This window comes from Brassica napus, chromosome C6, assembly GCF_020379485.1.
Source record: "Brassica napus cultivar Da-Ae chromosome C6, Da-Ae, whole genome shotgun sequence".
Taxonomy (NCBI): domain Eukaryota; kingdom Viridiplantae; phylum Streptophyta; class Magnoliopsida; order Brassicales; family Brassicaceae; genus Brassica; species Brassica napus.
Genome location: NC_063449.1, coordinates 16503580 through 16626958, shown reverse-complemented (window position 1 = coordinate 16626958; position 123379 = coordinate 16503580). Strand labels below are relative to the sequence as shown.

General features: G+C 35.9%; 10 protein-coding genes and 1 pseudogene across 18 annotated transcripts; 6 read left to right on the top strand and 5 right to left on the bottom strand.

The window, feature by feature from the left end:
• Positions 1–13144: 13144 nt before the first annotated feature.
• On the top strand, positions 13145–13600 carry LOC106425203. Its single transcript, XM_013865925.3, has one exon. It carries the CDS (start codon positions 13234–13236, stop codon positions 13477–13479), a length of 246 nt encoding a protein of 81 aa, XP_013721379.2. The 5' UTR covers positions 13145–13233; the 3' UTR covers positions 13480–13600.
• Positions 13601–19980: 6380 nt separating this feature from the next.
• Positions 19981–23632, bottom strand: BNAC06G09630D. 9 transcript variants are annotated; one of them, XR_002661783.2, is made up of 7 exons: positions 22854–23632; positions 22639–22738; positions 21747–22237; positions 21530–21649; positions 21205–21371; positions 20936–21015; positions 19981–20813 (listed from the first exon to the last, which is right to left on the bottom strand). XR_002661783.2 is itself a non-coding variant. In XM_013865904.3 (2 exons), exons 1-2 carry the CDS (start codon positions 23415–23417, stop codon positions 22664–22666), a joined length of 639 nt encoding a protein of 212 aa, XP_013721358.1. In that variant the 5' UTR covers positions 23418–23632; the 3' UTR covers positions 22501–22663. The 9 variants fall into 9 exon arrangements, 1 of the variants encoding a protein (XP_013721358.1); XR_002661785.2 differs by having other exon boundaries at positions 21205–21300; XR_002661784.2 differs by having other exon boundaries at positions 21530–21623.
• Positions 23633–24605: 973 nt separating this feature from the next.
• BNAC06G09620D lies at positions 24606–26787 on the bottom strand. The gene is made up of 6 exons (XM_013865903.3): positions 25981–26787; positions 25771–25903; positions 25514–25617; positions 25278–25422; positions 25060–25203; positions 24606–24967 (listed from the first exon to the last, which is right to left on the bottom strand). The coding sequence occupies exons 1-6, from the start codon at positions 26025–26027 to the stop codon at positions 24674–24676; spliced, it is 867 nt and encodes a 288-aa protein (XP_013721357.1). The 5' UTR covers positions 26028–26787; the 3' UTR covers positions 24606–24673.
• A 188-nt stretch (positions 26788–26975) lies between these two features.
• On the bottom strand, positions 26976–28968 carry BNAC06G09610D. The gene is made up of 5 exons (XM_013865932.3): positions 28201–28968; positions 27983–28121; positions 27810–27913; positions 27596–27734; positions 26976–27489 (listed from the first exon to the last, which is right to left on the bottom strand). Exons 1-5 carry the CDS (start codon positions 28239–28241, stop codon positions 27082–27084), a joined length of 831 nt encoding a protein of 276 aa, XP_013721386.1. The 5' UTR covers positions 28242–28968; the 3' UTR covers positions 26976–27081.
• A 3129-nt stretch (positions 28969–32097) lies between these two features.
• LOC111203274 (putative nuclease HARBI1) lies at positions 32098–33221 on the bottom strand. Its single transcript, XM_048760663.1, has 2 exons — positions 32457–33221; positions 32098–32283 (listed from the first exon to the last, which is right to left on the bottom strand). The coding sequence occupies exon 1, from the start codon at positions 33204–33206 to the stop codon at positions 32493–32495; it is 714 nt and encodes a 237-aa protein (XP_048616620.1). The 5' UTR covers positions 33207–33221; the 3' UTR covers positions 32098–32283; positions 32457–32492.
• An 18118-nt stretch (positions 33222–51339) lies between these two features.
• Positions 51340–52507, top strand: LOC106421237 (60S ribosomal protein L37-2). The gene is made up of 4 exons (XM_013862085.3): positions 51340–51524; positions 51609–51744; positions 52027–52128; positions 52232–52507. Exons 1-4 carry the CDS (start codon positions 51522–51524, stop codon positions 52276–52278), a joined length of 288 nt encoding a protein of 95 aa, XP_013717539.1. The 5' UTR covers positions 51340–51521; the 3' UTR covers positions 52279–52507.
• Positions 52508–56286: 3779 nt separating this feature from the next.
• LOC106421293 lies at positions 56287–57753 on the top strand. The gene is made up of 2 exons (XM_013862136.1): positions 56287–56572; positions 56684–57753. The coding sequence occupies exons 1-2, from the start codon at positions 56287–56289 to the stop codon at positions 57751–57753; spliced, it is 1356 nt and encodes a 451-aa protein (XP_013717590.1).
• A 416-nt stretch (positions 57754–58169) lies between these two features.
• Positions 58170–58733, bottom strand: LOC106421291 (uncharacterized protein At4g04775-like). Its single transcript, XM_013862135.1, has 2 exons — positions 58578–58733; positions 58170–58472 (listed from the first exon to the last, which is right to left on the bottom strand). The coding sequence occupies exons 1-2, from the start codon at positions 58731–58733 to the stop codon at positions 58170–58172; spliced, it is 459 nt and encodes a 152-aa protein (XP_013717589.1).
• A 5046-nt stretch (positions 58734–63779) lies between these two features.
• On the top strand, positions 63780–73543 carry LOC106425197 (glutathione S-transferase T3-like). The gene has a single exon (XM_048760662.1). The coding sequence runs from the start codon at positions 71808–71810 to the stop codon at positions 72741–72743; it is 936 nt and encodes a 311-aa protein (XP_048616619.1). The 5' UTR covers positions 63780–71807; the 3' UTR covers positions 72744–73543.
• A 14208-nt stretch (positions 73544–87751) lies between these two features.
• LOC106421234 (ras-related protein RABG3d-like) lies at positions 87752–89517 on the top strand. The gene is made up of 7 exons (XM_013862083.3): positions 87752–87975; positions 88115–88141; positions 88231–88330; positions 88704–88850; positions 88924–89004; positions 89077–89222; positions 89304–89517. The coding sequence occupies exons 1-7, from the start codon at positions 87923–87925 to the stop codon at positions 89368–89370; spliced, it is 621 nt and encodes a 206-aa protein (XP_013717537.1). The 5' UTR covers positions 87752–87922; the 3' UTR covers positions 89371–89517.
• A 14634-nt stretch (positions 89518–104151) lies between these two features.
• Positions 104152–106310, top strand: LOC106425173 (annotated as a pseudogene).
• Positions 106311–123379: the final 17069 nt, after the last annotated feature.

The window sequence follows — 123379 nt, the reverse complement described above, 5'->3', positions numbered from 1 at the left end:
GATCATTTTGGCACTGTCATGTCTTGGTGGATCAAAGAGTAGCAGTAGACCAATAAGTTCCCATATGGACTACCCTCGCTTTCCTTGGTCTTCTCAGTTACAATCTACATTCGAATGCAAAAGAATGTAAAAACCAAAATTATATGGTACCAAAAATCTTTAGGTGATGGGTCTTTATATTACATACTTGTTGAGAAACCCCAGGAGAACGAAGCCCACATTCAGAAAAATCCATCAATAACTTCATGACCTTTCATCTAGTTTTCTCTCTGGATGTGATATCAGGTTAAAGAGAACCATATAATAAGTTATAGTTATACATCACCATCTTAGTTTCATTACTTTCTCAGGAGCTCATTTGCTGCTCCAATGCTAGTCTTCATTTTCATCAATGTATGAGATAGATATACGTTTACAGGATTAAAGGGAAAGAAATGCACCTCTTTGATTCCTTCTCTTGTCTATTTGAATTTATCAAGATTATTCAGCAAAAGGATACATATTTGACTAAATCAATCAAATTACCTCTTTTGGATCACCGAACATTCCTACAACTGAAGCATCAATGGCATCGTAGTTTTCTATTTTGGAGGCACAGTGATTTCTTAGAACAAAGACTGTTTATATGAACCTTCCAATCACTCGCACAGAAGCAAGAAGATCAGTTCCTCTCTTCTTTCCATGTTCATTTATGAAACGATACTACCATTTAAAACAATTTGTAGACAAAAAAAGACAGAGCAGAGAACTAAAAACCTTTTCATCTTTCATATACTCGAACACCACTCCTATTGTCTAGTTAAGCATCTTAATCACCCTGAGGAAGCCTGCTTCGCTAGCATGATTTTTTCTGATTCTTTTGGATATATGTGGAAAAGATGGACATGGTTATTAATTAAGCAAATAGAATCAAGAAGGATGTCTCTTAATCAACACTTAGGGATAGAGAAAATGTTTCGAAGAACCAAGCTCGGAGTACAGACACAGATTATATAGGTGCACATCTTTGTGGTCTCCAAGTTGTTGATGCAAACCTCTCTATCGTCTCAACCACTGATCCAATTAAGAAAGCTTAAAAATTAACCAATAAGCTAAATAGAAGATATAGAGCGAGAGACTAAGAAAGATGCAGAAGCAAACTCATGTCTGATCTTTATCTTAATGTATGTTCTCTCCATGTCACTCAATTGCTGACAATAGTTGTCAAGAAAGAAGTTAAATTAAGCAAGGGGATGAGAGGTTGCTGTGAAAAGCATGTAACATCCTGCTGAATGAAAAAAAAAAAAACACTTGAAAAGACAGAGCATGACCTGAAGGTAATCATCATAAGATATGGAGTGACGTATTGGCACTATATTTTCAGTGTCATCATAAACTAAACTTAAACTTTAGAATATAAGAAAGTACAATTGACGATTCTGTAAGGGAAAACTAAAGTACTTTATACGTGAACAATGGAGGTCATTCGATCGGCATCATAAGGTTCCCATCAACATATTCAGACTTGATTTCATCTATTGCAGAGAGAATCGAATGAAACAAAACAACATTAATACGATTACTGAATTTACCTGGATCGGAGATCACAGCTTCCGTGCTCAGCTGCTGGATGTTCTTTTGAGAGTTCGACCGATTTTCCTGAGAGGAAGAACCAACGATCGGTTTGGCTTTCTTGTGATAAGGAGGTGAATCGTAACTCACAATCCTTGATAGTTTATATAATGAGCATGAAGCAGTGGAGTAACTGAGAAGCCATAATATCCTCTTCAGTTTTCATAATTGATTTCGATTGGGCATTTACATTTAGAGAAGGTGAGACAGATTACCGTTTGTCGGAGAAGGTGAATCGAGAAAAAAATTTCTGCGACGGAGGCGAAGCGGCGTGTAGCAAGTCACATATGTGTTTGATGACATGGCAAATCATCACTTTCTCATTGGTTGATTTTCCTATGATACGACAAACTATAAGACAATAAATGTAGATTAAATAAGGGGCAAATATGCAGTAACATATACACATAATAATCTATGTTACTTTTATACTTTGTTGTATAGTTTATAATGCTCTTATTTTGAACATTCAATACGAACTGATATATATCTTTAATCATATTTTATGTTATTTTTATATTTTTATACTATTAAAACAGAAATCATGACCTTTTTTATATATGATTTTTTTATTTTGGACAAATGAAATTTTACATGACTTACTTATAATATTTTAAAAAATTTCTTTTTATTTGAAATACAAATAAATATTTTAAGAAAATTCAAACAAAAATTTTAAAACTATTTTCAGGATCTTTTTAAAATGTATTCCAAAAGGTACTTAATTTAAATTTTAATTATCATAAATTACAATTATAAAAATAAATGAATTAGTTTAGTTTTCATTTATAAACGAAAATTTAAATTACATAAATATTTTAATTACATTTTAAATATACTAACAATTTAAACTGATTAATTTTCAAAAAAACATTTTACAACGATTTTAAAAAGATCCATTTCTATTTCAAAATAATAAAAAAAATTATGCAACTTAGTGTATTTCAAACAATTTTTCAAATAAAATCTTTACTAGAAAATTATATCGAAGTACTATTATAGTTTCTTTTTTTAAAAAAATTGTTTTTTTACAGTATCTCAAAAAAAAAATTATCTATTAGATAGGTCTAATTTAATTTACTTCCATATAAATTTCAAATTTAGAAATAAAACAAAAATTATATTAAGTAGTATTGTTACATAATAATGTTTTCAAAATAAATTTTGTTACAAAATACAAATTTATAATTTTTTAGTAATAATATATAATCCACATAAACATAGGAATTATAGAGATATATAATATATAACACTAAATTACATTAAGATATTGATAAATTTTGCTACACAAACTAAAATATTTAGTATAAAAAGAAAAAATCCGCACGGATAAAAAAAAGTCTTATATGTCTATTCTTATTAACAAAAGCTTGTGTATCTATCTATAATAATAAAGTTGTATATTCTCTCTCCACATGCCACCACGACGTCAGGAGGGAGGGATTGGCGTTTTTGGACACGTGGCAGTACTTTCTAAACTTACGAAAGCTGCTTCACGTTGTTGTTTAATAATTTGGGCTACGTGTTTTTAATGATCAAACCAGTGGCCTTTTTGATTATTGTCCAAAACGGCCTAAATTATTTAAGGTTTGTTCAATTTTAGCAGGTGGAGTTGGAGAATCACCCATGGTGGTGATTGTCTTTGTAATGTCACTTGGAAACATTAATCCAAGCATTAACGTTTTCTGCGCCACTCCTCCCACTCTCACGAATTAAATTGGAAAATTGCCACAAATATCATATTTATAGTACCACTTTTAATGTTTACACTAATCAATTTTACTTTCACTTTTAATGAAGGGTAAAAGACACTTATACCTCTAGGGTTAACTAATCTAGACTTAGGGTTTAGAGTTGAGGGTTGAGATAGGGTTTTTGGAATGTGAAATTTAGGATTCTAATAAATATATAAATAAATATTTAAAATTTTTAATTTTTTTAAAAAAATAGTTTCAAACATAATCTTCGATTTTCAAAAAGAAATTTTGAAAAAAAAGTTTCAAAAGAAAAATTTATAAAAAAGTTTGAATTTGAAAAAGTATAATTTGAAAACATAAAAAGGGTCTTTTGAAAAATGATTTATTATATATATTGATAACAAGGGTATAAAAGTTTTTTGCCACTTAATGAATAAGGTATTTTTGAAAATGTCTCTTTAATGGTGGTAAAGATGAAAAGTGGTACCATGAAAGTGGTAAACATAAAATTTCCCCAATTAAATTGACCATAGGATCCTCTAAAGTAATCCCCTGAAGCTTCAACTTTAAATGGCTTTGTTATTTAGGATGAACAGTCCTATCAAAACAAAATCCCAAAGGTCTACATTTGTCAAGCTTTAAATCCATCAGTGGTGAATTCATCTATTCTTCTTGTCGATTTAAAAGCTGGATGCGGTTCAAACACCGCCGAGGTCCCTCTCCTCATATTCAGAGAGGCAAAAAATGTTAAGAAAGGTGGTCAACTCACGGGTGTCCACATGCTTCTCCTTAAAGAGAAGGTAACTCCGGCTAGCCACCACTGTGTTTTGTTAGCTCTTTTTATTCAACCATTTGATAGTCCGCTCTTATTATGTGTTTCTAAAACAGTCAAATAGTCAACGAGAAAATACCTATTCTTATTCCTAATTTATGTTTTTGGATTTAAGGTTAAACTAAGTCACTAACCAAAATTTATTTACTCTGGTTTTTTTTCAGTCGATTTTGATTCAAGTTTCACCGCTTAATACTTTCAAAAATCTCTCGAGGGAAGGAGGCATGTATGGCTGCATGGTATTGATGCCGCTGGAAGCATGTTTCACTGACCACACCAGCTTTGTCGAGGTCACGGAACAAGTGACCATCCCAGCAGAGTGTTAAGTTTATTAAATCCATGTCCAACTCTATATTATCCGATTAGTATGATATTGTCCACTTTGGGCCTTAGGCAAGCCCGCATGGTTTTTACTTTTGGTTTCCATCCCAAAAGGTCTTGTACTAATTAGAGTTGAACATCTCTTTATATATTAGACACTTCTTGTCTAATTCTCTATTGTGGGACTTAGTTTGTTATCTCACACAGAGAAGTTTCGTTTTCAAAAGTATGATCAACTCATGCCTTTGGCTGGTTTGTATAACAATTTTGAACTCATACTTTAACCTTATGTCCTCCATTTAAGCAGATTACCAGAAGATGCTCCTAACACTTATGTGTGCAATGTTTGTCGCACACGTCATGGGCGAAGTTAGTAGTATCAACACTGTTTTCGATAACGAAAACCATTCCATTCATCGTGTGATGATAACAATCCAATTAGACAGGTACAAAACCAATCAACTGATCTATCTTAAGTTGTTTAGTATTTTGTTAGTTTGATTAAGTGAGTCCACTGATAAACCAGACACAACTATGCGAAGCTCATAGTGTGTGTTTAATAAACTTGGTTAAGAAATCTGGTCGCAGTCAGTTGATTGGATTGCAGGAAAGACACATCTCCTTCTCTCTGCAAAGCAAAACTGGGTTAGATCAAGCAACTATAGCTTCCTTGTGCTTACTGATAAGTTCAAAGTTCACTTCTTTATGAGACTAAACCTGTGAAATATTCCAGAACAAACTCAGGATGAATTGGATGACTTCAATGCTTGGTTGGATATCTCCACTCTAAATCAAATGTATGTGAAAGTTTATAATTTTTTATTTTGTTATCTTATTGATGTAAGAGATGGTAAATAGTGCATTTTTTCTCTGTTGTGCAGAAGAAAAGTTGCAACCCAGGAGATGTAAATGAATATAAATCGATGGAAGCTAAAATCACAAAACAGAAACTTGATTTTGGGAAGTTTTCTCTTTGAAAAGAGATGTGAGGTATATTATACTCTCGTTTTGTGAAGCCTGCTCTAGGGCTTAAATCTAACGCGTCTTTATCCCAAAATTTGAAACGTAACTTGCACATAACTTTTAGCAAAAAAATACCAAATAACTTCCATAGAACGAGAATATAATTGTGGAAAATTGAAAAATACTACTACTTGATTAAATATAATAATAATAAACAGAGTATAGTTTAATAGTTTGATCTAAGATAACAACACGTAAAATTCACTAACACTATTAAGTTCTGGCTCGTTTCACTTATCTAATGGTTTGAGTTAATAGCCAAAACACTTAAAAACACATAAACGTTACAAGCAATTACGGAGAATTAACTCAGTCAATAATCACTGACAAGAACACTACCATGCATAAGTTGAAACGTTTAATACAATTTCAAATTCCACAAAAAATATAAATTAGACCCTCCAGCTAGAATAAAAAACTCAGACATTATCAATACACAATTCCAAGATGAACGGAGCTCACCCACTATCAACACTCAAAGAACTCCCTCGAGACATCCAAGGCGATATCATCTCAAGTGTTGCACGGTCATAAGAACTACCACACGTCATGTCATGCAATCATGCCCACTACTGTCCAAAGAAGTTGAAGACAACCGTATTTACAAGAATATAACCATCAAACTATCACTACAAAAAAACAGCGGTATTCTGACGGACATTCCGACGGAAAATGAAATCCTCGGAATATCCCAAGGAATTTCCGAGGATATTCCAAGGAAACACAAAATTTGGTTTCCTCGGAATATACCGACGGAATTCCGAGGAAATATTAATCCGTCAGAATATTCTTATGGAATACCGAGGAAAAATGTATTCCGAATACCGAGGAAAAATGTATTCCTCGGAAAAAATCGATGAATTCCGAGGATATATTATAGCCATTAGAGAGCCCGTTGGGGGATTTTAAAAATTCCGAAGAAATTCCGACGAACTAGTCGTTTCCGTCGGAATTCCGTCGGAATTTTCTCGGTCTGTCGGCAGGATTTCAACTATAAATACAAGCACCCCTCTTCCTCTCCATTCACTCCATATCTTCATCCTCCGTCTTACTCTCTTTACACACGAATTTGATTCATAAAAAACATATCTTCTTCAAATTATTTTCGTTCTTGGATCGATCGACCTCATTTGGATCCGAACACGAGATTGCTTACGGAAGAATACCAACGAGGTATAACCGAATTCATGGGGTTAGTTCACCGACAACCGGAAGCAAAAACAGGTATGTTAAGATGTACTTTCTCTAATTGTAAAAATAGAAAGGTTATTAAAGAGTGGGATGTTTGGACTCATCTATATTTGAGTGGGTTAACACGAAGTTACAAAATTTGGTATCATCATGGGGAAACTGATTATGAACATGGTAGTACTAGCGAACCTCAGCCAGCGGTTAGATTAGAAGAACCAATTAGAACGGATGTAGATTATGGTGTAGGTACTGAGGAGAGGGTAAATGATCATTTTAGAGGGGAAGATTTACCCAATGCACAAGCTAGGAGATTTTATGATATGTTGGATGCTGGAAAGCAACCATTGTACAAAGGTTGCAGAGATGGTCATTCAGCTTTATCATCTGCTACAAGATTGATGGACATTAAAACATATTATAATTTGGCTGAAGACTGTGTGGATGCGATTGCTGATTTTGTAAAAGGTATTCTACCCGAGGATAATGTAGCTCCTGGTTCATACTACGAGGTTCAGAAACTCGTAGCTGGTCTTGGTTTATCGTATCAGGTAATAGATGTATGCAGCGACAACTGCATGATTTATTGGAGGGCGGATGAACAGCGGATTACATGCAAATTTTGTGGAAAGCCTCGTTATAAAGATACGAGTGGAAGAGTTCCAGTGCCATATGATGTCAAAATTTTGTTCTTTACCCTATAATAAACACTTTTCCGATTGTATGAACAAAATCCCCACAACATAAGAGAAACACTTATACATTTTAATGAACGGTAAAGGGAATACTTACAATTTGTTTTAGAATTTTGTTATTTCATGGTTTATGATCATCTATACAAAGAATCCTCAATGGTATGCATTACAATTGTATAAGAAATGAAATACGGCAAAAAAAATCGATGTTTTGAAACCCCAAACACTAGTTCCTCGGAAATTCCTCGGAATATTCCGACGGAATTCCGACGGATATTTATGTATCCGTCGGAATTTCCTCGGAATATTTTCATTTAACCGGGCAAATATTTCGCGAAAATTGAAATCGGAATTCCGAGAAAATTCCGACGGAAACTATCCGTCGGACCCTAGGTTTTATAACCACGAGCCGCTTCTTCTTCCCCATTTCTCTCTTCTTCCTCTGTGCGGCTCCTCTCTCCTCTCCGGCGATCTCCCCCTTCTCTCCGACGATATCTCCGGCGATCTCCCCATTCTCTTACACAAATCATGTAAGGACCCTATCTCACTCTCTTAGGTTCTATTTGTTAGGTTTTTGTCTAGATTTGATAGATTTTTGTTAGGGTGATTGGTTAGGATTGTGATTTGGTTGTATAATAGGTTTAGAATTGTGATTTGGTTTAATAATTTGTTTTGTTGAATTGATTTAGAATTTTTTATAAATTTTTTACTTTTTTGTATTTATAAAATCGATTTTTGTATATAAATTCGATTTTTGTGAATAAATTCGATTTTTGTATTTTACAAAACGATTTTTGTATATAAATTCGATTTTTTGGATTTTACAAAACATTTTTTGTATATAAATTCGATTTTTTGGATTTTACAAAACATTTTTAAAATCTATAAAACTTTTTTTTTGATTAAAAACTTTTATTTGGGATTTAAAAAAATATATATATATATATAATATAAATTTCTATATTTATTAAACATTTTTAATATTATTAAAACTATTTTTTGTAATTATTAAACTATTTTTTATTTATTAAAACTATTTTTTGTTTATTAGAACTATTTTTATATATTTATTAAATATTTTTAATATCTATAAAACTTTTTTGTGATTAAAAACTATTATTTGGGATTTGTTTTTTAAAAAAAAATATACATTTATATTATATAAATTTCTATATTTATTAAACATTTTTAATATTATTAAAACTATTTTTTGTAATTATTAAACTATTTTTTATTTATTAAAACTATTTTTTGTTTATTAGAACTATTTTATATATTTATTAAATATTTTTAATATCTATAAAACTTTTTTGTGATTAAAAACTATTATTTGGGATTTAAAAAAAAATTAATTTATATATTTCTATATTTATTAAATATATATTTTTTAATTTACACGTCTCATGATGATCAGACCCGGCCTCGACAACGTCGTGGTCGTGGTGGTACGGGAAGCCAGTCTCGGGATTCCAGTCATTTTCAGGATTCCCCTTCGCCCCACAGCTCCTACCATACATCTCCCTCTGCTGCACCCGCTCCTGCTCCTCTCGCTCCCGCTGCTGCACCCGCTCCTGCTCCTCCGGGTCCTCCGGGAGTGATGAGTGTTGCGGAGTTGGTTCGACAGCCCGGTCGTGACCATCTTCCCTATCTCACTCCGTATCCACATGGACGGTGTCAAACATGGTAATTAAACATATTTTTTTTTCTTTAAAATTTGATTCATTATTAACCGTTTGTTCTTTTTATTAGCGCATGGATCAACCGTATGATGTACTCGACCCTCGACAAGGGACATCCGACTTTCACTCACTTCCCTACCGACAAGCAGCATCTGTGGTTTCGTCAGTTTGCGGTAAGTATTCTAATTTTTTACTTATATTTTTAATCTTTAATATAAATTTTCTACTAATTGTGTTTTTTTTTAGCAAGAATTCAACTGGAATTCCGATGAGACGCTCTTTATCTATCACCACTTCGTCCATAAAGTTATGGACAACTATGGAAAGCAGATCCACGAGTGGAAGAAGAAGTGGGAAATCAACAAGGTTTGTTTTTAATTTATTAAATAATTTTTTAATTTATTAAACGATTTTTTAATTTATTTAACTATTTTCTTTTTTTTTATTAAAAGGTCCCAAAGTCGATAAACAACACGGTCTGGACGGAGTTGTGTGCGCATTGGGATAACAAAGAGACGAAAGAAACTTCTTCCACCAACTCCACCAACCGCAGGAGCGACCGTAAAGGGAAGGGCGTCTTCAAGCATAACTTGGGTGCTCAATCTATTGCCTCTCTGGGAGATCGCATGGTAAATTCAGTCGCTTTTTCTTCAATTATTTAAGTTTTGAAATTTTATTTTTTGTGCATTTCTTCTAATTTCTGATGTTTCTTTAATTTATGTTTTTTTCAAGGCGGAAGAAAATGATGGTGAGCCGGTTGATGATCTCGCCCTAATGAAGATGACGTATACCAACAAGAAGACCGGCCAGATTGATGACGGTCTTGTGAGGGAAGTGGTCACCCTGGTCCAAACTCAGGTGCAGGACGAAGTGTCTCAGCTTCAAACTGAGGATGACGCTTCGACGGCTTCGACCAACTTATCCCGGTTTCGAATCAACGAAATCGTTGAATCCGTAAGTTCTTTTTTTTTTTAAGTTTAATTCATTTATTTCTTGATTTAAATTTGGCTATTTTCTATTTCAGTCGGTTCCAAAGTAGAAGTGACGTTTGGTCGGTTTGGGTCGTCGCACCCGGTCGGTTCCTCCTTCTTCTGCACCACCGCCCTTTGTTGATCCAAAAGTACTTACGGCTCAGTTGAAGGACAAGGATGATCGCATATCTTTGTTGGAGACCCAGATGGCAGCTCAACATGCGGGCTATGAGGCACAGAGGAGGTTGAACCAGCAAATGATGGAGATGATGCAGAGGATGTACCCGAACGAGGTGTTCCCGGACGTGCCAGACCCGTAGTTTTTTTTTTCTAAAACTCGGAATGTTTTATTTTTATTTGTACAACTTTGAATATTAACTAATATGATTTCAATTTTAATTTTAATTTTATATTTTCAAATTTAAATTTCAAATTTTTTTTTTTTTTTTTTGAATAATTTTCTTAAAATTCCGAGGAAATGAACCCTCGGAATATACCGAGGGACTAGTTCCTCTGAATTTTCCGAGGGTTCAAATTCCGAGGAAATTAACCCTCGGAATATACCGAGGGACATGTTCCTCGGAATATACTGAGGGACTCATTCCTCGGAATATACCGAGGGACTTGTTCCTCGGAATTTTCCGAGGGTTCATTTCCTCGGAATTTCCCGATGAAAATTCCGAGGAACATTTCGTCGGAACTTCCGAGGTAAATTCCGAGGACGTTCTCCCTCGGTATATTCCGAGGAGCTTTCCGACGAACTGGTGGTCCTCGGAGTTTCCTCGGAAATTTGTTTCTTCGGAATTCCGTCGGAAAATTCCGAGGGATTTCCGAGGAAAATGGAATTTCCGAGGAGTTATTTCCGAAGACTTGTTTCGTCGGTATGTCGTCGGAATAACGTTATTCCGACGACATACCGACGATTTTTTCCCTCAGTATGTCGCTGTTTTCTTGTAGTGTATTATCCATCCAAGTAGTTGCTTCTTTGACAAGGTATAACGATCTCATGTCAAAATATTTTTTCAGCTGAAAACATAGAACTTCATTATGATAAAGGAATTCAAGAATATTTTTCAAAAAGCAATCCCAAGCCGTCCTCCATCATCTACAAACATCAGCAGACGTTTTGTACATAGATATGCAATTTATCTATACGGTCTAACAATGCTTTGCATGGGTGAGAAAAATATTGATGAAGCCTACAGTAATAAAATTGGTTGGAAGCAAGACCATACATTCGAAGTTCAGTGTTGGAATCGCTTTAAGAAATTATTACAGTGACAGTAAGAAATTATTACATGGATTTCGTGATAAAAAAACTCAAGTGTTATTCAATCACATTAAAAGCAACGAAAGCCACAATACTATCCCATCCGGACAACATCAACAAGAGGTACGAGAAATGCTATTTTTTCAAGCAAATGACTAAATTTTTATACTTTATTTGAGCCATGGACATTTTTTAACTTAACATTAAGCATCAGACCGTCGCAATTTTTCATATTTGAACAAAAACAAATATTTGTGAATTTATGATGGTCACAAATATTTATATAATCTCATTCCGTTATGTTCAATAATTGACTATTCCTTTTTATTCTCAACGATATTATATTACGTAAAGTTAATGTCAATACAAAATAGTAATAAACTCAAGAAAAAAAACAAAAACAAAGCATATATCCATCAACAAAAATATTTACACATTCACAAACCAAACACACAAAACTCTTAAAATACAGTTACTAACACAAAGAAAATAAATTCCTCATATATATATATATATATATATATTTCAAATAAAACATTAAATCAGAAAACCAAACATAACAAATATTTAGCACAAATGTCAAACAACCACAAATAAATATATATAACAAATATATTTCTTATATAAAATTAAAATTTCATTATTAAATTCAATTTTGTTAATTTTACTAAATAATAAAAATTTATAAACGTTTACATTTTCTAAAAGTATATTTTTTATTAAAAAAATAGATTTTTTTAAAACAAATATTGTATACATAACATCCACGTCAGCAAAATTAGCTGACGCATCCACGTTAGAAAAAGTTACAAAATACAAAATAAAATAATATACTACTATCACTAACTACTATCAAATTGATCCAAAAAACACATTATCAACTCATTATAAAATACAATATACGAACCCGGAATACCACTAGTTATAAATAAATCAGCTTCTCATTAGATTTTGTTCATTACCAAAACTAAAATCTTATTTATCACGGCTGAAGAACACAAACATATCTGCGTAAAAGTTTATGAATAAAAATTAATTATGTTGGCACATTATTTTAAATGAAGAATCACTTATAGTAGTCAAGAAAATCCTTAACGAACATTTTATCAGAAGATTGTAAGAGAAAATAGATCAAAAGAAACTCTTTTGGAAAAGTATATCAAAATAAGAAGTAAAATACTATAAATAGTTAATTTCGTTGTGATATATAACCTCAAAAAGGTAAGTTTATCTAAAGAAGATGAGTGACAACGGGAAGCTCAGAGGGAGACGAAGTGATGTCGTAGTCGGCCCACTCCCACCGCATATCGTCTCCAATCACTTCTCTCTCAATTCATCGTTACCATATAATCCCGTTTTGTTTCATACGAGAGTATGGTCCACCATTTCATATGGGCTCACATTTTTCAGCTAAAACAAAACATCTTTTTCTTTATATATATGGAGAATCTCGAACCAAAACTCGTGAATGGTCAAATATTTTTTGTCAATTGTCATTCATTAGTATCTATAATGCTTAACCATATGCTTGGCATTGTAATAGAAACAGTTACCACCAGCTAAAGATCAAATTGATACGAATTCAAGTCCTGGAATGCTTTTTTCAAATATCTAATTCTTTAAAATATCAAATCAAATACTTCCTTTACATTTTCCTTTTATTAATTATAAAGATCAGGATATATCCTAGAATAAATTTCTGACCTCATGGTTTTTGTACAAATATCAAGACGTGCACCAAAACCATTAACCACGTGTGACGTTTCAAGTTTTTTGTCTGGCGACGTATCATCTACACAATACTAAAGGATTAATATGTAATTAATAATATTCTAAGCATGACTAGTATTTATAGTCGACTTCTCTTTCTTTTGAGCAAAACCACAAACACAAAATCTTAAAAAGGAAGAATCTGTAGTTTTAACTAAAGTCTGAAACGAACAAAAATGTGCTACAAAAAGATTCTCCCACCTGTCATTCCACCGCCAAAGTTACCGGCGGCAGAAGTGACGGTGACGACGGAGGTGGTAGCCATCGCGAGTGTCCGTGACGCTGGCGGTGAAAAGAAGGTGTGTGTATGTTCACCGTCGAAGCATCCAAGATCGTTCAAGTGTAGGTATCATCATCATGAATATCAATGGCTTCCTTCTTCTTCTTCCTCTCCGTCTTCTTCTTCTTCACTCCAAAAATGACACATCAATATGTAATCAATAACTATAGTTTTATAATCATGGGTATCTGTTAATTTAATTAAAGTATAAATCGTGCATGTTGTGATTTTTATTTATCATCAATAAGCATAGTTTATATTCATGGCTAATTTGTCGATTTAATCGAAGTATAAATCTTGCATTTTGTGGTTTTCAACTAATAATCAATAAATATAGTTTAGATTAGTGGTTATTTGTTAATTTAATCAAAGTGCAAATCGTGCATGTTGTGATATTTTATAGACTTATCTTTGAATCATTATAAAAGGATGCTGTTTGATCCCAAAGATTTACAAGCCGACAACAGGAATACAAATAAGCGGTTACTATGGCTCCTGTATAATTAGCTTTTTAATTATTATTATCTTTGAAAAAAAAAATTATTATCTTAATTACAAAAGAAAGATGAAAAAATGATGTCACGTGACTGATTAATGAACTCTTAACTAATCACCAAGTTACCGAGTTATGAAAAAGCAACAATTAATCGATGTAATTGGATTTACTTACGATCACTCAGTTTTCTTTTTTTAGAAAAACTTGGAAGCACATGAACTTTGATGTAATATCGGAATTTAATTTTAATATAAGTCGGTCCAAACTAAACAAAAAAAATTATCCTATAAAAGACGTAATGTCTACACGGATTGACACAAAATCCATCATATTTTGTTTCATGCATAGTAATGTTAGAGCAGAAGAAGACGATATTGATGCTGTTCGTTTACGTGTCGCGCGATCTGCGACATGCGACTGATCGCAGGTCGCAGGTTGTTGTTCGTTTTGATGTCGCGCGACTGATCGCGCGATCAGTCGCGGGTTCCCATTCAAGTCGCCCGGAAAAACAGCGACTAAGAAAATTTTGATCGCGCGACTGGCCGCAGGTCGCAGATCGCAGGTCACGCGACACGTAAACGAACATAGTTTTAGTCGCAGGTCGCAGGTTTAGTTGCAGGTCGCAAGTCGCAGGTTGCGCGACACGTAAACGAACGTAATCTTAGTCGTAAGTCGCAGGTCGCAGGTCGCGCGACACGTAAACGAACATGGCCATTATCAATGCGCTTGACTTTGTAGTCAAGCGATTCGGGAAGCTTGACATACGTATCAACTATGCGGAGCATCATGTTCCGATATCAATAAGAACAGTTTTGATTGATTTAGGCTTTGAACGAAATATAGTAAAAATGCAGATTAAATACAATACATTTGTAATACAGATTGAACTGCATTTTATGAAAGTTTTAAATGTAGAATAAAATTAAATTATAAAATAATTAATGATTTGGATGCAGATTAATACCAGTGTTATTTTTTATTATCTGCAGAAAAAAAATATATGGTAAAACCATGCTGAGAACCAATCATATGGATGTAAATTTTATTTCTCTCTCTCTCTATTTTTATTAATTGTTTAAATTATTTTATTGTTAACTTATCCATTCAATTTTTTTTGACGTGTCAAAAGACCATTTTATTACTCAAGCTTGAGGTGGTCTGGGTAATCTGGCCGGAATAGAACAACCAATAAAATGTAATCCCCTGTGGAAGGATCTAGCAGTTTTAACTAAAAAATCTGAAATCTGATTGCGCGCTCGTGGAGCATGAATGATGTTGAAATCTGGGAAGCATATCTGTAGCGTCTCTATTTTTTCCAATTCCGCGCAAATCTTGGCCAGACATGAGGTTCCTTTATCATTGCAATAAGGTCCTTACAGTCTGTCCCAAAGCTCAGGCATGTTGAATGTTGAAGCATGTTCTTCATTGCCCACTGCAGTGCTTCTACTTCTGAATGCAAGGCTGATTCGCGTCTAGTGAAGTTTCTTGTCCCCATAAGTTGAATGTTCCCACTATTGTCCATCCAAACCCATCCACATCCACTAAAGTGAGCAGAAGCTGTCCAAGATCCATCTAACAAGCAAATATTACCCAAGCTTATGACTTGGGATTCCTCAGTATTGTTATCTTGTACCACTGGTTGTACCACTTCGTTCGCATCAAACCATAGGCTTGACATTCACTTTCTGCATGTCGAATAGCTCCAAAGGATCTCTGTCTATTCCCTAAAAAGTTTGTCATTCCTATCCTTCCAAATATACCAGATTATCCAGGGATAAGGATCTCTGTCTTGTTCTGGCTCGATAATGCTGTTTTTTCTCCAGAATAGATAATCTATATTTGTTGGAGTTGATGATAAGGACCAAACTTGTACTTGTAGAGCTGGTGGGCATTCGAATATCGCATGGGTTACAGATTCTTCTAGTTCACCACATCTTGGGCAGTAGTTATCACACCTCATATTGCGTCTTGCTAAGTTCCTCGTTACTGCCACATGACCAGTTAACAATTGCCATATAAGATGACATATCTTCTTAGGCGCGGTTAATTTCCATGCAAAGACTTGAAGTTTAGTGATACTCGGCTCCAAGACCTCCTTCTCCTCCTCTGTCTTTAATAAATTCGGACCCACCCAATAATATCCAGATTTAACTGTGTATTGACCATTCCATGTGTAGTTCCAGCAGAATGTATCACGACGATGAGTTGAGCTTATGGCCAAACTCCTTATAAGCGGTATGTCATCGACATAGTTCTCCAATAGACCAACATCCCAATCCTTCAATACCTGATTAATGAGGCCGCTAACTCTCAGATTAGGATGCATAACTGGCGCTACAGGGATAGCTGATCTCGCAGGGGTCGTTGGGATTCACAGATCCTCCCACACCTTGACTTCATAACCTGAATGTATCTTATGTCTGATTCACTTTAAAATAAACACAAATTCATTTAAAATATAGTTTAATATGTTGTTATATTTTTCCTGTTTTTATACAATAACGTATTTACGAACTTTATTAATAAAAGTAGTATAAAAATATTTGTGTGTTTTACTTAAATATTATTTTGTATCATCTAAAATATGTAATTATAGTTATTTTATTTATATTTTTGATATTAATTATCATTAAGTTGGATTCTGTGTATAATATTATTCGATAAAAGAAAAGTATATGTTACCGACAAATATATATTAACATATGTATGTATTTTTACATCTTTGTGACTTCCCAAGATATAAAAAAGAGTGGTGAGAACTACAATTGAATTACATAATTTTATTAAAATTTTAAGTTAGAACTTCAAATAAGATTTTTTTGATAGAAAAAACATACAACATGGCCGACTCAACATTTATTTGGGTCCATGGGCAAAAAAATAAATTAAGCTTTTAATGTTTATGTTTATTTAAAATTTAAATATATTTTTTAAAAATATATCATCAACATCTTTATAAAAAATTTGATGGAAAAAATTATATACATATAAAATATTAGCTGATCCTGCATAAAGAAATTGACAACGTTACTTCTATGGTTTAAAAAAATGATATGTAAAATGTGAAAATGAGACAAAAATATTTTACCGCAAACATTAGAGAAATTAATGTAAATACATAGGGGGCAAACAAAAACGCTTCATATTAATTTTTTCAATCTCATTGTATGTTGTAAGTATATTTATTTTTTATATAATGTTTAAATTTTCATTGTATTTATTAAAATAACAATTATTATTGTTTGTATATAAGAATTTGTATTTTTTGTTCTAGATATTTAATTTACCAAAAAAAAATTTAACATTCAATCAAATAATATAATTTAAAAAATTATTTTAACCAGTTTGATCTGCATGATCTGTATTTGTTCTTCTGGATCTGTGTTTTTTTATTTAATCTGCGTTTTTTATTTAATCTTCGTTTTTTTATATGCATACCATTAGAACCATTAAAATTGATCTTTAGGGTGAACATCTATGGAGCTTTCGTAGGCATGAATGAAACACGCGGCTCGGGGATAATGATCATTGTGAAGAAATGGTCAATAGTGTTTTTGGAGGCATTGGTCCACTGTCCACATTCATATGTTGGTTCCAACTTCCGGTCACTCTTTTCTAGGCTTGACTAGGAGCGTTGCAGATGGGCTTGGACAGCACGAGATACGTGCAAGGCCGGCTCTGGCGACAGGCCGCTAAAACCTGGGCTCTGACTCTCTTTTTCCTTTTAAACAATTTTTTGGAAAAAAAATCGATATCCCTATTTTATGGACTAATCAATAAAATTCAATTTACAAACCAGAATAGAAATATCATTTTTGTTAGTTTGTCTTTTATTTTTTCTTCACTCTTACTACTACATTTTTATTTTTTTATTCACACTAAGAAACCTTTGAATTTTATTTTATATTTAGTTTTATTATTGAAAATACCATAGGATAGCACTAAAATACTCTAAAGATCAAAATATTTTATTAAAGAGGTAAATATACGTTTATATCCCTAGGTTAACTAATCCAAACCTTAGAGTTTAGAGTTAAGGGGTGGAGATTTGAGATTAAGTTTTAAAATTTTATAAAATAAAAAAAAAATATTAAAAATTTGAAAATAAAAATTTGAAAAATAGTTTCAAAATGTATTTCGAATTACAAAAAGAAAATTTGAAAAAAAAAACAAAATTCAAAAAAAATTCCAAAAATTTTTATAAAAAAGTGCGAGTTTAAAAACATATAATCTGAAACTATAAAAAAATATTTTATTTATTTATGTAATTATTTATTTATTTGTATTTATATATCTAGGGCATTAAAGTTTTTTTACCTATTAAATGAAACATTTTGGTCATTTTCTTCTTTAAAATCTATTTTTGCGATAAAAACTTGAAAATGGTATATTTAGGAGAATTGTCCTTTATTATTTCAGGTGATCATTTTTTTCTTCGCTAATGAATATTGTTTAGCGTATTAATGTGTCATGTATCTTAAACTAGGGTAAGCCCGCCCTACGGGCGGGCAGCAGATCCTTAAATAATTTAAGTAATCAGAGTAAATATTTAATATTAGTTGTTATTAAAATATACATATTTCTTAAATTTTGTATATGTATATTTTTATCAAAATTATAACTTTTGTGCAAGTTTTTTTTTTTTGTTCATTTAGTTGTGAGTGTGATTATGTTAATCGATTAGTGTTGTCTACACAAAATTTCAATTATATAACTAAAAAAACAACATGTGAGCATATCCAGCATTGTCGCTGATTTGATTCAAAGTTGCAAAATTTTATAGATTTATAATATTCATAACACTTCTCTAAATTTAAACTTTAAACATTATGAGTTAAATCAAATGAATCGACCAAAAGAAAATACAATAGGGAAACATTGTTAAACCATGGATCATGAGAGATATCTTTAGGTCTTATAGAGCGAAAAATTGAGTTTTGATCTATTATTTTTCCTCTGCAGTTAAAGAAGGAGCATAGACCTTTTATATCTTGTTTTTGATCAAATGGAAGTTTCTCTACCATTTGTTTAACAATTAGATATAAAAGCATGAGAAAGCAAATGATCGTGGATAAAAAGAAGGATCATGGGTGGTAGATTATTCTTGGCTAAGGGATTTTCTCTTTTAAGCATTATCTTGTTTTTTCTTTAATTTTGTAAATATTTATTAGGTGGTAGATTATTCTTGGCTAAGGAATTTTCCGGCATGGGATTATATGTATTGACGTGGTAGTATCGCAGTTTATGTTAAATTGATGGGTTAATCGTTTTGTGAGTTTTTGTTTATGTTTTAAATCACTAAACAAAATATAAACAGAAAAATTGTCTCTCCTACATGAAGGTTTTCAAACTATTATGGTATTGTATCGCTTTTGATTCTGTTTTTGCCGCTTTGTTTCACTAATCGAGAAATATGTCATGTTGCTAAAATAAAGAAACAAATATTAAAAATTGATAACTGAAAAAAAAATTTGAACACCAATTGATAAATATAATTATGTTTATGATCTACGCAAAAAAAACAAAATAAAGTTCTACATTCAGATATGACTGATAGCATAATCAAGTAAATAGCACTTGTAGATAACATGCAGCATGAACAAATACATATATTATACACATATATTGTTATTCGATTTAGTGTAAAATGTTTTTTTCCTAATTCTGATAAATATAGTTTTAAGATTTTGAATCGGAGATTCCAATACGGATATACCCAAAATTCATTGCGTAAAATTTTTTTGTGTGACATGTTTGGTATATCAGAGGAGTAACAAATAACTGAATAATTGTTTGAAAAAAAAAGAAAAAATAAAATAGATTAAGATATTTTAAAACAATAGAAAATCAAAAGTTTAGTTCTAGTTTCCAATAGATTAAGCACTCTGTTACATATATAGTGTAACTAAAGGGCATGAAGCATACGTACAATTATGAATGAGAAAATGGCGAAATCACATTTTTTAAACTATGACAACGTGATAAAGGTCACCACCTGGGTTTTCAAGTAGCATTAGCTATAATACTAAAAAGTGTCACTAAAACTGTTCCAGTGTTTTGTAAAATAGATTATAATTGAGTTCAATACTCATCTAAATGCATGTCATCTAAAAAATATTTCACAACGTGTGCTTATAGCTTTCACTCTAAATATGAAAAAGCATTCCATAAAACAAAGTACAATTTTACATTTGCTGTTTTACAGCTCTAACATAATCATGTCGATTTGTTGTCATTCCAATATTATAATTATTTTTTTCAATTCTATGACTGGTTCGTTTCTAATATTGGTAACATGTCAAGACATCTTTCTGTTTGTACCATAATAATTTACTTGAGGATTAATTGTATAATTTCTCATTCCACCAGCAAGGGCTGCCATCAAAAGTGCAAACAAAGCTGCAGAATCAAATGTGTTCTCCTCGACTTTGTCCTCTGTATCTGATATCGTTAGACTTGTTTACTCATCAAAATGGAACTCAATACCGAAGCCTTCTCAAGCTTTCTTAAGCTTTGATAAGAACTCAATACCGAAGCCTTCTTAAGCTTTGATAAGAACTGTTTTGCAGCTTAGAACTCTCAATATCATAGCTTCATTGTCTTCGTCGCTTTCAGACAAATAAACCCCATAATAACACTGTAACACCTTTTCCAGAAGGTTCCTAGCAAAACCTGAAGCTCGGGTAGAAGTCACTTGGTCTATGACTGAAGAACACGTGACCATGGACGCTCAAACGATGGTCAAACCATGGGTGCAGAACTAAAGGGTCGTGGTCAACCATTCTCCATATGCTCATGGGCTGGAAAGACCGTATGTTGAAGAAACTCGCGTTCTTCTGACTCGAAGATCCAGAGAAAATTAGCATCAATCTCTACATTGGGGATGGCACTGCTTGTCTCAGGGAGGCTGTTAAGAGTTTTCATTATGAGGGAGTGTCACTTTTTCAGCAGGGCCATTGTCTTCAGCTCCAAATACATTACTGCGTTAAGAGGAACAATTTTGTGGAACCTATGACGAAGAAATAAAATAGAAGCATAGAGATAAAATAGAAGCACAAACATAAAATAGAAGCACAGACTTGAACCAATAAGAGAAACATACCTGCAAGAGTGAGCTCCTGAGCAGCATTTGGTGTATTCTCAAACAATGGAGACAGACTTTATGAATTTCGTCAGAAAAACCTGAAACAGAACATAGCAAATACCATCATCCATTCCACACAACAAAATTTTCAATCTAAACTTGGCAGCACTAAGCTCTGCTGAACGATCCTCAACACATGAATAATCTGAAAAGACGAAGCTCACATATATTTGAACCCTCGCCACATCAACCATCAATAAACAATGTAGGGTTCGAAGAGTGCATACCTTAAGCCGAGACAACAGATCACTGCAGATATTGTAGTCTTTCCCAACAAAGGAACCTAATTAGTGGTTCTTTGATTGAGTTCCTCACAAAAGAACCTAACAAAGTCATGCAAAACTTGAGTTCTTTGATTGTTGGTTTTGCAATTTTCGTAGCGGTTGTTGTTTATCTGTGTATTATATACCAATCATTTATCAACAAACGGATTAAAAGACTAATCCTTAAGATGTTTTACTAAGATCTGGATACAAAAGTTTGATAAATATGAGTTACAACGCCGCCTTTAGATTGATACGAAGATGATTATGAGTTTTTTGAACATAATACCTTAGCATCGATGAGTAGCATGTCTATCTATCTCCATCAGCTCTCCTCAGCCACCGTTGATGTTCCAAGCTTCCCAAAATCTGAGTAGCCTCACCTGTACGGTGGAAGAGCAGTGACCAGCTTTCAAGCCAGCCATGAGTTAGCCACTGAACAGAAAAATACGTATCTGACTGTTTTTAGGAATTGAGAGGATGATTTTCATGAGATGAGGACTGACCTTTTATAGTTGGATAAACACCGACTGAAAGAGAAAAAAGAAGCATTGTGTGGGTCGAAGAATTAATTATGGTTCTTAATGGCCATGAATGGAACGTTTTGGAGGAGAAGAACGAACAGACTCGAATGAAGATCGACCAAGAGATTCCTAAGGCAGATTCTTTTCAAACAACCTAAAGTAACTCCATTAACGCCGATGGTTCTGAATGAAGATGGATTCGGCTCACGTAGAATCCATAGATGAGGAAGCCTAATAAGGCGTTAAAAACGATAAATCTGTAACTCGAAAACGTTTCGATTGAGATGTAAGATTAAACAACGTGATTGATACACTACAGAGATATTCTTCGCGTCGATTTGAGCATTTCAATCTTTCAGAACTCCATTGTTGAAGTCAGATATCAAAGAAAATGAAGAACCCCAAAATTCAAGAGGAGGCGCACAAAGAAGATAACGTTGTCTCGTCTATGGGATTTACTCCTTAACTGAAACCTATAGCCCAGACACAAAATAACCCAAACAGAATGTAAATGAAAAGCAGCGTTTCTAAAATAAGACACGTGTCAGTTTGTGGTTTAACGAATTAGTGACGTGGCAGCATAGGAGAAGATAATAGCTCTTCTCTATATAATAAGATAGGTTTTCTCAAAATATGTTAAGCGCTCAAGGGTTCAAATTACAACACAAAAATTTATCACGAAACAATTACGGTGTGATTCTGATAGTAACAAAAACATATAAATACATAGAAAAAATATATCGAGAATGTTATTATTATTAACTGCGATTCAGCATAGTTGAAAATTATACTACTTTAAATTTTTGGTTGATTACTCATTTGTTATTACATTATAAACTAAACTATAAAGGTAAAAGAACTAAACAAATCTTACAAAATATCAGATGATGTCTCTTGAATCAGATAGGTCTACAGCTCTGACGAGAAATTGTCTGATTAACTGTATTTATTAGAATCCCACATGCCACTTTCGCCTGTTCATCAATTAAAGAAGAAGCCGTTAATGAAAAGAATCAAATAAAGGTATAATATAAAGTCTTAGTTGTCATTAATAAACCGAATAATTGCGTAAAACTTGAGTTGAAGTACCTTTAAAGGGAAACGGAAGAACAAAACGCCAAGTTTCCCGTTAGTCTCGGTAACGGTGTCAAACTCGATGGAGCCCTTGGCCAAATCATGTATCAGGTTAATGACGTCAGCAAACACCGTGACGCCGTCAAGCTGGGTCTCCGCTTCAAGATAAGACGAACCCATAGCCTTCACGTGCCCGCCATCCGAACTCACGTGACCTAACGTCTTCCCTCTGTAACCAATCGCAACGTCAAGCGCCGTGAAGTCAAAAGAGTACACGTCAGCATTGGATACTTTGAGCGTAACGAGCATCGTCATGTCTATAGACGGCACCGGTCGACGGTGGACGTGCACGTGGGAAACTTTGACCCGTTCGATTTTGATGCGTGGATCTGACGGCCAGAAGATGTAGATGAGGATCGAGGCAAAAGAAATGAGAAATAAAGAGATGATGAAACGACGTCGGCTGATCGAGGAAGGATGTGATATCAGAACGGCGCCGTCTAGATCGCGGCTGGATGAAGCTAAGGGCTTATATTCCGGTGACGAGGGAGTTGCTTCAGGATCATAATCTCCGGCCATGGCTCATGAGAGATGAGATGTTTGGTAAGGTTCGATGTATAACATATAGATGCCATGTTGTTTATTTTTTAGTTGAGTGTATGATTAAACTTTATTATTAAACTAGTTAATAATTGATTATGTGGAAGAACATCTTCATATTTGACTTGTGAAGGGGTTAGAAGTTATTACTTTTAAATTACACTAGATTATGTTTTTAGTTATAGTTGTATTTTTTTGTATAATATTTCTTTTAAATGATTAATAATAAGTTTTAATAATTATATTAAAATGCTGACAAAAAATAAAATAAAATAATAATTGTATTAAAATAGTCAGACCACACCTATATCAATAAGTCATGTTTCTGTTTTAATAGTATTGATTCGGATTCACCAACCGGCCGGAAATCCTGAATCCGGTTTACATCAAACGGTATTACTATTACGTTAACTATTTTGGACCGGTTTCCATTATACCCCATGTTATATGTTAAGTTAACTTAGATTTTTGTATTCATAGACATATATATATTTGGACAAAACTTAGGTTTACCCTTTATAGTGAACCATTAAATTCACCATCTTTCTTATAACCAATTAAATTGTCACCTAGATAACTAATAAAAAATATTAAATTTTATTTAAAAAATTTAAAATAGTTGAAAAAAAAATGATGTCTAACAAAACCTTAAATCCTAAACTCTAAACCCTAAATCTAAATCTAACCCCTAAATAATAAACCCAAACCCAAACCCTATACCCTAAATCCAAATAGTAAACCCTAACCCTAAACCCAAACCCTATACGATAAACCCAAATCACAAATCTTAAACCCAAACTGTAAACCTAAATCCTAGACCCTAAATCCAAACCTTAAACTCTAAATCCAAAGCCAAATCATACACCCTAAACCAAACTGTAAATCTTAAACCCAAATTCAAACATTTTGGGTTTAGGGGTTAGGGTTTGGGTTTAGGATCTCCGATTGAGGTTTAAGATATAGGGTTTGAGTTTAGGGTTTATGGTTTAAGATATAGGGTTTGAGTTTATGATTTAGAGTTTGGGTTTAGGATTTAGGGTTTAGAGTTTGAGTTTTGAATTTAAAGTTTAGAATTTAAGATTTAGAGTTTTGTTAGTGGCATCATTTTTTTTGTAAATTATTTTTGATTTTGTTTTTTAAAATTAATATTTTTATTAATAATCTAGCTGGCAGTTTAATTGATTATAATATTGAAAAATTTGCGTCGGGGGAACCTAAATTTTGTCCTATATATTTTATATGTCTACTTCTTTCTCCTCTTGTGATTTCTCATTGTTTCTACCTCCTGGTTTCGTGCGTGGAGGAGAGATTAATCCGTAAGGCAGAATCTTCTTCTTCTTCTTCTTTTCAGAGTCTCTTCTTGGAGAACTACGACTCGAACTCGAACTAGAACTCAAACTACCTTTAGACAGTGAATCCCTTGTCCAGCTCTCTGAAAGAACCGATTCATCCTCGCTTTGATCATTTACTGTACTTTTCTCTTCCCTAATCTTCGGATCATCAGTTCCTGTCTCTACCTTATCATCAATCTACACATTTTTTTTTCATACATTAGAACAAAACAAGGCTGAGAGATTGATGTTTTCTCTCTATATATTAAAAACTTGGAATACAAGTTTACTTGCGAAGATGAAGTTTGTCCAAGCAGAAACAGATTCAGAGCTGTAGGATCCCATTCAATCGAAAACTCTTTAGAAATGTCTTTCACTGTCTGAATCTTGAGTTCACGTGATGGTCTACTCCGCAATTCAGTTTTCTCAACGAGCTGCAAAATTTCAAGAAAGACAAGATATTGCCAGGGCAAGGAAAATACTAGACTATTAAAATCAATAAACCAACCTCATGATTTACAGATGAATGAATGAAACTCCCAAATCTATGAGTAAACACGGCTCTAAGATCCTTAAGTTCAGGAACATCAGGAACCCATGCAGCTGCATGTATCAAAGAGGAAACAGCTTCTTTGCATTCTTCAGGACATTCCCTAAATAAGTGAAGGAAACAAAAGAAATAGTAAGTAAACGTTGAGAACCTTTGGAATGAAAACAATAGATTAAAGGGAAACATATTAGAACCTTTTCTTCAGCATTAGTGTGAGATTTTCAGATATACAGTCACAAAATCGTTCAATGATATCATAACATGATATAATCCTAAGCTCTTCGAGTAACATTTCTGCCTGCAACAACAAGTTATTGGCAGATTTAATAAAACTTTAATTCATAAGAACCTTAGAATTTTGTTGGAACTCAAATTTAAGACATGTTATGCGGATATATTTAGGGGAAAAATTCTGTTAAATTCTTTTGATAGTTAGAAAAAGGAGTCTTACTCTTGTATAAGCATTATACTCAAGGCCATTCTTGAGAAAATCCACAATGTCCATTTTCAAGAAATTAACCATTGCAATCCTTTTTTTCCTCACTATATCGAGCCGAATCTTCATGTAACTGGTTGTAGACTTGCTGCATTTCATTTCAACAACAATAATGAATAACCACATAAGAAATATTCAAAACATTCAAAAACAAAGAAGGCTAACCTTTTCTTGTAGAACTTAGGTTTGAAGCAACTAAGAAAGATGTTCATTGTTTTCGATTTCTTGAGGCAGAAGAAGGCAACAAGATGAATGTTCTATATGAAAATCCGGAAGAATCAACCGGTGGTTTAGTGTCTAGAGTCGAAGTAATACTCTGAATCAGAATCTAGCAAAATCTATGAAGCAAAGAAACGAACCATAAAGTTTCTTCTGAGAGATAAAGAGAAAAGATTATGTATTATCCAAAAGAAGACCTTTCTTGACATGCCTTTCATTATGGTCTTTATTTATTCTACGAAGCTTAGATTTTTCACTCTAAAGCTTAATTAGAGAGAGTTCAATTAATTAGTTTACAAGCACTTTAGCTGTAAACTTCCAAGAAACGTCGTTTTGGGCTCTAATTTTCTTTTCTTTTTGCATAAAAAGTAATTGGACGACAACAAAAAAGTAATTGGACAAAGAAATGTCGAAAGGCTCGGTTCTACAGTCAGACATAAAGTGTTCGGACTTATGCAGTGCCGTGCCAGTAACAACTTCCATAAACAATTAAAAATAAAATGATTCTGCTTAAGAAATATTAAAATAGTAAAAATTGCTCACATGGTAAAAAAAACAAAAATATTAATTTTAACCTTTTCAAATAATCATTAACCAAACTTTTTTTTTCATTAACCAAACTTTTAGATTTGACAACTTTACCTATTCTTTTAAAATATATAAAACAGCCAAATCATTTAATGGTTTATATGATATTTAAGTAAGTATAAAATATCCAAATCAAACAATTTATTGAATGACATAACCATTGTTGATTTATTTTATTATATTTTTAACAATCAAAAATGAGTTCTACACTATTTTGGTTATTTTGGTTAGGAAACCATAATTTTACTATAAAAAAAAGCTTTGTTTTATTCATTTTATTTATTACAAAGCTTCCAACTTCAAACATCTCTTCTGATAAAATTATCAGTTGAGCTAAGATTAAATAGATGAAATTAAAAAAATATGCCTTTAATTGTTTCACGAAATCTATTTACTAAAGTACATATATAGACCTAATTACGAAACGAAACCCTAATTACTATACTAATTAACTATCTCCTAGCTTCGGCGAAGGTCAGCTAGACGAGCCACCACTTCATCATAATCAAGAATCTTCGGTCTCTGGAACAACGACTTTCTCTTGTAATCTTTTGTTGAGGAAACTTCGTTACTGCTTGTGCTTGTGAGACTCGCACTGCCTTGGGGTCCGCGCAACCTCGACTTTTCTTGAACAGTACTCTTCTCTTTCTTCTCGTCGTGCCCTTGTTCATCGTTTTGTGCTCCTTGTTTCTTGTAAGGAAAAATCTTCTTCACCGATTCTCTTCTTTTAGAACTCGAGCTTGAACTGGAGCTCAAACTGCCTTTGGACAAAGAATCCCAACTGATCTTAGCCTCTTGAGCAATCTCTTGCAATGTCTGAACCCTAACTTCCCTTGAAGGTTTTCGCCATACAAGTTTCTCAACAAGCTGCACGTCGTTTTTTTTATAAAAAGACCAAGATTTGTTAAGGACATGGATTTTAATTACCAAGAATGTAAGAAACTCAAACATAATATTAGCAAATCAAACCCACCTCTTGATTTACATCAACGGGATCTCCATATCTACGCGTAAACAAAGCTCTAAGATCTTTAAGTTCAGGTACTTTGCGAACCCATGCTGCTGCATATATAAGAGAGTATACAGCTTCTCTGCATTCTTCGGGACATTCCCTGAAAAAATTATACAAACGAAAAGTTGTGACCTTTGTAGAGTGAAAAACAATCTTGAGAATGTAGTGAAAATACCTTTGCTTCAGCATTAACGTGAGATTAGAAGAGATGCAGTTACAAAATCTCTCAATTAGATCATAAGACGCTATTATTTGACGGTATTCGAGTATTTCTTCTACCTGCAATATCAAGATTGACATATTAAGAAACAGAGGAGGATGAAGTTAGTGAGAGAGGAGGAGTCTTACTTTTTTATAAGCTCTTTCATCATCTTCTTGGCCGGTCTTGAGAATCTCCACTATATCTGTCTTCAAGAAGCTAACCATAGCGTTCTTCTTTTTCCTCTGTATATTGAGCCGAATCTTGATGAACTTGATCAAATGTTTGCTGCATCCACATGAAGAAAAATGATCTTAAATTAGTAACATAGAGTACTACAAACACACTTAAATTGAAGAAAGCTAACCATTTCTTGTAGAACTTTGGTTTGAAGTAACAGCAAATCATCTTTTCGTTTTGAATCAAGATCGAATCAGAATATAGCGAAAGCTATGAAGCAAGGAACCAAAAAAGACAGTTTTTCTGAGATGCTAGAGACTATGATATTTTTTGTTTGTTTTAGTAAATGTTTGAATATTCTCTATAATGCTTTTGGGTTTTGGCTTTTTGTAGATGAAATAAAGTACTATTATCCTTAGTGAGTAAGTTCTTAGAGACTTGGTTCACAAGCTATTAGCTAGCTACAACTCCTAGAAGCTTCTTTGACACGACATCGTTTTTCCCTTTATCACATTTCTAAGGCTGAAAACTAAGTCTCTGATGGTGGGACCAATAGCTGAATAACTAAATCTCTGATAGTGGGATCAATTGCTGAAGCTGATGAACCACATCATGACATCATTGGACGCATGTATGGCACATTCTGTGTACAAAAATATAAACAAAGTCCACAACTTTCTGAACCATAGTCGCTTCCGGTAAACCGCACGCTAAAACCGGATCAAGAAGCTCTAACCAACCGGTGTTTTATAGCAAAGTAATCCTCAGAATCAGAATATAGCACAAGCTATGAAGCAAAGAAACGAACCGTAAAGTTTCTTTCAAAGAAATACTCACATGACCACGACCAGGGATGGGAGGTTAATTATACCGACCCAAAATTTTAAGAAATCGGATAAAACATATTTCAAGAACGCATGGTAACCGTAATTTCTAAGAAGTTTTTATTTAACAAAAAGTGAAAGGCTAGTAGTAATCTATTAGGGTTGAGTGTACCCATGTTTGTCATAAGTTCTACTGGTAACTAAATTATCGGTATTTGGTTATTCTAGATTTGAGTTTTGATCCAAATGGTTAACATGGTAAGCTGTCACAAACAATAGATCCACCCCTTAACATTAATCAGAAGATATTACAAACTCGTGTCATTCAGTGCAATACGCTTTTGGACTAGTTTACTCTGTAGTACTAAGTGTGTTTTCCCATAACTTACAGCATCAACAGATAAACATATAAAAATAAGATTTTATTTTCATTTCCGTCACTGATCTAATAAGATTTGAGGTTTCTTATAAATGTTGTCGTAATCTTCTTTGTTTTCATTAAATTTGTTAAACACTATATGGCCACATAAACATATCACTAACATTTAATTTAATGCATCAAAATGGTTCAAAAAAGTTTCTTCTCATGAATAAAGAGAAAAGATTGTTGTTGACCAATAAAAATATAGAAAAGATTGTCTATTATCCTAAAGAAGAAGACTGTTCTTGAAATGTCTTTCAATATGGTCTAATTATTCTACGAAACTTGGATTTTTATAACTCTCAAGCTTAGAGTAAGTTCAATTAATTATTCAGAGCTACTAAGTTTACAAGCATTTAAGCTGTAAACTTCGAGGAGAGATTAAAAACATCGTTTTTGGCTAAATTTTTTCTGAAGAACAAATAAAGTGTCGCAAGGCTTGGTTCTACAGTCAAACACAAAGTGTTCAATTGAGATTCCTGCCGTGTCGCGCCAACACTAACAAGTAACAACTGCCATAAACAATTAAATATAAATTGATTATCTATCTGTCTATAATAATAAAACAGAGTTTTTTCTCACCTTAAGCTGTCCACATCAGCAAGGAGCGATGGGCATTTTCCGACACGTGTACAACTTCCCCAAAAGCTAATCTATATTATTTTGGTTTCTCTTTCGTTTGCGAAAACTCAACACACCAAAATTGGCCCATTAAAATCGTTCAAACGATGAAAATTAAATCCTTAATAATGACCCGTTAATGTACTGCAAACAGACTCCACAAAATAATGGCCATTTAAGGTCCACCTCTACTTGCAAAGTTTCCGTCTTCTCCGTTGCCCTCTTTTGCAGTGCCGATGAGGATTCCTCTGTGGTAAGTAACTACATCGCATTGAATCATTTCATTAAGCGCTTACATTAACTTCATCAAGCCACCTATCCCACTACGTCAAGTTCGTAACCCCTCCACACCATCGATTTGATAATCCCTAATTCCTGATATCTATAAATAAAGTCATGAAATCCTCCCCTAATAACAATGATTTATTTATCCTATTCATTATTAGACAGTTTCCTTACAAAACAATGGTGTCCTCTCCGATCATGCTCCTCAGACGGTGGTTACCCGACTTCTCTGTTTTTGGGAGGCAGGCAACGTCAGGAAAGGTGGAGTGCTCATGTGGATTGACATGCTCCTCCCTGTGAAAAGGTAAGCCTATTCATTTTCGGTCGCATATCTCTTCTTATTCTTAACTGCTCACCCTACTTTATTTGACGAGGTTCTTCATGTTTCTTCCTCTTTACAGTCGGCTCTTCTCCAAGGTTCCATCTTTGCACATCGTCTAAACATGTTCAAACATCTTCTGAAAGATGATTTTATTTACGACCTAAGTGGCTTTGATGTAACGAGGGGCAACAACCACTTTAAGCGCAAAGATTCACCTGTAGCTATTCCATTCATCAACAACACTAAATTAGTTGAACTCACTGTGGGACCACCTCCAATACCACTTGAGCTCTTTAGGTTCCACAGTTACGAGCAGCTACAGGCTCTGGAAACACAAACACTGAGTTTCTCGGCCTGTTTCTGATATTTTATTCAGTAAGTTCATTTCCGGTTAAAATAACCACATTTATCTTATTTTCTCTTGCATACATCATATTGGAAGTCAGTCTCATCTAGACAAGCTGCAATGAGCCTGCTCACTCCTCAGACAATTCAACGCATTATGGCAAACATTTGTATTGATGGGTACATCTCCTGTCTCAAAACTAATTAGTTATTTTTAAATTATTTCTATTGCCTTTATGTAGTACCAATTTGCTACGAATTAGCTATTAGCAAATTATTTTATTGCTTTTCCATATTATTATGTTTGTGTTAATAAACTTACATACCACGGATCTGCATACGTTCGTCTAGATGCTTACTTTTCAGTCCCTGCTCCGATGGTGAAGCTATCTACAACACACACTAGCATTACATGTGTTGCAGTCCCAATGAACCAAACGGCTCCACCAACTGAAACCACAACAACTGCACGTCACTGTTGGCGATAGCTCAGCAACAGAACAACATGTTACAGCAGCAGAGAGGGCACTCAAGAAACCACGCAAGGCTTAGCTGCTTAAGTTACCCATATGAAGAGTTCTCTGCATTTTCTGAAGTTTTATTTGCATTGTCTTCTTCAGCCATCATTAGGTTTGGCATTCATGTTTGCAACTTATATAATCAATAAAATAATATTTCAATGTTAAGGACCACCGTGTTGATAGTCAACACGTTCTTTTAGTTAACGAAGGAATTTCAAATACGTTACATATTTGGTTTGAAGCTTACACAAAACAAAACAAAACAAAACAAAACAAAAAAAATACATTAAAATTATACTCTCTGTCGGCACCAGGCTGTGATAAATATACCAGTTTATAACACAGGAGAAATCACAATCCAATATAGCCCTGTTCGTTTCGTAAACTGGATGAGAATTCCAGACGCGACATCTGCACGCAGTAATTGGATGCAGCAATCAGATGTTGTTCGTCCGCGTTTCTGGAAATTTTGGATCATGCGTCTAGAAATTGTATCTGGCTGTAGCTATGTTCGTTTTGCATTTCTGTATTTTGTATATGGATGAGTTTTATGTCAAATGACCAAAAGCTCCTTGTCTTCTCTTTTAGTCTAAACATGTATAAAACTATATCTAAAATTCAATTTTCATGTTTTAACTTGTAAAAAATTATGTTTAATTACAAATAAAATAGACATAAATAAAAATAAATATCAAATTTAATTTTTCATGGTTTATAACATTACAAAATAACAATAATAAACATTAAACTCAAAATTCAAAGTCTTAAAATAACAAAATAAAAACTCAAAGTCTTGACTCAAAACATTCAAAAACTGAAACACTCAAATCTGAAATATAAACTCTTGACATAAAAACTCAAGTCTGAACAATAGTAAACATAATCTCTTAACTTCAAGAAGATGATCTTCAAATGTCTTGAACACTCAAACCTGAAACATATAAACAATACATCACACATGCTTCCTACAAGCAAATAAACAACTGAAAGACACAGATGTTTAGACTTTTAAGATATACAAAATACTCCCATTCAATTTACAAACGTGAGATGCGAGAGAGAGAAAGAGAGAGAGAAGAGAGAGAGAGAGATAAGAATAAAAACCTGGAGGAAGTGACTGCTTGATGATCATATGTGAAGCTAATATGGAAGTCGACTTCCTCTTGCTATCCTTTCAGTGATTGCATCACGTCGAATCTCCATTGCTCTATCACCAGATGGAAGGTATGGAGTATGCTCAAGCTCTTCTACTGCTTGGTCACCATGATGTTCATACTCATTTACTGTTTCCCAATAAGTGAAATCACGGTCTTCATCAGATGAATCTCGAATAAAATTGTGAAGTGCCATAGTTGCTGTCACAATCTTCACCCACTTTATAACATCATACTTCGGATGTTTTCTATCTAAAATCCTCCACTTCGCTTTCCAAACACCAAATGTTCTTTCAATCACAGAACGTAAACTAGCATGCCTCCGGTTAAACAGTTCTCTAGAGTTTGTTGGTGGTCCTCCCCTAGCAAACTGGTCAAGATGATACCTAGTTCTACGATGCGGACCTAGATAACCGGTTCTAGTTGGATAACCGGAATCAACTAGATAGTACTTACCATCTGGTGGATGAGGGAAGAATGGTTCATGTGTCGCACAATGTGTAAGAACTTTCGTGTCATGAGCTCTACCAGGAACTCCCACGTATGCGTAGATGAATCGCATTTTCATATTGCATATTGCGAGAACATTGATTGTCGGTTCTCCTTTCCTGCCTCTATACGGTTCCGGATTATCAGACGGAGGACGAACAGGTAAGTGAGTTCCGTCCAAAGCACCAATACAGTCTTCAAAAAATGGCATGTACCTGTAAACAAAAGAGAGATCAGAGAGAGAACTTACTGAAAAAATGTGGAGAAATCATATCAAGAACCTACCTATCATTGTTTACTAGAACATGACATGGAGTAGTAAACTCTCCTCTTGATGGCTTAATGATGTCTGCAGCAAGCTTTAATAGAGCAGAGAGAACTTGATCTAGTTTTCTATCCACCGTATCTACTGAACGTTGATATCTCTCAGCTAAAGCTCGAACTGTTAAATCTTGTGCAACCATTTCAACAAACATTGCCACACTCTCTTCATGATAGACGTTTTGTGATTCTTCAAGTTTGTAGTATTGTCGAAGCCTAAAGCACAGATTCTTAAAAGTACCTTGATTCATCCTTAAGATGTCAAAACATTGCTTGTCACTCTCAAACATGAGGCGCTGAACACGGCGCCAACCTCCACCTTTGTTTGTTCTGAGCATTTGTCGAGGAAGAGAAGGAAGATTTGTAACTCCATAAACATCTTCTAGCATATGATACATGAGCTCTTCCTCTTCTAACAAATCCATATCATCATCCTCAGTTAGAAATGCAAATGTATCTAATGCTGTTGTCTCGTCGCATATCTGCTAAATAACAAGTAAACCTGTTAAACAATGTCATATTCAAATACTGAAATTCTACCACAAGCATGAAGGTAAAAAGAGTTAACAAATACTAATATTTTTTCATAGAAGGAAAATGTCATAAATAAATGTCATGCATAAAGATAAAGAGAAACACAAGACTCAAACAGATAGAGAGAAACACAATACTTAGACACTAAATAGGAGAACATAAAACTCATGCATATCTGCTTTCACCGGTCTCTTCCTCCAAATAGATAATCTTGTTCTCGTCATCTTCATAACTTAGGAACGTCTGTCGATTTGTAGCAGCTTCCCTGAGATGTTTATAAGCAGCTTTGTACAATGGAGACTACATTCTGATACTAGACAGTGAATGCAAGACACTCATAGCCTTAAGCTGGCTGCAACTCAAATCTGGATGGCTTTCTATTAGGTGGTTTTTGTGAGAGAGTATCTCATCACGTGATTGAAGACTACTTCTCATAACATCTTCTGCTTGTTCTGCACGCCTTTTCCGAGAAGGCTTTGGGACAGTAGAGGCTTGTGGAGCATTGGAGACTCGTGGACCATTAGAGGATGAGGGAGCATCTGGTTCAGGATTGGTTTGCCTTGCTGGAGGATCGGTTTGCCTTGCTTCAGATGCGGCATCATCATTCTCTACCTCCATATTGTCTAACTCATTTTCACCTTGCTGAGCACTCCACCCTTCTGCTCCACTTACATGAACCCCACTGAAAATCTGTTCCATTAGATCTGCATTTGCCACTAGTTTACCTTTGTATTTTCTAGCTCCAGGCCATTCCTATAATCAAATAACAACCATCACTCATGATACTTTGATAAAAAAAAAATCTAACATATTCTAATGGGTTTGGTATATACCTTACAACGCTGCTCCCACCAATCATCACTCATGTCTATTGAGCCATCTGGATGATATCCCAGTCCAGTTCTATTGTGAGTCAATCTCTTGATAGCTCCATATTGCTTCTTGCAAGAGTTGAACTTGTTCCTAAACTTTATCCATGGATGCCTCACCCCATATATATCATAAAACTTGTCTGCAATTGTCTTTCTCGCAGTTTCATGGAGAACTTTATTTTTCACATTGCCTTTCAGTTCTTTCTTCAATTCTTAGTTGAAGCACAAACCGTGTTTGTTCATCACTCCACAATACAGTCTATGAACAACACAAGAGGACCATCTAAGTCAAGACTAAACTAAATTCAATGCATTAAGACCATATCTAAGTCAAGACTAAACTAAATTCAGTGCGTAAAGACCATCTAAGTCAAGACTAAATGCAACACAGAAACACCAAAATAGAGTGTTGAGAATGACTTACATCACTTCCAGGGACAGATGCCATTGAAGCTTGAACATATAGTCCCTGAAACAAAAATAAAAACAAAAGCATGAAGCACAACAAAACAAACACCATGCTTAATTTTTTTTTATGGGTCTATGGGAATACACAACTACAATAAAACAGTAAACAACACAAATACACAGCAAGAGAAAAGAGAACAGAGCTCAACACAATAAAACAGAGCAGTGAGAATTCATTAGAAATGATTTCGCCATTAGAAATGAATACATTTCTCAACAAACCAACACACAAGAGACATTAGAGATCTCCCATAACATTAAAAATCTCACATAACATTTCAAGCTTTAGAACAGACTCTCTAGTATCCTGCAAACATCAAAGAAGATGAAGCTTACCAGAAGGAAGCCGAGATGCTTTAGAACAGAGACTGTGTGAGAGATACCATCAAAGCTCCATTCTTTCTGCTAAGAAAAACAAAACAAATGAGATTTCCAAAAGGTTACCAATAGAGAGAGAGAGAGAGGGAGAGACTGCGTGAGAGAGAGAGAGAGAGAGAGAGAGAGAGAGAGAGAGAGAGAGAGAGAGAGACTGCGCCGACGCCTAATCTCGACCTCGGTTTACGAGAACCCCACCGTAGCAGAGGAGTATTCGCGGCGGACTCTACCGTTCCGGCGTGCTTGAGGCGCAGAAGAAGCTCCACCACCACCGCGTCTTCCGTCAGAGCCGCCGTCACCCACTCGTCTTGCGTAACTGCCGCCGGTTTCTTCATCGAAATGGACACTGATAAAACTCTCGGATACAGAAACAGCGATAGAGAGAGAGAGAGAGAGAGAGAGAGAGAGAGAGAGAGAGAGAGAGAGAGAGAGAGAGAGAGAGAGAGAGAGAGAGAGAGAGAGAGAGAGAGAGGAGAGAGGGAGAGAGAGAGAGAGGAGAGAGAGTGAGAGAGAGAGAGAGAGAGAGAGAGAGAGAGAGAGAGAGAGAGAGAGAGAGAGAGAGAGAGAGAGAGAGAGAGAGAGAGAGAGAGAGAGAGAGAGAGAGAGACTTACCAATAGAGCTTGAGAGAGGGAGAGACTGCGTGAGAGAGAGATGGGTTCGAGAGAGAGACTCTGTGAGAGAGAGAGATGGGTTCGAGAGAGAGAGACTGCCTGAGAGAGAGAGAGACAGAGAGAGAGGGCTGAGAGAGATCAGAGGTTCATGGTTGCAGAGATCTGAGGTTGAAGAGAGGAGGATGAAGAGATACGACGATCTAGGTTAAAAAAAATTAATGGCAAAACTTTTATAATTTTTAAAATAAAATAAGGGTATTACCGACTTTTAGCACTTTTGGATGAGTTTGCTGTAGTTGGAAGCGTTCAAACATCTCATCCAGAAATCCCGAAAAATCCGGATGAGTTTTCAAAATTAATCTGGATGCCGCGTCCAACTTAACCTCCTATTTCGCGCCAAACGAACATCGATCCGCGTCTGCGTCTGGATGCCGCGTCCAGTTTACGAAACGAACAGGGCCTATCATTATCATAAGAAGGATGAGGAAGAACCATCTACCCAAAACCTGTCACATGGTTATTTGATTGTTATTTCATATTCTTGCCTAATTTTAACCATGATTGTCTTGCCACTATTTTAGAATAACTCTTGCTTGGTAAATGATGTTATAAGTATCTGATTGGTTGCATGATGATTTAGTTTGTAACCAACGGTGAAAGAATCTACAGCTCTTTACTAAATATTGGATGTAATTACTGCATTTGTTAAGATACTCACTCTACTATGTTGTTCTATAGAAGAAGCATCAAACTCTGAATATTTTCTACTTCATGCTATCTATCACATGATGGTTTTCATAATGTTACAACTGAGTTTTCGTATTCTTGAGTATGATAAAAGCGGCTTTAAGCTATTAGTATTGCTCGAAGAAACACATTGGGCCGAGGGTTAAGATCCCATCTCTCATATATGCGACTGTGAGCTTGTGTGTGTTTTAGTTGCATTAGTTAATATCAATGTGAAAAGTCTCAAGGTATATCAGTATCCAACACATACTCGAAACATATTTCATTATATCTTTGTAGTTTTTCATACTTTAACATGCAGCAATGGGAAGGCCTGTTGGAGATGCTGCCTAGCTGGGTTCCAATTTGCAAATCTCTAGTGGTCTTGATTTTCTTCAAGTATCAAGCATATATCTCTTCTGTTTTGTTTTTGCTAATGATTTGGTTCTGTAATAATCTGTATTAAAATCAGGGGCCAAATATATTGTCACAAGCCAAAAGCCCATGATATGAAGTGTTAGTTTGTCAACTTTGTTACATTAACACTTGAACGATTATCGTTTGAAGAGGAAAAATAGTAAATTATAAAAACTCCATAAGAGATCTTAGGTGTTCAATTTGGATTTAGATTTAATTTTGGTTCCTTTTTTTTTAAATTTCAAGTTTTTGGTTTATAAAAAGGGAAATTCTACTAAATAGATATTTTCAAGTTTTGGTCACAAAAATAGAACACAAAGAGGAAAATGACCAAAATGTTTCATTTAATAGGTAAAAAGACCCTAAATATATAAAAAATAAAATTAAAAATAAAATTTTATAGTTTTAGATTATATGTTTTGAAATTTGTTTTTTTTTTCAAATTTTCTTTTTATAATTCGAAAATACTTTTTGAAACTATTTTTAAAATTTTTATTTTAAAATTTTTAATATTTATTTTTATTTTATAAAATTTTAAATCTCAATTCCAAATCTCCACCCCTTAACTCTAAACCCTAAGGTTTGGATTAGTTAACCCTAGGGGTATAAATATATATTTACCTCTTTAATGAAAGTCATTTTGATCTTTAGAGTCTATATCTGTGACATAAACTTTTTTAGTGCTATCCTAAGGTATTTCCCTTATAAAAATTAACCATCATATTAAAATCATATCTACATTAGTTTGGCTTAATTTATATATTGTCCGTCCTCGATCTATTTGATTTTATACCACCAAATCATAAATATATTTAAATTTATAATATTTTATATGATTAGAAAACAGATAATATTAAACACACAAATATATTTTCAGTAACCTAATTTTAAATAGAATGGTATTTCTGTTTGGGCAATTCTCTCAAATAGCCATTTTTAAGTTTTTGTCATAAAAATAGCTCTAAAAAAATAAGATGAATAAAATAGCCCTTTTTATTTTGAAAGTTTTAATATTTTTTTTAAAAAAATTTGAACTCATCCCAAAACCCAACCCCTTAACTCAAAACTTAGATTTGTTAACCATAACGGTATAAATGCATATTTACCTTTCAATAAAACCGCTTTTGGTCATTTTTCTCATTGGAGGTTTATTTTTGTGAAAATAAATTAAAGATGGCAATCTAAGGGAATTTTTCTATTCTGGTGTTTTATATAAATATAAAAAAATAATAAAAAGATTAATAATTATGATAATTTCCATAAAATAAACATAATAAAAGTTAGTGATATCAAAATATTTTAATTAACAAAATTTAACATAAAATAAATATGTCATCGAAAAATTGTTTATTTGTTTGGTGAAAATGAAAAAATATTAACCTTCGGAAAACATTTAGTTTATTTAGTTTGGTGAAAATGAAAAAAAAATAACCTTCGGAAAACATTTTCATTAAAATCAACGGCTAATACGGTATTTTTAAAATAAGTTATATATATATATATCAATTATATTATATAATTTATTAGATATCTAAATTACTATCTTTAAAGTAATTTTTTATTGGTTTATTCGGATTGATTGGTTTATAACCGAATTCTATCCATGTACTGCGATTTAGAAAAAAAAAACATTTGATTTATATGATATTGGCAGATCCAAACCACTTTCTTTATTTTGGTTTAGTTCATTTTAGTTGGTTCATGTTTATCGTATTAAACATCACAATTTATTATTCCCTCTGTTCCTAAATATAGGATGTTTAGAATAGTTTTTATGTTCCACTATGTAGGATGTTTTCATATTTCTAGGTAGTTTTAAGTTTGTCAAAAACTGTGTAACCAATCAAATTTAATAGTTCTATTTTGTAATTGGTTGAATAGTTTTTAATTTAAAATTTTAATGATAGTTTTTAGATTAAAAGTAACTTTCTTAATAAGTGTGTTTTACCTAAAAAATCTTATATTTAGGAACAGAGTGAGTAGTAATACTGTGAGATGGTTTTCAAAACCGACTCTTTCAACCGCTCAGACATCCATCCCCTTTTCTTACCTACTTTGACTCAGATCTTCGGCATACCTCATACAAGATATGCACATGAAAGGATATTCAATCAAAACAAGTAAATTTCTTCACAGTTTGGCTGTTCGGGTGAAACAAGAGAAACAAATATATCAATAACTAAAATTTACAAACGTTTGTGTCACCAAACTTAACTGCATCGTTTGCCTCTTCTCCCTTTTGTTCTGCATCTTTCCTTTGCAATTAATAAATAGTGATTTCCTTCAATTTTTCCTTTGACCCACTAAAATTTATGTCTACAACGATTATCGTAGTGATTCACAAACAAAATATATGACCATCCACTGAAAACCCTACAGGCACTAACCACTATTAAATGGATCAAATAAGAATTTCGAACTCATTAGAAATAAAAGATACAAACCCGGCGCGTAGCGCCGGCAAACCACTAGTTGTTGTAAAACGAAGGTTTGAGAATCAAATGTTTCTATCTATCATTAATGAATAAGTGTTCCTTTATATAGGAGATTACAAGATAAGTAAAATGGAAAGTATCCAAAACCTAAACTCACTAGGATTAGAAAAACTACTAATACATAATAATGGAAAGATAACAATTACAAGGAAAAGGAAAGATAGTTTCTTTTTCTCCAAGCCGCCTCTCTCTCTCACTCTAAGTCGTGGCCGACTCTCTCTCTAGGTGTATGGGCCGGTTATGGATCGGGCCGGTTATGGACATCCACTAATTGATTTATAACACTCCCCCTTGGATGCCATAACCATTCAGGGATTGTAATACGCTTAGTGTTGCCTCATTAAAACCTTATCATGAAAAACCCAGTGGAACAAAAACATGATGAAGGAAAAAGAGTACAACACGTACTACTCCCCCTGATGTGGACCTCAGTGGAGGTTTCTTCAGTCTGCGCATTTGATGCGTGATCTTTCCTGAACGTGCAGGTAAGCAGTAAACAAATCAGCCAAGTTCATTACTGAACCGCAATTGGATTACTTTGACCTTTCCGGTCTCTTCTCATGTCTTCTGACATCGTGTGTGCATGGTCAAGAAGTGGACCTTTGGCTGTCGACTACTCTTAATTAGGTCGGACAGACTAAACACACTGTGGACAATATATACTGAGCACGATACTTATGAACTTATAGTCTCAGGTCGTAAACCGATGTTCCGGTGTATCTACTACACGGATGTGTACCAATGTCTCTGTTCATAGATCTTTCTTTATTATCATCGACTATGCACTAATCGGATCGATCCATATTGAGTCATAGACTTCTTCTATACATGTTTATAACTTGTCTCATGAGTGTTCTAGATCAAGATGTGATCAATGATTATTGCTGTAATGAGTTTTATAATCTCATCAAGCTATGGCTCTTCGGCCGAACACACTCATGGATCTCGATCAGTAATCTCTCTTGCATTCGGTAATGCTATTGCAGTCTTTTATCCATACCTTGATGGTGTCCCATGACCTTTGTTGTCGTGGATCATACCACGCACCGGAAGATCTATTAGGTCATGGACCTCGACTACACGAGCTTATGGACGGCAATCATGATGGCTGATCTTTCTTTTCTACTAGCCATGATCAAAGAAGAAGGGCCAGACACCTCTAGCCAGACAGATTTAATAAATAATCTGTATCAACCAATTAACTTCTCTTTAGGCTGGTTTAGTATAAAGTAAACACAAGGAATTCAAATCTATTTTATAAGTATATGTATGGACTGAATTTGGATTGTCCTTATACAATTCCTTTATATAATATATGCAGCTGCTTTGTTTCAGTCCATGAACAACTTAGGAACAATGTTGTTCTTTATCCATGACCAACTTAGGAACAATGTTGTTCTTTATCCAGTGATCCATATGCTGCTTACTACATCTTTGTATCTAATTTCTTTCTTATGACCAGACCTTTGTCAATTTCGAAAATATGTAGCAGCGTCCACCACATAGGAGTTTATCTCCTTATAATCTGTTCCTTTGGTCTTTGTGAGTATCCTTGTGTAACAAGCTATGATCGAATGCTGTTAGTAGGAAACATGAACACCTTTAGACCACGTGATCATGTACCATATCTCACGGTTTCTTTTCCCTCACAAGACCCATCTATTTCACTGGTTGATTAGATGGCGTTTCTGTATATATGTATGGCCAATACGCCTATCTCTTCTTTAGATACTTTAAACCCCACGTTTATCTTTTCAATCTAATATTTAGTCTTTATGAGTACTCTTTCGTGAGTTCATGATCCTCGTTTATATCTTTAAACTCAAGTGCTACTACTTTATGTATCCTTATACAAATATAACTCTCATGTGTCGACACTTATATATGTGTGGTTCCATTGTGTTCCAGACATGGTCAAATCGATTTGAGATTTCATTATCCAGGACCTTTGTTACCTAGTAGCTTGGCGTCCCAAGCTACATGGTTTGGTACCTTAGATGTTTAGCTGCGCAGCCTTTTCTCAATGTCTGGTATGGTTTCTATTTTGACCTCGGATCTGTATTCTATGCACCTTTTCTTTCTGAGGTTCCTTATCTTATGGAACACTTTGGTCTATCTTGTATAGACTCTGTAGCAACTTGACTGTGTCTCTAGGACATCAGATTTCGTTTGGTGCTAAGCTGGTTATGACTTAGTCATTCTTTTCTTTTTTTTTCGGGTCAGTGTCTGGCATCTAGATTAGCTAGCTTTGTATAATCTTTCTTTGGACGTCTTAAACCATACTTTTAATCTGAGGATCTTCCCAAGACAATGATGGTTGATACCATTCTATTTCTCTTATCATTCTTTTAATCTTTACCAGCTTATAACTTTCTCCTTTTAATGTTGGATAGTCGGATTCATTAGTCATGCAATCCGTGCACCTGGCCTTAATCTGATCACTCATATTTGGCTCAAGGTCTCTTAAAATGTGGGAGAAAGACATACTTTTATCCAACATATATTCCCAATCCTCTTCTGAGGTTCCATCTTAGACGGCACATATGTCTGTGGTGGTTTATTCAATAGTCTCTTAAGATGGTATTTGTCTGGCTCATGACCCGTATTCAATCTGAGATGGGAATATCTATGCTCACTTATATGGCCTGATGCATATTAACCTTACATACATGTAAAACTTGTGATGTCCCTAAGCTTTATAGACTTTAGAGTTTGAACCTTATAGATAATGGCTTATACGGCCGAACCTTTGTAGGTAAATGGCCTTTGCGGCTGAGCCGTTTATAGCATGGTCATAGACCATAGTAGTACACGAATTTGTAGTATTGATCATGTGTGATCATGGATCACGGTTTTATCCTCTCTCCTCCTCATGAACATACTATAATTTCGTGATGCTTAGGACAATAAAGCCTCATGAGTTTCCCTTGTGTACATGTTACATAACGTGAGATCTTATGGGATAACTCTGTGTGCCTATTCAATATCAATCTTTGCATCAAGTTTAGACCAGGATGGCTAATCCGGTCATATAGTGTATAATTTTCGTGGGGTATACCAATCTGGTTGCCATGGCTTTTGCCTTTATCATACTGATCTTTGCATAGTCTAGATCAGTAGAGAATGCATGTATAGTTTCGATCGCTCTTTGTTTCCTTTGCCCATTGTTTCTATATGGAAACCATTATCATATATCTTATAAACTCAATGGGCTTCTATGGGTGGATATAGAGCATTAGGTCTTTTATGTGTGCTCTTTTTAGGCACTACTTAGCCTCTTTAGGCGCCAATGTACTAAGTCTAGCCGTAGCCCTTTAGGCAATTCTATACTGGTCGCAGGCCCTTATCTGACTGACTATACCCGCAACATTGCCTTATATATTGGCGTTTTCTTAGTCATATCTAAAATAATTCATTTATTTTATAATATAAGTTCTTAATTCAAGAAAATCACAAACATAAAGCAAAGCAAACACATAAATCGAAATCAACATTATTCTTTTTAGACAATCAGATGTTTTAGCCTAATGATTCCCCATTACATATCTTATGGCACACTGACTTGGTCGAGTGTGGTGGCTTAGAAATGCCACGGCCTCCTCTCCCTTAACCATGGCCAAAACTGGGTCCACAACCACGGTTATAGTGATTCATATGTACATGGTCGTATAAGGTAGTTTGGCTATGCCCACGTCCTTTCCATTCATCACGGTTACAGCCGTATGGTTTATCATGATGGACGTGGCTGCTTTCTTTAGATTTTTTTTTTCTTTTCCTCTGCAGCCTCATTGGCTTCTGGTAAGCAAGCCTTCTGGCTAAGGTTTATGCCTCACGGCCAAGAAGAAGCCACACGGCCATGAGGAAGCCACACGGCCAAAACAGGAAAACAAGCTGCACGGCTAATGATTCAATTCAAGATCAATGCATATAGTTTCTTGTGTAATTGCAATCCTAGCATAGATGCATTCTATCAGTTTATACAATGTACTCAACACAAGCAAGCTAATCGGCCAAGCAAAGAACAATCATACTTGATTTCAATTTCAATTTCAATACCGTTCTAACATGAGATTCTATGTGCAATTGCAATCAATCAATGTGATTATGTTTAGGTATGAATACAACAAGGCCACACGGCCACAAATATGATTATGTCTAGAATAGTTTAAACTAATCCTATAGTTTCAGATTTCAATTTTAAACAATCTAAACTACATCATTAGGGTTTTAGTTTAAACTTGCCAATCAATTCAGATTTCAAGATTCAAGTTTAAACAATGATAATCATAGTTCTAGGTGATCAATCAATAAAACAAAGTTTCAAATTCCAAACAATTAAAATCGATTTTTCAAATTAGGGTTTTGGGAATTCGATTTGATCTTAGATCAAGGGAGTTTAATTTTGAGATTCAAAAACCTTCAAGGTTCTGATTTTAATTGATCAATGGATCAAATCTCGATTTTAGGGTTTGGATCGAACTTATAGAGTTTCGATTTACTCATAGGGTATTGATCTATTATCCTATGGCTTTCATCTTTTTAGAGATTATATTTTAGGTTTTCAATCTTTACAAAACAACCAGATTCGATTCATGTTTTCAGATTTCGAATTACCTTTAGGGTTTTGAAGATTGTAGAACCGCACCAACAAGAGAACCTCGAGCTGGACGATCGGACGCGAGCTGGAACAAGCTGGAACGCGAGCTGGAACGGCACGCGTCTGATCGGGAACGCGAGTTGTAGCTGTCCGGGATGCAAGCTGAGAACAGATGAAGCTGAGGTTGAGTTCGTCTAGTATCAGGAACGCCTTAGGGTTGGGGCTGATCGGATGAACACGAGCTGGAACGCTTGCAAGAACAAATTAGGGTTCCAAAGCAAATCGGTGCGCTCTGTATCGGTGCGTGAGGGCGCGTCAGTGGTCAGATCGACAAACGGTTTACACTGACTGATTCGTCTCGGCAAGAGATTCGATTTGATATCTTGATCGTTTTCTGGATCCTTACGGTTTGGGAGAACGGCCTCTTTGAAGTTCCAGGACAGATTCCTCTTCATTTAGGGTTTTTAGGGTTTTTAGTGATTTTGGTTTTAGGCTCAGGGTGTTAGAGGCTATCGTGATGATAACGTGTTGTAAAACGAAGGTTTGAGAACTGAATGTTTCTATCTATCATTAATGAATAAGAGTTCCCTTATATAGGGGATTACAAGATAAGTAAAAAGGAAAGTATCCAAAACCTAAACCCACTAGGATTAGGAAAACTACTAATACATAATAATGGAAAGATAACAATTACAAGGAAAAAGAAAGATGATTTCCTTTTCTCCAAGCTGCCTCTCTCTCTTTCTAAGTCGTGGCCGACTCTCTCTAGGTGTATGGACCGGTTATGGACCGGGCCGGTTATGAACATCCAATAATTGATTTATAACAATTATGCCATAAATAAACAAACACTAACTAGGATCCCCTCAGTGCCACATAATAAAATAACAAATAAAAAGTTAAAAACTAAAATATAAAAATATCAGTTCCAACTTCTTTTTCTGATATGATCATTAACCAAACTTTTAAAAATTGACAATGTAACCAATTCTTTTGAAATAGAAAATTTTTTTTTACAAAATAGATCGATATTTCTCTGTCCAGAAAAAAAAACTATTTTTCTGATTATCATTAGTAAACTAGTGTAACAGAGTCTTATACAAAATATGTAGATATTCCAACTATTCTGAAACTGAGTTGCATATATGTAAGCACGGTTCATTCTCTGAAAATACAAAAACATTCCAGTCTCTCTTTCTCTATAACGTATGAGTTTTTTTTTTCTAAGCGAAATTCCCTAGAATAACATTTTTTAAGTTTTTGTCATAAAAATAGATTTCAAGAAAGAAAATGACCAAAATAAGTTTTATTAAAAGATAAAAATATTTTTTTACAATAAGATTAACTAATGTAGACTTATGGTTTAGAGTTAAGTGGTGGAGTTTTGAGGATAGAGTTTCAAATTTAGAAAAAATAAAAATTAAAAATTTTAAAATAAAAATTAAAAATTTTCTAAAGCTATTTGGAAAGTGTTTATAAAATATTTTTCCGCTGATTTTAAAGTAAATAAATTAATTTTAATTTAATTATTTATATGTGTATGAGCACGGGAAAAGCATCTAGCAAACAATTATTTGGTAAAACTAGTTTTTTTTATAATTTAAGAAATCCGCTAAAAAAGAATCTTGATTAGCAAATGTAACAATTATTTTAAGAGAAAATTGCTAGAATGTTATAGAAAAGTTGGTTTATGACTAAAGTGTTATACATCTTTTTTAAATTACTAGAATTTTTGTATACCTCTAGTAAATGACAATAATGGTCTTTGGTTAGTTTTTTTAATTGAAACTATTTTAAAACATTAAATTCATATCATTAATTAATTATCCATATCAGCAATAGAGAACAATCAACTGTCTCTTTAATTACATAAACGTTGAAAAAAACACAACAACACGTACAACTACGTCGAAGAACTAAAGGAACCCTAACCGCCGCTTTTCTGAAATCGTCGTCGACATTGTGTTTACTCTCTCTTCCTCGAACTAACTCTCTGTCTTGTCTTCTCCGGTATCGTCTTCCCCGAAATCGTCGTCTCCAAACGTTTCTACGAAATATTCTTCGCTGCAATCGCCTGAAATCATCTTCTCTACTGCGTTTTTCGAGTTTGTGGCTGAGTTTTAATTTATGTTGTGGTTGAGTTACTTTTCTTTTATGGCTGGTTTATATATGTAGTTGTGGCTGAGTTACTTCCCGCCAATCTCCGAAAACCTAGCTATGTGCATTATGAGGAGAAAAGGCAAATACATTCTAAAAAACACCCGAATCGGCATTTGTGGGATGTGTTTATTTAAGTTTATTTGTGATTTGATACCCATATTTGGATAATCTATTTTTTTTTCAGATTTGAGTGAAAGAGAAGATTGAACAAGAAGAGTTGGAGGAGACTGAAAGAAGTGACGGATTCAGCAGAGACGACACAGAAGAGTTAAATGAAGCTTGGATACATGGACGAGTTATCACCGGAATGGTGCAGAAAACCTGTATTTTTGTTTTTCTATGTGAGAAACATAACTCACCCATGTATTTTGTGTTTGACTTATGCTTTGTTTACACTACTCATCCGTGTCGTGTATATATCTCAACTATGTCGTTTACATAACTCAGTCATACCTCAAACATACCCTAAAATCAGAAAATGTTTAGATAACTCTGTATCGTTCAGATAACTCAGCCGTATCGTTTATATAAATCAGCCATACCTCAAACATACCCTAAAATCGGATAAATGAATTCAAGTACTTTAAGAAGTTTATATTGAAGATCATCTTATCAATATCAAGTGAATATAAATCAACTGAATGTGTATAGTTTCTTGAATTTCAAGTTGAGACTTTAACTTGATCTTGAGATATATGTTCTCTTACAATCACTTATACAATTCTTACTTACAAGACTCTAACTTTAATTTTTTCTTAAATATAAACCTCATATCATAAACTATAGAATATAAAGTTATAAAAATTATATAGTTTATCTTTGAACATTAAATCCAATATTTTTTTATTATTTAAAGTTTAAGTTTTATGTTTAAAGTTTAGGTTTATAGTTTAGAGTTAAAGTCAAATTTTAATCATTTAGAAAAAAATCTTTAATTTAATATTCCATTTTAAATTTTGATTTAAACCCGTAACTACATTCTTTAAATTTAAGCAATTTTTTAAAAAAATTTAAAAGAACTAAAATTATAAATTATATTGCTTTTTTCATGACCATTGATTGATTTTAGTCTAAGGGTTCAATATTTACAATATAAAATTATAATATTTTATAATATTTTAAAATTTAAACTACAAATATTAAATATAAAATTATAAAGTTAAATATTTTCAAAATATTATCTCAAACCATATCTATTTCGAACGTTTAACCCTAAACCACAAACCACACACTTTGACCTATACCATAAAACATTAAACTTCAAACTTTTAAAAAAATTAATAAATCATCTACCATAAATTCTAACCACAAATTTTAAAACTCTAATATTTTTGTTATTTAAAAATATAATCTTAAATCTTAAATTGAAACCCAAAACAGTATATATGAAACCCTAAACTCACTCAGTTATATACCCTAAAATTTAAACTTCATATTTAAACCACACATCAAAAAATCAACATATAATCATAAAATCCAAGTTTTAAAATTTAAACCTTTATCAAAAATACACTTTAATATAAAATATAATTTTAACCATCAAAATTAAAACATTAACCATTGATTGTTTTAATCTAAGGGCTACAAATCCATCTTGTGGTTATCTTCTAACTTCTTTCTCATTGGTTAGATTTTTAGTACAAGGATTACAATTATTGACCATTGATTAGTTTTGATCTAATGGTCTAAAATGCATTTTTTTCTTCACTTTCTCTCTTCTATTTTACGTCTTTTTCTCGTCTTCTCTTTTCTTCGGGAGTTCTTTCCAGTTCCAGGTCTTTTTCATCTCTCTCACTTTCTGTCTTGTAAACAAGAGAGATTCATACATTATCATTCATTTCTTATTAGTATATTTGGTTTGTAAATCTTAGAAGTGAGAGAAGAAGAAACGTCAAAGAAGAAAAGAAGATTGTCAAAGAAGAAGAAAAAGTGTCAAAGAAGATTGGTCTTCGCCGTCGTCACGGATATTGAGCTCGTCGCCATCTATACTTGCCGACATCATCCTTGTTTGCGTTTCTCAGATCAATCTTTGCCGGTCTCCGTCTTCACCGTAGTCGCCACTACCACCGCTTGTCACCTCACTGGTCACCTCTCTCTCTTTCAATTTCTCTCATTCTTTCTCTGTGTTTTGAATTTGTTCTTGTTACTGGAAAGTGGATAAGTTAGAGGATCTTGATGGTGGAGGAGGTAACAAAACCGTTGTGTGGCTTGAAGACGTCGGAGCTCTCGTGGTAACGGGACTGCAGCGGTGAAGGAAGAAGACAATAATGACCTCCCGGCTCTCGTGATATGGAAGAAACACACGGTAATTTACATAGGTTTAGATTTTGTCGACACGGCTGCAAGCTTTTTTTGTTTTTAGGTTTTAGATTAGGGTTGATTTATAATTAAACTCACCCGTAACGTATGCATAACTCAGCTGTAAGTGTGCATAATTCAGCCGTAACGTATCTGAATGGTATAAGCCAGTCGTAACGTTCCTATAACTCAGCCGTCAAGTGTAATATGTTTCGCGACGTTTCGTATTTTGGGTGGAAAAAAATATTTTGGGCGGGAAAAAAACCTTCAACTCTGAACACAATATTAAAAATTTAATATTTTCTTAAATTTGAACCTCAAACCCTAAACTATAGATTTATAAAGTTATAAAAATTATAAAGTTTATCTTTTGAACACAATATTAAAAATTTAATATTTTCTTAAATTTGAACCTGAAACCCAAAACTATAGAACTATAAGGTTATAAAAATTATAAACTCAGTCGTAACGTATGCATAACTCAGCCGTAATTTGATTATAACTTAGCCGTAATGTATGCATAACTCAGCTGTAAAGTATGCATAACTCAGTCGTAACGTATCTGAATGGTATAAGCCAGCCGTAACGTTCCTATAACTCAGCCGTCAAGTATAATTTGTTTCGCGACACTTCGTATTGTGGGCGGGAACAAAATATTTTGGGCAAGAACAAACTCATTCCTTCAACTCTGAACACAATATTAAAACTTTATTTTTTCTTAAATTTGAACCTCAAACCCTAAACTATAGAACTATAAAGTTATAAAAATTATAAAGTTAATCATTTGAAAACAATATTAAAACTTTAATCTTTTCTTAGATTTGAACTTCAAACCCTAAACTATAGAACTGTAAAGTTATAAAAATTATAAACTCTGCCGTAACGTATGCATAACTCAGCCGTAACGTATGCATAATTCAACCATAACGTATGTGTTGGAGACTCACTGTATGAACAAAAGTTATCATATTCAGATGACGCATCATCTGAGTCATCAAACATATAAAATCAGCTTTCAAATTCATATTCTTCTTCGTCTTCTCTCATTTTCTTACTTTTTTTTGTTCAACTCTCTCCTTTTCTTACAATTTACGGGACTTAGCTTCTTCATCTCTCTCTTTGAGTCTTTCTTCTTTTGCAAGACGACAAATCCAATGAGAGAGGGAGCAGCAGGATGTCGGACCGCCATACATGACACTGGAGGAGAGGAAGCTTTTTCTTTAACCGATCATCATCGAAAATGACGACGACTGTAGTAGATCTGTCTCATATTTTCAATTTTAAAAAATCTATGTTTTTAAGCCCAGTTGCGGAAACAATAATTACCAGATCCATAAGATCTCAGAGAAAGATAAAGAATAAGTTGAAGAAGATAGATAAAGAAGATGAAGAATGAAGAATAACATATACTCTTATTTTATTGTTGTAACATTAGTGATGACATGACAAATCGGAATTGATGACATCGCATATGACATCGCAGATGACATGGAAAATCGGTTAGTCAGCCGCCAAACGAATATATAACTCAGCCTAAATAAATCAGCCCTTATGTACAATGTAAGTCAGCCAAAACGTGGATACTATTTCAGTAATTAATCTTTTGCTAATAAATCAGCTGTAATTAGGATGAAAAATCATAAGTCAGCCGTATCGTCAAATAAATCAGCCGTCAAACAAATGATATTCTAGTAATTAATCTTTCGCTAAGAAGTCAGCTGTAAATAAGCTGAGTTTACTGTTAATCCATCCAATTACAGCTGATTAAATATAACTCAGCCATAACAACATCCCATAAGTCGGCTGTAAATTCAATAACTGAGCCAGTCGATGTTCATTAACTCACCTGTGGAAACATAACTCAGCCCTATCTTAACTACAACTCAACCAAATTTTCTAGAAATCAAACCGCCGATGTATAAGTCATCAGTAACTTGTGTACATAAGTCAGCCGTTATCCCATAAATCAGCCATATTTCTGTAGATCAGCCGTAACTAATGGCTGATTTATGTTTTTAAGTCAGCTGTTTTCTATTAAGTCAGCCGCGTTGTTTAATTCAGCCGCAACGTAGCAATAACTCAGCCATAACGACGTATATATCGCTTTACGGCTGACTTAATGAAAACACGGAACCGAATTCCTACGTGGCGCTAAGTTTTTGATTACGTAGCATTAAAAAGTATAGCATTTTTGTAAATGCGTTTTTTCTCATAACGAAAAAAGGGTACGATTGGTATAAAAAAATGGCAGTAATAAAAAAAAATTGTATAGATGAGTATAAAATATGTAATGTTTGAGTAAACTTCCCTTATTTTAAAGAAAAAGAAACTACGCTAGATGAGTTCAGAAAATTTCCAAACACTACATAAAAAAAAACCACAAACAATCTAACACCAATAATTTTTTTTTTTGTCATTACTCACCCTATAGTCGACGTAATCATAATCAAGATGTGTGCTAGGATCGATCGGTACAAACTCTAAACACTTGAGACCATGGGACTCTTTAGGTGCAATTAAAACCTTAATGGGCCTTTCGATCCAACAAACCCCCCCAACAAGAAAACCCTAGGTTTATATAAAAAGTTTTCTTGACCTATTTCGTTCACGACGCCGAAACCCCAAGTGTTTTCTTACTCACATTCGCTGCAATGGTGATCTCTCTCTCGTTGTCATCTATGTTTTGCATATTTGATTGTTGGTATCAATAGCTGATTTTGATTTGTTGAGGATTGCAGACGAAGGGAACGGGAAGTTTCGGAAAGAGGAGGAACAAGAGTCACACGCTCTGTGTGAGATGTGGCCGTCGCAGTTTCCACATCCAGAAGAGCCGTTGCTCCGCTTGTGCTTACCCCGCCGCTCGCAAGAGGACGTGTATGCATCTCTCTCTCCCTCTCTCAGCTTTCGTTTTATAGTGTTTGATTAAGTCACTCTAAATCATCTTGATTGAGAAATGGAACGTTCTTCGTATTTGAATCGATTTTGTAATCTGTTTTGGTATATCGAGTCCATCGATTCATGGTCAATAGATCATTTGTACCAATAAGAGATATCATTTCGCTTTAGTCTCTTTCTATTTCATTTCTTTGATTTTGCACATCTCGTGAAGCTTCTCTGTTTTGAATTTGAAATGATGTGTGTGTTCAATTTTATCAGACAACTGGAGTGTGAAGGCGATCCGTAGAAAGACTACAGGAACTGGAAGGATGAGGTATCTTCGCAATGTGCCTCGCAGGTTCAAGACCGGTTTCAGAGAAGGTACAACCTCCTTTCTTCACTAACTTTTTATCATTCACCAGTTTGAATCTATTATAAGTGTATATGTTTGTAATCCAACTATTTCGCATTTTTCTTACTGTAGGTACCGAAGCCAAGCCAAGGAACAAGGCAGCTGCTTCATCAGCTTAAACCCGTGTGTATTGATTAAAACTTAGTTTTTGGGCCTCTGAGTTTGTTCGCAAGACTACTTTTTTCTTTTTTTTTTGAGCATCTGATTACTACTTTCCTTTGGTATCTTCGTTACTCCCTTTTTAATATAAAATTTTGGACTTGGATGAGATTCATGTTGCTTCTGCAAGTCTTTGATTCCATTTTGTATTTTGTGTTAGACTATTCGTTAAGGTTCTCTCTTCCTTTATCTACTGTGTTTATCGTATACACCCATGCTGTTCGCTTGGTTGTATCCTTGTGTGAAAAAAATCAGTAAGGAGTTTCGTTTTAAAACTTCAGTCAGCTGTCATAAGAGCACCCGCAACGGGGTAACGTGAGCAGTCCTTAGCTGTTAATCCTAGGGTAATCTGAATAGAATAATATTATTAGAGCTAAGTAATGTAAGGATCAATCCGTAAACAAAGGATTTAAAGGACTTGATCCTTAGGGACGTGGCAGTGTGTGATTCGGTGGGTGGATTTTTGTGTTTCGTATTGCAAAAAAAAAAAGATGTCATTTTCGACCGAAGCCAAGGAAAAAAAAAAGCTGTCGACAAAAAGGCGGGATACCAAGGTAAATCGAAGCCTTCTCTTGCAGATCTATGGATTTAGATTAGGTTCCATGTTGTTTTCCTCTCAATTTAGGGTTCGGTTTTGGGTTTTCAATCGATTTGGATTTATGGATTTATATTAGGTTCGTTTGAAGTTAGGGTTTCAAACGATCTGGGTTTTCAATCAATTTAGGGATCTTTTTGTTTGTAGTTAGGGTTTGAAAACGATTTTGGTTTCAAACGATTTGGGGATCTTCTCGTTTGTTCTTACAATCGATTATTACAACCGAGTTACAATCGAGTTTTACAATCTTCTCGTTTGTTCTTACGGTTTCAAAACCCATTGTGGTTTCAATCGATTACAACGTCGATGTGTTTTCTTACGGTTTATATGTGTTTGCTTTCTACCTTAATCTTTTGTCATGTTTTGTTCAATCGGTTCTAACTCGATCCCTTTGTTTTGTTCAATCGGTGGTCGTTGCTCTAATGCTCTGTGATTGTTGTTGTTTAACCGTGTTCTTAAAATTGTTATCTTCTTCGCTTACATTATTATCTTCTTTGTTTACATTATTTCTTTCAGGTTAACGAATCATTGGACAAGATTATTCGTACAGCCAGCCTTCTTCATCAGACGAGTATGACATAACCTCCCTTCTTCAAGCAGAAGCTGAAATGTACGCGGATGAAGGTGAGAGTAGCTACAATATTGCAGAGCCGGTTCAGTACCCACCTCAACATGAGGCTGATGATGGAATCCCGACGACATGCTACTGTGGTGGTGAGCCTGTTGTTGCAACATCTTACACTCCTAAAGATCCAGGCAGAAGGTACTTCACGTGCGACAATGCTGGTGATGGAGACTGCCATGTTTGGAAATGGTGGGATGTGGCTGTTATGAAGGAGATGAGTGACTTTCAGACACAACTTAGACAGTTTAAGGATCAAGGTAATGAGAGTGAGCAGAAGCTGGTTAAGCTTGTCTTTTGTGTTGTTTCAGGTTCAGCAGCAGGACATGTGAACCAGGTCACAGGTGCATTTGGAGTTGTGAAAGTGTTTTGTTGTTTAGCTCATGTGAACCAAGTCACGGGTTCTTCTGTATCACTTTATGTTCTATAAGTTTCCCTCAAGCCTGTCTTTAGCTAGCTATCTCGTTTGCCTTGTTTCCATCAGTTCTTGTTTCCTTTTGTTTCCTTTTGCTACTAGTGTTTTCTCGAACAAGTTGTAATCTTGTTGCTACCAAGTTGTTGTAAGCTTTTGCTACTACTTGAAGTTGCTACAAGTGTTTTATCCAACAAGTTGTAATCTCGAAGTACTGCTTCTCTTAATTAGGTAACGCAATCCCTTTACTTGCTTCTCTTTAGTTGCTTCTCGTTTACCAATCCGGTTAGTTGTTTCGTATAGCTTCATAAACTCTTTACCTATAGATGATGACTGGCGTTCTAGTTCATCATTCCTTTAACCAAACCAAACTAAATCATGTATAATAACACTAATGTTTTAGATTGCTATAATCTTAGACAATTTAAGAAGGCTAATGTGTTAGTTCATGATTCGTATAACCACAAAACTAATGTAACAAGACTAATGTTTTAGATTCATTAAACTATTAAATCATGTATAACAAGACTAATGTTTTAGATTCACAAAACTAATGTAATAATCGAGATTCATTTAATCTTAGAATAAGTATTAAGACTAGTGATTTAGTTCATGATTCCTATAAAACATTAAAAAATAAAACTTATAGAAACCATATTAAAAATTGTCGAAAAAAATGATGACAAATGTCTATAGAATCTGAACTTGTATCATAGACATTTTAAAAACAATTTAAAAAAAGCTTATATTTTTTTGAAAAAATTGCCAAAACACCACAGAAAAACAACTACATTGTCCCTCTACCATATATCCTTTTTTGGTCGGATTTGAACTTAGATACCCATGGCCAACTTCAAAAATTCATATCAATTATTTTAAGAGTCAGAAAATTATGAAAAAAATATTCAAAATGTACATAAACATGGAACAATCATATAAAAATAATTTGGTTGACTAAATATTAGTGAAACATAATTTCATATTTTGATCTTCGGATAGCAGAAAACAAAATCTACTAACTACGGCTATGTAGATCGTAGTTTCGGTTAACTACATAGATATCTGGCGCTTACAGATGTTAAAATCTACGATTTGGTAATCGGTCTACTACCGCAGAAATAAAAGGTTACGGTTTTGCTTACAATCTGAAACACGAAAGATTTCATGAACTACTGTTTCCTATATATCTATTGGCTGGGAATCACAGAATCTGCAAGTTACTAATAATCTACCATGGTAATATTTCGTTATCTACTAAGATACTATAACCTATCTCTGCCGGATTATACATTCTGCCGTCGTATCTACCATCATATTACAATCTACTGGCAGCAGAATGCATGTTCTGCCAAATTCGAATTATTTTGGAAAATATTCCTTAAATCTCTACAAAATCTGTTGAAAAATATTCTGTAAATCTTTATTTTTCCAAATTTTACGTGTTTCCTAAAGTTAGTTTTTTTTTTAAATAACCGTGATCTCTCTCTTCTTTTTCACATGTTCTTGATTAATTTTGAAACCACCCCAAAAATTTGAATCCATTGTTGAAGAACATGCATATCTATGCCTCTTGTGGAATGTGGAAATTTGATCCCTGTAAAGGATGGAGATTTGCTTTTGATAAGGAAAAAGTAGGTAGAGTACTGGCTGTGGAATTGACAAGTTCCTTTCAAGATCTAAGGACTACAGCTTTTGAGGATTTTGGAATTGGCCAAAACGATGTCGAGCTTGAGTTAAGCTACTTACCTATGGAGTTAATCAGTACGATAGACTGTCCCCCAGTTATCATTGGGAATGATCGGCAAGTCAAGAATTTTCTTACATATGTACGTGGAAAAGATTCTACAAAGTTGTGTGTGTCTATTTCACCTGTCAATGGAAATAGCGACAACATTGAGCTCGATGGGGAGCAATCTAAATCGCCTTTCAGAGAGCTAGGTGAGCCTTCCTCGTTTTCACCACGAGATGGCATTGGTAGTTCATCTGAATCGAGCAAGGATGTTGAAGACGAATGTAACTCGAACGCCTAAGAAGAAGATAAAGATGTTGACTTATGTGGAAAAGAAGACGATAGGGGAAAAAGTTTTCGGTTCTCTTTGAAGGATGTTGTGAAGAGGGGTGAAACGTTTCAAAACAAATCAAAGTTGAAAGCATCATTGGAAATGTCAGCAATGAAGAATAACTTCGATTACAAAGTGGTGAATTCAGATAGAAAACATTGGTACATCCGATGCGTGGACAACAAGTGTAAGTGGAGTGTTCGTGCTGAGGGGTTATCGGGATCCACATATTTCATCATAAAAAAATATGTGGCGGATCATACATGTGCTGCGTCAAGTATGAATAATGGTGGTCGGACAGCTTCTGCAAAAACTATTGGGAGTCTAATAATGCATAGGTATGATGGTGTCAAAGAAGGTCCAAAAGATAATGATATCATACATATTATGAGAATGGAACATGAATGTGAGATATCTAAATCATTCGCGTGGGATGCTCGTGAGTATGCAATTAGTCTGGTTAGAGGCATTCCCGAGCAGAGTTTTGGAAAAATTCTGAAATACTTGCACATGCTGAAAGAAGCTAATCCAGGAACACACACCTTTTACGAAACCGATGTTGATGGTAAATTCAGATTTCTCTTCGTTTCGTTTGGGCAATCAGTACGAGGTTTTCATACAGCCATGTGAAAAGTTTTTGTTGTTGATGAGACATTTTTGAAGAGCAAATACAAAGGGGTATTACTTGTTGCAACAACTTTAGATGGAGACTCCAACTTGTATCCTATTGCATTTGCGGTTGTGGACCCAGAAAATGATCGTTCATGGGATTGGTTTTTCAGACAACTAAAGGTTGTTGTTCCGGACGAGCGTGCTCTTGCTTTTGTGTCAGACAGAAATAATTCACTTTGTAAGGCGCTTGAGAATGTGTATCCTCTTTCTCAACGTGGAATTTGTATTCACCATTTGTTGAATAATGTGGTCACACATTACAGAGGAAAGGGAGTGGTTGGATTGATTGCAAAAGCTTCTAAAGCTTATAGAGTTGTTGATTTTCAGAAGCGATTCCAAGCTGTGTGCAATATTAGTCCAGCTATTGGAAAATATTTAACAGATGCAGATGTTACAAAGTGGCCTCGCTGTCAGTTTCAAGGATACATGTACGACATCAGAACGACAAACCTGGCTGAATCAATAAACTCTACTTTGCGCTCACCAAGAGAGTATCCAGTCCTTCCTTTGTCCCGTTGGTTCTTCGAACGACGCACACGACGTAGGAAGCACACAAAACCATTAACTATTGCCATCGAGAAAAAGATAGATAGACGGATTAACAAGGGTAAAACGTTTCTTGTCCAGCCAGTAAACGAGCATCGTTTTTTGGTTCGTGGAGATACAATCGACTGCCTGGTTGATTTGGACAGAAGAACCTGCTCATGTGGAAAATACGAACTACTGAAAATCCCATGTAGACACGTAATCAAGGCTGGTTTAACAGTTGGCCGAGCCCCATCGTTACTAACGAATGACATGTACACGACTTCCACTTGGAGAACAGCTTATCAAGAAACTATCAATCCAATAGGTGTTCCTGAGGATAGTTGGGTGGTTCCAGATACTGTTCGGAATGCTGATGTGCTAGCTCCTGAATCAAGACGAGTAGCAGGAAGGAGAAGAAAATGCAGGTATGAGACAGTTGAAGACAAGCTCCGTTCATCGCAAGGAGCTCAAGAAAAAAAGAGGCGCATGTGCAGTCGATGTGGCGAAGAGAATCATAACAGGGCTACGTGTGACAGAGCCATTTAGACATGTCTTTGTTTTGGATTTTCTTGTTTTTCATTATGGTGTTGGTTACTCGATTTGCTTTGTTTACTTGCTTCTGGATTTTCTTGTGGTTTACTTGATTTTATGCAATCATTCCTTGATTTTCTGCAATGTTATCTATTTGACAATAAGTTGTAAACTGAAGCTGATCAATAGGTTTCTCTGCAACCTTTACTCTTTAATCATTATACTATAAATTGAAGCTAGCTTTGAAATACAGAAATCAAACAATAAGTAATAGATTGTGAACTGAAGCTGATTATAAAGCCAACGATTATAAACAAGTATCCATAGAGTGTATATTAGTCGATCATAATGAAAACAAAACAATACTGCAAACTTAAGAGATTCTGAACCCATCAAACTCAGACAACAAGCAACCGATCACTAGAACTTGCTCAGGCACTAAGAGAAGTCCATATTCCTACGATTGCTCCTACCACTACCATAGCCACCGTCGCTATCTTTAGCTTATGTTTCATCTCCTGTGAAACTCTAGCAAACTCCAAGTCTACCTTTTCTTTACGCTTTTCGGACATCTCATGTTCAACTCTAACCATCTCGGATTTCACCTTTTCCATAACCCTTTCTTCAAACATCGTAATCTCTTGAGCAACCCTCTCATGTTTCACATCCACCATCCGAATCTCCTCAATCAAAGCTTCATCGATCCATTTAAATAGATGATTCTCAGTTTTTCTCTATCGCAAAAGAAACAAAAATCAGTCAGTATTGTATTTTGAACTGTAAATGTAAGTGATATAGTTTGGTTTAATCTGCAACACGAAATCGAAACAGGGACTTACATGTCTTGCGATTTCGCATTGGTAGAATCGTCGATACCTATTCTCCGCCGTCGATGAACCAAACGTGGTTATGCCCTCGCCACACCAACATCTTGTATGCACACCATGAGTAGAGATTCGAGGAAAACGAGCAGAAGATGTTGACGAACTGGTCATTGTGATTTCGTTGCTAGATTCCCAGGATTCGCAGAGAAAGAACCCTAATCCCCTTTTCTCTCTACTTTACTTTCTTGAGTTTCGAAAAATGAAAATAAAATAACGTGATTGGGGGTGTGTGGATCCGGGTTTAGGGTCGGGTTTTAAACATTTTCGGGTGGGCCTAGTGGGTATAAATCGTAATTGGGTTATACTCTATAACACTTATATTGGCTGCTAAAATACTACACTCTAATACACTAAAATCGACATCTGAGAACTATATGTAGACAAAATTTGAAAATACTAATCTGTAAAACATATCTTAGTAATCAATTAAAATCGTCATGTTACATACTATATTGTAAATTCTTAAACACATAATTCTTATTTACTCTTGTTAAATACTACACCCTATAACATGATTTAGGGTATAGGGTTTGAACCAAATCGAATTTAGGGGTTGATATCTTGCACATTTGCATTGTTTTAACTCTTCATTCTTGCATGTTTTGGTCATTTAGATTAAGGATTATGCATTTTAGTTTCCTTTTTGCATTGCATAAGTCTTTATCAGGTGTTGGAGTGTCCATTGGAGTTCTTGGAGGTACTTTTAAGCATTTGGGATCAAAAAGGGAGTGGAAAGTGTTGTTTGAGCGAGTAGAGCACCAGAGCGGGCAATGGGAGCGACCTACGACACCCACTCCAGACGAAACGAAGGCAGTGCGACCTCTTGCAGCGGGGTTCGGCACCCGCTCTGAACCAACACCCCGTCGACATCTCTCGAGAATGGGAGCGACCAAGACGGAGCGAGGTTCGCAGCCCGCACGCAAAAAGAAGAAATGAAGTTGGTATTCGGAGCGACGTCCCGCAGCGGGGTGAGGCACCCGCTCCGAGCTCAACCTCTCGTCGACAACTTTCAAGAAGTGGAGCGACCATGGGGAGCGAGGACCGCAACCCGCGTGCAAAATTGAAGAAACGAAGCTGGCATTCGGAGCGACGTCTTGAAGCGGGGTGAGGCCCCCGCTCTGGAAGCAGAGCGACCTGGTGGAGCGACCTCACACACCCGTGCGATTTTCTCTTCTTCTGGAAGCAGAGCGACCTGGGGGTTTGAACCGTAATGAATTTAGGGGTTTCAACTCGTTTTTATTTAAAATATAAATTATAACAACAACTAACAACAACAATTAATCATGAACTCAAATAAATTAGATAGGGTTCAAACCCTATACCCTAAATCACTTAATATATCAGTTTCGAAACATAAACAATAATCATGAACTGAAATAGTAGATCCGTTTCAAAACAATAACAGTAGTGCATGAATTGAAATGATAAACCACAAACTATCAAAGACAATAATCATGAACTCAAAAGAGTTCAACCATTTTTTCCGGAGCACGCTTTGGAGGCTTAAATGTGGACATTCGATACTGCAAGGCCTCATCATTTGCTGCTTCCCAAAGATCAAACGCTATCTTGTGTCGGGCTTCTTGGATGTTCTCGTCATTCACCAAAGAGAAATCTAAACCAAGTAGATGGCACTCTATGAACTTCAACGAATAAGCACCACAATCATTGAGTAGATGTCGTAGCAGCAGCTGGAGTAGGAGTATAAGCCGGAACAGCACCATGAGTCTGAGTATAAGCCGGAACACCAATCTGAGACTGAGATGAAAGGATCGTTTGCTCTAATTTGGTAAACCGGTCTTCAATTAAGTCGCGTACCTCAAACCCTAAGGCAGTAAAAGAAGACTTAAACATAACCTGGATATAGGACTTCATTCCCTATTCAAGATCTCTGTATTTGTCGGTTGATCTTTAGCAAAGTAACCTCTTCTTCCTTGACTCGGCTCCAATATCCTGATACTGGTTCTTTCTCTTCTTTGCAGGAGACACATGGGCGGTTTCTATTTCTTCTTCCATTCCACAGTCACTTGTTTCTCCAGCCTCTTCTTCCTTTGAACCATCTTCTTCCTTTGAACCATCTTCCTCAGAACTGTACGCATATGGTTGTACAGTTTCCTGATAACCCCAAACATGCTTACTCCAGTCATACTTCTTTCTGTACATGTCAATGATCAGATCGACCCTTTCGTCATTCATCTCATTGTCTCATTCAAACCCAGCATCAACAATGACATTGCCATTTCCAGTTGAAGAGATGTATGGAGACACAACTCCCTGCAAAAAAACAAAGTACAAAAGTTAAACACAAACATTAAGAATCATGAAATGCAATCACATTAATTAAAGGAATCAGAACTTACAGTGGATACAAAATCAGACTCAATGCTAATAATATCCTCACAGGAAACCTTAGCAGATCTTTTCCAATTTCTGCATCTCATGCTAGTGACGCCTTCTCTGAGCTTCTCACCCAAAAGAGACCCGATGTCTGGAATAGCATCCATCAACCAAATTTGAAGTGCATACTAGAATCCATCTATGACATAACTGTTCTGTGTCTTCACTTTATCCCTAGCTTCGGTAATGGTAGTCACAAGCGCATCAAAAGAATGAAGACCCCACGGAAATTTTCTCATCTTATCGAAATCCATCACCAGCTTGATGTACTTGTGTGGGATGCACACCTTCTCATCCTTCGCCATAACCAGACCAACAATCACACACAAATACACCATCCTCAGCCTATTAACATGAGACCATGTATTACAAGATTTCAGATGCACCTTCCTGATTTGCTGTAGGCTAATTTTTCCTTTTCTCCGCAGCAACTTACTCCAAAACCCTTTATCACCTCTCCAGTTATCAATATCCAAGTCAGGCTCGTCGTCTTTATATTTCTGACCAGTGATCGCATGGAATTCTTGCATTGAAAATCTGAGAGCCCTCCTAGCAAAATGGAACCACAACTCATGGTGCTTTACGGTCAGAAGCTGCTTACAAACGAAGCTGTGGATCACTCTACCCGAATACTTAAGCTTGTGCACATAAATGACCATAACCTGAGCAAATACCGGATCACCCAACACTTCCTTGTACTCTGCTTCAACATACTTCTCCACCTTCTTAAGTATGGAAGTGCGACAAGTGTTGTTGACCTTCTCAACTTGTGTTTCCGTTCCCTGTTTGAATAGGGTTTTTGGCAACTGATCCATCGTCATACCTGTGAACAATGAAACAAATACATTCACCACAGTCAGTACTCATAAAACAAATTCATCATAATAAAAGTTCATAATACTTAAGCATCAAGCGCAAGGTCAACAAAAACATCAAAAGAATTAAACTTTGATAAATTCCGACACCTAAATCATTAACACTAACTATCTCAACTAAAGTCGATACATATCAAGCGCAAACTATGATAATGAAACACAGAAATTTTAAAAAGAAAGACATGAAAATCAAGTCACAAGTTCTTATACAAACCTGAAAAGCTCGAGGTGTCTGAGAACAATGCACAAGGAAACAAATACAATCACAACAGTCAATATTCATGCTACTTTTAATCATAAAACAATCGTCCAAAGACAGACATACTAGTGAAAACAAATCAAACAAAATCACCTAAGACATACAAAAATACAAACCACATACTTTACATGCTTTATAGATGTCAATACCCAATCCAATACAAATCCATTCTCCTTCAATGTCAAGAGAAACAAGTACAGGTACAAGAGATCGGTTGCCACAAACCAACAATCAAAAAAGTAAGCAACTTTGATAAGATAGAAGCCTAAATCATTCACAGAAACTAAAATCGAAACCTATGACAGTCAAACTATGATTAAAAAAAGACTCAAGTAAAAGATACAAAGACATGCAAAAAAAAAAATTCACAAACAAACCTGAAAAGTATCGATTGGTTTGCTTGAAATAGAGCTGAGAGAGTATATTCCAGATCGGAAAGGGACGAGCTTCAGTTATCGGTGAAGTACGAGCTTCAGTGGTGTTCGGCGAGTTACTTGAGAACGAGATGCGAAGTGAGACGTGGTCTCTGATACTGCGATTAAGAAGAAGAAGAACACCACCGGAGTCCTAGCGGGCAGAAGGAGCACCGGCGACGGCGAGCTCTGACACGCCGATGACTTGAAATCGTCTTTTGTTCTCTATCGCCAAAGGAGGAGGCGAAATTAGGGTTCTAAGTCACGATTTGGGATTATCCCCTTTTGTTTATTTACTATATGTTTTTTCTTTTACTTTTAATTTGTTTTTAACTATTAATTTTACAAAAAACGTTTTAGGATTAGATTAGGGACTTAATTGGGTTTACATAAAAATTATGCTAAGTGGACAACTTCTTGTTCATATTATGGCATAGGGACAATCTATTAGTTTTTTTGTTGTATATTTCCAATTTCCCCTACTTTTTTTAGATATGTTAAAAGGAGTCTAAACCGTTTGGCTTTATATTTTTTTTTCAAGGAGGATACCTAAAATGTCATCATCTTCATCCGATGAACTCGAAGAAAGATTGAACGGAGTTTTCGACGATATCTTGGAAGATACATACAACAACATAGTGGAGGCCCAAACCAGTAAGCAAAGGAAACAAGCTTATATAGAACGAAACCATGAAGCGGGACACAACCATTTATGGAATGACTACTTCAGCGAAGATTCGACATTTCCGGCACATTTATTCAGACGCCGTTTCCGTATGAAGAAGGAATTATTCAACCGTATTGTCCATCGCCTTTCAGAGCACGTTCCATTCTTTCGACAAAGAAGAGATGCAACCGGGAGGCCTGGTCTTTCTCCACTACAAAAATGTACTGCAGCCATTCGTCTTCTTGCTTATGGTTCTGCGGCTGACGCGGTTGACGAATATCTCCGTCTTGGTGAAAGCACGTTAATTTCGTGTTTACAACAATTCAATGAAGGAATAATACAGTTATTTGGAGATGAGTATCTACGAAGACCCACACCAAAGGATCTTCAACCCCTACTCGACATTGGAGAGAAACGCGGGTTTCCTGGGATGGCAGGAAGCATTGACTGTATGCATTGGGAGTGGAAAAATTGCCCAACCGCTTGGAAAGGACAGTACACCCGTGGATCAGGAAAGCCATCAATTTTCTTAGAGGCTGTAGCTTCACACGATCTTTGGATATGACACGCTTTCTTTGGTCCTCCAGGTACCTTAAACGATATTAATGTCCTCGATCGGTCTCCTTTTTTTGATGACGTTTTACAAGGTCGAGCTCCCAGGGTTGAGTACGTGGTCAACGGACACATGTATAATTTGGCATACTACCTCATAGACGGTATATATCCAAAATGGTCAACATTTATCCAATTGATCTCACTTCCTCAAGGTCCTAAAGCTGAGTTATTTGCTAAAGTTCAAGAAGCAACCCGAAAAGATGTGGAGCGGGCTTTTGGAGTATTGCAAGCTCGATTTGCGATTGTGAAAAACCCGGCTCTTTCATGGGACAAGAAAAAGATAGGGAAGATTATGAGAGCATGTATCATACTACACAATTTGATAGCCGAAAATGAACGTGATGGATACACTCAGTACGATACATCTGAATTTGAAGAAGGAGACGTCACCAGAAGTTCACGGGTGGATATGTCTTATAGTACCGACATGCCTTCAAATCTCGGTAATATGCTTGGCGTTCGGACTCATGTTCGCGATAGGCGTATACATAAACAATTGAAAAATGATTTAATTGAAAACATTTGGAACAAATTTGGTGATGAAAATTAATAATTATTGTATCTTAATATTTAATCATGTAATAAATAAAATTTTAAATTTTACATGTTTTTAAATTTAATATTTTTTTATTGCTAAGGACTCCAAATTGGAAAACACCATTGGACATACTATTTTGATTAGAATCCTTAACTATTATAAAAAAAAAAATTAGTTTAATAATCATAAAGACTCCAACGGTGGTAACACCATTGGAGATGCTCTAAGAACTTGCTATTTATTTAGGTGGTCAGTAATATAGGTTCTCCAATTTTATTGTCACTACTATTTATATTTCAATATTATATCTATTTATAAAAATATAAATAGTAATTTGAATTAGAAATGAATAAAACTTGTAATTTATTATTTTTATTATCTAAAATATGTATGGGATGATGAAAAATGTGAAATGAATTAAAAATTGTTAAACTTTAGTTATTATCCAAAATATTTTTTTTTTACATATTTTGGTTATTTTGAAAATATATTATTAATCTTAACATCACATTTTTATATTTGTTATTCAAATCATGTTTAATATTTTATTTCTGTATTATTTAATTTTTATAATTTATTTTTACATTGTTTTCTATGTAAATAGGTAATAATTATTGTTATAGGCCAATGTAAAAAAAACCTTTCTTATTTTAAAACAAAGTTTTTTGCCTAGTTTTAAAGACAGATTTACGTTCTAATAAACCAAAATACTCAATTACAACAAAGAACATGACAAAGGTGTATTGTGGGTGGTTTTTTCCTTTGTCGTTCAACTCCTCTTTCTTTTTATATGAAGTGATGTAGTACTATTTTCTGTATTTTAATATTTTTCTTCAATATTTCTTTAAGCTTTTCTAATAATGTCTATAAGCTTGTTATAATTTTAATATAAAAATTTATGACGTTACCATAATGTTCGTACTTTTATAGATCCAACAATAAGCTAATCCTTCTACATAAGAGACTGACTAATTTTTAATCTTAAAACTATTTAAAGAAAAGTTATAGTCCAAACTTTATTTTGATGTACCATATATTTAAAGCGATAGTTTAGATAATTGATGATCAATAACTTTAAAAATTTATAATATTTTGTGTAAATCAAATACTTTCGAGTCAGCAATACTTATTTGTGTTAATGAGTCAAAAACTCCATATATTGTTTTTGGATAGTCAAAAACAATTCAATAGACCAAAGCTTTGGAATATTATTTTTGAATGAGAAAATGAACATGTCTCTGGAAAAATCCAAGTCTCCTTGTAAATATATAGTAACCGTGACTTTTAAAATTTATATATATATGAAGACATAAATAATTTAAACGGCCAGTTATTCCAATCAGTTACCTAAACCACATCCATGTAAAACCACTTTTTCACTCGCATCGTCCTTCAGCTTTGTTGCATGTTTCAGCCCGTCCTTCTCTTGATCAGGACAGTCCAATACGTAGTTATGATCATATCCGATACCCACCTCTCTTGTAGACTCGCCTATCCATTTCTTGTGGTGAAAGCGAAAGGAGATCCCTTTCCCGTAAGGATCTCGCATGATCTGTGTGTTGATCCACATGGGTGATATGTGGACCCCAAATCTGTATCATGTGGTCAAGAATGTTCCATGAGTCATTATCCACCAAGTTCCAGTACGTATTCTGAGCTAAGTTAATCGGAGTGTTTTTGTTCTCTGCAGATGCCTCCATGTTAAGTTCCATGGTAGTTTCTGACATGAGAATGTATGTCGGTGTGTTAGAAACTGCACCAGGATAACCTATCCAAAAGGTATAAGATAAATGATGAAAAAAGATCTTTTCCGCAACGTTAATCCCATATATAGATGTAGGGACCTTCTTCTTGACCAGATATGTGATATTTGAAAGTGATGAAAGGTCTTTCACCATCTTCTGCTACGTCCCATATTTATGAGTAACATTTATGTTTTACACATATCTGATGAACTTTGCAAAATGCTATATAATCATACAAAAGAAGAGATAAGTGTTACGTACCAGCATATAAGCCTCAACTCCCATATTTAAAACTGTATTGTGTAAATAAACCCACAGTGATTTTCAATGTCTGAGAATATAATTTTAACAGAAGATTTTACATTTTGAATAGTTTTTCTTAGAGAATTTAAAGTATACCTGGATGGATTTCTCTTACTATATACCATATTTTTGATGTTATAAAATATATTTACAATTTTGTGAAACCAAAAATGAATTGCACTGCTAACACCAAAGAAGAAAAATGAAGTATGATATTATTTTCTTCGGCTGTTAATTTACGCCTATGTTATACTTTTGTATATTTAATTTTCATTTGAAATTTTGAATAACATTTATGAAAGTCTTGAATTAAAATACTATTAAATGGTATTGTGGTGAGTATTAATTTTCCTACATTATTTTTGATTAGTTTATAAAAGTTATTAGATGGTTTCTCGGACTACGCTCTTGTTTTCCTTATTATTTCTGATTTATTAAACATTCAAATTTAAATTTATAAATTAAATCTGATTAAATGCAAATAAGAGATATGAAATGTTTTTAGTATTTTATTCTTGTAATTATTAGGATGGTGAGGAAAATTAAAAAAAATAATTAAATGTTAGTTTTGATTTAAATACTTTATTTATGTTTTATGTCAAACATTCATCAAATTTACTACTGGTTTTTAATTTTGTTTGAGTTTAGAATTATTAATTTCTAATTTTTTGTTTGACTTTAGAAATACCAAGTGCCAGTTTCTGATTAGAACCAATGATTAATTGAAATTTTTTTACAAACCAAAACGAACCCATTTCATGACTGGATCGACAAAATACAACAGTTCTCCAAGAAATATCGCATATTTCCTAACATAGTTAGTGAAAATGTTCTTCACACTTTTACAGCTTTGAGATAATGTAGGACATCATTTTTAGTTTGAGGTTTCCAGTTTCTACATTGCACAAATACATGTCACTAACTCGCACTCATTGAAATCCACACCAGCTTGGTTTATGGATTCTGTAACCGAATAAGTATTAGTCTCAACACACAACTTATTAAATCAATACCAGGTATAAAATATTAACATCTTCAACAGAACAATTTGGGTGCCGAACAAAGCATATGCACATAATAATATGAAATGGGTAACAAAAAGTTTGGAAAAGAGAAAGAGAATTAGCTTCCTTTGAGAAGAAAGTTTACTGTAACCATCATCTCTATTTGTCATCATCTTTGTCTATATATCTAAAGACTTAGCAACACGGTAAAAAAAATTTTGTTTTGCTAAAACACGGTAAAGTTAAGAGAATATGGCTCTTATATGATCAAAACTCATATGCTGCTGACGGGAAAACATTAGGGATTTGAAAATCAACAAAGTTGATTTTGTACCTTCGAACCGTGGATTAACACCGAGTTGCAGCTCAGACAGACCTAATTGTACACCAGGAGCTGATTTCCTTGCATGGCAAGCCTAAAAATTAAACCAAATAGGCAAGCAAACATATTGATTCATATTCAAAAGAAAACATGTTGATTTATACATAATACTGACCGTTGAGTGTAGCAGGAAGAGAGAGAATATTGTTTATCTTTTGATCATAATAAACATATTCATATCCAATCTTTGGATCTTTCCCTGAGAAAATGAATATACATCAGTATAAACATCAGTACCTAACGCCAATACAATCAATAAAGATACCAAGACACCAAAACATACTTGCCCCTTTTCTCGATTTCACACCTACAGTAAGAAACACACAAAAGCCATCACCAAAAGTTTTCATAATGCTCCGTGTTATTTCGCGAGGAAGAGAATGATACCCAAACGTACCCGTATTAACAATAACTTTAGCATCATCCCTGCTCAAGGCCACCTTGTAATTACTTTTGAGGTTGTCTAGCGCTGTACAGAAAAAGAGTAGAAACCATGTGTGTCCTCTCTTAGTTAGTATTAGACTCAAAATGCAGTGAGGTTTATCGAGATCATAAGCTATCTTCTACAACTAAAAGAACGAGTGAGATCAAACTCAAAATAAAACGTAACGGGTTGTAATGTTACATTGGCACACTCCTCGACGTAAGAAGGGTGATTCGAATGCAATATAGGGCCACTGGAGACTTGCCTGAGATTTGAACCGATTTCATGATCATCGATTGGTTTATGGAATGGAGGTTGCAGAATTTTGTTTAGTGAAAGCTTAGAGCGAAGGGTTTATATAAGAGGAAAGAGAGAGGGATGGAGGTGGAAGGTTAGCATCGCTCATTGAATGAGTCGTCATAACAACATCGTAACAGCGATTTGCAGATAAGACGATGAGGAAGTGGGAGCGGCAGCATCGCTTGCTACAAATATTTAGGTTGGAAGGATAAATGGTCAGATTATAATGAATCAGATATAATTGTCATAAGCCCAATTACAATGACCCGGTAAATTCTGTGTCAAAGAACGTTTGACGTGGCAAATCAACATCTTCTGATTGACTGATTTTTTAATCTGAGGTGACATGTTTCTCCATTGAGTATATTAGTCTTTTAGTATTGTTAGATTTGCAACTCTTTGGTTTATTTAAATTTTGTCATTTTGCTTTTATGGATAATGTGTCTTTGTCTGGAAAATTAAATGCGAGTGTATAGTAAAGCGAGTTTTAAAAAACTCTTACGACAGTATTGGAACCGTTAAACTGATAGGAACTGTAGATAATTATTTTTCAGTGAAAAAAAGTTAACAGTAAGTTAATATATAATCTTATAACTCGTAAACAAAAACGTGATTTGTATCTTTGATTTTTTTTTTTAAAACGTGATTGGTAGATTAGAATGTTTTTTGACATCTATTGTTAAGATATTATTGAAAGAAGCAGGAAAACAAATCGCTGAATAAAAACTCGATTTTTCCTTGTGACTAATTACTTATTTCTATAATTCTTATTTTCATGAGTTATATCTATCTCTCTTCTGTAAACTATAATGGAATCCGATGAAGGTGAATGCGCCACAAAAGTTATGCCATCTTATATGACAATTAATATCCGGACAGGTGGTTGTAACAAGGAATCTGGTACGCCGTAATATGCGTTGTGATAATTACTGCCCAAGATGTGGGGCACCAGAAGAGACCGTTACTCATGCTATCTTTGAGTGCCCTCCGGCCTTACAAGCATGAAAATTATCATCAACCCCGACGAGTTCTGAAATCTTTCCGGTACCAAGTATTTATGCTAATATGGACTATATTTTTTGGAGAAAGAATAGTATTTTGGAGCCTGAGGATGATCGAGATCCTTATCCTTGGATAATTTGGTATATCTGGAAAGCTAGGAATGATACACCGTTTAGAGGTATAGACAGAGATCCATTGGAGCTAGTTAGGTATGCAGAGGGAGAGTGTAAAGCTTGGTATAATGCAAGAGAAACTGTACCGAATCTGCCAAATGCACAGAATAATGAAGAAACACAAGTCTTAAGCTTGAGTAATATTTGTATGGTGGATGGTTCGTGGACTTCCACAGCGCAGTTTAGTGGAATGGGATGGGTTTGGCAGGATACTTTGGGGAAGATACAGCTCATGGGATCAAGGAATCTGCGGAGGAGGGAGACATCACTACACTCGGAGCTGGAAGCGTTAAAGTGGGCAATGGAGAGTATGCTACAACACTCGACCTATCAGAGGTTTGGGACGGACTGTAAGGACATGATTGCAATGATAGAGCAGCCACAAGATTGGCCAAACTTCTCAACTGAGCTGGAAATCATTCAAACTCTTTGGTTATGTTTTTCGGATTTCAAGATAAGCTACGTTCCAAGGACGCAGAACGAGATTGCGGATTCGTTAGCTAGGAAGCACGTTCTTTTCATAGATCCTTATGTTTTATTGGTTGTTCTATTCCGGTCTGGCTTCCCAGACCACCTCAAGTTTGAATAATAGAATAGCCGTTTGCCGTCAAAAAAAAAAAAAAAATGGAATCTGATAATTGCTTGTTCACATTGGATAGCGTTTAAAGATTAGTCGGTTTGTTACCTACCCACCTAAACTGCTTTTTTTTATATGTAAAATCATAAGAGCAGGTCCATTCCCGATGGTAAGAGGAGTTCTTGTAGGGCTCCTAACACAAAAGAAAAAAAAATTTAAATCAAAAAGCCCAAAAAATAGCAGAACCGCCCTTTATTTTGGCTTTTTGGAGTTGGTAAGAACCGCATACGTGGCAGTCTCTCATTGCACCGCACCAGTTTTGTCTCTCTCTCTTCGTCGGGGTGTTGACGAAAGCATAGTTGTGTCTTGTTTCTCGGTGTCTCCGTCGTCTCTCTCAAGTCGATCTTCGCTCTCGGAGTCTCCTTTATCTCCGTCGGTCCATCTTCTCTGTCAGTCCGTCGGCTCTCTTGCTCGTCGATGACTCCGCCGTCTGTCTCACTCTTGCTTCTATGTCGATCCGTGTTCTCTGTCGATCGGTCCGCCTTCTCCGTCGTGATGGGTTTCGCGTCCACTTCCTCCACGAAGCTTCTCTTCCGGCAGCTCCGTCGTGTTGGGTTTCACTGACGTCTCTCATCCTGAGTGTAAGATCACATTCGATCCTTGTTTGTGTTCTCTGTCTATTTTGCGATCCTTGTTTGTCTTCTTGAGATTGATAAATGTGATCTGATTGTCTTTTTTGAGATGTGTTTTACAATCTTAGATCAGGTTCATGTTTTAGAATACTTGTTTGTGTTCTTGAGATTGATGAATGTGATCTGATTGTCTTTGGAATAATCTCGGCTCAAATTGGAATAATATCGGCTCAAATTGGAATATTTTGCGATCCTTTTTGTGTTCTTGTAATTGGAATAATCTCGACTAAAATTGGAATGTGGTTCAATCGTATCAATGGTTTAGTTTGCGATGGAATAGTTTTAGCTGCAAATAAAATAAAAAATTCAATGGTTCAAACATGATTAAAGATTCATGCATAACGTTCTGTTCTTAATATATGCTTTACTTGTTTTTACTCTGTTCAAACCTCTGTTTTCTCATACATTTTAGTCTGTTCTTTCTTTGTTGGCTGTGGATAAGGGTTGGTGTTGTGTGGAAGAGGCAGTGGAGTGTTTCATTCATTACGGAACCCACGCGAGTCTCTCAGAAACGGATATAACTTCATCAAAGCAAGAGGTAATTACTCTTTTCTTTTAAGAAGATGTTAGATATTTATTAGGTTGAATTAAATGGAATTGATTGTATGATGGTATTTGTTAGTTGCGTGTCTAGATATTGGTAGGTTGAATGGATTTACATTTAGTTTTCTTGGTTGTTATAGTTATAGGTAAAGGCATTGATTGCCATTAAAAACACACTAAACTCTCCTTAAGGTTGCATTTAAAATCGAGCAACTCTCCCCTTCTCTTTTCATATCTGCTTCTTCTTTCATTATTCATATCTCCTTCTTCTTCGCTATGGATCCATTTAGTCAACCCGGTAGCTTTCAAAACCTCTTAAACAGTCAACACCCAAACATCTCCTTCTCCTTTGTGACTCGTGAACCTAGTTTAGAACTGTCTTCCTCGGATACCTCTGTCTTCGGAACACAGTGGGCTGATGATGGAAAAGAAGATGAAGTCGTGGTGTCTGACCGTAAAGAAAGGAGGAAGTGGACACCAACTGAAGATATCGTTCTCATAGGAGCTTGGTTGAACACATCCAAAGACCCTGTCATGGGTAATGAGCAGAAGACAATTGCGTTTTGGAAACGGATTGCCTCCTATGTTGCATCAAGCCCAAAGCTCTCTGCTTTGCAAAAGAGAGATCCTAGCCACTGTAAACAAAGGTGGGGGAAGATCATCGAGGGTGTTTGTAAGTTTGTTGGGTGCTATGAAGCTGCAACTAAAGCCAAATCGAGTGGGATGAATGGGGATGATGTCTTGAAGATGGCTCATGAGATCTTCTTTACTGACTACAAGGCCAAATTTACACTCGAGCATGCCTGGTTGGAGCTACGCCACGATAAAAAATGGTGTGGAGTTACTAAAGAGAAGGTAAGCTCCAAAAGAAGAAAATTGGATGATGGATCCGCACAGTCATCGACCTCGGTGCCAGGTTGCGATGGAGAGGGGGAAGCCATGGCTCGGCCTGCTGGTGTCAAAGCATCAAAGGCCAAAGCTAAAACCAAGGCAACGACTTCGGAAGAGGCAATGGAGTTTCAGAGTCTGTGGGAAATAAAACAAAAGGATTTTGAGTTCAAGGACAAGCTTAACAAGAAAAAATTGCTTGATGGCCTCATTGCCAAGACAGAGCCTCTTTCTGATCTAGAAATCGCTTTGAAAAACAAATCAATATCTGAAATGTTGCTAAGTTATAATGGGAAGTTCGTTTGGTTTCTCTTTTCTGCTTAATCTCGGGTCTTTATGCTTAAGTTTGGTCTGTATGCTGGTTTAGCTTAATGGTTAATGTCGGGTCTGTAGTATGTCGGGTCTGTAGTTTGTTGTTGTCTTGTTATGTATAATATTTCATTTTAATGCTTAATGCGTTTAATTATCTCGTCTTGGTTAATGCTTAATGTCTTGGAGTATTGTGAATATGTCTGATGCAAGTCTCTTTGTTTTATTGCAGACGAAGACAGTTACCATGTGCGCGAGATCACACGAGACAGACGAAGACGAAGACACTTACCATGTGACTGAAGAAGACAATATGTCTAAGTTGATGTGTTTTGTATCTCGTGAAGTTGTACCAAACTTGTGTGATATGTTACGCGTTTTTGGTAGTTGTACCAAACAATTTTGGTAGTTGATGTGTTTTGTATCTCGTGTAGTTGTACCAAACAATTTCGAAGATGTCTTTATAAACTTGTGAGAAACAAATTCTCTTCTTCACAACACAAATCAAACAACAACAACACGAGCAAAGCTTTACAAATTCTCTTCCTATTGTTTTGTTTTGTTTCCTTTACAAGTTTAACCGAGAATTTCATTCTTCACTTTTCATTTCCAAAGCTTTAAAAATTCTCTTCTTCACATCATTCTTCCCATTTCATTTCTAAAGCTTTAAATAGCATCATCTTCTTATAATAATTTGGAAGAAATTGATTAAAGATTTGATGAAAGATTCGACCAAATTTTCGATCAACAATTCGAAAATCTTCTCATTCGTAATTAAGCCCGTCAAGAAGCATCAAGGTAAAAAAAAAAAGAGCCTACATTGAATGACAACGAGAACAAGGACACTTGCAGTTATGGAACGATTATTTGAGTGAAGATGCAACATATCCTTCTCACATATTTCGACGCCGTTTTCGAATGAACAAGCCCTTGTTCATGCGTATTGTTGATCGACTCTCCGCTGAAATCCCATACTTTCAACAAAGAAGAGATGCTACTGGAAGGTTCAGCCACTCTCCGTTACAAAAGGCAACGACAGCTATCCGTATGATGGCATATGGTTGCCCAGCTGATGCGGTCGACGAATACCTCCGACTTGGTGAGACCACCGCGCTTTTATGCTTGGAACATTTTGTTCAAGGAATCATAAATATATTTGGAGATGAGTATCTAAGAAGGCCCACGCCAGAAGATCTTCAACGACTACTCGATATTGGAGAGATACGCAGATTTCCCGGGATGATAGGAAGCATCGATTGTATGCATTGGGAGTAGAAGGATTGTCCGACCGCATGGAAATGTCAATATACACGTGGATCAGGAAAGCCAACCATTGTTTTAGAAGCTGTAGCTTCACAAGATCTCTGGATATGGCACGCGTTTTTCGGACCTCCAGGTACATTAAACGATATCAATATTCTTGATCGATCACCGGTTTTTGATGATATATTACAAGGTCGAGCTCCGAAAGTTAAGTACATAGTCAACGGACACGAGTACCATTTGGCTTACTATCTCACAGATGGTATTTATCCAAAATGGGCTACTTTTGTCCAATCTATTCCACTTCCGCAAGGTCCGAAAGAATCCTTATTCGCCACACATCAAGAAGCTGTAGGTAAAAATGTCGAGCGTGCTTTTGGGGTCTTGCAAGCTTGATTTGCCGTAGTTAAATAAAAATTGGAAAGATAATGAGAGCATGTATCATTCTACATAATATGATCGTAGAAGACGAACGAGATGGATACACTTAGTTTGATGTATCAATTTTCGCACAACCGGAATCAAGTCGAAGTTCAGAAATGGATTTCACGTATTCTACAGATATGCCTTCAAATCTCGACAATATGATGAGCATTCGGAATCGAGTTCGTGATAGAACAATACATCAACAATTGAAATCTGATTTGGTTGATAATATATGGCAAAAATTTGGAACAAACCAAGATTTCAACTAATCGGCTTTTTCTCTTTTACGATTTGTATTTATATTTTTCATATGCTTTAATGTCATTTATGTTAAAATAGTTTATGTATGCTTTTATTTTAAATCATTTTACTAAAAAAATAAAAAAATAATAATTAAGAATTCTCCCATTGGAGGAAGAAAAAAATATTTCCACTAACCAAAGTTCTAAACTTGCCAAATCACCTTATTTACTCTTAATTTAATCATTAGACCCCATTAGAGGTTCTAATGGATGGAGGTGGTGTAACATAAATAGAACTAGGGGCATTGCCTCCGCGCAAGTGCGGAGTTGTGGACATAGTTTTTGTTTCATTTCAATATTTGTTAGGGTCATTGTAGCTGTCAATTTTGCGTTTTGGGTTGATCATTATTTTTCAAGTTTTTTTATTGTTATAGGGTTAGAGTTGTGATGATGAGCTGTGTATGCACTGTTCTCCACTCATGAAGGACTAAACTAGGCCTGGGCATAAAATCCGGAACCCGAAATCCGAACCGAACCCGAACCGAAAAACCCGACCCGTTATCTGACCCGAAACGTAAAAATACCCGAACGGGTCTTGTAGGGTGGTACAAAAAATATCCGAACCCGAAGTGTTATTAACCAAACCCGAACGGGTAACCCGAAAAATCCGAAATTAATAGTCAGTATAAATATTTTGAAATATATATAAGTATTCCAATTATTAAATTCAATATTTGTGGTAATATTATATATAATAATAAATATTAAAATTCTAATAAATGCTTTAAGTACACAACTAGTTATAAATAAGTATTCTATAATTTTCTCATTGAAATAAAAAGTCTACTCTCTATAAGGCAATACATATTGTTTACAATGATGTTTGTTTTCATGCTTGATTTAATATTTTATTGTTATTTTATCAATTTTATATGTGATAGATTAATTTTTATTTAATTTAGATGTTTTTCTTTATGTTTTACTTCAAAAATTTTGTTTTTTACTTTGGTTATAACCGAACCGAACCGATATAACCCGAATCCGTACGATATATGATTACTTTATGGGTTTTATGATGCAATACAATTTTGAACCGAACCCGAAGTGTTATTATCCGAACCCGATCCGTACTAATAAAATTTTAGTATGGGACCTAGAAGCGTAAACCCAAAAATCCGAAAACCCGAAAAACCCGACCCGAATGCCAACGGGTACCCGAACGCCCAGGCCTAGACTAAACTGTGTTAGTAATGTGATTGATATAGTTCGTAGTGTTGCTTACTGTGTCACTGAGACTTATTGTTTGTTTGTCTTTTTAATTTCTTACTTGTACTGTTGAGATTACATAAATTATATTAAGGATGTTGAGAGTACCTTTTGTTTCTGGATATTTTTTCTCCAGTTTATTTGTGTAAGTTGTGTGTATTAACTATTAAGTAATAATTTTTTTTATTCTTATTATGTTGGTTATATGTTTTTATTTTATTTTTAAACTTGTTGCTTTTACCGGACCTTTAAAACAAATACATGAAGACTTGTAGAAATAACTATAAAATGAGTGACAATTAGTATTTGGGCATTAAAACGAATATATATATTTCTCATAAGAAGGCAATAGCATTGGCCTGTTGACATTGAGCATGTAAGCTATTTTCATAAGACAAGAGGAGTGAGCAGGTGGAGATGTTGTAGTCGCTTTTGTATCTGTTGGAATTGTCTCTTGTATCTGTTGGTGTGGCTGTATTTATTTCTATTTTATTTGATGGGTAGTATATAAACAAAAATCATTGTAAGTTGTATTTATCAAAGTTTGTAACCTACTCTGTTTTTTTGTTTAGGTAATTTCACTGATCTTGGTTGTCGTCTTCGTAAGCATTTGCGAAAGTAAGTTTGTAAATTGTTAAATAGCTGGCCCTGTAGTTTGTATTTATTTAGCTGGCTCAATGTATGTGTCGTTGAGTTTTAGTTGAGTTGATTGGTTTGATATATTTGTTTTGAAGTTTATTTGTAAGATTAGACAAAAAGAGAGGTGATCATTAATGATTCGTCTTTTTTTTGGGATTCTAGTTTTTGGTGTTTTGATTGTTTGGGTTATTGTGGTTTCTTTTAAGCTGTAAAATAAAGATTTGTGTAAAATAAGATTGATAAGTAAGGGAGATAAATAGACGACCACAAATCTTGGGTATGAAATATTTTTGATTATTGATGTTAGCACAATATAGACAGTAATATAAAGAGAATTATGTGTTGATTGTTTCTTACGTATCAATGGGGAGACGGATAACGACTCGAGTTGTTTCTTTGGTGAGGTCAGAGCCCTAGACAGAACAGATTTGCCCAACCACATCTGCGAGTTTAAATATCAGTTATGATATTGAAACATAATATAAACCCAGTTGCAATATGATAATATACATGAGAGTTCTAGGTTTCTGATCGGAATCACTTGGAGATTGTCGAACAGTCTAATCTTGACAAGAGATTGATCTCAGGAGCACCCATGATGACTTCATCAATAATGGTTAGTGAGATGAAACCAATGAGGAATGGATGATCAGTTATCTTGTACATGCTTGAGCACCTAGCAACCTCAAAACGATCGACTTTCACAATGGAACCTGCTTTCAAAGATGGCATGTAATGATTAGCATGTTCGACGGGAGTAGACCCATGAATCATGAAATCTGCAAATAATATTATTCAACAAAGAATCAGGAAATCAATTAAAACAATTATGTTAAATAAGTGTGATAGATCGAAGATTAACTTACCTTTTCATCAAGGAAGAGAACCGTGATTCCCACAAACTCTCTGTCTTTCTTGAAACTTAGGGAATCCCAGAAACGGAGGAAGCAAGAGGCTATGCTATGACTACTACGACCAAGACGGAGAGACTCGAAGGTTGAGTGATGGACGCCGAGACGCCGGTTTAACGAACTGGAGAGGCAGAGAGAAATTTTTTCTAAAAGATGGTTAAAGCTAAGAGGAATCAATGAGTTTTGTGGAGATGCAGATTGGGTTCATCAAAGATGAGAATCATATATATATGGTTTACAGAGTGGCTACAAATTAGGAACAAATATGAACAAGCGATTTAAGATGTGCACATGAAGAGTTCACCGGTGAAAAAAATAGATTACGAACAGACACCAACTCTCTAACTCTGACTTGTTTGAGACAATGATGAAAAGAACTCAAACTCATGTTAAACAACAACAGTTTACAATATGGAAAAACTATAATTGTTGTAAACTTGAGCTTTTTTTTATATAACGTGTGAATTCCATTTAAAAATGAAACTCATAACACACTTGTAGGCCCGACCCTCAGAGGAAGTCAAATAAGTAAGGGCTTCCGACCTTCATAAATATATTTTAGGTTTGACCATCAATGTACAAAGTATCATTTATCTTAGTGGTATAAATGTTGGTGTTTATATCTCAATAACCCGGGTTCGAGCCATGTACTTGATATTTTTTCATACTTTTTAAAAATGGGGTCCAAAAAACGCAGATGTGGCGCGCTGAGGAGTGAGCAAAAACTCAACTATTATAATATAGATTCTGAGCATGCATTGGTTTACATTCAGAATGTCTTAACGCGTGGATATAACTATCAAACTGACTATAAAAAGGTAAAGACATTAAATGTTGTACAAAAGGCAGTAAACAAATTGAGATTTAATTGATCATAGAATTTCAATCATTCTAAAAATCGATTGTACGCGCATTCATATATTTGTAGCATGATTTTTTTAAAGAAGTTGGCTAAATAATGGAATAATATAAAACTTGTATATGTAAAATTACTAAAATATAATTAATAATATACGGTAGAACCTCCATAAATTAATTTAAAAATACTTGGTTTATGGTATATTATTATTTTTATAATTAAATAGTATATATCATTATTTATACTATTTAAAATAAATTTTGAATACATAGAATTTCTATGTGGTCAGCGTTCAACGCAAGAGATTGAACAGGGTGAGAGAACCCAATAACTTTACAGAGAATTTCTTGGTGATACGAGTCTAGCACTTTCACTTTCAATTTGTTAGGAGCATAATTAGTCAAGAGATTTTTTTATAGTTTGGACTTTTTTTTTTTTTTGAAAATAATTATTAAAGAGATGCAAAGCTAGGAAGCTTTAAGAATTTTTTTTTCTGTTTGACATTAATTTTAAATTAGGGAAATATATTTAGTCGATAACTTCATCTTATTTTAATAGCATGAATTTTTTAAAAATAAAATAAAATAAAAATAGCTTTTGCTTCCTTTTAAATTCCCCAATTCATAAATAAATACATTATTATGATTATTAGTTAAATCACAAGTTATTTTAAAATCATATTTTTGTTGATATATAATAATAAAAATGATTTATGTTGGTTTGACAGCTAATCTCTTTATCTTATTAAATTTCGTCCCATGTCATCTTTAAAATATTAACTCAATTCTAATGCATTATTTTTTTTTTTAAATAAATCTCTATGGTTTTTCTCTTTTTAATTATATAGTTTGAAAGAATACAAGTCAATGGTACCTAGCTGTCTTATTAAACAGAGTAAAGTACAAAATAAAAGTTAATTTGTGTAATAACCAAGTTTAGAAATAGAATTAGAATTATAGTGTCGATGTTGACATTATTAGATCTTCTAAAATTTTCTTCTTTTTCTTCTGGTTTTCTCTTTTTTTTTTTTGCCAAATCGGTTGATGGTAATAACACTTAAAGAACATCCGTCACTTAAATGAAAAATAAAATAAAAAGTGTTGTTAGAATGGTGGTGGATATGACATCCATAGTTATTATGGTGGTATTTTTTGTGTCAATTATGGTGGTATTATGTCAATAGAATAGAACATGTTAAATGACATAATTCATATAAATGAAATTATAAAATGATTTAAATATATTATACTATGTATGCTCCAAATTAACAAATAGCATAAAAAATAACTTTTATGGTTGACAATTTAGCAATATTGTACATAATCACTAAACCCTAAAAACAAAAATAAACCATAATCTAAATATCAAAATATGCAAATAGTACGTAATATGAAACATTATTTTAATAGAATAGCGACAAAGAAATAATACTATACTTATTTAAATTTTGAAATGTCTATGATTGCTGGGAATGAGATAATATTGATCCCAACGTTAACCCAAATCTTCCATAAACTAAATCGGCAATACTAATCACTAGACCCTAAAAAAAAATATAAATTCTAATCCAAATATCAAAATACACATATAGTACATAATGAAACATTATAAAAATAGAATAGTAACAAATGAGATATCATAGTATATATTGTTCAAATAGCATAATTCAACCGAAAATTTACAGTACATACGAGTGGTGGTTACTGTGGAAGAAGTAGTGACTGATATCAAGGAGATGGTGGTTTTCTGAAGGAGGTGATGTCAAAAAGATGAAAGCGAAAATTAAAAATTTGGTTAACAATTAAAAGAAATGATGACAATAGCTACAATGATAGATAGAGACCCAAATGATTAAAATTGTTTTTTACAGAAAGTAAGTGATGGTGGATTGGAAGAAGTAGTTATGATGGGCGGTAACTGAAGAAGAAGTTTATACACTTATTAACCGGCTAGTAAGAATAGTATAGTATATATTGTAATAATAGTGGAGTATATATTTTTTGTTTAGATACTTAATTATTTCATGGCTACTCATGCCAATTTTCCTAAAAATAATCGGAGCCACTATACGGATTATAATGTTTTCTTTTCATATGATTACTAGCTTAAGATCCGCGCAATTGTGCGGAATGAATGTTATATATAAAACTAATTTTTATCTATTATTATTTATTTGTATTCATTTACGTATAATGTATATAATTAAATTAGAGTAAAGACATAAATCAAAACAATACATCTTGTTTATTTACGATACTTTTTTGGTAAATAAATCAAAACAATCATTTTATTTATTTTATATGGTATATAACTAAATTTTATATAGTAGATTTTTTTTTGAGAATTCATACTCATATGATTTGACAAAATTTCTAATGTGTGATTTTTTGAATGCAAATTTCAAAATTAAAATATTAAGGTTTAATACTTTTTAAATAAAAATTTAAAAATTATCATATTTAAGTATTTTTTTATGTTATATAGTTTAATTTTAAAGTATATTAATATATAATATGAATGTTTAGTAAATGAGATTCCATATTCATACGATTTATGATCATTTGTATCTTGTTATTACAAAACAAATTTAAACCATTGATAACGAAATTTTAGTGTAAGACATTTAACGTTTTTAGTAATTATAGTCATTTTAAAAATTCAAAATATAACATATAAGAAAAAAATTATTTTTTTTATTATATGATTAATGTGGTTGTTTAATATCTTTTTGTAATATAAAATTAAACAAAAAAAGAGCTAAGTTACAAAAATTATTATCAAATATTTATTATTCATAATCATTGATTGTCATATATATATTAATCATATTAGACAATTCCATAGCTTTTACTTAAGGAAAATGCGAGAATATTCTTTTGTACACTATTTATCAATTTAATAGTTATTTTAATAAAACATATAATATAAATTAAGATGAACCAACCTATTTCTCTAAAAATTATGAATTTCATTCTCACGGTGACACGTGGCTATAAAACAATGTTGTAATGTTTTTCAATTAATATATAAAGGATACATTTTGTTATGAACTATTATGTGGATGTCCATGTAGGCCCATAAACCCTCTTTGTAGAAGGTTCTAAACCTAATTTGTATTGCTATATATATGCATTGTTGTGTATGGGGCAATAATAAGATTAACCGATTTCCTCTTTCTCTCTATTCACAACATGTTATCAGCATGAAACCGTAGCCACTGAGTAAAAGCACGAAAATCTAACCCTAGCTGTAAAAAAAGAAAGGTGATAAATCACGTCTAGTTGATTATGATCCTTCTCTTGAAGAGTATTGTTCAAGAAAATGAACGTAAAAGTTGTTGTAGACGTGAATGTGGATATAAATAAGGTCAAGATCCAAAGTATTTTTTTAGAGCACATACTCTCACTTGAAGTTGAGAAAATAAAGATGGTAATTAATAAAATATATGATTTAATCATCTAAAGATGAAAGAAAACTAATGTGAGTACAATACAAGATAATATAAAACTTATAGAATGTTCAAGAAGAGGATATATATGAATGCTCCAGAAGAGTGCATAAATATCACTACACCAAAAAAGGTGATTTGAAATCTTTAATGTATTAAATTCTCATAAGTCTCAAAGTAAGAAGGATCTATGAAAGACTACATAACCCGAATAGGGTATGTTATTGATTCAAAACTAAGATTCATTCGAGATTGATAAATCTGTAGTAGTATCATCTCGAGGGGAAGAGTTAAAGAATCTCACATTTTATATTAAGTGAAACATCTTGAAGATTATGTTTTATTAAGCCGAGATTGATGAATCCTTCATAAAGTAAATCCATATAAATCTAAGACAAAATATACTGTATTGCACTACACAATGACTAGAAAATGGAGATAAATGAAATAGTAAACAAGAAGTTTACCGAAAGTGTAATGTTTTGCAAATCGGTTATGCCATTCCGGTGTAGTTATGATGCGATAGATAATCATATATTCGTTGAATAACCAGAAGATTCTTACGAATGATTTGCTATATGATGCTTGCACCAGTCAAATAGATTTGGATTCTATTTATACAAGGAGCTATTTGTGGGCTTGATCACCCACTGGTGGACTGATCATCCACCATATGCATCGACAAGAAGGTCGTATGTATCCTTGTTATAGATCCGCAACCTGATGTTGGCGAGACTAATTGGTAATACTGGTGAAATGACAAGCATTTGATGATTATTTTATGCATGTATGGATACATGATGAACATTTTATAGCTAATGTTCATATTTAAGCTGTAGCAGCATTGATTCGCATAATGCCAAAGATTAATTAAAAACTCTCCCCATCAAATTGGTTTTGGGCAGGAACCAAAGATCCACATCTAGAAAATTTGGATAAGTTGTAGTTGTTCCACCACACCGCTAAAAGATGGGACCTCAAAGGATGTTATTAGTATGTTGGATATGATCTCCATTGATGATAAAATCTTGAAGATTTTATAAATTTTATTTAAAGACTCATAGTTAGTCTATCCAACATTAAGGGGAAACAATAAACGGTTGGAGAATGAATGAGTTGAATGAATTATCATTGATCCTCGGACTAAAGAGCGTATATAGTAGTCAAAAATGAATGTATGGAGATAATTCTATTACAAAGATTAGCATATGAGTTGTCGGGATTTACTGACCCTAAGAAAGTGATTAAGTCACAAGTACCAGCTGTAAATGCTCCAATTAAATTGAATGTCCTAGAAGGACATTATCAAACTACTAATGAGTCTAAAGAACGCTTAAAGCGTGAAAGACCTATCCTCGGAAAAGAAAAGGAGCATGAATGAGAATGGCAGAATCAATGAATGAAATATTAAGCATCTCGAAAAGAGATAGAAAACATGACAAGAAAGAATTCAGGTACCTAAGAATAAAGAAATCTCAAATAGCTATGTCGTGTCTGAACAATATGAACCAATACCAAATCGACGTCGTAAATACTTATGCATGCAATGTAGCAGTTGATGAGAATGAAGATCATGAACCATCTATTAAAAAGTGTACACAATGTGATAAATTTTCGAAAAGAGAAAGAAACAATAGATGCATAGTTTAAATCTCTTTGAAAGAGAAGAGTAGATAGTCCGTACACCTAATGGTGTAAAACCAATGGCATGGAAACATGTCTTTATATGAAAGAATAGATTTGATAATGAAATCATGAGATGTGACGTTGTAATTGCACAAAAATTATCACAAAGACCTATAATTGATTACAAAGAAACACATCATCATGTGGTGGAAGCATCAACTTTCAAGTTTCTTTAGTCTGGCAAGAATTGAAAGCCATTGGAAAAATGACATTTATGTGAAAGATTCAAAAGAATATATAAACTGCAAGAAGCAGTAAACCCCATAAGGATTTGGACTACTAGAAGCATTAAATGCTAGTTCTCGAGAACATTACCGTGCGAGTATATTGAGCATATAAAGAATAAAATTTTTGGTCATGAAGTATCATGATATTGGAAATTTACTGATCTCTTTCATGATTGAAAGATGTGATTTTGTATGACAAGAAGAATGGTCATACTAGTAAATATTATAAGAAGCAAAAGAATAACTCGTATGTATAAGTATGCATAATGTGAAGGTTTAAAAGATTGTCTATAAAAGAAATTTGGACATGGAGTCTAAATATAGACCAAGATACGATCTTTTGTGTGAAAGCAATGTTATGGACAAGAAGTCCAATGGTCTAAAATATTATCTGACAATCAAACGAGCTTATTCACTAAGGATATGCTTATAACAATTCCTAAAAGGATGATATATATGATGAGAATACATCTCCCGAAGATGATGCTTCCAGAGGGAGAATATGATGATGTGCGTGGTTGTACTCTTTTTCCTTATCATGGTTTTGTCCCATTGGGTTTTCCATGTCAAGGTTTTAACGAGGCAACAAAGAACACACAAATGATAGATACCTTGAGAGGAATGTTATCATTTAAGTGATAAAGATATATCAATCTTCTAATGTATTTTTGAGACTAAGAGAAGGAGAAGATAATGATCAAGGTCAATCATACTTGAAGAAGAATAAGAGATGAACGCATTCCATTCGTGTAACATAATCAAAGGTCGAAAGTTATACAATCAAAGGAGACTTTCTAGATGAAATTAAAATATGAAACTGGTGTCCAGAGAAATATCTTTGAGTCTATTTTCATCTCCAATTTGAATGAAGTCATTCTCCATGATAAAACTCGAGATATGGCTATTTTCGCAGGACATGTACAAGCTGTCTCAGGATACCTAATATCGTATGATATTCGTAATACCGCTCGATATTTCCATCTTAACAGAGCCAGATCGGTGCCTAAAGTTAGACATGGATGTTAGCTTCGATTTCCAAGTTGTTTGAAGTCATTTTGTCCTACGGTCACCAAAACATTCAAGTTTTAGTGATGAGTGTCAAATCTACCAAAAGAAGTAAACCGGTCCAACTCCAAGAAGAACGAGTTAATTCATTACATTAGATTGTGTCCTATCCGATATCTCAAGTTATGTTCTCATCAGGGGGAGTAGATGCGTGATGCACTCTTTTTCCCACTGGGTTTTCCTGGTAACGTTTTTAATGAGGTAGTATCTTATGCGCTTTAGGAAATATTTTTATTTATAATGTACATCCAAGGGGGAGTGTTATGAACTATTATGTGGATGTCCATGTAGGCCCATATGCCCACTTTGTAGAAGGTTCTAAATCCTAATTTGTATTGCTATATATATGTATCGTTGTGTATGAGGCAATAATAAGATTAACCGATTTCCTCTTTCTCTCTATTCACAACACATTTCTAAATCTATATTATAATAGTTGAGTTTTTGCTCATTCCTCAGCGCGCCACGTCAGCGTTTTGTGGGCCCCACTTTTAAAAAGTGTGAAAAAGTGTCACGTCCATGGCTCGAACCCGAATTATTGAGATATAAACACCAACATTTATAGCACTAAGCTAAATGATACTTTGTACATTGATGGCCGAACCTAATATATATTTATCAAGATCGGAAGCCCTTGCTTCTTCGGCTTCTTCTGAGGGTCGGGCCTACAAGTGTGTTATGGGTTTTATTTAAAATGGGATTCATCACGTTATATGAAAAAAACTCAAGTTTGCAAAAATTATAGTTTTCCCATATTGTAAACTGTTGTCGTTTAGCATGAGTTTGGGTTCTTTTCATCATTGTCTCAAACAAGTCTGAGTTACAGAGTTGCGCCGTGTGTCTATTCGTAATCTATTTTTTCCCCGGTGAACTCTTCATGTCCACATCTTAAATCGCTTGATCATTAATGTTCTTGATTTGTAGCCCCTATTTAAACCCTATATATATGATTCCCATCTTTGATGAACCCAATCTGGATCTCCACAAAACTCATTGATTCCTTTTAGATTTAACCATCTTCTAGAAAATGTTTCTCTCTGCCTCTCTAGTTCGTCAAACTGGCGTCCCACGTCCGTCACTCAACCTTTGAGTCTCTCCGTCTTGGCCATATTAGTCAGAGCATCGCCTCTGGCTTCCTCGCTTCTGGGATTCCCTGAACTTCAAGAAAGACATGGAGTTTGTGGGAATCACGGTTCTCTTCCTTGATGAAAAGGTAAGTTAATCTTCGATCTATCACACTTATCTAACATAATTGTTTTAATTGATTTCCTGATTCTTTGTTGAATAATATTATTTGCAGATTCCGTGATTCATGGGTTTACTCCCGTCGGACGTGCTAATCATTACATGCCATCTTTGAAAGCAAGTTCCATTGTGAAAGTCGACCGTTTTTAGGTTGCTAGGTGCTCAAGCATGTACAAGATAACTGATCATCTATTCCTCATTCGTTTCATCTCACTAACCATTATTGATGAAGTCATCACGGGTGCTCCTGAGATCAATCTCCAGTCAAGATTAGACTGTTCGACAATCTCCAAGTGATTGCGAAAACAAACCTAGAACTCCCATGTATATTATCATATTGCATCTGGGTTTATATTTTGTCTCGATATCATAACTGATATTTAAACTCGCAGATGTGGTTGGGCAAATCTGTTCTTTCCAGGGCTCTGACCTCACCAAAGAAACAACTCGAGTCGTTATTCGTCTCCTCATTGATCCGTAAGAAACAATTAACACATAATTACTTTTATATTACTGTCTATATTGTGCTAACATCAATAATCAAAAATATTTCCTACCCAAAATTTGTGGTCGTCTATTTATCTCCCTTACTTATCAATTTAATTTTACAGAAATCTTTATTTTACAGCTTAAAAGAAACCACAATAACTCAGACAATCAAAACACCAAAAACTAAAATCCCAGAAAAGACGAATCATTAATGATCACCTCTCTTTTTGTATAATCTTACAAATAAACTTCAAAACAAATATACCAAACCAATCAACCCAACTAAAACTCAACGACATATACATTGAGCCAGCTAAACAAATACATACTACGCGACCAACTATTTAACAATTTACAAACTTACTTTCGCAGATGCTTACGAAGAAGACGAAGACGACAACCAAGATCAGTGAAATTACCTAAAAAAAAACAGAATAAGTTACAAACTCTGATAAATACAACTAACAATGATTTTTGTTTACATATTACCCATCAAATAAAAGGAAAACAAACACAACCACACCAGGAGATACATGAAACAATCCCAACATACACAAATGCAGCAACAACATCTCCACCTGCTCACTCCTCTTGTCTTATGAAAATAGCTTACATGTTCAATGTCAACAGGCCAATGCTATTGTCTTCTTATGAGAAATACATATATTCGTTTAAAACCCATTAAGGCTCAAATACTAATTGTCACTCATTTTATAGTTATTTCTACAAGTCTTCATGTATTTGTTTTAAAGGTCCGGTAAAAGCAACAAGTTTAAAAATAAAAAAACATATAACCAACATAATAAGAATAAAAAAAATTATTACTTAATACACATAACTAAACTGGAGAAAAAATATCCAGAAACAAAAGATACTCTCAACAACTTTAATATAATTTATGTAATCTCAACAGTACAAGTAACAAATTAAAAATACAAACAAACAATAAGTCATCTCAGTGACACAACAAGCAACACCACAAACTATATCAATTATATTACTAGCACAGTTTAGTCTTTCATGAGTGGAGAACAGTGCATACACAGTTCATTATCACAACTCTAACCTTATAACAATAAAAAACTTGAAAAACAATGATTAACCCAAAACGCAAAATTCACAGCTACAATAACCCTAACAAATATCGAGATGAAACAATAACTATGTCCACAACTCTGCGTTTGCGCGGAGACAATGCCTCTGGTATTAATAAAGAAAGAGTTTTAGTAGTGATGAGTAATCGAAGTAGGGGCATATGTGGAAATGAATTAAAATAGTGTCGTTTCCTTTCTTGCTGTTATAATATGCGAAAGCGAAATTACCTTTGCCTCTTTCTGTTATATTAGAGAGAAACAAGAGGGAGACACTTTCTTCGCCGGTAACAAAAAATAATATCGTAAAAGCTCATCAACCTCCCTTCCGTCGTCAATGTCTTCTCGCAGGAGAGTTCTTCTTAAGGTTATCATCCTCGGCGATAGCGGGTAACTTTCTCTTCTCTTCGATTTTGTTTTCTTCGTTATTAAAGAAACGATTTGATGTGATTTTGATTTTTTCCATCGATAAAAGAGATTCTGAAGGCTTTGATTTTTCTTTTTTGTTGTTGTTGTTGTTGTTGTTCAGGGTTGGGAAGACATCGTTGATGAATCAGTACGTTTCTAAAACCAACCAAACACAGATCTATAACTTTTGATATAAATTATGTTTTAATATGAAATTCGATTTTGGTTGGTTACTAGGTTTGTGAATCGCAAGTTTAGTAATCAGTACAAAGCTACGATTGGAGCTGATTTCTTGACTAAAGAGGTTCAAATTGATGACCGCATCTTCACTTTACAGGTATAATCAATGAATCTATTGCTTTTTTTTTTTAATATGAATCGTCAACATTTATTGCTTATATTATTATATAGTTTTAAATTTATGATTCTCCTAAACATGTTGTGATTTCTTGAAGTTTTCTTTTATAAAGTAGAAACAAGTTCAATTCTTTGTAACAATTTGATTCACCTCCTACTGTGTGTTTCTTATCGATCTGAGTTGATTATAAATTTCAAATCTTGTAACAATTTGTTTCACCTAGCTACTGTGTGTTACTTATGAAAATACAGTAACGATTTGAATGAAGTTCAAATCTTTGTAACAATTTTCCATGTGTTTTCTTGTAAAAATAGAAATGTTTCATGTATGTAAATCTATTGAATCCATATAGATTTGGGATACTGCTGGGCAAGAAAGGTTCCAAAGCTTGGGAGTTGCGTTCTACAGAGGAGCTGACTGTTGTGTTCTTGTGTACGATGTCAATGTTATGAAATCTTTCGAGAATCTTAATAACTGGAGGGAAGAGTTCTTGATTCAGGTAACATATCCTTCTACAGTTTGTTTGCTTCCAAATGTTTTCATCGTCTTCATTCATGGTGTCCATTGTATAGGCTGGTCCATCAGATCCTGACAACTTCCCGTTTGTCGTCTTGGGGAACAAGACCGATGTTGATGGTGGCAAAAGCCGAGTGGTTAGTGTGTTTCTGTCTCCTTGTGTTCTAGAAAGTTTGGTCATGTGCTTAAAGTCATCCCCTTATTGTTAGGTTTCTGAGAAGAAAGCAAAAGCTTGGTGTGCATCTAAAGGAAACATTCCTTACTTTGAGACATCTGCGAAAGAAGGATTCAACGTAGACGCGGCTTTTGAGTGCATCACCAAAAATGCCTTCAAGAATGAACCTGAAGAAGAACCGTAAGTATATATAACTGTTGTTTGTCAAGATTTGCATTACTTCATGTTGATTCTAACTGTCGTCTCCTTATTATCCTCTAGGTACCTACCCGACACCATTGATGTTGCTGGAGGTCAGCAACACAGATCAACAGGGTGTGAGTGCTAATCAAGCAGAAAGTTTCTTTCAGTTCATTTGAATTATTACAGATTCTAACGAATTATTATTAGACCATTTTCTTTTGGGTTCCATACAATATTTTCAATCATGTAGTGTCACAAAATTATCATATGTGAATGTTTCTTATTGTCTACATTTCCTCAAACTTGACTACAATTCCTTTTTTTAACAGAGACATCCTTCGGTTTTAACTTTTCGGGTACTCAATTTTAGTTGATAGCTAACTGCAAAACAAAACGGGTACGATAAAGAATTGTTAGCATTACACAGAAAGCTTACCAATTCTACCTTCAAAATTATGTAACCATGACCAATGGAAGCAGCTTACTACATGCATACTCCATAGCATGTGACTAATGACCCTTGACTTGCTTGTCCAAGGAAACTCAGTCTGATAAGTATAAGCGATCATACTTTAGGCAACGGTTGAAGAATCAGCTGAGAAGAGTGATGAGGAAGGTTTAATTGAAGAGGTTGAGCTGACAAGTAACGGGAATGTGCAAGAGACTCAAAAGGAAGCAGAGGCTTTGCATTTAGAGCCAGTTAGCTGAAGTGGAGCTGAGTACTGAGAAGTATAAATAAGAGAGGAGAGTGTTTAGATTCTTTTTATGCTTTGTATGTTGTATCAGACGCTATGAGTCTTTTAGCGATCGTGATGAGATGGTAGATGGTGATCGATATCGTGATGAGGTAGAGATCAACATCTGAACTTGCAAAACTATTTCCATTTCTAATAAACGAGTACTTCTCTTTACAAATCTTTGAGTTACAAAAGTCTATCATTGGTGCGGTGAAACGGTTCGATCTTCTTAAGCGACGATGTCTTCAGCGACGAAATCCGGTTATTCCGATGCCTCGACGGACCTCACGACGAAGATTCAAGGTCAGTTAACATTTCTGATGGGAGCGTATGACAGATTATCCACAGATGCGGCGATTAAGGATAAGAGATTCAATTCGTTGGCATCAAAAGTCGAATCGATGGATACGAAGATGGATTCGAAGCTATCAGCTATGGAGTCGAAACTTGATGCGAAGCTCGATTCGGTGCTTAAGGCGTTGGGGAAGCAACCATTTTTCGATTCTTCACCGGTTCAAACTCCGGTTAGGGATCCAGTGCTTTCATCGTCTCAATCGCAGGTGCGAGGTTCTCACTTCGAGCAATTTAGGGAACATTCTCCGCCAGTGTATCGAGATGAACAATTGAATCTGGATAATCGAGAGAACATGTTGAAGAAAATAGAGATGCCATACTGTGATGGTACTCGCGTTTCAGAGTGGATAGTTGATGTTAAGTATTTTTATGAATTGGGGAGGTATGATGAGGAATCTAGAGGGGATTTGAAGAAGTGGTATGCGTGGGTGATGTGCCGAGGAGGATTTGGTAGTTGGCATGATTTTAAATAGAGGATGTTTGTGCGTTTCTGTAAGTCTATTGAGGATGAACCTAGCACGAGACTTTTTTCGCTCAGACATACGGGTTCGGTGGCTGAGTATGTATCTGAGTTTGAGGATCTATCTTCTCAGGTGCCGGGATTGGAGGATCATTACTTGGAAATGATATTTTACATTGGGTTGAATCAGGAGATGAAAGAGGTGATTCGTTTGAAGGAGCCGCAGGGTCTTTCCAATTACATTGCTGCTGTGTTGAAGATGGAGTCTAGCACTTTCTGTCGAGTGTTGGGAGATGCACCAAAGGATACTTTGAAACAAATCAAGCCAGTGATTAACAACAACGTTCGTTCGGGAGGGTACTTTACCAATAATCAAAAGGCTGTAGCGTGGGATTCAAAGCCACATAAGGAGAATATTCCTCCACCTAAGTGTGGGGAGAAATGGTCTAAGTCACATGAAGCAGTTTGCCCGAAGAGATAATTCCGTGTGATAACGGTGTTGAATGGTTTCGAAGTAGAGTTGGTGGAAGAAGAAACAAGGGAGGAGATGTATGACACAATCTTGTTTCCGGAGCTGAAGACGTTATCCTTATGTGCTTATTTGCGAATTGATTCTCCAAAAACAATGAAGCTAATAGGCAAGTTTGCGGGGAGTGATGTGATTGTGATGTTGGATAGTGGGGCTTCCCATAACTTCCTTGCTCCAGCGGTGGTTCACATGTTACGTTTGCAGGTGTGTGAGGATAATGGTTTGGATGTGCTATTGGGGAATGGAGTGATTGTGAAGGGTTTGGGAGTGTGCCCAAGAGTTTCTTTCCAGCTTAATAACACCAGTTTTATTTCGGATTTTATCTCGTTGGAGTTGGGATCAGTCGATGTTATTTTGGAAGTGCAATGGCTGGAGACTTTGGGTAAATGTGAGATGGATTGGAAGGAGCAAGAGCTTTCGTTTGTATATCAAAGGAGTAAAGTGACATTGTGTGGTGATAGAAGTTTACATAAGCCTCACTTGTCATTCAAGTCTGTACAAGCTGCGGTTGAAAGAAGTGTCGAGGATAGTAATGAGTTGTTGCAGACTACTGAGGGATCTCCTGTTGGGGCGGTATGTGATATAGCTATTACGGAATTACTGAAAGATTGGGAGATGGTGTTTGCTTTACCGCAAGGCTTACCACCATTTCGAGGTAGTGAGCATTCTATTCAGTTACTGTCGGGTGTGACATCTGTTTTTGTGCGCCCTTACCGCTACCCGCATGCTACTAAGATTGTGATGGAGCAGATGGTTTTGGAGATGTTACAGTCAGAAATTATACGAGAGAGTACCAGCCCTTTCTCTAGCCCTGTTCTACTTGTGAAGAAGAAAGATGGCAGTAAGCGTTTATGTGTGGACTATCAAGCGCTTAATAGAGTCACAGTCTTGGATAAATTCCCTTTTCCGGTGATATATCAATTGTTGGATGAAGTCCATGGTGCTAAATTGTTTTCTAAATTGGACCTTCGATCGGGTTATCACCAAATCAGGATGAGTGAAGAAGATATCTCTAAGACTGCATTTCGTACGGTGGAGGGTCACTACGAATTCTTAGTGATGCCTTTTGGGCTCACTAATGCGCCAGCAACATTCCAGGCATTGATGAACAAGTTATTCAAGCCGTTTCTGCAAAAATTTGTTCTAGTGTTCTTTGATGATGTCTTGGTTTACAACGAGTCTGTGGAGCAACACGTTCAACATCTTCAAGCGGTGTTACAAGTATTCCACGAGAATCAGCTTTTCGCTAATAAGAAGAAGTGTGTGATGGGGATGGACCGGGTGGAGTATCTGGGTCACATCATTTCTACGGAGGGCGTTTCAACTGATGTAGCTAAGACTGATGCGATGCGTCGATCGCCTACACCTAAGAATGTGAAACAGTTGCATGGGTTCTTAGGCTTGACGGGCTATTACAGACGGTTCGTGCGTCACTCTTGTATCATTGCTAGGCCACTAACAAGTTTATTGAAGAAGGACCAATATGAGTGGACTCAGGTGGCTCAGTTAGCTTTGGAGAAATAGAAGGATGTGATGTGTTCACCCCCAGTGTTAGCGTTACCTGACTTTGAGAAGCAGTTTGTTGTCGAAACTGATGCTTCGGGAGTTGGATTGGGAGCTGTCCTGATGCAGGATAAGAGGCCTATCGCATTCTTCAGTCATGCATTGACGGCTAGGGAGAAATTGAAACCCACGTATGAACGAGAGTTGTTGGCGGTGGTGATGGCTGTAAGGAAGTGGAGGCATTATCTGTTGGGACGAAAGTTTATAGTCCATACTGACCAGCGCAGTTTGAAATTTTTACTGGAGCAGAAGGAAGTCAATATGGAGTATCAACGTTGGTTAGTCCACTTGTTGGGTTTTGATTTTGACATTTTCTACAAGCCGGGTTGTGAGAATAAAGCTGCTGATGGCTTATCTAGAAGTATGTGTGGGTTGGAGGTGTCAGGGAGTACTTTGTTGTTGTCATTGACTACTCCCTCTGTTTTACAACTTCAAGATCTGTACAGAGAGATTGATGCTGATCCTACGATTCATGGTATTATTCGGATGTTACAAGATGGTTCTTTTGTGAATCCAAATTATCACATATTGGATGGTCGTTTGTGGTATAAGAAGCGTTTGATGGTGCCCAAGAACTCTGCCTTTATTGCAGTAATCTTACATGAGGCTCATGATGGTGTGGAGGGTGGGCAATCTAGAGTTCTTAAGACACTAAAGAGGGTTCAGCGTTCGTTTTATTGGGAAGGAATCACTCGTTCTATTCAGCAGTATGTTCAAGAGTTCCTGAGTTCATTTTGGAAAGAGGCTTTTCGCTTGGGGGGTACTCAACTCAAGTACAACACTGCCTTTCATCCTCAAACTAATGGGCAGTCTGAAGTGTTGAATCGCTATCTTGAAACCTATCTCAGGTGCTTTGCTTCCTCTCATCTTCGAACATGGTATAAGTTTCTTCCGTGGGCCGAGTTCTGGTAGAATACATCGTTTCATTCTGCGTTGAAAATGACTCCTTTTCAAGTGGTTTACAGCCGAGAAGCTCCTGCAGTAGTGAAGTTTGAGGAGGGGTCTACGGGTAACTTTGATTTGGAGACTTCTTTACGTGAACGTGATCGTGCTCTATTATTGATTAAACAGAATTTGGCCAGAGCTCAAGATATTATGAAGAAGACAGCTGATAAGCATCGTCGTGATGTGTCATTTTAAGTGGGCGCATTGGTGTATTTGAAGCTTCGTCCCTATCGTCAGCAGTCGGTTTCTCACCGAGTCTGTCAGAAGTTAGCAGCTAAGTACTTTGGGCCGTATCGTGTGCTTGCGCGCATTGGCAATGCTGCTTACAAGCTTGATCTACCGGCGGGTTCGCGTATACATCCAGTATTTCATTGTTCTCATCCGGTGGATTTGGTTGGCGAAGTGGAGGGTGAGCCTGAGCCATTGGAGGTCTTGGCTACGCTTTATGATGATGCTGGATACTTGGAGTTATTGGTGAGTTGGGTGGGAAAACCATCACATGAGAACTCTTGGATTGCTTTTCGTTCTTTTGAGAAGGATTTTTCATACTTCAAGCTTGAGGACAAGCTTGGTTTCAAAGGGAGGAGTATTGATAAGTATAAGCGATCATACTTTAGGCAACGGTTGAAGAAATTAGCTGAGAAGAGTGATGAGGAAGGTTTAATTGAAGAGGGTGAGCTGGCAAGTAACAAGAATGTGCAAGAGACTCGGAAGGAAGCAGAGGCTTTGCAGTTAGAGCCAGTCAGCTGAAGTGGAGCTGAGTAATGAGAAGTATAAATAAGAGAGGAGAGTGTTTAGATTCTTTTTATGCTTTGTATGTTGTATCAGACGCTATGAGTCTTTTAGCGATCGTGATGAGATGGTAGATAGTGATCGATATCGTGATGAGATAGAGATCAACATCTGAACATGCAAAGCTATTTCCATTTCTAATAAACAAGTACTTCTCTTTACAAATCTTTGAGTTACAAAAGTCTATCACAGTCACATTTCCTTTCACGAATGTTATAATCATCGCTCCTCCAATAACATGGTTCCTACCAGCTTTGCCTTGCTGTGACGCCTTTTGATATTCACAGTGTCTTTCAAGAAAGGACTAGAAACCGAGTTACTAAATTTCATTAATACAATCACTACAAGAAAACAGCGATATTCTGACGGACATTCCGACGGAAAATGAAATCCTCGGAATATACCGAGGAATTTCCAAGGAAATTCCGAGGAAACACAAAATTGGGTTTCCTCGGAATTTCCTCGGAATATACCGACGGAATTCCGAGGAAACTACAGTCCGTCGGAATATTCCGAGGAAATTCCGAGGAAAACTCTGTTCCTCGGAAAAAACCGATGAATTCCGAGGAAATATTATAGCCGTTGGAGAGCCGTTGGGGGATTTTACAAAATTCCGAGGAAATTCCGACGAACTAGTTTTGTCCGTCGGAATTCCGTCGGAATTTCCTCGGTATGTCGGCAGGATTTAAACTATAAATACAAGCACTCCTCTTCCTCTTCATTCACTTCATATCTTCATCCTCCCTCTTACTCTATTTACACACGAATTTGATTCATAAAAAATATGTCTTCTTCAAATTATTTTCGTTCTTGGATCGATCGACCTCATTTGGATCCGAACACGAGATTGCTTACGGAAGAATACCAACGAGGTATAACTGAATTCATGGGGTTAGTTCACCGACAACCGGAAGCAAAAACAGGTATGTTAAGATGTCCTTGCTCTAATTGTAAAAATAGAAAGGTTATTAAAGAGTGGGATGTTTGGACTCATCTATATTTGAGTGGGTTTACACGAAGTTACAAAATTTGGTATCATCATGGGGAAACTGATTATGAACATGGTAGTACTAGTGAACCTCAGCCAGCGGTTAGATTAGAAGAACCAATTAGAACGGATGTAGATTATGGTGTAGGTACTGAGCAGATGGTAAATGATCATTTTAGAGGGGAAGATTTACCCAATGCAGAAGCTAGGAGATTTTATGATATGTTGGATGCTGGAAAGCAACCATTGTACGAAGGTTGCAGAGATGGTCATTCAGCTTTATCATCTGCTACAAGATTGATGGGCATTAAAACAGATTATAATTTGGCTGAAGACTGTGTGGATGCGATTGCTGATTTTGTAAAAGGTATTCTACCCGAGGATAATGTAGCTCCTGGTTCATACTACGAGGTTCAGAAACTCGTAGCTGGTCTTGGTTTATCGTATCAGGTAATAGATGTATGCAGCGACAACTGCATGATTTATTGGAGGGTGGATGAACAGCGGGTTACATGCAAATTTTGTGGAAAGCCTCGTTATAAAGATACAATTGGAAGAGTTCCAGTGCCATATAAAAGGATGTGGTATTTACCTTTGACGGAAAGGTTGCAGAGGTTGTATCTGTCTGAACGCACAGCGCAACCAATGAGATGGCATGCGGAGCACTCAACAGATGGTGAGATCAGACATCCTTCAGATGCAAAAGCGTGGAAGCATTTCCAATCAAAGTATCCCGACTTTGCGTATGAGAGAAGAAATGTCTACCTTGGATTATGTACTGATGGTTTTAGTCCGTTTGGCAAGAGTGGAAGACAGTATTCTCTATGGCCCGTCATTCTTACACCATACAACCTCCCCCCAAACTTGTGCTTGCGACGAGAGTTTTTGTTTCTCTCGATTCTCGTTCCCGGACCAGAGCATCCTAAGAGATCACTTGATGTGTTTCTTCAGCCACTAATATATGAGTTGCAACAACTATGGGCTCAAGGTGCTGAAACATACGATGTTTCGTGTAAAGAAAACTTTCAAATGCGGGCAGTACTAATGTGGACAATAAGTGATTTTCCAGCATATGGTATGTTGTCTGGATGGACAACGCATGGAAGGCTATCATGTCCATATTGTCAAGATAACACTGATGCTTTCCAACTAAAGCACAGAAGGAAAACGTGTTGGTTTGACTGTCACAGGAGATTCCTACCACCTGATCATCCATATCGTAGGAGTAGGAATTTGTTTACGAAGAACAAGAGGGTGTTTGACAGTCCACCTCCGGAAATTTGTGGGAAAGATTTGAAGATACAACTAAGAGATTTTGGTGCAGAAAGGACGCCAGAAGTCGGTGGACATGAGCGTTTTCCGGTAGATGCTGTTGGAGAACTACATAACTGGCACAAAAAAAGTATTTTCTGGGATCTGCCATACTGGGAGGATCATCTGCTAAGGCATAATTTAGATGTCATGCATATTGAGAAGAACTTTTTTGACAATCTCATGAACACGATCCTTAATGTTCAAGGTAAAACAAAGGATAATTTGAAGTCAAGACTGGATTTAGTCGATATATGTGCTCGTTCAGAACTTCATGTTGATGAGAATGGTAGGGCTCCTTTTCCCATATACCGACTTGATGCAGCGGGAAAAGATGCGTTCTTTGATTGGATTTCAAACGATGTGGAATTTCCAGACGGTTACGCATCAAATTTGCGTAACTGTATCGACAGAAAGGAAGGAAAGTTTACTGGCTTGAAAAGCCACGATTGCCATGTAATGATGCAGCGCCTCCTTCCGTTCGCCTTCAAGGAAATATTACCACGAAATGTTCATGAAGCAATTGCAGGGATAAGTGGTTTCTTCCGCGATTTATGCACGAGATCAGTGACTCTTGAAGGTATTGAAAATTTGAAGACTAACATAGCCGTGATTCAGTGCAACCTTGAGAAGATATTTCCTCCCTCATTTTTTGATGTTATGGAGCATCTTGTTATTCACCTGGCAAGAGAATTGGAACTTGGTGGTCCTGTGCAGTATAGATGGATGTATCTGTATGAGCGGTATATGTTCCATTTGAAGAAGATGGTGAAAAATTTAAGTAGGGTGGAAGGTTCTATAGTCGCACAGATGATCAATGAAGAAACTTCAAACTTTGCCGAGTACTACTTTCCAGCAGAAGTTCAGACCAAAAACAGAAGACCTGCTCGGCATGATGATAGAGGCGAACGGGCAACATATCATGTTACGGTTCCAGACATTTTCACAGACGTTGGACGACTTAGCGGAAAACCAAAGGACCGTCGACTTACTGAGCAGGAGCGCAGTCATTTGCAAACATATTTGCTCACCAACTGCGAAGACGTTCTTCAATATGAGAGGTAAATAAATGAGCTTACAAATTTTTATTTTAACAAGTTGAAATTTAAATCTTAATTAATTACATTATTGTCATCATATACAGGATTTTCATGGCAGAAAAGCGGTTCGAGTATAGATACGCCACAGAGGACGAACTAGAAGAAATGAAGCAGAGAGAATTTACTGGATGGATGTTTACTTATGTGAGTGCTTTAAACAAATTAAAATATATTTTATCACATATTTATACTAATTCACATTTATTGATATAATATATATATATATGTGCTATTAATAGGTGTCTGCTGGTTTGGCCAGAGGTGAAACATTTGACGATTGGATACGTGAGATGGTCGTTGGACCAAACTTTGTTGTGAAGTCATATCCGAGATTTTGTACTCGAGGATATGCATTCACAACTCAGAAGAGGAGACGTTCGAGTACGACTTATGATGCTGGCGTTTGTTCTGCATCAGGAGATGATGTATACTACGGACACATACATGAGATTTTGGAAATCAAGTATTTGGGCATGGTTGGATTGCGCTGTACTGTTTTCTATTGTGATTGGCACGACAACACCCCAGATCGAGGTGTGAGAACAGATGCATTTGGTGTTATATCAGTAAATTCGAGGCGAAAGCTGCAATATTATGATCCTTTCATTCTTGCTTCCCAGGCCGATCAGGTAATTAAATGTTAATTATTCAGAATGATTCATCATCATGTGTATTAATTTATAATTTTTCTAAATGTTACAGGTTTGTTATATCAAGTACCCCCGGGTAAGGAACAGAGATGATCCATGGGTTACTGTTACAAGACTCAACCCGAGAGGCCGAGTTCAGGGAAGTTCTGAGCTGGAAGACCCACTACAACCAAGCACATCCGGCAACTGTAGTGCAGCAGAAGATTTAGCTGGAGTTGGCCTTGTAGTCGATTTAACCGACTTTGGAGAGGAAGCCGTCGTTCACGTAGAGGATGAACCAGTAATTGGAGAGTTTCACCAAGATCCAGATTCAGATTCATCTGGTGATGATGACTCGGAAACAGACTACCATTGAACTTATTATTATTTTTTTTTTAAGAAATACCGAGGAAATTCCGAGGAACACTTGATATAACCTCTTTCCTTGGATAATAGTTATTTGGTTTATCTAGCAAGGCAAAGCTGAATACGAATTAAAAGCTACACAAAACACAACCAAATAAAACAAAGAAACCATGTAAAAGAAATACGAACTCATAATTAAGAAACCTAAAAAAAAACTCAGTTCAAAATTAACAGAAAATAAGACCATAAAACGTTAGAATAGAAAAGAAAATAAAATAGCCGGTGATAGCTCCTACTCCTCGTCTCCTGCTCCAGATGTTCCTGCATCGTTGGGTCTCTTGGACCTCTTTCTTACCCTGTGTGTACCACTCGAACCCGAACCAGAGCTGGATGGAGAGTTGTCCCGATGAACTACATCATCCTTTTGGCAACGACACGGCCTGATACGTGAAATGGCAGCCCAGATCTTGTGTAGCATGTCGTTGTTTGTCTTTATGCTCTGATCTCTCCAATGTTGTTGCTGGCGCGAAGTGGCGTTCGGTGGAAGCTCTTGCAGCTTGTACTGGCTGGAGTCTGATGGGAGTAGCTGATGGGGTTGTGAATCATCTGGAATGGCTTGTGCAGCCTCATCTTGTCCTTCTTCATCAACCACGCCCTTGCCTTTGGTCTGATATTTTGGCGTGAAGAAGGATGGCTTGTCTACTAGTGCGGTAGCAGGGGGTAGAAACTCAACTGCAGCCTCTGAAAGTAGAGCAGTCAGGCCGATCTGAGGCAGGTGGCAGTAGAGTGTTTTCTTCGCTCGGTCCTGGAATACGTAGACGTAAGGACCATCCCGATCGATCCTCGAGTGGGGACCAGCTATGAACTCCTTACTTACTAGAGAAATGACATCCAGGTAGTTCCAAGCAATGTTGTTCGATCTGTCCAGTGCTACCTGGTGGTTCTCACAGTCTACACCCACATGTCTAAGGATCCGAGTAATCACTGCACCAAATCCACATGCATTGCTCTTGGATTTGGTTACTTTCCCCTTGTATCCTGCTAAGTTTGCGGCCAGCACCGCTCCCATGTTGAAGGCAGTAGCAGGTGGGAATGTAGAGTTTCCAAATGCCGGTAGCAAATGCCTCACACCTTGGTACAGGAGGCACAACTCCCCGTAAATCCTAGTAATCGATCGATGCGTTTTTGTTCTATAACGCATCGATCGATGCATTTTTAAAAAAACATACAAGATTTTCCGATGAAATTCCGAGGAACAATTCAGATTGTCGATAGATCGATGGGTTAATCTCATCGATCGATCACAATCTTACGGCCCGGTCCATCCTAGTAATCGATCGATGCGTTTTTGTTCTATAACGCATCGATCGATGCATTTTTAAAAAAACATACAAGATTTTCCGAGGAAATTCCGAGGAACAATTCAGATTGTTGATAGATCGATGGGATACTCTCATCGATCGATCACAATCTTACGGCCCGGGCCATCTTAGTAATCGATCGATTTGTTTTTGTTCAAAAACGCATCGATCGATGCGTTTTTTTAAAAAAAATTACGTTTTGAAACCCCAAACACTAGTTCGTCGGAATTTCCTCGGAATATTCCGAGGAAATTTCGAGGAAGAAGAGGGTTTCGTCGGAGTTCCCTCGGAATAATCCGAGGAAATTCCGAGGAAATAGGGTTTTTAAACCGAAAACAACGTTTTGCCGTTTGAATAACACCTATATAACCCTTATTAAGTGTCTTACGTTCATTATGAAGTCAAAAATTTGTTCCTTACCGTATAATTAACACTTTTCCGATTGTATGAACGAAATCTCGCAACATAAGAGAAACACTTATACCTTTTAACGAACGGTAAAGGGAATACTTTCAATTAGTTTTGAAATTTGTTATTTCATGGTTTATGCTCATGTATACAAAGAATCCTCAATGGTATGCATTACAATTGTATAAGAAATGAAATACGGCAAAAAAAATTGATGTTTTGAAACCCCAAACACTAGTTCCTCGGTATTTCCTCGGAATATTCCGAGGAAATTCCGACGGATATTTTACTATCTGTCGGAATTTCCTCGGAATATTTTCATTTTACCGGGCAAATATTTCGCGAAAATTGAAATTAGAATTCCGACGGAATTCCGACGGATAATGTCCGTCGGACCCTAGGTTTTATAACCACGAGCCCCTTCTTCTTCCCCATTTCTCTCTTCTTCCTCTGCGCGACTCCTCTCTTTCTCTCCGGCGATTTCCTCCTGAAATCCGACGATATCTCCGGCGATCTCCCTCCTCTCTTACACAAATCATGTAAGGACCCTATCCCACTCTCTTAGGTTCTATTTGTTAGGTTTTTGTGTAGTTTTGATAGATTTTTGTTAGGGTGATTGGTTAGGATTGTGATTTGGTTGTATAATAGGTTTAGAATTGTGATTTGGTTGAATAATTTGTTTTGTTGAATTGATTTAGAATTTTTTTATAATTTTTTTATTTTTTGTATTTATAAAATCGATTTTTGTATATAAAATCGATTTTTGTATTTTACAAAACGATTTTTCTATATAAATTCGATTTTTTGGATTTTACAAAAAAAAATTCTATATAAATTCGATTTTTTGGATTTTACAAAACATTTTAATTATTAAACTATTTTTATTTATTAAAACTATTTTTGTTTATTAGAACTATTTTTATATATTTATTAAAAAAATTTAATATATATAAATCTTTTTCTGTGATTAAATTATTTGGGATTTTTTTTTAATAAAAAAAATTAATTTATATATTTCTGTATTTATTAAATATATTTTTTTAATTTACAGGTCTCATGATGATCAGACCCGGCCTCGACAGCGTCGTGGTCGTGGTGGTACGGGGAGCCAGTCTCGGGATTCCAGCCATTTTCAGGATTCCCCTTCGCCCCACAGCTCCAACCATACATCTCCCTCTGCTGCACCCGCTCATGCTCCTCTCGCTCCCGCTGCTGCATCCGCTCCTGTTCCTCCGGGTCCTCCGGGAGTGATGAGGGTTGCGGAGTTGGTTCAACAGCCCGGTCGTGACCATCTTCCGTATCTCACTCCGTATCCACATGGACGGGGTCAAACATGGTAATTAAACATTTTTTTTTCTTTAAATTTGGATTCATTATTAACCGTTTGTTCTTTTAATAAGGTTCAACCGATCCGGGAACGGGATCAGCGCATGGATCAACCGTATGATGTACTCGGCCCTCGACAGTGGACATCCGACTTTCACTCACTTCCCAACCGACAAGCAGGTTCTGTGGTTTCGTCAGTTTGCGGTAAGTATTCTAATTTTTTACTTATATTTTTAATCTTTAATATAAATTTTCTACTAATTGTGTTTTTTTTTCAGCAAGAGTTCAACTGGAATTCTGATGAGACGCTCTTTATCTATCACCACTTCGTCCATAAAGTAATGGACAACTATGGGAAGCAGATCCACGAGTGGAAGAAGAAGTGGGAAATCAATAAGGTTCGATTTAATTTATTAAACAATTTTTTAATTTATTAAACTATTTTTTAATTTATTAAACTTTTTCTTTTTTTTTTAATTAAAAGGTCCCAAAGTCGATGAACGATACGGTCTGGAAGGAGTTGTGTGTGCATTGGGATAAGGAGGAGACGAAAGAAACTTCTTCCACCAACTCCACCAACCGCAGGAGCGACCGTAAAGGGAAGGGCATCTACAAGCATAACTTGGGTGCTCAATCTATTGCCACTCTCGGAGATCGCATGGTAAGTTCAACCGCTTTTTCTTCAATTATTTGAGTTTCAGAATTTAAATTTATTGTGCATTTCTTCTAATTTCTAATGTTTCTTTAATTTTATGTTTTTTTTCAAGGCGGAAGAAAATGATGGCGAGCCGGTCGATGATCTCGCCCTAATGAGGAGGGCGTATACCAACAAGAAGACCGGCCAGATTGATGACGGTCTTGTGAGGGACGTGGTCGACCTGGTCCAAACTCAGGTGGTAGACGAAGTGTCTCAGCTTCAAACCGAGGATGACGCTTCGACGGCTTCGACCAACTTGTCCCGGTTTCGAATCAACGAAATCGTTGAATCCGTAAGTTCTTTTTTTTTTTAAGTTCAATTCATTTATTTCTTGGTTTAAATTTCTAAATTTGGCTTTTTTCTATTCAGTCGGTTCCAAAGAAGAAGGGACATTTGTTCGGTTTGGGTCGTCGCACCCGGTCGAAGCTCCTCCCTCTTCTGCACCACCGCCCTTTGTTGATCCAGAAGTACTTACGGCTCAGTTGAAGGACAAAGATGATCGAATATCTTTGTTGGAGACCCAGATGGCGGCTCAACAGGCGGGCTATGAGGCACAGAGGAAGCTGAACCAGCAAATGATGGAGATGATGCAGAGGATGTACCCGAACGAGGTGTTCCCGGACGTGCCAGACCCGTAGTTTTTTTTTCCCCAATCTCGGAATGTTTTATTTTTATTTGTGAAACTTTGAATATTAATTAGTATGATTTCAATTTTACTTTTAATTTCATATTTTCGAATTTAAATTTCAGAAATTTTATTTTTTCAAAAAAATTAATATTTTTTACATTTCGAGGAAATTAATTATATTTTTCACTACATCGATCGATGCGTTTTTGAACAAAAACGCATCGATCGATCCGTTTTTTTTAAAAAATATAGCGAGGGACATTTCCCTCGGAATTTTCCGAGGGACAACTCCCTCGGAAAATTCTGAGGAACGGATCCCTCGGAATATACCGAGGGAACAGTTCCTCGGAATAAACCGAGGAAAAAGTCCGTCGGTATACTCCTATCGATCGATGTATATATGTCCAAACACGCATCGATCGATGAACTTCCGAGGAATTATCCCGACGAAGTTCTACCTCGGTATATTCCGAGGACTTTTCCGACAAACAAGGGATCCTCGGAATTTCCTCGGAATTCCGTCGGAAAATTCCGAGGGATTTCAGAGGAAAAAAGAAATTCCGAGGAATTATTTCCGACGACGTATTTCGTCGGAATTGCGTCGGAATAACGATATTCCGACGAAATTCCGACGATTTTTTCCCTCAGAATCCTTGATGTTTTCTTGTAGTGAATAGTGTATGCGTTGGCAATACTATTGGTAAAAGAGAGAGAGAGAGAGTTACTTTTCAAGCAGCCAACACTATGGCCAGATTCCAGATTTAATCGGCTATTAATAGTTTACATTAATTTTAATAAAATAATTAACAATTCAAAAATTATGCAACATATCCTTTATATCTATATAAACAAAGGAAGCTTTGCTCTCTCCTTTGGATGTCCAGCTCAGCAATCATCTAGGGACTTTGTGGACACATGGCACTCCCAATCTCTTTATATATAAAGAAGACATTGAATCACTCCTAGGGAGTTCAGCTCGGATGCCACATCATCAATTCGTGCAAGGAGAGCGCGACACCTGTCCCTATCTCCAAACTCACCGTTTCATTAAACTGAAGTTATAATTGATATGGGCTTTGTTTAGTGTTTGACAAATGACTTGGCCCGCTGGCGAGCAAATCTCAGCCTCCCAATATGTCTTCCATGATTTAGGTTTCATCACACTTTGTGTTCTCCCCCCGTTCTGGAGACTGATTTGCTTAAGGCGTCGTGACGATCCTGTTCGTTGGGGTTTCGATCACGTCTTTTGGCTTTCTTTCCATTAATCGAAACTAAACGTCTCAACCAATTACAGATCCATCGCATTAAACATGTTCTTAACTCCTTTAGCCACGATCTCTACTTCAATGTGTGGTTATCTTTTGAGAGGTGGTGTGTCTGCGGATATAAAAAGGTATGATTTCCTCCTCTCAAAAGACAGCTACTGGGTTTTGGGTTGCGGCTGAGCCTGTTCGAGGACGCTGAGCGGCTTGTGTCTGATGCTTCTGAGAAGAAACACTTGAAATCTTGCATCGAGCAAGCGAAAGAGCAGCTAACCGAAGTGGATCATCAGCCGACCGTGAGATCGCAAGGCTATCTTTTCGAGGGACATCTGACGGTTGATCGTGAGCCGCCGCAGCCTCAGTGTCTGGTGCAGCAGAATCTCATGTCTGCTTTCTCTTCGATCGTTGCCGGTGAGTCCTCTAATGCTGCTGATGTTGGAAACATTCTTGGGGAAACGACTAATTTGATGTAGGAACTCATCAATGGTCTTGACAATATCATCTCAGGGGTAGTTTTTAATATCTTTTTGGCATTGCCCTTATGTGTTTTAGAAATTGTTTAGCCCCAACCTCCAAATATGATATTGGCAGTGTCTTTTGCTAAGATACATATGATATGTTTATGCAGATACTAGAAGATGGTGGACCACCGAGAGCTCCACTGGCGAGTAAAGAGGTTGTGAAGAAACTTCTAGTGATTGTTTTCAGTGAGGAAATGCTTAAAACGTTAGGAGCAGAGGTGGAATGTTGCATCTGCAAGGAGAATCTGGTCATCGGCGACAAAATGCAAGAGTTACCATGATAGCACACGTTTCGCCCTCTTTGCCTAAAGCCTTGGCTGGTAATAAAAAAAAAACCATCCTTATTTATTGTTAAAAGTTGCATAGCTTATGATCAAACTGTTTGTGTGCTCTGTGACAGGACGAGCATAACTCTTGCCCTATATGCCGCCATGAGTTACCAACAGATGATCAGAAGTACGAGAGCTGGAAAGAGAGGGAGAAAGAGGCCGAGGAAGAGAGGAAAGGCGCATAAAATGCTGTCCGTGGAGGCGAATATATGTACGTTTAGGAATCGTGACACTTCATTTGCGTTCTTACATTTCACATGTTGGTCCTTTCACATGTAGTTTACTCTCTCTTTTTTTCTATGTACTGCTCTTATTCTTACTGAACCTCATTCCCATAATTAATACAGAAATTCTCACTTTAAATTTATATATCACAAGCTGTTCACAAAAGAAACAGATTGATCTCTTAGTTTTAGTGACATAAGAAACTTTCTCCTAATGTTAATCCTAAATTGGTTGCAGGTATAAAGCCATGTCCAAGAATTGGTAAATATGCTCCTGTCTATATCACCATTGGTGATGGAGAAAAATTGAAGCCTCAACACCACTGCAAATGAAGCAGAGGCAGCAGAAGCTGAAGAAAAAGCAGCTCAAGCTTACGCTGAAGAAGCTTCAAAGATACTGAGAGGACGAAACATCTGAAAAATGGTAAACACACTCACCTTATATCACACAACACACTCACACAACACACGATAAAGAAAATACTTTTTCAGGGTCATATTGAAAACTTGATATATGGCGTGATAGAGAAGGAAGAAGAATGTGTTGCATGTGAAGAAAAAGAAGAATATGTTGCAGGCGAAGAGAGAGAGAAGCGTAGAAGTAGAGTCTGTTGATAATTTTCTACTTGGAAACTCTTTTTCGTTGTAAACAGGAATCTCAGTTGCTAATCTCTTTCTATCTGTAAAAAATAATTCTTTAGCTGGTGGATTTTTGCAGATAAAAAATGTAATATTGTGAAATTGGAAAGATATGCGGGCAAGTTTAGGGCTAGGCAAATAAACTGAACCCAAAAATCCGAACCGATCCCGATCCAATAAAAATTAATCCGAACCCGACATAAATACCGAATGGATCTTGTTTTTTGGTATTTTGGATTATGGGTATTATCCGAACCGAACCCGGACCTAAATGGATATCCGATATAACCCGAAACATTTAAAATCACAAAAGAACTTCTACCAAATATGATTTTAATTCTTAATATGTATCCAAAATACTTTAAGATATTATTGAACTTCTAAAATAATTATCTGTTACATGAAGGTTGATGGTGGAATGTGGCGGTTGATGGTGGAATGTGGCGGTTGAAGCCTGAAGTTTTTAGATTTTGGTTTTGTTTTCATTGAATAATGTTTCTCATTTCATGAGAACTTAGTTTTTGTTCTATGATTTCATTTATCTGGTTTTCTTTCTATCACTAACTATGTGAGAACTTAGTTTTTGCTCTATGATTTCATTTATCTGGTTTTCTTTCTATCACTAACTATGTTTATCGTTCGCTTGATTTTGAATGATCACTTTTGATGTTTTTTCTTATTTTTGAATCGATTTGACTTATGTTTTGACTATTAAAATATGTACAAATCATGTATTTTAAATCCGAAGAACCGATTTCATTTATGTTTTATTTACAAAATAGGTACAAATCATGTATTTTTAAACCGAAGAACCGATTGGGACCCGAACCCGAAAGTACAATGGGTTATACCGGTTCTTTGAAGATTACTAACCCCGAGCCGAATCCATTAGAACCCAAACCGGTCCCGAATCGAACTTTTATATAACCCGAATGGGATTGATTTTGATAAACCCGAAAAACAAAAAGCCGAATGGATAAAACTGAAACCCGATTGGGACCCCGAATACCCATGCCTAGGCAAGTTATACTGTTATAGCAGGTAAAAAATATTTTTTTTATAGTCTGAGAAATCGATGGAGCCATTAACAAATCCTTGCCCTTTCTCTTCATTAAAGCTGTATAATGTTTTGTTCTTTTAATTCATGTGTGAAACATTTTAACACCAAAAGCTATTTTTACTATAATGTAACCCAAGCGGGGTAAGTTTTGACCAACTAATGATTTTTACTAAAAAGATATTTTCTCTCTATCTCAAAAATTAATATTGATACATTAATTTATAATAAATATCCCAAAGTGTTTAACCAATATAATTCTGAAAAAGACAATTTATTTTCTAAAATTTACAATTTACCAATAAAAAATGTATTGAAAATGTATATTTTTGAAATAAATATTTTTTTTAAACAGTTAAAAAAGAACAAAAAAAAATGCGTAAATTTTTTAAAAAATTATGTCATGAATTCGAAAGTCTTCGAATAAAAATCAAACACTAATATGAAAATATATTACAAAATATGAACAAGACCCAATATAATGTAATTTGACAAAAATAGTAAAATAAAATAAACATATAAAAAGACTTAGACCGTTAAAATGAAAAATCTTATAAAACCATCTCAACAATACTATTATTAAATTTATTTTTTGCAATAAAATTTGGGGCTCAATATGATAATATCAAACAATTTCAACCGAATGGATGTAAAAAGGAAAAATGATACAACAGTTTACAAATAATACATAATCATATTTTTAAAAATATTTACTAAAAACAGTTGTTAGATTGCAATATATTGTTTTTTTTTATAGTTTAACAAATGAAATAGTAAATAGTAGTATTTTTCATAGAAGGTTTAGTGTATTTAATTCATACAACATTTTGAAAAAGTGGTTTTATTTACTTTTTTATGAAATTTGTTATATGAATAAAAGATATAATTTAGCTTTACTTAAAATAGTGAGTATTTATATTAGTTTACCTATTACAATTGTAATAAAATATCTTATAAACATTGAATAACAATAAGTAAAGTAATAAACAAAAAAATTTACATAAATTCTCCCAATTCTCAAAACTCATCAATTATGATAGGCACTAATCTACACATCATTCTTTATCTAACCGATTAAATCTCTACGCTACTATTAGAACACCCACACTTGAAAAAGAAGATGAACTTTGCACCATATGCATTGACAATATTGTAAGAGGAGAGACTGTCAACTCATTGCCATGCAACCATATCCTTCACCACCGATGCATAAGATTGATTTATATCAAATTTAAATTTCCCACAATATTCGAAATACAATATTTTAATGTTAATGATTTCCATTTACATGAATAATAATTTACCGTCATCATAAAAAAATTCAGTAATCTATATTATTCATCAGTAAAAAAACAAATACCATACGCATAAACAACCGTATACTGAAAACCCCAATACCAATAAACAATGTACAAATTTTCATAACATAAATATAGACATTCCGCGCGTAGCGCGGACCGACCCTAGTTCTTTAACAAACTTTTTTCGTAAACGGAAGCTAGCCAATTGATCTTTTAACGTTTAAACCAAACCAAGGCATTTCTTATATTTGGGATTCTATCTTTTCTCTTTTTCAGGCCCAAAGTATCATGTGTGACAACATAGAGAACATCGTCGACCCTTCCCTGATGAAGCCACCTCCGATGAACTTCGTGTAATCGCGTAACACCTTCAGTTTCCATTTATTTTCCCTTTTAATCTGATCAGTTACATAATTTGAGCGATGAACAGCTCAAGGCTGGCCGCTGCCGGCAGAGAGTTGTCACGAGGCTTCTCCGGTTCTGGAAAGCTCAAAATGCGAAGAATGATGGAAAGTTGATGGGCGTTGATCTGTTACTGCTTGATAGGAAGGTAACAAATCTTGTTCTTCATTTCGCCTTGATAACACATACTCATTACGGAATAAGATGCTTACATTCTCTGTGAAATAGGTCGCCGTCGAATTTGATTCAGGCTACAATCAATGTCGATCGGCTCAAAACTTTCAGGATGGCTGGCTGTATGACCCAAATATGTTTGATGCAAAGATGAGAAACCGAAGCTTCCGCCTTTCAGACTCGCTGTATCAATTCATCATTTTACAAAACATGATTTCATCATTTTAGGAATATCTACAAACAGAGCTCTGCCGTTTATTCTGGTGATGCCTCTTCCGAAGTTTTTTCTATTACGGCTTTGGTTTTCATTATACGGAGGAAGATTCCACCACTCATCACTGGTGCTCCGATGTGCCTCCGCTGCTTCTTCTTCCTCAAATGCCGCCACGGCTGAAGCTCCCAAACCTTCCGGCTGCAACATAAGGGCAGCTTCATCTTCTAATTCCACGTCTGATCGTGAGGCCATTTGCTCCATTCGTCTTAAAAAGATGATTCCTTTGCAAGTATATTACTATGATGGAGGTATCTTCAAGTGTCTGAAGCTACTTTCTTTTGTATCAAGACATTGTTTTTAGGTTGTCTTCTCTATTTTGTGATGAATGATTTTGATCTGGTTCATTAGGTTGAAGAACTGAGAGGTCAAGGTGTTGAGCATTATGCTTACAAGTGGGAAAAAGCCACAGTGCAAATCAGCTCCAAGAGATGTACAAGTATCTAGCGAACGGAGAAGAATCAAACAATGAGAGTGATCGTGTTTCTATGGCCGGAAGAGTCGTTGCTCGGAGAGCATTTGGGAAACTTGCATTCTTGACTCCGAGGGAAGACTCGGGAAACATTCAGGTTTCATCTTCATCCATTTTTTCTTAATAGATCATTAATGCAAAGCGAGCAGCGGCTGCATCAAACACTCCTTAACATAACGCAAAGAAAGACGATGATGATTCATATGAGGTGACCCTAGACGAAGACTTTCTCACTGCCTTGGAATACGGAATGCCTCCTCCTGCTTCTGGAATGGTACTATATCTTATTTTCTTTCTTGTATACGATTAGATTAATAGTATTGACGTTGATTAATTTGCATAGTCAAAAACATTACCAAGCTTTGTCTGCTCAAGTACTTATATAAGTTCTCTTATTGTTTTTCCGTCTTTCCTAGAGGCCTGGTATTGACAGGTAGGTGATGCTGTTAAGAAACTCTGCGAGTATAAGAGACGTCATTGCGTTTCCTGTTCTGAAGGTTCAATAGTAATAATTGCGCCTAACGTGGTAATACATGTTGTAGCTGTAGCATTCCTCGTGTATCTTCTTTTTGGCTATTTCTCGAGCTGAGGAAGTTGGAAGTAGCTTGTGTAATATACGCAACTGGATAGTAAAAACAAATCCAATGATATTTTGCTTGATATATGTGCTTGAGAACGAAATAGACATACAATAATACATACGAAAAGAGTTCCATCATGTTTCAGAGCTCTGGGACCAAACCCAATATCAGAACATTCAATATCCTACTTGATTCATATGGGAAAAGAGGAAACTACAAGAAGATGAGTGCCGTGATGGAATTCATGAACATAGCCACCTACAATATGGTCATTGACGCCTTCGAGAGAGGAGACTTGAAACAAATGGAATAGTACTTATTTAGGGTAATGCAATCATATAGAATAAAACCAAACTGTGCTTATATTCGTTTTTGCTCTAGTTTGTCATTTATAAGATTTTGAAAGGTAGTTTTCAAAACTTATAGAATAGTATGAATCTCGGATTAGTTGATAAATGATTTATAAGCATTGTAAAATTTTATATGTTCTTATCAAAATTTTTGAATTTTTCTAATTTCTTAAGATGCGACTACTACTACTATAACTGTACGCAAATGAAAAAATTAAAATTGTCTATTTCATTTGAAATGCGTCCCATAACTTTCCATCATCAAATAATGCATAACGCAGGGATAAACAACTCCGTTTATGTTCTCAACCAATAAAATATATTATCTGAGTATTTGTTTTCTTTGTCAAACAAGTAGCATTTTGTAATATGTTCATAAACACCGGACATTATTAACATTATGTGAACTATAAACTCGACACCTACCCACAATAAGATCATCTCTATGACTTCCTTGGTGCAATAACATCTCACATTTTTAAAAGGCAACTGCCTCGGCACAAATAGCAACTGCAAAAGTAGATTTTCAAATTAAACAACGATAGCCACAAACAAATTTTTATAGTTACATAACACGAACGGTGCTTGTTGATTGTTGATTGTTGATTGTTGATCGTATAAGTAGATTCGTATATATATTTAAGTAGATTCAAAAATATCATTTTCTTTCAACATATTTTTATTTTCATATTTTAGAATATATTTTCTTTACGAAAACCATAAAATGAATTTACAAATTCATGTAAGAATAAAACATACGAACCCGGTGTGTAGCCCCAGAATACCACTAGTACTAAATATAAGTCATTTGACCAATCCTATTACGACACATAGAAAATGTTTTGCAAAATTTAAAAATAAAAATTGTACCACGTTTCTTTGATTGTAAATATTTTTTGTAACTGCCAATTATTCAAATTCCTATTTTTCTCGAAATTATTATCAAACCTTGAGCTCAAGATCGAAGCTTAGATGCAGAGTGATGAAAGCGAGAGAGATTGAAGAAGATGAATCATGAAAAGTTTGTTATTCAGCTCAAAAAACTCAAATGTACATAACATTCTTTATATATCTAATCGGTTAAACAAAAGAAAACTTAACCAAACTAAACTACAATTAATTTAATTAAACCAGCCTAATACACTCCTCAAGTCTTTGGCTTCAGAACCGGAAGGAAAATACTTGATAAAGAGAGCCGCTGGAGCATGGAAAGGAAGGACCGAGATGAAGTGGTTTAGCTAAAATGTCAGCAAGCTGATTTCCGAATAAAACATGAAGCGCAATGAGACAGCCAGCCTTGGTCTAGTCACGAACTGTATGACAGTCAATCTCGATATGTTTAGTCCGCTCATGAAACACAAGATGTGTAGCTATGTGAACAGCTGACTAGTTATCAGAAAACAACTTTGGTGTAGTGATATATGGTATTTTTGGCATCTTGTATATATGTTTTCTAATTGGTTTTCAAGTCTTTATCGAGTCTTCCTAGTCCTTTTCGAGTCATTACAGGTCTGGAGTTGCATTGGATCGGAGAATAAACCAGTTGGAGGAAAAGAATTAAAAAATAGTGCAATTTGGAGTTTTTCACGCAGAGCAGTCGTGCGGAGCAGTCTGGCGTGTCTGTTCCAGCGACAGATATTTTTAAGGAAGTTTCCAAATATTTCGGGATTTTACCTAGGGCTTCCCCCTTTTTCTCCTGCAGCCGCCAGAAACCTGCAATATATATTTTTTTATTGTTCTAGACATTCTACGTTACTTTTTAGAGAGATTTTGGAGAAAGAAAACTTGTACTCTTGTTAAGGGAGAATAATCTCTACATCATTTGGAGAAGATTTCTAAACCCTCTTTGCTTTTTATTAATTCAGACATGTTTTCTTCATCTGTTATCTCTGTGATTTCTCTGTCCATGGCTGAGTAATCCACTTGCTTAGTCTAGGGTGTTAGGGTGTTAAATCCGTGAGTTAAACATAGATAAGTGAATCCCTTGATTGTCTTCATTCATAACTATTCTTAATGCTTGCATTAAACTGGCCGCTTAATGTTAGATCATAGGTTTAACATTTTCATTAACCGTGTAATAGGTTGCTAGATCTGTTATGAATGAGCATTGCATCCCTAGTCAGCGAGAGTAGATATTAGGGTGTATTGTGAACATATCAGACTTGATCTCTAAAGCTTGCTAGCGCGTCTTGATCCAAACGAGAGTTTAGGCATCAAGACCGACTTGCAAAGGAATCAATACCACGAGAGTGGGTTGATTCAACCTGAGTGATCCGAGTTCTAGATTTATTCTTAATTGAACTTGAATAATTGTTTGGCTCACACTTGTTTAACACCCGATCAAACCACCCTAGGCTAGCATTCTTAATCATCTGAAAAACCTTAAATATCATTCAAGCAGATATCAATGTCAGACGCATACATCAAACCCTGACCCGGGTTGTTCTTGAGATAACGAAGAACTTTAACATCTACCTGATAATAAACATCTGTTGGAGCAGAAACATACTGACTCAACTGATGGACAGAAAAGTGATATCTGGTCGAGTAATGCACAAGTACAGCAGACGACCAATAAGCTCCATATACTGAGTAGGTGTAGGAAGTAGCTTTCCAGGAACCTTTGTCAAATGTAGATTATGATCCATTGGAATAGAGCTTGGCTTACATCCTAATAAGCCATAATCTTCAAGTAGTGTAAGTGTATACTTCCGTTGGCATACTGAATACCAGAAGATGAGCGAGCAATCTCCAAACCGTGAAAGAAACGTGCAGGACCAAAATCTTTTATCTTAAACTTCGAATGAAGTTAAGTCTTGGGTTCCTCAACTGCACCATCATCATTACAAGAAATGAGTATGTCATCCACATACACTAACGCTGCAACAAATGAAGTACCAGTAGCTTTCACAAAAAGAGTATTATCCGCAGGAGACTGAACAAAGTTAGCTCCAAGTAAGATGGAAGAATATCTCTTGTACCACTGGCGAGAAGCCTGTTTTAAACCGTATAAAGACTTGTGAAGACGGAAAACTGGATTTTGAGGCAAGATAACACCAGGAGCAGGCGTATAGCCTTGAGGTCGACTCATATAAAGATCACCATGCAAAAAAGCATTGGACACATCCATCTGTGTGAGACTCCAACCCTTCGCAGAAGCAAGACTCAACAACAACTTCACACTCGTCCATTTGGCAACAGGGAAAAAGTCTCCACATAATCAACACCCTCCCTTCTGTGTAAATCACTGAGCCACCAACCGAAATTTAGGCTGTTCCACAGTACCATCTGAGATATATTTCAGAGTGAAAATTGATACCACTCAAATTATCCTAAGGAGTGAATTACTCTCTCAAATAAGAGGTTCAATTGTAGTACTTAGGGATCAAATCCACAAGGATCAAGGGAACCTATTAAATCTAGTAAATTATTAATTCTAAGTGTTTGTTGTTTTATGGTTTAAAAGTAAATAGCAATCCTAATTAAGCAAGTCTATTGCTCGACTAACAAGATGATTGGGGGTGTAACTTATTGGAAAGGTATTAGATGCATGGTTTCTATTCAGGTGTTGGAGATTATAATCCTATAGATGCCTATCAGTTGCATGCATGATATATTAGAGCTCAACCCCTTGAACACAGTGATCAGCGATGGAAATTTTTCACTGGTTAACTAACTAGATCTTGGATCTCAACTGTCGTCTGTTGATCACAAGAAAGTGTCGATCGATGGTCCTATAGGGATATCGATCGATACACCTTTCACAAATATCGATCGATTGTCAGAAGACAATATCGATCGATGCTTCTAGTTAAGCCCTAGGCGCAGGTTGATAATGCTCACTAGCTGTCTTGTTCAGCGGTAGCCTTTTTCTAGCAGTCCTAGTATGACAGATTAGATTCAGGACTGGATGGTCAAGGATGCTTGACTCATGCAGATTCCTAGGTTCAATATTCTAGTTAGCTAATCTAGAACAAGCATTAAGAACAATCAATCAATGAATACCACAACTTAGCAATCTATAGTTGGGGCTAATCCCTTTAACCTATTTGAACCTTGAATCTAACAGGTAAACTACTCAGACATAGCTAAGCAATTCATAACACAAAATATAAATAAAAACTGCATAGAATAGAATAGATAAATCAATGGAGTTCCAATCACAAATCTCTCTATGATCTCCTCTCCTAAAAATCTCTGCTGAAAATAAGAATACAAAGATGGCCAAAAACTCTCTTGCCTCCTAACACTTAGGCAAGTATATAACTATTAGGTTAAAAACTCGCCAGGGGTAATCTTGTAATTTGGTGAAGTCTTGGGTTTAAAGTCGGGTGAAACCAAGTCGTGCTTCCGCGTCTCGACATCGATCGACGTCACTGGATGTGCATCGATCGATGGTTTCTTCTTCGTATCGACCTCTGATAGTCAGCTCGGATGAAATCTCTTTTAAGTTACTAAATGCTCCATAATCATCACTTTACTCCAAGATACTTCTGAACCTGAAAACATACCTAATAGGATAGAATATATAGTATATAGATAGTAAAATACTTATATACCATGGGTAAAAATGGGTCAAATTCATGGTATATCAACTCCCTCAGACTTACCCTTTTGCTTGTCCTCATGTAAAACAAACATGCAGTCTCCCTGAAAGATGTTTGAAAACAGCAGAGACTTATAGATATAAAACATAGAAATCATCACCTCTACAATTTCGCAAACCACATCTAAAGTCCTAATCACAAAAGCACATTATGCAATATCCTAGCTTAGCAACCAAATTCAACTAGTCTACAACTTAGCAAATCTTGTCTGACATTCCCCTCTACTAACCTCATTTCTTAGCATAAATATAAAAGTGCATGCTTTACCTTGGGAGTATCGATCACAGGATGCAAGGATTTCAGACAAGTATCTGAAACTGCAGGTAAAAGTTAGTTCGTAATTTCTCTCTCTCTAATTTCTCTCTTGAGTCAAAGTCTGCTTCCATTGCAGGATCAGTGACCAAGATTGGACATGCTTCCATGAATCAAGTCTTAATGGTGGTTGCCACCAAGCCATGTTCACTTCTTTCTGACATATATCCAAGAATTCTTTGTGAAGCGAGCCTTGAAGATTGCCGCCTCCAAGTCCCGTTCGAATTCTTTTATTGGAATCTTTATGAAGCAAGCCTTAATGGTTTTAGCCACCAAGTCCTGTTCAGAATCCTCCTAACTAGATCCTAAGTCCTATTTAAATAATAATTTTCGTATTTTTTTTTTTAAATAACTAACTAACTACTCTAGGGTCAAAATAGAGAGAGAAAATTGTGATAAATAAATCTACATAAGGCTTTACCTTCCAGACTTGTCTGAAGAATCTGATCCCATGTATACCAAGCCCCAAGACAAGCGATTATGTCAGGTTTAGTGTTGGAGGTCAGCTTTGGTTCCTTCAAACAATCAACGCAAGTGTGTATAGTTGACAGGTTGATCCACTTTAGCATCTTAGTACTATTTGCAATCAGTAAATCTATAATGGTGCTAAAGAGTGGGTAGACATTCAAGTAATAAGATCATAGTCTCTTGCACATAGCTAAGCATAATTTATAAAAATCTTTTTATAAGAATCAGAATAAATTATATCAGTAAACCTCCCCCCAGACTTAAATTACACTGTCCCAGTGTAACACAGTCGGAGTTACGGTGGAAATAAATCATAAGTACAAATGTAACAAGTTAGGAAGATAAACCTCACCGGAGTGGGAATCGATCGATGTGCATAGGTATGCATCGATCGTCGTGTGTGTGTGTATGTTGATCGATGTCGACGTCTCGTCCACGGTCGATATGTTGGTAATCATCCTACTTAGGTCTTGCAATAAATCTGAAAGGATAAAAACGAACATAAATACTAATAACTAAGAAAACCAATTAAAATTACCTAATAGTGGGTTGCCTCCCACTCAGCGCCTTGTTATAGTCATTTACTTGACTTTGGAGGTATGTGGCTAGTTGGTGGAAAAACAGCTACTTGTTGGGAAACAAGCATCCACTTCATCTCTGCAAATTCTGGACCAAACTGCAATGAAACTTCTTGTGGCCTCATCATTTCTGGTCCATCTCTCATCCATCTTCTGTACTGCATTTGAGATTTTCTGTAGCCTTTCTAGGATGTCTTCAATGCTGGACTGATACCATCCTATATTGTTGTAGGCGTATTCTGATAGCTCGTTTAGTTGCTCCTGCATTGACTCCGTGTTGTTCGGTATCATCTGCACGTCGTCTGGTTTAGACGTGGTGTCCATCGATGCGACCAAGTGTCTGTCGATCGTTGATGGTGCTTTACTGTTGATCGATTTGGAGTGTGCTCTGTCGATCGATGATGATATCTGGTGTTGAGATGCGAGTTGCCTCTGAATGGCTTTGACTTCCTTTTGTAGCCATTCTGCTTGGCTATCCAGTCCACTGAGTTTGACGTCGAATGGAAAATAGATGTCGTCACATCGCTTCTCAAATCGTTCCTCCAAGGTGTCTATAGCTGTGTAAAGCTTTGATGTGATCTGATCAACTTCTGCTGCTGTGCAGGGAAGATGTTCTGTAGGTTTCTTGCCGTCGAGCGATGTCCTTCGGAACCTATCGATCGATGTTGAACTTTCTTCCTGAAAATCATGTTGATCATTAAGCTTACCAATGTCCTTCTGGACATTCATCATCTGTGTAGACAACAAGGTGTCTAAGTATCGCATGATAGGTGAGGTGAAACGGTCGTGCATATCCTCATAAGATTTTAACCTATCCTCCATGGCTGCGAACCTTGTGTTGATCGATGTAATGTTGCAGATATCGATCGATGTGGCTGTGGATCATTCATGTGAATGGTGTCCAGCTCTTGCTGTAGCAGATCAATTCTCGTGCTCAACCAGTCCGCGTTGTTGTTGAGAGGGTTGTATACGTCGTTAATCCTCGTGTTGATGTATGCGATCTCCCATTCATCTTTCTTCTCTGCCAAACTTCTCGGTTCTGCAGGAATCTGGGATGTCTGTGGCTTGACGTCGATCGATGTTGATTTGTTGGCATCGATAGACGGTAATGTCGTAGCTTCCTTCTCAAGGTTGTGCTGCATACTCTCAATCTCTGTCCTCATCTCTTCCATACTTCTGAAAAGCTCATTGTAACTTCTGTCCAAAGGTTGATAGGTGTCATCTACCAATGTCTTGAGTTCATCTCCTAGCTTTTCCTGAGCTCCACAAAGACCAGTCACCATCTCATTGATCTCATCCTTGGTGTAGATCTCTGCTGCCCGTTTTGTAGGTGTGAAGGAAGTGGCATGTTCTGGAAGAAATATGTGACTCTCTTCAAATAGGGATGCTCTCTCCATAATTTTTCTGATGTTGTCCTTGGTAAAAGGGAACATCTCACCAGCTAGGCTTCTTGCATATCCAGACTCATCTTTGTAGACACCATATTCGTCCTTCTGTTCCCATCTGAACTTTTTGGCTCCATAGCTGTCATAAGCGCGACGTTCACATTCGTAACGTCTATCGATCGATGGTGAAGGTGCCTTATCGATCGACGTTGGTGTTACCCTGTCGAATGATGTAGAAGCAACTTTGTCGATCGATGCTTGGCCAACAGGTGTGCACGATTGGTGTGAACCAATTCCTGTTGTGGTGGCCCTTGGATATTTGTCTAGAACAGCTGGATTGTTGTCTGGAATGCTGCATTGCTGCATAAACAAGTTGTCTCCTCCATTGGCCAACTGAAGAATATCTGCTATGTCCTCTCTGGATACTTGTAGAATCCTTCCATCCATAGCTCTTGCAAGGCCATCTTGGTCCCTGAAAATACCAAATTCACCAGGCAATAGAAAGTCGTAATCAATACTCATATTCTTCTTAGTAGATAAAGAAAGTTTAGGTTTAGAATGAGAATCGAACGATGTTGATACTGGTGTATCGATCGACGGTAGACGTTTGTCTGCTGAATTAGGGTTTTTGGATCGAATGCTCTTCCTGGATGTTCCTTCTGATTGGTTTGTGGGAGCATTCATCTTTTCTGCTTCTGTTTCGTGAGAAGTAATCTGGGGTGCAAAACTCCTTATATATGTATTGGTAAACCTACTTGGAATTGGAATATTCCCTTTTTCCTTTTCTAAGGCGGCGTCATTAATATCGATCGATGTACCAAGTGTGGTATCGATCGATGCAGAAGATCGTTTTGCTGGATGAGGGTGGGTATCGACCGATGCTGAGTATACGCTGTCGATCGTTGGTGGAGGCGTGTTGTTGAAGGAATTGGTTGAATATCTTTCATCCTGCATAGCAATCTCTGTAGCTCCTTTCTTCTAGTAATCCTCATCATACTCCTCAGTAGGATCCTCATTGGATGAAATAATCACAGTCTCCACTGCAAAACTTTCATGGAATCCACTATCTGCCCAACTGCCTCTTGAATAGTCATCACGTCCTCTATTGTTGAGTTGTTGAAAGGCAAAGTCTGGATAGTACTGATCTGGTAATGTGGAGTGGTTTACCGGTTGCTTCCCGTCGAGCGACGTGGGATAGCGTTCATCGGTCGTCGGAGACTCATTGGAATCGATCAATGTGACAGTGTGAGTGTCAATCGATTCCGAGTACTCGGTTTCATACTCTGCTCCACAATGGCATGCTGCAATGTAGCCAAGATCATTTCCAAGCTCCACGACGTTGACCTGTTGTCTCACAATTCGAACTAGGTCATAGTGGACGTCTGGATCTATCAGTGTCAGACACAATATGTTGGTATTCATGTCACATACAGCTCCTACTGTAGCTAGGAAAGCTCTTCCAAGCAGAAGTGAAGAGTTCTAGTTAAGCTTGATGTCCTAGACATGAAAATCTACTGGGACAAGGGCATTGCCAATCTGTACCTCAAGGTCTCTTATGATGCCTCCTGAGCTCCTTTCTGAAAGATCCACAAAGGTGAAAGATTCTGATGAGGGCTCTATTTTCAGACCCGGCTGGTCTGCCATAACCTTAGGTAGTATACTGACTGATGCTCCTGTGTCACAAAGTGCATGGGGAAATTCAATACCCTTTACCATACATGGTATTGTAAACTTCCCATGATCACTCTTCTTCTTCAGTGTGATCCTTAATTTCATCCTTTCCCTAATGTAATGAAACATTCTCCTAATGTCCTCCTCAGTCTCTTTAGTTTCTCTGAAGAACATCCACAACCGGTGTATGTAATAAACTTCATCAAAATGTTTCTCCACTGGGATTCTGAGGACTCTCTTAGTGAAACCATCCATCTCCTTCTCATTAGCTTCCCTCTTAAGGTGTTTAGGAATCTTCTCCTTCCTTTTCCTTAACACTCTTCCCTCAGTTGCCTCATCAACTTGCATAGGCTCTGGTGTAGTATCTGAAGGGTTGGTTGTAGGTTCTGGTGGGTTTGCTAAAGGTTTAGGTGGTGGTGTGAGTGCGCTGATTCGGTTACTATCAATAGAAGGTAGTCGCACTCGGTAAGTGAGAGGTGCACGTCGATCGATGGGAGGTGAGGGGGGTCGATCGATGTCAGTCTCTCTCTGTCGATCGACGGCTGGCTCATGCGATCGATCGATTTTAACGTAGAAAGGGGAGGGTGGGTGAGGATGTTTTTCTGCGAATTCCTCATGAGTCATGATTCGAACTGCACTACACTTCGCAGTCGATTCAGCAGATGACGTCAATCGATTTTTAGAGTATTCTATCGATCGATCTTCATCCTGGTCTGTCGAGCGAAGTGCATCCATTGACATCAGTCGACACCAATGTGATCCGCCGAAGCTCATGGAGCTTTCAACTTCGAAATCTCCTTCTCCAAGCTTCTCATGCTTCACCACTTGCCAGAAATCATCATCTAGGATGGCATTCACGTGGTGTTTTGCTTTCTCAACTCCTGCCTCTCTAGCCAAGGCTTCTTGCCTCTTTACAGTGTCTCCAGTCTGAGCCACTTACATTTCAAGCTTCCTCACTTGAGTCCCTAGGGTCTCAATTCTTGTGTTCAGACTGTTGTAGGCTGAATCTATCTTCCCATTGAAATCCACAGTGAGTTGTTGCTGTCCTTCCAGAACTCTGTCAAGCATTGCTTCAATCTTGGTTTCCTGAGTCTGTGGTGGTGGATTCTGGTAGTATGAGTTTCCATAGCCTCTACTGTTGTTGCTGAAAGGTTTCTGGAACTGTGAACTCTGGTTACTCTTTTGACCATTGCCAAAGTAGTTTCTGTTTTCACCCTGGTTTCCAGACCTCTGAAATCCAGTACCTCCAATGTAGTTCACATCTTCTTCTCCTTCCATGTCTACAGCTACTTCTCCTTCAGCTGAGCAGACCTGCTTTCTAAGAAGCTCATGAACCACATCTAACTTTTCTCTAACGTCATCCATCTGCTCCTTTCCTAGGGATGCAACAGACTTCTTCCTCTCAAAGTCAGTGTCCTTGGTGCTGCTGCTGTTTGCTAGATTTTCTATCAGTCTCATAGCCTCCACCGGATTCCTGGTGTTGAAGTTTCCCTCGCTAGCTGTATCAAGAGCCATCTGATACCTCAAGGCGATACCTCTGAAGAAAGTGCTCAGCAGTTGCACTTCATTGAATCCGTGGTGTGGACAGTCTCGCTGGAAGAACTTGAATATGATCCACGCATCTTTGAAAGACTCTCCAGTCTCCTGCGTGAATGTAGCAATTTTGCTCCTCAAGTCTTCAGCGCGTGCCTCATCAAAGAAGTTTCGCAAGAAAGCATTCTTGATGTCGGCCCAGGATTTTAGAGATCCTGTGGGTAGCTTCTTAAGCCAGTGCATCGCTTCTCTAGTCAGAGTATACTTGAAGAGCTTGCACAATAGGTAGTCCTCAGGGACTCCATCCATACGAATATCAGCGATAAGATCCTCGAACCTCTCCAGATGGTCCATAGGATGCTCGTGCGGTAACCCAGAGTAGGGTAGCTGCGACACGAGTGTGTAGTACTGAGGCTTCAGCTTGAAATTCTCCTTCTGAATCTCTGGAAGTCGAATAGCTGATCTGTTGGCGTAGTACTCGTCTGGACGATTGTAGTCAGCCAGTGCCTTTGGTGGAGCAGCCTCTTCTACAGGTTGAGCAGCTCCTGTAGCATCAGCATCAGGGATTACATTCCCCTGAGCGTCTAGATTCTGACCTGTTGCATTACGCAGATGACCATCCTGGTCATACAGGTTTCCATTCTCATCCCGTCTGAGAATAACACTCGCAACCATGCTCCACGACTGAGGATCGATCGATGTAAGCGGTGTAGTATCGATCGATGTCGAATGATGTATATCGGTCGACGATGAAGGTCGGTTGTCGGTCGATGGGTGGGTGCGAGAATCAGTCGACGTGAAAGCTGCTGCGTTGAGCGATGTGGAACGTTGATTTTTGCGGATTGTGCGTTCCAAGTAAGCAGGATCTTCTGAGAATAGCAGGTGTTTTTCCTTGTTGCTTCTGGTACTGCTGGGCTTGTACCTGAAAAGACAAGAAAAAATTTTGTGTCAGAATGGGGGTAAAGAAAAGAATAAGAATCAATAACACTAAATCTAAAGGCGATCAAAGCTCCCCGGCAACGGCGCCAAATTTGATACCACTCAAATTACTCTAAGGAGTGAATTACTCTCTCAAATAAGAGGTTCAATTGTAGTACATAGGGATCAAATCCACAAGGAGCTAGAGAACCTATTAAATCTAGTAAATTATTAATTCTAAGTGTTTGTTGTTTTATGGTTTAAAAGTAAATAGCAATCCTAATTGAGCAAGTCTATTGCTCGACTAACAAGATGATTGGGGGTGTAACTTATTGGAAAGGTATTAGATGCAGGGTTTCTATTCAGGTGTTGGAGATTATAATCCTATAGATGCCTATCAGTTGCATGCATGATATATTAGAGCTCAACCCCTTGAACACAGTGATCAGCGATGGCAATTTTTCACTGGTTAACTAACTAGATCTTGGATCTCAACTGTCGTATGTTGATCACAAGAAAATGTCGATCGACGGTCCTATAGGGATATCGATCGATACACCTTTCACAAATATCGATCGATTGTCAGAAGACAATATCGATCGATGCTTCTAGTTAAGCCCTAGGCGCAGGTTGATAATGCTCACTAGCTGTCTAGTTCAGCGGTAGCCTTTTTCTAGCAGTCCTAGTTTGACAGATTAGATTCAGGACTGGATGGTCAAGGATGCTTGACCCATGCAGATTCCTAGGTTCAATATTCTAGTTAGCTAATCTTGAACAAGCATTAAGAAAAATCAATCAATGAATACCAAAACTTAGCAATCTATAGTTGGGGCTAATCCCTCTAACCTATTTGAACCCTGAATCTAACATGTAAACTACCCAGACATAGCTAAGCAATTCATGAC

Bases quoted from the DNA above. Each gene is read 5' to 3' on its own strand.
- LOC111203274 (XM_048760663.1), bottom strand. From the start codon at position 33,206: ATGCCATTTTTTGAAGACTGTATTGGTGCTTTGGACGGAACTCACTTA.
- BNAC06G09630D (XM_013865904.3), bottom strand. From the start codon at position 23,417: ATGGCCGGAGATTATGATCCTGAAGCAACTCCCTCGTCACCGGAATAT. The intron at 22,739-22,853 runs GTACTTCAACTC...ATTGATGAACAG, and splicing joins TCTTCCGTTTCCCTTTAAAG to GCGAAAGTGGCATGTGGGAT.
- LOC106425203 (XM_013865925.3), top strand. From the start codon at position 13,234: ATGTGCTACAAAAAGATTCTCCCACCTGTCATTCCACCGCCAAAGTTA.
- LOC106421234 (XM_013862083.3), top strand. From the start codon at position 87,923: ATGTCTTCTCGCAGGAGAGTTCTTCTTAAGGTTATCATCCTCGGCGAT. The intron at 88,851-88,923 runs GTAACATATCCT...TCCATTGTATAG, and splicing joins GGGAAGAGTTCTTGATTCAG to GCTGGTCCATCAGATCCTGA. The intron at 89,223-89,303 runs GTAAGTATATAT...ATTATCCTCTAG, and splicing joins AATGAACCTGAAGAAGAACC to GTACCTACCCGACACCATTG.
- LOC106421291 (XM_013862135.1), bottom strand. From the start codon at position 58,733: ATGACCAGTTCGTCAACATCTTCTGCTCGTTTTCCTCGAATCTCTACT. The intron at 58,473-58,577 runs GTAAGTCCCTGT...CTTTTGCGATAG, and splicing joins AATGCGAAATCGCAAGACAT to AGAAAAACTGAGAATCATCT.
- LOC106425197 (XM_048760662.1), top strand. From the start codon at position 71,808: ATGGATCCATTTAGTCAACCCGGTAGCTTTCAAAACCTCTTAAACAGT.
- LOC106421293 (XM_013862136.1), top strand. From the start codon at position 56,287: ATGAATAATGGTGGTCGGACAGCTTCTGCAAAAACTATTGGGAGTCTA. The intron at 56,573-56,683 runs GTAAATTCAGAT...GCAAATACAAAG, and splicing joins TTACGAAACCGATGTTGATG to GGGTATTACTTGTTGCAACA.
- BNAC06G09620D (XM_013865903.3), bottom strand. From the start codon at position 26,027: ATGAACATCTTTCTTAGTTGCTTCAAACCTAAGTTCTACAAGAAAAG. The intron at 25,204-25,277 runs GTTGGTTTATTG...GAAATTTTGCAG, and splicing joins ATTCATCTGTAAATCATGAG to CTCGTTGAGAAAACTGAATT. The intron at 24,968-25,059 runs GTAAACTTGTAT...AAAAATGTGTAG, and splicing joins GACAAACTTCATCTTCGCAA to ATTGATGATAAGGTAGAGAC.
- LOC106421237 (XM_013862085.3), top strand. The intron at 51,745-52,026 runs GTATGCATCTCT...CAATTTTATCAG, and splicing joins CGCCGCTCGCAAGAGGACGT to ACAACTGGAGTGTGAAGGCG. The intron at 52,129-52,231 runs GTACAACCTCCT...TTCTTACTGTAG, and splicing joins CAAGACCGGTTTCAGAGAAG to GTACCGAAGCCAAGCCAAGG.
- BNAC06G09610D (XM_013865932.3), bottom strand. From the start codon at position 28,241: ATGATTTGCTGTTACTTCAAACCAAAGTTCTACAAGAAATG. The intron at 27,914-27,982 runs GTAAGACTCCTC...TTGATATTGCAG, and splicing joins ATGAAAGAGCTTATAAAAAA to GTAGAAGAAATACTCGAATA. The intron at 27,490-27,595 runs GTGGGTTTGATT...AACGACGTGCAG, and splicing joins CCGTTGATGTAAATCAAGAG to CTTGTTGAGAAACTTGTATG.